Source organism: Nicotiana tabacum, chromosome 1 (genome assembly GCF_000715075.1).
Source record: "Nicotiana tabacum cultivar K326 chromosome 1, ASM71507v2, whole genome shotgun sequence".
NCBI lineage: Eukaryota > Viridiplantae > Streptophyta > Magnoliopsida > Solanales > Solanaceae > Nicotiana > Nicotiana tabacum.
In genome coordinates, this window is record NC_134080.1 from 165148607 (window position 1) to 165292785 (window position 144179).

A 144179-nucleotide genomic window follows, 5' to 3' on the forward strand; every position below is an offset into this window, starting at 1 on the left:
CTTTTATTTTCTTTCAACACAAAAGAAAAAAGAATTTTTTTAACAACACTGCAAAATAATTATACGGCAAGGAAAAAAAGAATAGGAAATAGCAGAAGATGAAGATGAGAGAAATCTTGTGAAACTGAGTAGATAAAGATTAAAAGCAATATATTTATCATTTTTTATAGTTTGTGAAATTTCAAACTACGATTTAAACATAATTTATATATATACTGGAGACAATTCTTTTACTTTTTTTGTTTTAAATATTCAATACCATTATGAGAGCTATTTTAAATTAATCTATAAGTATTCAAGTTTTTACTTAATATTTAGTTGTTTTCAATTCATTTTAAGTGCTAGGAGACAACATAACAAAACTACAATTCTAATTTAATAATGCGTCTATTGGTATATACGTTAATTAAATTCCTAATTTTATAAGGAGTATTTTCCTACAAAAATAATTGTTATTGTTAAAGGTAAAATATTATTATAGAAAGATAAATTTAACTTAAAAATCGTTTTCAAAGAAAACTTGATTTTTATAGTTAATAGGTATTATAAAATAATAATATTATGGAGAAATCACACTGTATGTTATAAAACAATAAAAGAAGAATATTACAAAGAAAAAGAGAGAATTCTTATTGCTTTGAGACGAATTACAATGGAATAGAATCCCTATTTATAGGGAAAAAGTGACTTAGCCACCAAGTAACAAACGCTAAAATCTCTCAAAATATAGACATTCACCTTAAATACAATTCTATTTATAACATCCCCCCTCCTTTGAATGTCTATCCAACAGATAATGTGCCTCGTTAAAACTTTAACTAAAATAAAATTCATTGCGAAAATAATTCTAGTAAAGGAAAAAGAGTACACATATCTAACAATACGCCTTTTGGTTTCCTCATTAAAAACCTTGCAATGAAAACCTATTGGGACAAAACTGTCACGACCCTAAACTAGGACACGGTCGTGATGGCGCCTCTCGTGAAGACATGGCCAGCCGACACTTCTCATTATAGTATTTAATAGTTAAATAGTAAGAAACAGTCAAAAGCATGGTAAAATAATCTAAAGTTTAAGCAGATAATAGCATAATTTGCGGAATACAACCCAACACAGTCCGATACCTGGGTGTCACTAGTCATGACATGGAGAAATAAGATAGGGAAGAAGCTCCGGGCTGCGAACGCCGACAACTACCTAGAGACTCCTCGGATCCGCCTGAGCTGGAAAGATCAGCACTTGGGAGCGGGAACAGATGCGCCTGAATCTGCACACGAGGTACAGGGAGTAAAGTGAGTACTCCAACTCAGTGAGTAATAATCATAAATAAATACTGAAAGCAGGAAATCACGTAAAGCACATTTGCAGACTATAATGAAGCAGTAAAACCAGTGAAGCAGTAAAATCAGTAAAAGATAAGTGAAGGTCATTTAACTCAAATTAAACTTCACGAAAACCTTTTTCAACAATTTAAGCAGGTAAATGACAGGCAATTAAGGAAAATAAACACATAAATATTCGTCCCTCGGGCACAGTATCAATAAATCCACCCTCGGGCAATATCTCAGAACAATACCAGCCCCTCGGGCTATATCTCACATCACAATGGGTACCCGCGCTCACTGGGGGTGTGCAGACTCATGGAGGGGCCTCTTACGGCCTAAGCGCAATATCACGATATCTCGTGGCATCATCACTAGGCTCTCGGCCTCATATCAATCAAGCCACCTCATCCCGTACATATCTCAGGCCTTCGGCCTCAAATCAAGCTCAGTGTTTCCTCACAGCATAGGCCCTCGGCCTTACTCAGTCAAAAATCCTCACAAGCCACTCGATAGCAGTAAAACAGGATTTCTCAGCCCAATTATCATTTAAAAGATCATAAAAGTTTTAAAACATAGTAAACATGGTTGAGTATGAAAACAGTGAAATATATCATGAATGAGTTTAAGTATAAAGTCAAAACAATGAGGAAATATCAAAAAAAATCCCTGAAGGGTTCAAATAGTTGGCACGAGGCCCAAATATGGCATTCAACCCAAATAATGATGATAGCAAATAGATTTTCAGTCAAATACGCGATAAAATAGTCATTCGGGACGGACTAAGTCACAATCCCCAACAGTGCATGACTCCACGCTCGTCATCAAGCATGTGCATCACCTCAATATAGCACGACAATGTGCAATCCAGGGTTTCATACCCTCAGAACATCATTTACAATCATTACTCACCTCAATCAGGTCAAATCTCTAGCTCGCGACGCCTTTGCCCCTCGAATCGGTCTCCAGTCACGTCGAATCTATCTAAAATCAGAATCACGGCATCAAAGTATGCGAAAGGAATGAAGCCCAAGCGAAAATAATCAATATACGACACAATTCCTGAAATTATCAAAACCCGACCGCCGTGCCCACGTCTCAGAATTCGATAATTTTCACATCAATAGGTTCCTTATCTCCCCACGAGTTCATACATATCAAAAGTACCAAAATCCGACCACAATAGGTCCCTCAACCCCCAAATCTAGATCTCCAATACCAAGCCCTAGTTTCCCCCAATTTTAACCCATAAATTCCATTAATTATAGCTCTAATCCGTGAAATAATACCATAGAGACGAGTTTTAGGTCCAAAATCCTTACCTCAATGAAGTTCCCTTGAAATCTCTCTTCAAAATCGTCAAAAAAGCTCCAAAGACGAGTAAAAAATGGTGGAATAGCTCAAAAATCGTGAAGGAAACAATTTATATCTTCTGGCCCAAGCATTTTCGCATCTGCGTCCAATTTACCGCTTCTGCGGTACCGCATTTGCGGTCAACCAACCGCTTATGCAGTTTTGACTTAGTTTCCCAGGCTTATGCATCTGCGACGTCGCAGATGCGGTCCTCCTAACCGCTTCTGCAGTTTCTGCCTCCCTAGCTCATTTCCGCTTCTGCGGCTCCCATCCACGCATCTGCGGTCCCCAATCCACAGGTGCAGAAATACCAGAAGCAGAAAAATCTGTAACTTCACAAAATCTTAAACTCCCCCGTCGACCATCCGAAATCACCTCGAGGACCCCGGGACCTCAGCCAAAAGCACAAATATATCCCATAATCTTATTCAAACTTGTACGAATCTTCAAAACATCTCAAACAGTATCAAATCAACCAGAACACATCGGATTCAAGCCTAAGTTTCCAAAAATCTTCCGAATTCTGCTTTTGATTAAAAATCCAACCAAACCACGTCCGAATAGCCTGAAATTTTGCACACACATCCCAAATGATACAAAGGAACCACTGCAACTCTCGGAATTCCATTCTAACCCCTATTAAAATCTCGCCTACCTACCGGAAATTGCCAAAATATCAACTTCGCCAATTCAAGCCTAAATCTACTCTGAACCTCCAAAACTCATTCCGATCACTCTCCTAAGTCCCAAATCACCTCCCAAAGCTATCTGAACCATCAGATTTCACATACGAGCCCTATAACACATAAGTCAACATCCCGTTGACTTTTCCAACTTAAGCTTCCTCAAAAGAGACCAAGTGTCTCAAACCTTACCAAAATCATTCCGGATTTGATCCGACCAACCCGATATCACATAACATTGATAAACAAAGCATAAGAAAGCAGAAATGGGGGAAATAGAGCGGTAACTCATGAGACGACTGGCCGGGTCGTCACATCCTCCCCAGCTTAAACAAATATTCGTCCTCGAACGAGTTAAGAAACATACCTGAAGCCTCAAACAGATGCGGATATCTGCTCCGCATCTCCCACTCGATCTCCAAGGTAGCCTCTTTCATAGGCCGGCCTCTTCTCACTGCGCTTTCACTGAAGCTATATCCTTTGACCTCAACTTTTAAACCTGATGACCCAAAATAGCTACTGGCTCCACATCATAAGTCAAATCATCATCCAACAGAACCGTGCTGAAATCCAAAACATGAGATGGATCCCCAATATACTTCCGGGGCATGGAAACATGAAATACTGGATGCACACTCGACAAGCTGGGTGGCAATGCAAGCTCACAAGCAACCTCCCCAATCCTCCAAAGCATTTCAAAAGGCCCAAAGAACCAAGGACTAAATTTACCTTTCTTCCCAAATCTCATAACACCCTTCATGGTCGAAACCTTCAACAGGACCTTCTCGCCAACCATGTAGGACAAATCTCGAACCTTCCTGTCAGCATAACTCTTTTGCCTCGACTGCGCTGTACGAAGCCTCTCCTGAATCACCTTCACCTTTTCTAAGAAATCCTGTACCAAGTCTATCCCCAATAGCCTAGCCTCACTCGTCTCGAACCAACCGACTGGAGATTTATACCGCCCCCCATACAAGGCCTCATATGGAGCCATCTGAATACTCGACTGGTAGATGTAGTTATAAGCAAACTCTACAAGCGGTAGAACTTGATCCCATGACCCTCCGAAATCAATGACACAAGCACGTAACATGTCCTCCAATATCTAAATAGTGCGCTCGGACTGCCCGTCCATTTGAGGGTGAAAAGCTGTGCTCAACTCAAACTGAGTACCCAACTCTCACTGCACAGACCTCCAAAACTGCGAAGTAAACTGAATGCCCCTGTCTGAAATGATGGAAACTGGGAGACCATACAAACGAACAATCTCCCATATATAGATCTCTGCCAACCGCTCTAAAGAATAGGTAGTACACACAGGAATGAAGTGCGCAAACTTGGTCAGCCGATCCACAATCACCCAAATAGCATCGAACTTCTTCAATGTCTATGGAAGTCTAACTACAGAGTCCATAGTGATCCTCTCCCATTTCCACTCTAGAATATCTATCCGTTGAAGCAAGCCACCCGATCTCTGATGCTCATATTTCACCTGCTGATAATTGAGACACCAAGCTACAAATCCCACAATGTCTTTCTTCATTCTACTCCGCCAATAGTGCTCCCTCAAATACTGATACATCTTCGCTGCACCCAGATGAATGGAATACCGTGAGCTATTGGCCTCCTCCAGAATCAACTCCCGAAGCCCATCCACATTGGGTAGACAAATCCGGTCCTGCATCCTTAACACCCCATCATCACCAATGGTCACATCGCTGGCATCATCATGCTGAACTCTGTCCTGAAGGACAAGCAAATGTGGATCATCGTACTTGTGCTCTCTGATGCGATCATATAAGGAAGACCGAGAAACCACACAAGCCAATACTCGACTGGGCTCCGAAATATCCAACCTCACAAACCGATTGGCCAAAGTCTGAACATCCACTACAAGAGGTCTCTCCCCAACTGGAATATATGCCAAACTCCCCATACTCACCGCCTTTTAGCTCAAAGCATCGACCACCACATTGGCCTTTCTCGGATGGTACAATATAGTGATATCATAATCCTTTAGCGACTCCAACCATCTCCGCTGCCTCAAATTGAGATCCTTCTGTTTGAACAAGTGTTGGAGGCTACGATGATCAGTAAACACCTCACAAGACACAACATACAAGTAATGCCTCCTAATCTTCAACGCGTGAACTATGGAAGCCAACTCCAAATCATGAACGGGGTAGTTCTTCTCATGGGGCTTCAACTGACGGGAAACATAAGAAATAACTCTACCCTCCTGCATCAAAACACAACCAATACCAACTCTAGTAGCATCACAATACACGGTATATGAACCTAAAACTTATGGTAGAACCAACACTGGAGCTATGGTTAAGGCTGTCTTGAGCTTCTGAAAGCTCTCCTCACACTTGTCCGACCATACAAATGAAGCACCCTTCTGAGTCAACTTGGTCAAGGGCAATGCGATAGATGAGAATTCTTAATAAACTGGCGATAATAGCCTGCCAAACCAAGAAAGCTGCGAATCTCTGTGGCTAAGGACGGTCTGGGCCAACTCTGAACTGCCTCTATCTCCTTCGGATCAACCTAAATACCCTCGCTGGACACCACATGCCCCAAGAAAGCCACTAAACTGAGCCAAAACTCAGACTTGGAGAATTTTGCATAAAGCTTCTCCTTCCTCAATCTCTGCAACACCACTCTCAAATGCTCCGCATGCTCCTCCTAGCTACGCGAATACACCAGAATATCATCAATAAAGACTATGACAAATGAGTTGAGATAAGGCCAAAACATGTTGTTCATCAAATGCATGAACGCTGCTGGGGCATTGGTTAGCCCAAAAGACATCACCAAGAACTCATAATGACCATATCGATTCCTGAAAGCTGTCTTAAGAATATCCGAGTCCCTGATCTTCAACTGGTGATAACCTGAACGGAGATCAATCTTGGAGAACACTCTCACTCCCTAAAGTTGATCGAATAAATCATCGATGCGAGGCAAAGAATACTTGTTCTTAATTGTTACCTTGTTTAATTGCCTATAATCAATGCACATCCTCATAGTGCCATCCTTCTTCTTCACAAATAGAACCGGCGCACCCTAAGGTGACACACTAGGCCGAATGAACCCCTTATAAAGGAGTTCTCGAAGCTGCTCTTTTAACTCCTTCAACTCTGCTGGTGCCATACGATACAGCGGAATAGAAATGGGCTGAGTGCCTGGCACCAGGTCAATACCAAAATCAATATCCCTGTCCGGTGGCATGCCCGACAGGTCTGTAGGAAACACATTGGGAAAATCCCTCACAACTGAAACAAAATCAATACTAGGAGTCTCAGCACTAACGTCCCTCACAAAGGCTAGATATGAGAGACAACCTTTCCCAACCATACGCTCAGCCTTTAAGACCAAGATCACTCTACTGGGAACGTAATCAGTCACACCTCGCCACTTAATCCATGGCACGCCCGATATAGCCAATGTGACTGTCTTAGCATGATAGTCTAGAATAGCGCGACACAGAGGTAGCCAATCCATGCCCAAAATGACATCAAAATCCACCATACACAATAATAAAAATTCTACAAGGGTCTCCAAATCCCCAATAGTAACAACACATGACCGGTACACACGGTCTACAATAACAGTATCGCCCATTGGGGTAGATACATGAACAGGTGAAGCGAGAAACTCATTGGGCGTACCCAAAGAACGAGCAAAGTATGATGACACATAAGAAAAGGTTGAACCAAGATCAACTAATATAGAAGCATCTTTGTGGAAGACTAAAGCAATACCTGTAATAACAACATCTAAAGCAATAATATCGGGTCTGCCTAGAAGTGCATAGAAACGGGTCTGACCGCCGCCTAATCAACTTCCCCCTCTAGGGCGGTCCCTAGCTGGTTGACCTGCACCCCTAGCTGGCTGGGAGGGTAGTGGTGAAATAACTAGAGCTGAAGCTGATGACTGACCCTTCTGCTGAGATGAACTCGCAAGACGACGAGGGCACTGCCTCCACATATGACCCATCTTACCACACTCATAACAACTCCCAGGTGATGGAGAAGGGGACTGAAAGGAACCCCTTGCACTGAAGTGACTAGCAAATGCACCTAGCATAGAAGAACCCTGATCTGATGGAGCACGGGACGAGCTCTGAGCTGGAAGGGCACTAAGTGATAACTGGCCCAGATGAGAACTGTGAGAACCATGACCTAATGACACCCACGATAACCTGGGCGAGCTGGTTGAGCATGCCTGAATGGACGACCTCTACCGTGCTGAAACTAACCTCTCGAAGGAGTACCACTGTAACTACCAGATCCTCAAGGCCTCTTGGCCTCCCTCTCCTCGCGCTCCTGGCGACGAACAGACTCAATCTCCCAAGCAATGTCTACAACCTCCTCAAAGGTAGCACCAATCACCTTCTCCCTGGTCATGAGAATACGAAGTTGATAAGTGAGGCCATCAACAAACCTCATAATCCTCTCTCTATCTGTCGAAACCAACCAAATAACATGACGAGCTAACTCGGAGAACCTCATCTCATACTGTGTCATAGTTATCTCTCCCTGACGCAACCACTCAAACTCCCTACATAGCTCCTCTCTATGGGACTGCGGCACATACTTCTCCAGAAAGAGAATGGAGAACTGCTACCAGGTAAGGGGTGTTGCACCAATATGCATATGCCTCTCAAAAGCCTCCCACCAAATAAAGGCAGCTCCAGAAAACTAATATGTAGTGAAAGCGACCCCGCTAGTCTCCAGAATACCCGCTGTACGAAGCATCCACTAACACTTATCCAAAAAACCCTAGGCATCCTCGCTTTCTACACCACTGAAAGTCGGAGGCTGAAGTCTACCAAACCTTTCCAACCTACGTTGCTCATCCTCCGGCATAGCAGGAACTACATAGTACTAAGCAGCTGCAACCAGTTGGGTGGGATGTGCCCTTAGTGTCTGAAATCACTGCATGACCTGCTTAGGTGTGCGATCAGTGGGAGTTTGATTGCCTCCCCTGGCCTAAGAAGTAGCTACGGCTGTAGTGGCTGAAACCGCCTGAGCTAGGCCAGTGCAAACTGATAAGATCTGAGCCAAGGCCTCCTGAAGACCCGAAATCACAATGGTCACAGCTGGTTGTTTAAAGAATCAAACTCTTCCTGTCTACTTTTTCTTTTTTTATTTTATGTTGCCTAAGCTGGTGCTGCTGGAGCGCCCATAACTGGGACCTGATCCTAAATGGGGGCTACTGGTGCATCTGTAGGTGCTGCCCTAGTTGCTGTACGGGCCATACCTCTGCCCCTACCGCAACCACGACCGCGTCCTCGGCCTCTAGTGGCAATAACTGGTGGTACTAGTGGTCGTCCATCCTGACCGGTAGTGCGTGTCCTCACCATCTGTGAGAGAATAGAATAACAGAAGTTTAGTACTTGGATCAACAAAGTCGCATGACAAGAATTTTAAGAATATGAAGTTTTTCCTAAAGGTTCTACAAACTCTCGAGGATAAATACAGACGTCTCCGTACCGATCCGCGAGACTCTACTAAACCTGCTCATGACTTGTGAGACCTATGTAACCTAGGCTCTGATACCAACTTGTCACGATCATAAACTCGGACCCGGTCGTAATGGTGCCTCTCATGAAGACAAGGCCAGCCGACTATTCCCATTTCAGTATTTAATAGTTAAACAGTAAGAAACAGTCTAAAGCATGATAAAATAATCAAAATTTTAAGCAGATAATAGCATAATTTGCGGAATACAACCCAACATAACCCGATACCTGGGTGTCACTAGTCATGAGCATCTAAACAATCCGAAATACTCAGAGGAATCTACAGAGTTTAATACAATAACTAAGAATATGGAGAAATAAGATAGGGAAGAAGCTCCAGGCTACGAACGTCGACAACTACCTAGATACTCCTCGGATCTGCCTGAGCTGGAAATATCATCACTTGGAAGCAGGACCAGATGTGCCTGAATATGCACACGGGGTGCTGGGAGTAAAATGAGTACTCTAAATCAGTGAGTAATAATCATAAATAAAGACTAAAAGAAGGAAATCAAGTAAAGCACATTTGCACACTATAATAAAGCAGTAAAACCAGTGAAGCAGTAAAATCAGTAAAAGATATGTGAAGGTCATTTAACTTAAATTAAACTTCATGAAAACCTTTTTCAATAATTTAAGCAGGTAAATGACAGGCAATTAAGGAAAATAAACACAAAAAGGTTCGCCCTTGGGCACAATATCAACAAATCCGCCCCTCGGGCAATAGCTCAGAACAATACCAACCCTTCAGGCTATATCACACATCACAATGGGTACCCGCGCTCACTGGGGGTATGCAGACTCCTGGAGGGGCCCCTTACGACCCAAGCGCAATATCAAGCCATCTCATGGCATCATCACTAGGCTCTTGGCCTCATATCAATCAAGCCACGTCGTGGCATACATATCTCAGGCCCTCGGCCTCAAATCAAGCTTAGTGTTTCCTCACAACATAGGCCATCGACTTTACTCAGTCAAAAATCCTCCAAGCCATTCGACAGTAGTAAAACAGGATTTTTCAGCCCAATTATCTTTTAAAAGATCATATAAGTGTTAAAACATAGTAAACATTGTTGAGTATGAAAACAGCGAAATATATCATGACTAAGTTCAAGTATAAAGTCAAAATGGTGAGGAAATATCAATAGAAATCCCCGAAGGGTTCAAATAGTTGGCACGATGCCCAAATATAGCATTCAACCCAAATAATGATGATAGCAAATAGATTTTCAGTCAAATAAGCAGTAAAATAGTCATTCGGGACGGACTAAGTCACAATCCCCAATAGTGCATGATCCCACACTCATCATCAAGCATGTGCGTCACCTCAATATAGCACAACGATGTGCAATCTGGGGTTTCATACCCTTAAAACATCATTTACAATCATTACTCACCTCAATCCGGTCAAATCTCTAGCTTGCTACGCCTTTGCCCCTCAAATCGACCTCCACTCGCATCGAATCTATCCAAAATTAGAATCACGGGTTAAAAGTATGCAAAGGGAACGAAACCTAAGCGAAAATAGTCAATATACGACAAAACTCTCGAAATTACCAAAACCCGACCCCCGGGCCCATGTCTTGGAATTCGATAATTTTCACATCAATAGGTTCCTTATATCCCCACGAGTTTATACATATCAAAAGTACCAAAATCCGGACCATAATAGGTCCCTCAAACCCCCAAGTCTAGGTCTCCAATACCAAGCCCTAGTTTCCCCCAATTTTAACCCTTAAATTCTATTAATTATAGCTCTAATTCGTGAAATAATACCATAGGGACGAGTTTTAGGTCCAAAATCCTTACCTCAATGAAGTTCCCGTGAAATCTCTCTTCAAAATCATTCAAAAAGCTCCAAAACCGAGTAAAAAATGGTGGAATAGCTCAAAAATCATGAAGGAAATAATTTATACCTTCTGGCCTAGGAATTTTTGCATCTGCGGCCAATTTACCGCTTTTGTAGTACCGCATTTGCGGTCAACCAACTGCTTCTGCAGTGTTGACTTAAGTTCCCATGATTTCGCATCTGCGATGAAATATCCGCATATGCGACATCGCAGGTGCGGTCCTCCTAACCGCTTCTGCGGTTTCTGCCTCCCTAGATCATTTCCGTTTCTGTGCCTCCCATCCTCGCATCTGCGGCATCGCACCTGTGGTCTCCAATCCGCAGGTGCGAAAATACCAAAAGCACAAAAATCTGCAACTTCACAAAACCTCAAACTCCCCCGTCGACCATTCGAAATCGCCCCGAGGCCCCCCGGATCTCAACCAAAAGCACAAACATATCCCATAACCTTATTCAAACTTGTAGCAATCTTCAAAACACCTCAAACAACATCAAATCAACCAAAACACATCGGATTTAAGCCTAAGTTTCCAAAAATCTTCCGAATTCCGCTTTTGATAAAATAACCCAACCAAACCATGTCCGAATAACCTGAAATTTTGCATACATATCCCAAATAACATAATGGAACTACTGCAACTCTTGGATTTCCATTCCGACCCATATATAAAAATGTCGCCTATCAAACGGAAATCGCCAAAAAATCAACTTCGCCAATTCAAGCCTAAATCTACTCTGAACCTCCAAAACTCATTCCGATCACGCTCCTAAGTCACAAATAACCTATCAAAGATATAGGAACCATCGAAACTCATATCCGAGCCCTCTAACACATAAGTCAACATCTAGTTAACTTTTCCAACTTACGCTTCCTCAAAAGAGACTAAGTGTCTCAAACCTTACAAAAATTATTTCGGATTCGATCCGACTAACCCGATACCACATAACACGGATAAATAAAGCATAAGGAAGCAGAAATAGGGGAAATGGAGTGGTAACTCATGAGACGACAGGCCGGGTCATCCCAAAAACCTTGTAAAGAAAAAAGAGTATAACGCGTATTAATTCCCCCTAATGAGAGCATTAATTCACATCTTTGAGCCTTTGTATCCTGATCTTGTGCACCATCTTCAATAGATCATTGGTAGAGATTTGATAAACAAATCAACCATATTAACTTGAATGAATATTTTGCACCTTGAAATCATCATTCTTGATAGATATATAATGTCTCCATATAATGTCATAGAATGGATCTTCAATATCTCCATAGAGGTATTCTCGCTATCACATTATCATGCTTATAGTTATAGCAAGATACAAATGTGCACAAATTGTACTTAGGATGTAGTACTTCATGACCAAGAATTTTATATGCTTTAAGCAATTTAAATTCTTCGGGGATTGTCATATAAGTCATATAATAGACTTTAATTAGATGCATATCAAATTTTCATGTCATGCTAGACAAATAAGATACCGAAAACTGATTGCACATATCGTTGACTTTATACTTTCAAGTATTTGAACTATATTGTAACGACCCGACCGCTCGTTTTGAGCTTTTGCACTTTGCTCGCCCGTTCTCGAGCATTACTAGCCCCGTTTGATGTATTATGACTTATGTAAATCATTGAATATTATATCTGGGACTACAGGACGGTATCCTGGGAGGTCCCCAATTGTTATTTTTTGGTGCTGAGTTGTATTTCTTCCTATGTTTACTTTGCCTCTGTAATAGTTGTTGCTATCCTTTATATCCTGTGTTACTTTTACTGTTGTACTTACTTATACTGTTCTATTCTATACTGTTGAACTTTAATTTTATTTAACCTCAGTAGGGCTCTGACATTCCTCGTCACTACCCGACCGAGGTTAGGCTTGGCACTTACTGAGTACCGTTGTGGGGTACTCATGCTCTTTCTGTGCATGTTTTTCATGTACAGATCTAGGTACTCCGACTCAGCCCTATCACCCTTGAGGCGAGGTGACTGTTCTAGAGACTTCGAAGTATATCTGTCACGTCCGTACACCGAGGAGTCCCTTTATACTCTCCCTATTGTATTAGCCGTTCTGTATTTCTTTTCTTTGTTAGATATTCTGGAGTTAGACACTTGTAGACATTCCAAGGCTTGTGGTTTCATGAAATTCCGGATTTTGGGAAATGTTTTTAGTTTCGAGAAGTTGTATTGTATATGTCGAGCGGCATTTTAAATACTGTTTCATTCGGTTATTTTGGCTTTTAAATTATTTCTTCCGCAAGTTTTGTTTATTTTTTGCATTGATAGGCTAACCTAGTCATAGAGACTAGGTGCCGTCATGATGGTTCACGGAGGGTGAACAGGGGTCGTGACAAGTTGGTATCAGAACTCTAGGTTTATAGGAGTCATGAATCACAAGCCAGTTTATTAGAGTCTTGCTAATCGGTACGGAGACGTCTGTACATATTTACGAGAGGCTATGTAACTGTTAGGAAAATTCCATTTCATTTGATTTCCTTATCGTGGGAGATTTTGACATCACAATTCTAAACTTTTGTCTTCTATTCTCCCACAAATGGTGAGGACACGCACTACCCGAGATGATCAGGCACACGCACCACCTACTGTAGTCATCAGCGGTTAGGGACAGGGTAGAGGCCGAGGACGCGCACGTGGTGCAACCAAAGCACCCGCACGAGTTGCCGCCAAGGTACCACCAGCAGTTCTAGCCAAAGTTCAGGCACCTGATAAGCCTACTTCTACTACTACTCCAGCTCTCCACGAGACTCTTGCGCAGTTCATGAGCATGTACACCACTTTGGCTCAGGCAGGGTTGATTCCCCTTGCTGCAACCACATCTCAGGCTGGGGGAGGAGCACAAACTCTTGTTGCTCGCACTCCTGAGCAGCGAGTGTATGTTGATAAGGTCCCAAGATTATTCCTGTACCGCCTGTAATGCCAGTTCAGCCCGAGGACAGGGCAGCGGCTTCAGAGGATGAGCAGCAGAGACTTGAGAGGTTCAAGAAGTATGATCCTCCTGTATTCAGTGGGTTAGCATCAGATGATGCCTTGGGATTTCTGGAGGAATGCTGCCGTGTTCTCCGTACCAGGGGTATCTCAAGATCGAGTGGGGTTTCCTTCACTACTTTCCAGCTTCGAAGAGCCACCTATGAGTGGTGACGCACCTATGAGTTAGACAGTTCGGGCGAGGCTGCTTCACTGACTTGGACCCAGTTTTCAGATCTGTTCCTGAGAGAGTTTGTTCCTCAGAGCCTCCGAGACGCATGGCACGCAGAGTTTGAGCAATTGAACTAGGGTGCTATGATTGTCTCATAAAATGTTGTCTGTAACACTAGCTTGGCTAGACATGCACTAGCCTTGGTTTCTACGGTTCGCGAGAGGGTTCGCCGGTTTATTGAGGGGCTTATTCCCAGCATCAGGTCTAGCATGGCTCGTGAGTTGAAGATGTTTATTTTTATCGGCAGGTGGTGAACATTGCTAGGAGGATTGAGGGTAGGAATGTTAGGGAGAGAGAGGAGAGGGAGGCCAAGAGGTCTTGAGAGTCGGGCCATTATTCTAGTGCTCGTGCCCCAACTGCAAGTCATCATGGTAGGGGTTATATGAGTCGCCCTGTTCATTCAGCTCTTCCAGTAGCCAGTAGTATTACAGCTCCTCCTAGGCCTTAGGAGACTTATTATGCACCTCCGTTTTCTAGCTCGCCTCCTGCGCGGGGTGCTTTAAGAGGTTTGTCAAGCAGAACTGGCCTGAGCCAGTCATTGCCGCCACATGCTCCCAAAGCTTGTTTTGAGTGTGGTGACACATGCCATATTGTGAGGGATTACCCAGACATGGTATAGGTGCACTTCCACAGAGTTCTCAGTCACAGCATGCCCCGCAGAGTTCTTACGCTATGGTTACAAATCTTTTTGCTACCCCACCTGCTCAGCCAGCTGGAGGTGGAGATCAGGGAGGTAGAGGTTGCCCTAGAGGGGGAGGCCAGGCCAGATACTATGCCCCTCCTGCACGTACTAAGATTGTTTCCTCCGATTCTGCCATCACATGTATTATACTGGTTTGTCACAGAAATGCATCGGTTCTATTCGATCCAGGCTCCATTTACTCTTATGTGTCTTCTTATTTTGCTCCATATTTGGGTGTACCTCGGGATTCTTTGAGTTCCCCTGTTTATGTTTCTACTTCTGCGGGAGATTCTCTTATTGTGGACCGCATTTATCGGTAGTGTTTGGTTGCTCTTAGTGGTTTTGAGACCAGAGCCGATTTATTGTTGCTCAGCATGGTAGATTTTGATATTATCTTGGGCATGGACTAGTTATCGTCGTTGTTACCCAATTTTTCCATATATATTTTTCAATATACAAAATACCTTCAAAATAGCATATATATGCATATATAAGCATGTCCAAGGTTTTTATTATTTTTTTCACAATTTTAAGGATTTAAATTAATTTATTTTCTCCCCTTTTATCCATAAAATCCCCAATAATTGTTTCCAAAATTATTGTTTTAATAATTCATCTATTGGATTTCTATATTTATGCCAAAATATGGCTAAGATAATTTTTATACATTTTATAATTACATTTAGTATTTTTAAAGCTAAATTGTACATAATTGCAATATTAGCCCTTTTAAGATTTAATTATGTTTTATATGCGTAAAATTGGATCCTGTATTTTTAAATTGCTAATTATGCATTATAAACCATTTTAGCTTTTTAAATTATTTTTTTCAGAAACTATCAATTACTTTTTATAAATCAAATAGGGAAAAACTAGCTATTTAAATTATAGCTAAATTGGCTTTCAATTATAGCCAAATCGGACCCCAAATTCCAAGCCCAATTTTACAATTAAAACCCGACCCACACCGTACTAACTCATACCCAAACCCGGAACCCACCTACCCCATTTAATCTCGACCGTTGATCTCTTAGATCAACGGTCCACGTCGTTTCTTTCCTTTTTTAATCGAACAACCCCCAAACCCTACCCCATTTTGTCATTTGCGCCGCCTCTAAAACCTCTCCTCCTATATTCTCTGTCAGACACCCTCAAACCCTAATCACTATCCACACGTCTCCGGCCATCTCCCTCACCGGAAACCGTGGCCTCTCATCATCTCCTAGCCTCTGCTTCACCCCATGCCGGTTTGACACTACCCTAAGGTCCTCAGGTAAACTTGGAGTTGTTCAACTCCTTTCCATGGTCTTTCATGCCATTTCCCGGCCATCAATGACTATTCAAGTAAGATCTATGACTTTCCCGGCTAAGACCGATAACATTTTAAGGTCCTCTCGTCTTCTCTGGGTTCTCTGAAACCCTAACTCTTGATATTTTTCACTTTTCTTTTAGATTTGTCTTAGATCTAGGTATATCCATGAGTTTTTAATCGATTTTTCTTCATCTCTACTATTTTCCGAAAACCCTAGATTCGCTATTGTTCGATTCTTCTCAGATCTTTCAAGATCTGAGGTGATTCGAGTATTATTAAGCATTTTCCTTTTAAAAAACCTCTTGTTTTAACTAACTATTTCAAATTTTTAATCACTCTTCCTAAACTAGGGTTCATCCCATGTTGTCTTTTTCAAAGGGGTTTTCTGACTTCTAATTGTTTGATTAATTATCCTTTCATCTTCGTGGCTGATTTGTTCAAGAATATGAAACCCTAGTTTATTCTATGTGGTTCCTTCAATCTTTGCTTCGATTTTGGGTATTTTTGTGGTTTTTCCCTAATTAATCTTTATTAGGGTTCGAATCAATTTCTCCGGCTAATTTCTATACCTTTATGAGGTTTTACTTAGCCTGATTTTTGTTTATGGAAGTTGAGTATTTCTTTCTGGAAATCAGTGTTATTTTAAAAGTTTTGGCTGGTTGATTTACTCTATTAGAGATCCATATGCGTAAATCTTGGGTGTTTCCTTGTTTATGACCGTAATTGGTCATACTGACCTTATTTGATTGCCCATATAATTGTGGATTCTTACTGGTTCATTTGCATGGTATGATTGACATTCTTTCTTTAATTAGATCCTTGCTATTACCGTTTGATCAATTACCCCTAATTAAGGGGACTATTCTGAACTCCTTTATGTGATTGATTTCTGTGATCCTATGATTTCCTTAATTGACTGAATGTTGATTACTTTACCTTATTCTGTTCTACTCCTAAAGTGCTATATATACACTCTTGTTTCACCTCTTAAGACACGAACACAGTTCAGAATACACACACACACACAAACTCTCTCTTCTTTATCTGCTACTCGTGCTAACTGCTTGTCTAGCCGGCTGAAAGCCAAGGCTAGACTATGGAACTCTACTTGCTTTACTTTTGTGCACTTTGCTTCCTTAACTTGTATGTTCCTAGTTCAATTATGAAATTTAACTCTTTGTGCTCCATGTCTGTTAAATCTACGTCTCTTTCTACACTAATTTAATGGCTTATGTATTCAATTGCCCTTCTTGTTTACTGCTTTATTCAGCATGCTTAACTTTTGCCCTCTCTTGTTCAAGTGTAATCAACATGTCTACTTGAGTTCTTGTTTATTTCCTTGAATTAGTATGCCATGTTAGTATCATAGACTCCTAATGTATATGATTAACACTAAGTGGCATGACTAATTATGTGTAATAAACTCCTGTCCTCAACATTACTACTGCCATACCCTGTCCCAATGTCTTATTACTATTCTAATTTCGAGCATGATTCCCTTGTTAACACTTTGACGTAGTAGTTTTGTTTTTTGGAGGCCAATAAATTGCTACTTGTTCTTTGTACTTGCTGGTCTATATGCTTCTCTTCTCATCCATGTTTATGTGTTTCTGATTTGGGCTCTCTATGTCCCCAACCCCTTACTTCCCTGCTTGTGAATGATACTATTCTTTGAGTTTGTTTTGTGTGTGTTGGCTTGTTCCAAGTTGTTGTTGCTCATATTCCCTTCTCCTTTCAAAACCATTTTTCCCTAAGCAACTCTTCTGTTGTTTTTGCAAACTTATTTCAAACATGTTGTTTCAAAACCGTTTTCCAATTCAACCTTTTTAAATCTATGTCAAGCAATCTCACATATACTCTTAGACCACTAGGTTCTGCCCCTTTTGTGTGAGCCTTGCCTTGGGACCCTTGAGCTCCTTCTGAACTTGGACACATAAAAGCTAGCCTTACCACACTTCACATACTCTGTCTTGGCTGTGAAATCTGGGTGTGAGAACTACCCGGGATCCCTTGAGGTCCTTAGGGAACTCTGACACACCCGGATAAGAAAAGACTATGGAACAATCTTGGCACTTGAGGTGATTTGTTACAACTCAGGGAGGAAGTCCTAATCAGGTGCTGAAGGTTTGGGCCTATTTTCAGGCTCTCTATAGTGTAACTTTTATTTTTCTTATGTAATTCATTTCAATGTTGATCTATAATAACATGTTGTAAACAAGTATTGGGGCAGCTAGTGAAAAGAGATGGGGTAAACATGCATGCCATATTTGTTAAGGGTAGAAAACATATTATTAGGTTTATATTCCTAATAGCGCAATAGAAACCATGCTTAGGATTCATACATTAGACATCATGCTATTTAGGATTTATATGTACTGTTTTCAGCATCTCATCCACACTTAGAAATCCTGTCTATAGGGTAGATAATAACAACAAAATAAGCTGCTATTATGTGATTCTGCCCACCTAAACATGTTCCGAAATTTTATTTAGACATCCTACTCTTAGTAAATTCTGCAATCATTCTATGCATTCAGAAATCCTGCTCTTAGGAAATTCTATAATCGTGCTGTGTATTTAGAAATCCCGCTCTTAGGAAATTCTACAATCATGTTGTGCATTTAAAAATCCTGCTTTATGAATACTACATATAAATCATTAGGTACCATGATTAGGTTCTCGTTCATACTGACTCAGCTACGCTTAGTTAAACTACTGATGCATGAAAAGGAGTATCAACAGTCTCATCCTGCTTTAAACAAACTGGTAATAATCCCTGCATGTCTTTGCAATATTTAGAACAACATGTTTTAGGTACAAACAATTTCCAAACTGTTTTTAATAATTCTGAATAACTGCTGCATGTTATTTTACGCCTAGGCAAGCCTTAGGTGCTAAATTTGTCAAAACTGAAAACATGTTTCTTTATGTACGTTGCTTAATTATCAACCGTTAAAATCAGTAGGCAAGCCTGATTCGGGCAATAAATCTGGTTCTGCTTAGACACCATGTTAGGATCTGAATTTAGACCTTATATGTGTATGAGTCGTGCTATCTATGTGCATTACTTGTGGAGGTATATCTGAGCCTTCTATCTGTTTCCTGTGTTTTCCCCCCTAAATGCAGTCCTATGTGTTCTTATTTTTGCCTATTATTTTGCCTTTAAACTTGAGGGTCTGCCTAGAAACCCCCATTTATAGGATACCGGGACTGATTGGAAGGGACGGGTAACAATATGAAATAGGGGTCGAGACCAACCCTCGCTTTAATTACCTTCAAGGGGCTGGAAAGGGTAGATATGGATATTATGACCGGTCCGTTAATACCACGTGTAGCCCCTCTTGGAGGAGTGTCCTACTGGTTATTGCATTGATGTGATCCATATTATAAGCAAACCTAGGACACCCCTTTTTACATTCCCGAATATGCTTAGATTGTTATTCTTTTCAAAATCTTGCTTTCATTAATTGCTTTTCAAACATTTGTGTTCTTAAACTTAAATCCCCTACTATTAGAGTCATACTTGTTTATTTGCTAATTGTACAAATTCACAAAAACTATTTGGCCGGGAACCACACTAGTAGATCCTGATGGGTGCCTAACACCTTCCCCTTGGGATAATTTCAAGCACTTACCCTATCTCTGGTTACCAAGTGTAGTTATAAATAAACCCTATAGGCGTCCTAACGCACCTTAAATCGTTAGGTGGCGACTCTTCAAAAATGCAACCCCCTTTCCCAAAAGGAAAGAGTTGTCTCAGCCCGCTTTCGCGAGAAAATGGGGCGCGACAACATGGAGACTCTGCTGGGAATTTTTAGGCTTTTACCTTTTCAGACCGTTTTTTGTGAATTTGTACCTCTCCTAAGTGCAATTACTTGTTTAATTCCTTTAAGAATTTAAATTCTTTTTCAAAAGCAAAACTGACATATCTTTCTTGTTTTCACTGCTTTAAATTATAAAACAGTTGTATTTATCACTTCCTTAACGTGCAAATACATGTCAACATGCTTTTAATTATTGCATAATCATGCTTGAAATCATACTCGACTCGTGCCAAACAAATACTATAGCAACGCTTGATAAGTGGTTGCGCCCTTCCTATATCATTACCCCCTAAATTTGGAAAGGCTTATTTGCGGTAAAACTAACCGATCAGCGGTGCAGTCGACAGTTCTGTGCCTTCCCTCTTGAGTTGTCTGCTCAAGGGTACCACTCTAAAACCCCATAGAAACCTTACTCTGTTTGAATTGTGCATGCATCATGGTCAAACCTAGTCGGGTCAGTTATGTTGTCCACATAATGATCCTTTAAGATAGCCTTATCCAAAGTTGACTAGGTTTCTCTAAACCCAAACAGACATCATCATGTTCTGTGCATTTATTTGGAGAACTAAATGCTTCATGCTAATTGTTGATATTAAATAGTCGAGTCTGGTGGGGGTAAGGGCCTAACCTTGTTTGTCTTGCAGAAATATGAGGCACGAAGTCCCCAGATTCGGCATGGTCACCAATATCCACCCAAGATTGCTAAGTTGGTGGGAAGATTTACATTCTAGTGACAAAACCCTCGTCAGAAAATATCTGGGTAACCTACCATCCATCTTGGAGATCCAGCCTAACAACATGATAATAGAAGCTGCTACCTTATTTTGGGATTGTGAAAGGGCCGTGTTTCACTTTGAGGACATCGAAATGACACCTTTGCTGGAGGAAATAGGAGGACTGGCCGGTCTAGTATGGGAAACCCCCGGTTTGCTAATGCCTGAGAACCGCACAGGCAAGGGTTTCCTAAAATGATGGGTTAGAAGAAGAATGCAGAATTGGTATGCCTAAAGTAGTCATACATCCCTTTTGACTACCTGTGTGAAAGTTACGGTCACAACAAACCATACCATACCTACCATGACGAGTTTGCCATCACGTCCTTGGGACATATCCATCATTGGGTTTTCTTCTTCATGTTTTGTTTCTTGGGTCTGATCGTGTTAACAATGAAGAAAGGGAGAATCCATACAAGGCTGGATATGGTAACCAAGACTCTAATAGAGGGGATTGGTGGGTAGACATTCAGCGTTGTACCTATGATCATCGCATACATATACCGAGTATTAGAAAAGTGTCAACGAGGAGCGAGACACTTCGAAGGTTGCAATCTACTACTTCAGCTTTGGCTCATGGAACATCTCCAAAAGGGTGAATACCGACAAAAAATTCAGCGAAGGGACTGGGATGATCACAACAGTTTCAACCATCCAAAGCGAATGAATTACATCCCTGATATGTTCGCCCAGCCTGAGAATGTAAAAGGATGGGTTGAGCTCTTTGATAATCTGACTAAAGAACAGGTTCAATGGATGTTCGAGTGGTTTCCGATAGAGGAGTTTATCGCCCGATCCAGAGATGCACCTTTCCTGATACCGATTGGTCTAAAAGGAACATACCATTACGTCCCTCTTCCAGTTATGAGGCAAGCAGGTATGAAGCAAGTCATACCCAGGGTCGACAAGATGAGCCATCTTCGAGCTGACTTCCAAAATGATGATAGTCCCCACAAGTGCCAAGCCCAGTACATGTGGCACTACAAGATCGTAATGGGGAAAGACACCATCAAGCCAGACAAATATCATGTCAGTTGTACCCCTTTCTATTCCGGTTGGTTGGAAGACAATTGGGATGGTCTGGGCTAGTTAGGGTAGGTTCGAGGTCACAGAAATGTAGATGAAAATGCCAAGGCGCAAGTCAAGTACAACTAGCTGCGCAAAAGGATCCGTGAATGCAAGAGCAAACACCGCGAGATATAAGAGTCCAACAAAAAGCTGATTGAGGAATGTAAAGACATGGCTATCAGTGCCAACAAAAGGCTAGGATACTTGGAGCGAGGCATAGTAGAACTAAAGGGAAAATTTCTCAAAAGGGTTAAAGACTGTCAAAAGGCGGAAGGGACCAAAGGTGGACATCTAGCCAGAGCATACCTATTGTTGGGACTTCGTGAATTGGGGAAGCTGTTCGAAGGAGACAAGGATGCAGAGTCTGGGGAAGGTCCTTCTGGGACCAAGTAGATAGGAGTTTAGTTTTTCACTTTATGAATGTAATAAGGCCAATGGCCATTAGTGAGTTTTATTTCTTGCTTATTTAGTGTAATTTGGGATTCGTCTATTTTTATCAATAAAATGAGGCATTTAGCATTTTAAGTTCTCCAAGTCTATTTGTCGCCAGGTCTACCTCGGGCAAAAAGAGGTTCCCGAATTAGGACACACTTTACATTCCCGCACTATGTGTTTAAATATTGCAATGCTTTTTATAATCCTCAATAACTTGATTACCTTTTTTTTATTATTCCCCTCCCCAAAGGTTAGTTCGTGCACTCTGGCATCATCATCTTATATCACAAGATCCAAGGGCCCTCCACCAACTCATCCTCTTAGTCCCTCTAAAGGCAAGAATAAAATGGAAGATTTAAACAACATCAGGAAGGAGAACATAGTTGAACGAGTAGAGGCCACTGATGGACAGGGTATTCGGATTCTTAACGAGAATGTGTCACAGCTTGAACAGAAATTGTTGAAATTCCAGGAAGAGCTCGATCAGGTTCGAAATCTGGCAAACCTATCATTTTCCCTCAACACCCCAGATATCAACTTCCCCTACACTCAAAAACCTACACCTCCTCAAAATATCCCAAAACAGCAGAATCACCCCACACCTCATCATCACGCTGCTCCACCAAAGAACCAATGCAACACCTGCCATACCCCCAAACAACACTCCACCACTCATCCCAGAACCTCAGAACTCCACAAACGACCATTTCCACACCCATACACTAGGCCACCATAACAATCCTATCAACGTGGAGACCATGCCACACTCCACCCAACCTATTTCATGCACACCTGAGTCTGATGAAAAGGATCTGCTTATCAGAATCTTGGCCGAGGAACTTAAGAAACTGACCAGCTGGATTCAAGGCGTTGAGGGAAGCAAAGGAAATAAGGGGCTGAACTATGAGGAACTTTGCATACAGCCTGATGTCGAACTGCCTGAGGGGTACAAACCTCCAAAATTCGAAATATTTGATGGTACGGGTGATCTAAGGGTCCATCTGAGGACATATTGCGACAAACTGGTCGGAGTAGGGAAGGATGAAAAGATACGCATGAAGCTATTCATGAGGAGTTTGAAGGGAGATGCATTATCTTGGTACATCAGCCAAGATCCCATGAAGTGGTCAAGTTGGGTGGGCATGGCATCTAACTTTATGGACAGATTCAGGTTTAATATAGAGAACGCACCAGACGTGTTCTATATCTAGAATTTGAGGAAGAAGCCCACAGAGATGTTTCACGAGTATGCTACTCGCTAGAGGTCTGAAGCTGCTAAGGTCATACACGCCTTAGAAGAGGAGCAAATGAACAAGTTCTTTGTCCGGGCTCAAGATCCGCAGTACTATAAACAACTGATGATGATTGAGAACCACAAGTTCTCCGACATTATCAAATTAGGTGAAAGAATTGAGGAAGGTATTAAAAGTGGTATGGTTACAAACTTCAAAGCCTTGCAAGCTACGAATAAGGCTTTACAGTCAGGTGATGTGTCCAAGAAAAGGGACGTATGGGCCGTAATGGTTGCACAAAGGACCAAGTCTCCCCTCAAATACCAAAATTATCCAACACCTCCACAAACATACCAGCCAACCCCAAATTACCAAGCACCCTCACCTTCATACCAAGCTCCGCCACCAACCTATCAGTCATCTCCACCTCTTACATATCAACCTACTTCACCCAAATACTCCCAACTCGCTCATGTCTACCAAACCTATAATGCTCAACCATCCCATTATCAATCACCCCCTGCACGACAAAATTTCCCTAGACCCCAACCTAATTTTGATCGCAGAGTCCAAAATAATATACAGCCATCGCTGAACCCATCGACCAGCTGTATGAAAGGCTCAAAGTTGCTGGTTATGTCACCCCCATCCCTGCTGCAACCCTTGAGAATCCTTCTCAGTGGGTTAACCCAAACAAGTCCTGTGCATACCACTTCGGCATAAAAAGGGCACACAATCGATGAATACCGCTCTTTCAAAGACAAGATACAGTCCTTGATCAATAACAAGATCATTGTGGCAAAAGAACTCACTCCAAATATCCGTAACAACCCTCTGCCAGACCATAAGGGTGGAGGTATCCACATGATTGAAATAGAATATGACTGGGACCCCGAGGGATCAATCGGGTTGATCGCAGAAGGTGATGACCCAAAGAAACCAATAATTACTCTCAATCCAATCATAGTTCAGGTCCAACCATCTGAGGACACTGAGCTGAATATGTCTATACCTCTTGAGTTTGAACCAACGTCATCCGCAAAGGCACCGACATCAATTGAGGTTGAATTCGTGTTTTCGGAAAATGCACCCGCGTCATTTGACGTTGCAGTCTTGCCACCCAAGGCACATGTGCCGTTCGAAGTGAGGATAGCAGCGCCAATCCCACTGACGATGTCTACCATGCCACCATTCTATACAAATGTTGAACCCTAGGACTATACAACCGAGACGAGAAGGAAAGGCAAGGTAGGGATTGAAGAAACTGTCGGAGCACAGGGTATGACAAGAACTGATAGGGTCTATACCCCTGAACATCTGGCTGAATCAAGAAAGCGGGACTCCAACCGGCCACCCCTCATTGAGATAGGTCCGGACAACCTTTGGAGGAAAATACAGGCCAAGGAATATTCGGTCATCGACCAATTAAACAAGACGCCAGCACAAATATCTATTCTCTCCTTGCTGCAAAATTCTAAGACACACAAGAATGCTCTGTTAAAGATGCTAAATGAAGCGTACGTACCAAGTAATATCACTAGCGGGGAAGTGGCTAATATGGTAGGACAAGTGCTGGAAAGCCTTAAGATCACCTTTCATGAGGACGAGCTGCCACCTTAAGGGTTGGGACACAACAAAGCACTGCACATCACCATGCAATGCGATGTTTTTTTCATCACGAGAATCCTGATCGATGGAGGTTCCAGTCTTAACATTTGTCCACTGGTAGCACTCAAGAAGCTGGGTATAGGGCTGCATGAGATAAGGGATGGAGCAATCAATGTTAAAGCCTTAGATGGTTCTTAGAGGTCCACTATTGGTGAGATTACTCTATGCCTGCATATGGGACCAACCTGGTTCAAGGTCGATTTCCAGGTAATAGATGTACCAGCGTCTTACAACTTGCTACTGGGACGACCATGGATTCATGCTGCTGGGGCCGTTGCATCAACGCTGCATCACGTAGTAAAGTTCGAATGGAATCACCAGGAAGTTTTACGGCAATGATAGCAACCCTATATACAGTCGCCAAACCATTCCGGCAATCGAAGGAAGAAGGAAGCTAGGTAAAGAAACTTACCACCACATTGAGCGGGTCAATGCTATTGACAAAAACAAATGGTGTGATAGAAAAATCGAGAGTATACTGAGTTTGAGTGGGTACGAACCTGGCAAAGGGCTCGGCAAGAACCTCCAAGGAATCTCTAAACCCATAAAACTCAAGAAACAAGGCACTAACTTCGGTTTAGGATACAAATACACATGGGAAAAAATCAATAAATGATCGCCACCATGGCGCGACCGTTACTATCCACTAGAACAGCCAATACCACATCTGAAGCAGACCTTCCAACATGCCTACATTATTTATGGGTCCGATGAAGAAGAAGCACTTGCAGTAGTGAAGAACTTGTTTCTAGAGGACAGTGATATGGACTGTTGTGTTATTCTCGAGAAAGGAGGGGGAGGAAGGACCTTGCATATAGGCTGTGAGTAGAGGAGCACATCTCAAGAATTGGACCATAGGACAACCAAAGCCCGACGAGTCTCGGGGTAGCAAGGTTAAAACAAGCATTATTCACTATTTTATTCACTAAATGATTTTCTTTTCGCATTTTTCAATTCATGCAATAAGATCTTCAGTGTTCAAAATAATTATTCAATTTATCAAAAGCATTTTTGATTTTTCTTATGAATTAATATTGCTATTGTTCTCTCCATGCTTTACCAATACATCATTACTATTACTTGTCTCGATGAACCAATGACTGTGACATGCAATGAGACAACGCAACAAACATACATTGATTCAGAGGAAGATGACATACCTGACAAGATTGTCAAAGAAGTTGAGGACTTTAAGAACATGCCTAAGTCCAACCTGGACGAGACCGAGATTGTCAACCTGGGAGATGCAGAAAATATCAAGGAAACGCAAATACGCATTCACCTATCGCCCTCAAAGAAGAAGGAATATATATAATTTCTAAAGGAGTATGAGGATATATTTGTCTGGTCGTATGATGACATGACTAGTCTGAGTACGCCTATTGTGGCTCACAAACTGCCAACCGATCCAATGTGTCCACCGGTAAAGCAAAAGCTCAGAAAATTCAAGCCTGATATAAGTTTGAAAAATCAAGAAAAAAGTCACCAAGCAGATCAACTCTAAGGTTCTCAGGGTAGTAGAATACCCGATATGGTTAGCCAACATTGTTCCAGTACCAAAGAAGGATGGGAAAGTCAGAGTCTGTGTCAACTTCCGGGATCTCAACCGGGCCATTCCGAAAGACGACTTCCCTTTGCCAAATATACACATCCCGATTGATAATTCCGCCAAGCATGAGCTACAATCATTCGTAGATTGCTTCGCTGGTTATCACCAGATCTAGATGGATGTGGAAGATGCTGACAAAACGGTTTCATTACGCCGTGGGGAGTGTACTGTTACAAGATGATGCCATTCGGCCTGAAGAATGCACGGGCCACCTACATGAGGGCCATCACTACCATTTTCCATGATATGATACACAAAGAGATAGAGGTATATGTGGATGATGTTATTATCAAATCCAAGAAGGCCACTAACCACATAGAAGATCTGAGGAAGTTCTTCAATAAACTGCGGAGATAGAACCTGAAACTAAACCCCGCAAAGTGCACATTTGGGGTTCCTGCTAGGAAATTGCTTGGGTTTATTATGAGCCGCCGAGGAATAGAACTGGATCCATTGAAAGACAAATCCATTCAAGAACTACCACCGCCAAAGAACAAGAAAGACGTGATGAGTTTCCTAGGAAGACTTAACTACATCAACCGATTCATAGCACAGTCTACGGTTATCTGTGAGCCAATCTTTAAGATGTTGAAGAAGGACGCTGCAACCAAATGGACCGATGACTGCCAAAAGCCCTTCGACAAAATCAGAGAGTACCTGTCAACACCACCAGTCTTAGTCCCGCCCGAGCCAGGTAGACCCTTATTACTCTACCTTGCAGTGTTGGATGAAGCTTTCAGATGCGTTATGGGGTAGCATGATGAAACAGGAAGGAAGGAACGAGCCATTTATTATCATAGTAAGAAGTTCACCCCGTACGAGGCCCGATATTCTCTATTAGAATACACTTGTTGTGCTTTGACTTGGGTAGCTCAGAAGCTGAGACATTACTTTTGCGCCTACACTACATATCTCATATCAATGATGGGTCCCTTAAAGTACATCTTTCAGAAGCCCATGCCCACTAGCAAGCTAGCCAAGTGGCAAATCTTGTTGAGTGAGTTTGACATTGTTTACGTAACTCAGAAAGCGGTCAAGGGACAGGCACTGGCAGATCACCTTATTGAAAACCACATGGATGGAGGATACGAACCCATGAAAATGTATTTTCCTGATGAAGATGTATCATTCATAGGAGAAGACATTGCGGAATCCTATGACGGTTGGAGAATGTTCTTTGATGTAGCAGCAAACTTAAAAGGAGTTGGCATAGGAGCAGTCCTAATATCAAAAACCGGTCAGCACTATCCGGTGTTTGCCAAACTCAAGTTCTCCTGCACCAACAATATGGACGAGTATGAAGCCTGCATCTTAGGAATCAAAATGGCCATTGACATGAACGTTCAAGAGCTGCTAGTGATTGGAGATTCAGACTAACTTAAACATCAGGTATGAGGAGAATGGACGACCAAGAACTCCAAGATACTCCCGTATCTGCATCATGTACAGGAATTGAGAAAGAGGTTCATGAAGACGGAATTCCTGCATGTTCCCAGAATCCAGAATGAGTTCGCCGATACATTGGCTACCCGATCATCTATGATACAGCACCCCGACAAGAATTGCATTGATCCCATTCTGATGAAAACCCATAATCAACCAGCTTATTGTGCCCATGTTGAAGAAAAAGCAGACGGAAAGCCTTGGTTTCATGATATCAAGGAATATTTGGCAAAAGGAGAGTACCCAGAGGTTGCAAATCCTACTCAGAAACGCACACTTCGGAGATTGTCCAACAACTTCTTTCATAGTAGAGGAATCATGTATAGGAGGACTCCCAATTTAGGATTATTAGATATGTCGACGCAAAGGAAGCATCCAGGTTACTAGAGGAAATTCATGCTGGGACCTGCGGTCCATATATGAACGGTTTTGTCTTAGCAAAAAAGACACTCCGGGCTGGTTACTTTTGGATGACTATGGAAACAGACTGCATCCAGTATGTTCAAAAATGCCACCATTGTCAGATACATGTAGACATGATAAAGGTACCTCCAAGCGAGCTCAACACAACAAGCTCATCGTGGTTGTTTGCTCCTGGGGGATGGATGTTATTGGACCAATTTAATCGTGCCGCTTCCAATGGACACACGTTTTTCCTAGTAGCCATCAATAATTTCACCAAATGGGTCGAAGCAGCATCTTACAAAGTAGTGACTAAGAAAGTCATGTCAGATTTTGTCCTCGACCGCATCGTTTGTCGATTCGGAATCCCAGAGCCAATCATTATTGATAATGGCTCCAACCTCAACAGCAACTTGACGAAAGATATGTGCAAAACTTTCAAGATCAAACACAATAATTCCACAGCCTACAAACCTCAGATAAATGAAGCTGTAGAAGCCGCCAATAAGAATATCAAGAAGATATTGAGGAAAATGATAAAGAATCATAGATAGTGGCACGAGAAGTTATCATTTGCTCTATTGGGGTATCACACCACAGTCCGCACATCAACTGGGGGAACCCCCTATATGATGGGTTATGGTATAGAGGCTGTCATTCCCGCTGAGGTGGAAATTTCTTCCCTAAGTATCATACAAGAAGCTGAGCTCAACGACGCAGAGTGGATAAAAAGTCATTTTCTGCAACTAGCCCTTATTGACAGAAAAAGAATGAATGCAGTCTGCCATGGTCAATTCTATCAGAACAGAATGTCCAGAGCCTTTAACAAAAGAGTCAAGCCAAGACTGTTCACACCGGGGCAGCTGGTGTTGAAGAAAATTTTTCCGCATCAAGATGAAGCCAAAGGGAAGTTATCTCCCAACTGTCAGGGTCCGTACATTGTTCAACAGGTTTTGACAGGAGGAACCCTCATACTTGCTGAAATGGACGGAGAATTTTGGCCAAAGCCGATCAATTCAGATGCAGTCAAGTGTTACTATGTGTAATCTTTATGCTTTCCTTATATGATGTAAATTGAACTACGCCTGACCTAATTCCCCTTTAAGAGGGGATACGTAGGCAGCCCTATGGGTTCGGTCACAATTCAATAAGAATTTCATTTCCCCGCAGTCAAAAACATCAACCCATCAAACTGGGGCAGAATTTTGAGGAGGACCCTCAAAATTCCATAGCAGGAGAGGTTGCAATGTCCTGAACTACATCATAGTCATTGGTTCATCTAAAAGTTAATTTTTTTAATTTTTTTTATACTTTTACAAATTCATGCATGTTATTATTGAAATTGCTTTGCTTAGCAATGCTACCCCAATAACACAGACGGTATCACCAGATCAAAGCCGCACGAGTCAAGCAAAGCCAGCAGGGATACGAACAAACCTTCCCCCTTACAAAACTCACGATTTTCTTTGGATGCAGCCACTAGGATTGAGAAATCATTAAATATACTGTACGCCCATGGGATAAATATTGTTCAAGAATACGTTGTTCCCAACATTTTCTATCAGCACACACCAGCGATGTTCTGTATGCCACAAGGCTCCAGTAATCACAACGTCGCGATCTGCTACCAGCTAAGAAAACTCTACTGTCAGTTGTTACCTCATTTCTTGCATAAGGCTACTATTCTGCCTTCCGAGACTAAACGTTATCTCCATCTGCATCTGCATTGCATAAGGATACTATTCTGCCTTCCAAATTGCATAAGGCTACCATTCTGCCTTCCGAGACTAAATGCTGTCTCCATTTGCATCTGCATTGCATAAGGCTACCATTCTGCCTTCCAACTTGCATAAGGCTACCATTCTGCCTTCTGAGGTTATTCTCTACCTCCATTTGCATTCGCATCTTTGAATAAGGCTATCATTCTTCCTTACAAGGCTAAGCTCTACCTCCCATTTTTTTTTCAAAGCTAAAGCGCTATCCCAAGCACTATTTATCTCGCTTCTCTTATGGGCTATGCTCTGTCCTTTAATTCGCAAGACTAAGCTTTGTCTTGTCCGTACCATACTACTGCATCCTTCATGGGTTGAAATATTGCCAAATCATCCAAAGGCGTCATCGTTCGGAGGCACCATCTTCATAGCCCGAGAACACCATGTCATGGCCTGATGATCTCTTCCAATCTTTTGCATATCATTATTCAAAAGCGTCATGGTTCGGAGGCACCATCCTCATAGCCCAAGAACATCATTTCATGGCCTGCGAATCCTTTATCATACGCTTCATGGCCCAGGACATCATGGTCTAAGGACGTCATCCTCATCGTCCGAAGACAACATTCATGGTCCAATAGGAATCTGCATCATGTTTAAATTTACACAAAATATATGCTCATATTGCTTATTTGCAGGTAAGTCGGCTAGCAACGGCTATCCTAGCAGGAGCAGTCCCGCTCAAGTTCCCTCAGCCAAATCAAACCTAACCATTCCCGTAAACCTTTCACTCATCCAGCCCTAGATATTGCGTCCGTTTTTTGAAATCGCTTCATCGGTATACTCCGCCGATGAATCCGGAACTACACACGGCCTGATTCCTGTGAAACGAAGGATATGTAGGAAGCTCAAAATATAGGGTGCGTCCTAACCTCTTCAAAACATTTCACTCGGTCAAAATTGGTCATCATTTCTTTACCCGGAAACTCTTTCATTCTTCTCGGGTAAAGAGGGGCAGCTGTTGATACAGAATTTTTCCTATATATTTTTCAATATGCAAAATACTTTCAAAATAACATATATATGCATATATAAGCATGTCCAAGGCTTTTATTATCTTTTCACAATTTTAAGGTTTTAAATTAATTTATTTTCTCCCTTTTTATCCATAAAATCCCCAATAATTATTTCCAAAATTATTGTTTTGATAATTTATCTATTGGATTTCTATATTTATGCCAAAATATGGCTAAGATAGTTTTTATACATTTTTATAATTATATTTTGTTTTAAAGTTAAATTGCACATAATTGCAATATTAGTCCTTTTAAGATTTAATTATGTTTTATATGCATAAAATTGGATCCTGTATTTTTAAATTTCTAATTATGTATAATAAACCATTTTAACTTTTTAAATTATTTTTTTCAGAAACTATCTATTATTTTTTTGTAAATCAAATAGGGAAAACTGGCTATTTAAATTATAGCCAAATTGGCTTTCAATTATAGCCAAATCAGACCCCAAATTCCTAGCACAATTTTATAATTAAAACTTTACCCAAACACTACTAACCTATACCCAAACCCGGAACCCATCTACCCTATTTAATCTCGACCGTTAATCTCTCAGATCAACGGTCCACGTCGATTCTTTCCTTTTTTAATCGAACAACCCCCCCAAACCCTATCCCATTCTTTCATTTGAGTTGCCTCTGAATCCTCTCCTCCTATCTTCTCTGTCAGACACCCTCAAACCCTAATCACTATCCACACATCTCCGGCCATCTCCCTCTCCAGAATCCATGGCCTCTCATCATCTCCTGGCCTCTGCTTCACCCCACACCGGTTTGACACTACCCTGAGGTCCTCAGGTGAACCTGGAGATGTTCAACTCCTATCAATGGTTGTTTATGCCATTTCCCGGCCATCCATGGCTGTTCGAGTAAGATCTATGACTTTTCCGGCTAAGACCAGTAACATTTTAAGGTCCTCTCGTCTTCTCTGGGTTCTCTAAAACTCTAACTCTTGAGATTGTTTCAATTTTCTTTTAGACCCATATTAGATCTAAGTATATCCATGAGTTTTTAACCGATTTTTCTTCATCTCTACTATTTTCCGAAAACCCTAGATTCGCTATTATTCGATTCTTCTCGGATCTTTCTAGATCTGAGGTGATTTGAGTATTATTAAGCATTTTCCTTTAAAAAACCTCCTGTTTTAACTAAGTATTTCGAATTTTTAATCACTCTTCCTAAACTAGGTTCATCCCAAGTTGTCTTTCAAAGAGTTTTTCTGACTTCTAAGTGTTTGATTAATTATCATTTCGTCTTCGTGGCTGATTTTTGCAAGAATATGAAACCCTAGTTGATTCTATGTGGTTCCTTCAATCTTTGCTTCGACTTTGTGTATTTTTGTGGTTTTTCCCTAATTAATCTTTATTAGGGTTCGAACCTATTTCTCCGGCTAATTTCTATATCTTTGTGAGGTTTTACTTAGCCTAATTTTTGTTTATGGAAGTTGAGTATTTCTTTCTGGAAATCAGTGTTATTATAAAAGTTTTGGCTGGTTGATTTACTCTATTAGAGATCCATATGCGTAAATCTTGGGTGTTTCCTTGTTTGTGACCGTAATTAGTCATACTGACCTTATTTGATTGCCCATATAATTGTGGATTCTTACTGGTTCCTTTGCATGGCATGATTGGGATTTTTCCTTAATTAGATCCATGCTATTACTGTTTGATCAATTACCCCTAATTAAGGGGACTATTCTGAACTCCTTTATGTGATTGGTTTTTGTGATCCTATGATTTCCTTAATTGACTGAATGTTGATTCCTTTACATTATTCTGTTCTACTTCTAAAGTGCTATATATACACTCTTGTTTCACCTCTCAAGACACGAATACAGTTCATAATACACACACACACGCTCAAACTCTCTCTTCCTTATCTGCTACTTGTGTTAACTGCTTGTCTAGCCGGTTGAAAGCCAAGGCTAGATTGTGGAACTCTACTTGCTTTACTTTTTTGCACTTTGCTTCCTAAACTGGTATGTTCCTAGTTCAATTAAGAAACTCAACTCTATGTGCTCCATGTCTGTTAAATCCATGTCTCCTTCTGCACTAATTTAATAGCTTATGTATTTAATTGCCCTTCTGGTCTACTACTTTAATCAGCATGCTTAAGTTTTGCCCTCTATTGTTCAAGTGTAATCAGCATGTCTACTTTAGTTCTTGTTTATTTCCTTCAACTAGTATGCCATGTTAGTATCATAGACTCCTAATGTATCTGATTAACCCTAAGTGGCATGACTAATTATGTGCAATAAACCCCTGTCCCCAACATGACTACTCCAATACCCTATCTATATGTCTTATTACTATTCTAATTTCGAGCATGATTCCCTTGTTAACACTTTGAAGTAATAGTTTTGTATTCTGGAGGCCAATAAATTGCTACTTGTTCTTTGTACTTGCTGGTCTATATGCTTCTCTCCTCATCCATGTTTATGTGTTTCTGATTTGGGCTCTCTATGTCCCCAACCCCTTACTTCCCCACTTGTAAATGATATTATTCTTTGAGTTTGTTCTGTGTGTGTTGGCTTGTTCCAAGTTGTTGTTACTCCTATTCCCTTTCTCCTTTCAAAACTGTTTTTCCCTAAGCAACTCTTCTGTTGTTTTTGCAAACTTATTTCAAACATGTTGTTTCAAAACTGCTTTCCAATTCAACCTTTTTAAATCTATGTCAAGCACTCTCAAATATACTCTCAGACCACTAGGTTCTTCCCCTTTCATGTGAGTCTTGCCTTGGGACCCTTGATCTCCCTCTAAACTTGGACACATAAAAACTAGCCTTTCCACACTGCACTTACTCAGTCTTGGCTATGAAATCTGGGTGTGAGCACTGCTCGGGATCCCTTGAGGTCCTTAGGTAACTCTGACATACCCAGATAAGAAAAGACTATGGAAACAATCTTGGCACTTGAGGTGATTTGTTACATAACTCAGGGAGGAAGTCCTAATCAGGTGCTGAAGGTTTAGGCTTGTTTCTAAGCTCTCTATAGTGTAACTATTTTTCTTATGTAATTCATTTCAATATTAGTCTGTAAAAACCTATTGTAAACACGTATTGGGGTGCCTAGTGAAAAAGGATGGGGTAAACATGCATGCCATAGTTGTTAAGGGTAGAAGACATGTTATTAGGTTTATATTCCTAATTGTGCAATAGAAACTATGCTAAAGATTCATACATTAGAGATCATGCTATTTAGGATTTATATGTATTGTTTTCAACATCTCATCCACATTAGAAATCCTGTCTATAGGGTAGATAATAATAACAAAATATGCTACTATTATGTGATTCTGCCCATGTAAGCATATTCCGAAATTTCATTTAGAAATCCTGCTCTTAGGAAATTCTGCAATCATGCTGTGCATTTAGAAATCCTGCTCTTAGAAAATTCTACAATCGTGTTGTGTATTTAGAAATCCCGCTCTTAGGAAATTCTACAATCATGTTGTGCACTTAGAAATCCTGCTTTAGGAATACTGCATATAAATCATTAGATACCATGATTAGGTTCTCATTCATACTCACTTAGCTACGCTTAGTTAAACTACTGATGCATGAAAAGGAGTATCAACAGTCTCATCCTGCTATAAACAAACTGGTAATAATCCCTGCATGCTTTGCAATATTTAGAACAACATGTTTTAGGTACAAACAATTTCCAAACTGTTTTAATAATTCTGAATAACTGTTGCATGTTATTTTACGCCTATGCAAGCCTTAGGTGCTAAATTTGTCAAAACTAAAAACATGTTTCTTTATGTATGCCGCTTAATTATCAACCATTAAAATCAGTAGGCAAGCCTGATTCGGACTTCTTTTCTGAGTCATGCAATAAATCTGGTTCTGCTTAGACATCTTGTTAGGATCTGAATTTAGACCTTATATGTGTATGAGTCGTGCTATCTATGTGCATTACTTGTGGAGGTATATTTGAGCTTTCTATCTGTTTTATGTGTTTTCCCCCCTAAATACAGTCATATGTGTTCTTATTTTTCACCTATAATTTTTCTTTTAAATTTGAGGGTCTTCCTAGAAACTCCCCCCATATGATAAGAGTCCTAAATTCCTCCGAGACTGATAGGAAGGGACGGGTAACAACATGCAATAGGGTTCGAGACCAACCCTCGCTTTAATTACCTTCAAGGGGCAGGAAAGGGTACATATGAATATGATGACCGGTGCATTACTACCACGTATAGCCCCTCTTGGAGGAGTGTCATACCGGTTATTGCATTGATGTGATCCATATTATAAGCAAACCTAGGACACCCCTTTTCACATTCCCTAATATGCTTAGATTGTAATTCTTTTCAAAATCTTGCTTTCATTAATTGCTTTTCAAACATCTGTGTTCTTAAACTTAAATCCCCTACTATTTGAGTCATATTTGTTTATTTGTTCATTGTACAAATTCACAAAAACTATTTGGCCGGGAACCATACTAGTGGATCTTGAGGGGTGCCTAATACCTTCACCTTGGGATAATTTCAATCCCTTACCCTATCTCTAGTTTCCAAGCGTAGTTATAAATGAACCCTATAGGTATCTTAACGCACCTTAAATCATTAGGTGGCGACTCTTCAAAAATGCAAACCCCCTTTCACAAAAGGAAAGAGTTCTCTCAGTCAAAATGTCTAAGCCCGCTTTCGTGAGAAAATGGGGCTCGACAGTCTTCCAATTATGTTATTCTTGATTGTCACGCCAAAACCGTGACGCTGGCTGTGCTAGGTGTGCCGTGTGTTGAGTGGAAGGGTACTTTAGATCACACTCCCAGTAGAGTTATTTCTTTCATTAAGGCTCAACGTATGGTTGAGAAGGGGTGTGATGCATATCTAGCTTATGTGAGAGATGTCAGTATTGATACCCCTTCAGTTGATTCAGTCCTAGTAGTACGGGATTTTTTTGATGTGTTTCCAACTGATCTTCCGGGCATGTTGCTTGATAGAGATATTGATTTCGGCATTGATCTGTTGCTGGGCACTTAGCCCATTTCTATCCCTTCGTATCGTATGGCTCCTCCTGAGTTGAAGGAGTTGAAGGATTAGTTACAAGAATTGCTTGATAAGGGTTTTATTTGGCTTAGTGTATGACCTTGGGGTGATCCTATCTTGTTCTAAAGAAAAAGGATAGTTCTATGCATATGTGTATTGATTATCGCCAGTTGAACAAGGTTACAGTGAAGAACCGTTATCTTTTGCCGCGTATTGATGATCTGTTTGACCAGCTTCAAGTCACACGTGTGTTTTTTAAGATTGACTTGTCCTCAGTTTACCATCAATTGATGATTCAGGAGCCAGATATCCCGAAGACTTCTTTCAGGACTCGGTATGGTCATTACGAGTTCCTTGTTATGTTATTTGGGGTGACTAATGCCCCAACATCCTTTATGCATTTAATGCACAGTGTGTTCCGGCCATATCTTGACTCATTCATCATTGTCTTTATTGATGATATTCTGGTGTATTCCCGTAGTCAGGAAGATCATGAGCAACACCTAATGACAGTGATTCAGACCTTGAGAGAAAAGAAGTTATATGCCAAGTTCTCAAAATGTGAGTTTTGGTTGGATTTCGTGGCATTCTTAGGCCACGTGGTATCGAGTGAGGGTATTCAAGTGGATCCAAAGAAAGTAGAGGCAGTGCAGAGTTGGTCCGGACCATCCTTAGCTACAGAGATCTACAGTTTTCTTGGCTTGGTGGGTTACTACCGTCATTTTGTGGAGGGATTTTCATCTGTTGCAGCCCCTATGACCAGGTTGACCCATAAGGGTGCTCCGTTCTAGTGAACGAAAGAGTGTGAGGCGAGCTTTTAGAACCTCAAGACAGCTTTGACTACAACCCCAGTTTTGATATTGCCTTCAGGTTCGGGATCTTATATGGTCTATTGTGATGCCTTGAGGATTGGCCTTAGAGCGGTGCTGATGCAGGGCGGTAGGGGGATTGCCTACACATTCAGACAGTTGAAGGTGCATGATAAGGACTACCCTATCCATGATCTAGAGCTTGCTGCCATTGTTCATGCCCTGAAGATCTGGTGCCATTACTTGTACGATGTGCCTTGTGAGATTTATATTGACCATCAGAGCTTGTAGCACCTATTCAAGCAAAAGGATCTTAATTTGCGCCAGAGGAAGTGGTTGGAGTTGCTGAAGGACTATGATATCACTATTTTGTATCACCCGGGCAAGGCCAATGTGGTGGTCGATGCCTTGCGTCGCCGGGCAGAGAGTTTGGGGAGTTTGGTTTATTTACCAGCATCAGAGAGGCCTCTGGAGATGGATGTTCAGGCCTTAGCCAGCTAGTTTGTGAGATTAAATCTTTCGGAGCCCAGTCGGGTTCTAGCTTGTGTGGTTTCTCGGTCTTCCTTATTTAATCGTATCAGGGAGCGTCAGTATGATGACCCTCATTTACTTGTCCTCAAGGACAAGGTTCAGCATGGTGATGCCAGAGATGTGACTATTGGTGAGGATGGGGTATTAAGGATGCATGGTCGGATTTGTGTAGCCAATGTTGATGGGCTTCGGGAGTTGATTCTATATGAGGCCTACAGTTCGTGGTATTCCATTCATCCGGGTGCCGCGAAGATATATCAAGATTTGAGACAACACTATTGGTGGAGGTGGGTGAAGAAAGATATAGTTGAGTTTGTAGCTCGTTGCCTCAACTGTCAGCAGGTGAAGTATGAGCACCAGAGACCGGGTGGGTTGCTTCAACAGATAGAGATTCGGGAGTGGAAGTAGGAGCAGATCACCATGGACTTTGTAGTTGGGCTCCCACGGACTTTGAGGAAGTTCGATGCAATGGGTGATTATGGATCGGCTGACCAAGTCAACGCATTTCATTCCTATGTGTACTACCTATTCTTCGGAGCGTCTGGCAGAGATTTTTATCCGGGAGATTGTTCGTCTGCAAGGTATTCCAGTTTCCATCCTTTCAGATAGAGGTACTCAGTTCACATCACAGTTCTGAAGGGCCGTTCAACATGAGTTGGGTACTCGGGTGGAGTTGAGTACAGCATTTCACCCTTAGACGGACGGACAGTCCGAGCACACTATTCAGATTCTTGAGGATATGCTTTGTGCGTGTGTGATTGAGTTTGGAGGGTCTTGGGATCAGTTCTTTCCATTGGCGGAGTTTGCCTACAATAATAGCTATCAGTCCAACATTCAGATGGCACCGTATGAGGCTTTATATGGTAGGCGGTGTAGATCCCCGGTGGGTTGGTTTGTGCCGGGTGAGGCTAGATTATTGGGCATAGACTTGGTTCAGGATGCCTTGGAGAAGGTTAAGGTGATCCAGGATAGACTCCGTACAGCCCAGTCCAGACAGAAGAGTTATGCAGACCGAAAGGTTCGTGATGTTTCCTATATCGTTGGAGAGCGAGTTCTGTTTCAGGTTTCGCCTATGAAGGGCGTTATGAAGTTTGGGAAGAAGGGGAAGTTGAGTCTAAGGTTTATTGGCCCTTTTTGAGATATTGCGGCATGTTGGGCAGGTTGCTTATGAGCTTGCCTAACCTCCCAGCTTGGCAGGAGTTTTCGATGTTCCGGAGGTATCACGGTGATCCGTCACACGTCACGGTGCTCCGTCGCACGTGTTGGATTTCAGTTTAGTCCAATTGGACAAGGATCTATCATATGTTGAGAAGCCAGTGGAGATATTGGATAGGCAGGTTCAAAAGCTGAGCCAAAGAACATTGCATCAGTAAAGGTTCAGTGGTGGGTTCAGTCGGTCGAGGAGGCGACCTGGGAGACCGGGCAGGATATGTGCAACCATTACCCTCATCTTTTCACTACTTAAGGTAGGTCTCTATGCTCGTTTGAGGACGAACGAATGTTTAAGTGTGGGAGAATGTAACCACCCGGCCGGTCATTTTAAAAATTAATGCCCCGATCCCCTATCAACTGCTTTCCCTATGTTTATTTCTGCTATTGTGATTTACATGGATGTTTAGTTTTGAGTTTCGGAGATTTTGGGACACTTAGTCCCTAAATGAGAGCTGAAGTGTTAGAAATTTGACAGTAGTCGGAACAGTGTAAAGACGGCCTCGGAATGGAATTCCAAAGGTTCCGTTAGCTCTGTTGGGTGATTTCGGGCTTAGGGGCTTGTTTAGATTGTGTTTTGGAGGTTGTAGCTAATTTAGGCTTGAAATGCTGAAATTTGAATTTTGAAGTTTCTAGTTCGATAGTGAGATTTTGATCCGAGTGTCGGAATGGAATTCCGGAAGTTGGAGAAGCTCCGTAGTGTTGAATGTGACGTGTGTGCAAAATTTTAGGTCATTTGGACGAGGTTTGATAGACCTTTTGATCGAAAGCGTATTTTTAGAGTTTTGGAGTTCTTAAGCTTGAATCCGTGGTTGATTCGTTGTTTTGATGTTGTTTTAGGTATTTTAAGGATTTGTATAAGTTTGGACAGTGGTATTAGACTTGTTTGTGCATTTGGTTGAGGTTCCGGGGGCTTCAGGATGATTTTGGATGGTTGTCGGAAGAATAGGAAGTGGTTTGAAGTAGCTAAAGTTGCTGATCTCTATCATAACCGCACCAGTGGTTGGGTTCCGTAGGTACGGAGCCACAAAAGCGGAAAGGGGAGAAGCCAGCAGGAGCCGCAGAAGCGGTAGAATTACTGTAGAAGCAGTACCGCATCTGCGAATGGGGAGTCGCGGGTATGGAAACAGGCTGAGTTAGTGATTGTCGCATATGCGACCGTTTGTCTGCAAAAGAGGGACCGCAGGTGTGGTCCAATGACCGCAGAAGCGGATTAGCTGGGCAGAAACATATAAATTCTTGCCTTCACAAATTTGAGCTATTTTTCACCTCTTTTCAAATGGGAAAAAGGCTTGGGGAGCATTTTCAAGAGAGATTTTTCAGAGGAGTTCATTGGGGTAAGGTCTTTGGTCCCTAAACTCGTTATTGGAGTGATTTTTATCATTATAAGCATGCAAAATTAAGAAAAATCAGTGGTAATTTGGGGGTTAGGGCTTGATTAATTAGATAACTTTGAGTGATGATTTGAGGGACCATTTGAGGTCCGATTTTGGTATTTTGGTATGACTGAACTCGTGAAAGTATGAGGATTCTAGAAATGTAAATTTTACCCGATTCCGAGACATGGCCCTGAGGGGATTTTTGGTCATTTTACCTAATTTCGCGTATTAGCTTAGAATTTCTTTATGGAATCAGTTACTTGAAGTGTTATTTACATTATGCAATTTAATTGAATAGATTTAGGCCATTTGGAATTGAGTACTTGTGGCAAGAACGTGGTCTCGGGTTGATTTTGAGCCGGTACGAGGTAAGTGGCTTGCCTAACCTTGTGTGGGGGACCTTCCCCTTAGGATTTGGTATTTTTGATAATTAAATTCCTTGTACGTGAGGTAATGAGTGTGTACTAGTGCTAATTGTTGGAAATCCGATTTTCATTACGTAATTACTAGTATGCTACCCTTCCTGTTTTTATTACTTGTACTATTAAGCCTGTTGTTAGCTTAGGAAAGCATGTCTAAGTGATTTAATTGCTTTATTTGCTCAAACTGCTTTACCTAAATTCTGTGCAGCATGCTAGGCTAGAATTACTTGTTTGCCTTAATATGAAATTTAACATTTCTGAATAGTTTCCTGTTGCTGCTGTGTATTTACATTGGGACTACGGATGTGGGATTCCGGTAGCTCCCCTTTGTCTGTTTATATTTGGGACTACGGATATGGGATTCCGGTACATCTCCCCTGCACCACTATATGGAACTACAGGACTGCACCCGGTAGATTCCCCTAGTACTAGGTATTTAAATTTAGGACTACAAAATGGGATTCCGGTAGATCCCTGCGTACTATGAGTTGGACTACGGGATGGTATCCCGGGAGATCCATTGGATATGTATATTTGGGACTACAAGACAGTATCCTGGGAGGTCCCCGATTATTATTTTTGGTGCTGAGCTGTATTTCTTCCTGTGTTACTTTGCCTCTGTAATAGTTGTTGTTGTCCTTTATATTTTGTGTTACTTTTACTGCTATACTTACTTATACTATTCTGTTCTACACTTTCGAACTTTATATTTTATTTAACCTCAGTAGGGTTATGACCTTCCTCGTCACTACCCAACCGAGGTTAGGATTGGCACTTACTGAGTACCGTTGTGGTGTACGCATGCCCTTTCTGTGCATGTTTTTCATGTGCAAATCCAGGTACTCCGACTCAGTCCTATCACCCTTGAGGCGAGGCGACTGTTCCAGATACTTCGAGGTATATCTGCCGCGTCCGCAGATCGAGGAGTCCCTTTCTACTGTCCCTATTGTATTAGCCCTTCTGTATTTCTTTTCTTTGTTAGATATTCTGGAGTTAGACACTGGTAGACATTCTAAGGCTTGTGGTTTCATGAGATTCCGGGTTTTGGGAAATGTTGTTAGTTTCGAGAAGTCGTATTGTATATGTCGAGCGGCATTTTAAATACTGTTTTATTCAATTATTTTGTCTTTTAAATTATTTCTTTTGCAAGTTTTGTTTATTTTCCGCATTGATAGGCTTACCTATTCATAGAGATTAGGTGCCATCATGATGATTCACAAAGGGCGAACCGTGGTCGTGACATGTACAATGTATAGAACAGGAAGTTGCTTGGTTGCATTAAGAAGAGGCACATGTTGTTTGGTTCATTTGATCAGTCTAATTGAGGTCTAAGTAAGGTGGATGACTCTCGAGAACAGTTATAATGGGTTCAAGATTTTACATGTAATAATTGGAGATTTTCAGGTTGTATATTTGGCTAGAAATTGAGGTTTGTATTGAAGGGTGTCAAGAATCGTGGTATTTCTATATCGTTATGGGATTCTATGTATCAGTATCAGGAAGGTGAAGATAATGGCTTTGGGTTTGCAGGGAGTCACTTCAAGGTAGGTATTTTGTATGAGGTGCATTTGGGAATATCTAAGAGAGTATCCAGCGTCTTATGAGCCTTAGACAGTGTGGTTTTATGATTGGGTCTCAAGTGGTTAGTCTGGATTGAGGAATTGTGGTGTTATAGCAAGAAGAAGTATCAAGTGAAGGTAAATCAGAAGGAACTTGGATAGATGGGATAGCTTGGTAGTAGGCGGGATCGCCATGGTAAGGATATGACTAGTTCTTTGGGTGCTTACGAGGTAATGATTTTCTACTAGTGTTTCGCGGCAATGCTCTTGGGTTTTGGTGGTCTGCGTAGCTTTGTTGAGTTAGAATGATTCAATCCTGACAGTTTAGTTTTGTGCAAATGGAATTCGGAGAGTTCTTGATGGTTTCTACCATGGTTAGAGATGAATATTTTCTACGAGATGAGGAACATGGGATGTATGGTGATTTTCTTTTAGATGGGATCAATGGAAAGTTCTTGGCTAGTTGAGTATATAGCTACTTGTGACCCGGAAGGGATATAAAGTTCTCATGTTTATGCTAGGATGGTATGGTATATGCGGTATTGTTGTGTATGATTGAGATTTGCTTGTGTAAGGTCACAATTCAGTTTTCAAAGGAAGGTCACAAATTCTTAGGTAGCATGGACAGTTCAAACGACTAGATAAATGAGATCACTGATTGGTGTGGCTTGATGAGGGTATACATTTTAGAAAGGGCGATGTGTTTGAGTTGAGGATACTTGTAACGACCCAACTGGTCGTTTTGAGATTTTGCACTTCGCTCACCAATTCTCAGGCATGACTAGTCTCGTGTGATGTATTATGACTTATGAAAATGGTCGGTTTTGGTTTTCAGGGTAATCAGAATGGAATTGGAAGGACAATTCTCAGTTTGAAGCTTAAAATTGAAAAGGTTTGACCAAGTTTTGACTTGTTAGTATATGATCTTTGATTTGAATTTTTATGATTTAGTTAGCTTCGGGAGGTGATTTGGGACTTAGGAGCATGATCAGAATATGTTTTGGAGGCCCGGAGTAGAGTTTGGCTTGAATTGGCGAAATTGGAATTTCGGCGATTTCCGGTTAATAGGCGAGATTTTGATATAGGGGTCGGAATGGAATTCCAGAAGTTGGAGCAGGTCCGTTGTGTCATTTGTGACGTGTGTGCAAGATTTCAAGTCATTCGGACGAGGTTTGATAGGCTTTTTGATCGAAAGTGTAATTTGGAAGTTTTTGGAATTCTTATGCTTGAATCCGATGCAAATTTGGTGTTTTAATGTTGTTTTGAGCGTTCCGAAGGTTGGAACAAGTTTGAATGATGTTATGGGATATGTTGGTATGTTTGGTTGAGGTACTGAGGGCCTCGTGTGTGTTTCGGGTGGTTAACAGATTAATTTTTGGACTTTGGACTTGGCAGTTTTGCTAGTTTTTGCTGCAGACGGTTTGTTCTTCACGTTCGTGGTCAAGGACTCGCGTTCGCGAAGGGTGTTCTCTGAGGTGGTGAATTCTGTTCTTCACGTTCGCGCTTTGGGTGTCGTGTTCGCGTAGTTACGTCTCTAGTAGGTATCACATTCGTGAGGCTTGTGCAGCGAACGCGTAGAGCATTTTTGGGAGCCGATATTTTCTTCATCGTGGCCGCGATAGTCATCCCACGTTCGCGAAAGAGGAAGCTTGGGCAGCTTTATAAAGTACTCTATTTCGAGGATTTCGGCCATTTTTGAATTTTTTGGAGCTATAGAGCTCGAGAGAAGACGATTTCGGAGGGGATTTTCAGAGGAATGATTGGGGTAAGTGTTCTTCACCCAAATTTTGTTAAATACTATGATTTTGTCTTAATTTTTATCATTTAATTTGGGAATTTGGAATGAAAATTAGAAGAAAAAATGGAGAGTTGAATTGGGGATTTGAGGATCCATTTGAGGTCCGATTTTCATGTTCTTGGTATGTATAGACTTGTGAGAGGATGGGGATTCTATTGATGTGATTTTTATCAGCTTCTGAGACGTGGGCCTGGGGGAAGGGTTTGGCCAATTTCAGGATTGGTGTTGTAATTTGATTTCTTTTGAGTGAGCTTTGTTTCCTTAGCATATTTTGATGGTTATGTGCTGATTTTGGTTAGATTTGGGGCATCCAGAGGCCGATACGAGAGGCAAAGGCATTGCGGGCTAGAGTTTGGACTGGAGAGAGGTAAGTAATGATTGTAAATGTTTGTCCTGAGGGTATGAAACCCCAGACTTCACATCGTTGTGCTACTTTGAGGTGACGCACACACTAGATGACGAGCATGGGGTCGTGCACCATTGGGGATTGTGACTTAGTCCGTCCCGTACGACTGTTAAGTCGCGTATTTGATTAAAACTTGTTTGATATCAGTGTGTTTTGGAAAGTATTATCATGTTTTGGGTTGAATTCCATATTTGGGCCTCGTGCCAATTGTTTTGGACCCTTAGGGGATTTTTACTACTATTCCTCACTGTTTTGACTTCATATTTTTACTCAGTCATGCTATGTTCTACTATTTTGATAACTCAGCCATGTTTACCATATTTTGATATTTTAAATGATATTTTGGGTTGAGCATCATGTTTTACTGTTGCTCGAGTGGCTTGAGAGATTTCTGATTGAGTGAGCTCGAGAGCCTGTATTGTGAGGATACTGTGGGATCGGGCTGTGTGCCACAGCAGTGTTGTACTGATACATGATTATAAGGCCCGGGGCGTGATTTGTTACACCACGAGGTGGCTTGATATGAGGCTGAGAGCCTATTTGATTATGCCACGATTATTTGAGGCTTGATATGAGGGGCCCTCCCGGAGTCTGTACACCCCTAGTGAGCGCGGATACCTTGAGTGAGTGATATATTGATTACGCCACAAGATGGCTTGTTATTGCGCTAGGGCTATAAAGTGCCCCCTCCCCCCGGAGTCTGTACACCCCCAGTGAGCGCGAGTACCCAGTGTGAGTGATTTGATGTAGCCCGAGGGGCAGTTCTTCATTCATGCCCGAGGGGCTAAATACGAGTGATTTTGAGGTAGCCCTTCTATTAATGATATGTTCGAGGGGCGGTATGTGATACATGTTTTACCCGAGGGGCTATATACGTTTTCTATCAGTTTTGCTCATTGTCTTATCACTCGTTTGAAACTATTGAAACTTGTTTTAAAAGGTTTCTACCGAAATTGAGCATGATTTTTGAAGTAAATGATTTATGTACTGTGTTGGAAATGTCCTGCTTTTATTGTAGCATTTTGATGTGGTTTACGTGTTTTCTTACTGATCAGCTTTTATTTACCTTTATTACTTAATGATTTGCCATACTCAGATTACTCCCTGCACCTTGTGTGAGATTTAGGAAATTCTGAACCCGATAGCGGGTGTTTATTGCTCTGTGGCAGAGTCATCGGAGTTAGCAAGGTAGCTGCCCGACGTTCGCAGCACTGCTTTTCTCCCTCTTTTCTTCGTTACATTGTACTTAGGATATTTTTAGACTTCTCGTTGTATTCAGACCTTAGAAGATGCTCATGACTTGTGACACTCTGATATCGGGCTTGTGTATTTATTCTGCATTGTTCATTTAGACTTATATTTGAGATATCTGATTAATTAAAGACTTAAAAATGATTGTTATTTATTAAATGGTTAAATTCGAGAGTTGTGTCAGTTGGCCTAGTTTCATGATAGGCGCCATCACGACCGGGTCGGTTTTAGGGTCATGAAAATACTTTATTAGTTTTACGACACTCTCTTGTTTGATCGACTATTGAAATTCGAGTTTGCTTGGTTGCACAGGAGAATTATAGGAGTACCTCTCGTGGGTTGATTGGGTATTAGAGGTGTGTTGTATATTCAGATGGTGGAGTTGGGATTGGATATGGTGATTCGCGTGTTGTATGGATTTGGAGACTGGGAGTTCTCATAAACAGGTTAGGTCGTGGTTTTGGACCGCGTATATATGTCTTGTGTGGTAACTATTAGATGTTTGGAGACCCGACTGTATCCTTATTGCTTAGTATGCTAGATTTTTGTGTGATATTGGGTATGGACTGGTTGTCTCTGTATCGTGTTATTCTAGGTTGTTGCGCTAAAGCGACGGTGTTGGCTACGCCGGGGATTCCACGGGTTGAGTGGCGAGGTTCAACGAATTATGTACCCAGTATGGTGGATTCATTTTTGATGACCCAGCGGATAGATGGGAAGGATTGTCTTTCTTATTTGGCCTTCGTGATGGATGTCAGTACAGAGACTTCTACCATTGATTCAGTTCTAGTGGTGAGGGATTTTTCGGATGTGTTTCCTACTACCGGGCATGTCGCCAGACAAGGTTGTTCATTTTGATATTGATTTGGTGCCAGAGACCGTATCGTATGGCATTGGCGGAATTAAAGGAGTTGAAGGAACAACTTCAGGAACTTCTTGACAAGGGGTTCATTGGTAGGCCAATATGGATGTGTGTTCTAACTCGAGTCGGCTTGGTTGACTCCGAGTTGTATTATTGAGGGATGTGTTGATTCGATTGTTATTGAGCTTATTAGTGATCTGGGAGATCTATGAGTTATCTTTCCATGTTGCGAGGCGTTAGGATTTATTGGTTATAGGCACATGTGGTGCGATTTTATTGGGGCCTCTTAGTGGAATTCGAGCGGGAAAAGTATTGGGTATTGCTCGGCGGATGTCGTATCGGTTGTGTCCTTTCGGGTTTGTGTAATGTTATGTCAATTGCTTTGCTGTGGTTATGAAGATTTGCTTTGGTTCTAGATATCAAATTGCGCACAGTTGACGATTTTGAGCATAGTGACTTGAGGTGTTTAATGTGGACCAGTGTTTGGATAGGGTCGCGCATTGCAGCGAAATTATGTGGAGGTATGACCCTTCGAGTTAGATTCGTGTGTTCTGCTTCTACGATGTGTGATGGGTCCTCAGCATTGTGTGTGGTGGTACTGGTGAGCTTGCAGTACAGCTCTCTCATTTGAGACATTTTCATGATTTGAGTATGTCCGAATTGTTGCTTATTGGTGCACGGATTGCACGAGTTGTGGCTTTAGATTGTATTGATGTTTCATGTCACCAGAGTAGTTGTTTTGGATTAGATAAGATCGTTGGGATCCATAATGAATACAAACGGATTCGGTTTCAGCATGTTGGAAGGGTAATATCGATGTTCGGCTCAGAAATTTGCAATGGTCCTTGCTAAGGGAGAAGTGGCTACACGAATGGTTAATATGAGGAATGGTTATGGCTTTCTACGTGTTTCTTTTATCATTGGCAGTATAAAAAAGTGCTAGAATGAGGCTTTATTTGATAAGAGGCTTATTATCGAAATTCATATGTTTTGAGCATCTGTTGTGATTAGAAGTTATCGCTACGAGTGTTTGAGTTATGTGGTATATCATGTAATTGCATCTGAGGTTGCAGGTATGGTTTATTACAGCTTGTTCGGGCTTATTCAGAGTATAGATGTGAGATTCTGGTCTTGTGGATGAATTCAAAAGTGGAAATGTGGTTCTAAGGTTTATCGGCTAGGTTGGATTGTGAAATTTCAGTTACAATGTGTTATCGAACCTATATGATATAAGGTGACGTGGGATCACCCCTGGGTATGTGCATGGTAAGGTTTCATAGCGATTTAAGTGTTCGAAACAATTCTGGGGACGTTCGAGGATGAACATATGTTTAAGTAGGGGAGGATGTAACGACCTGACCGGTCGTTTTGAGCTTTTGCACTTCGCTCGTCAGTTTTCAGGTATGACTAGCCCCGTGTGATGTATTATGACTTATGCAAATCATCGGTTTTGGTTTTCAGGGTAATCGGAATGAATTTGGAAGAACAGTTCTCAGTTTAAAGCTTAAAATTTAAAAGGTTTGACCATGTTTTGACTTGTTAGTATATGATCCAGATTGGAATTTTTATGATTTGGTTAGCCTCGTTAGGTGATTTATGAATTAGGAGCATGATCGGAATGTATTTTGGAGGTCCGTGGAAGGTTAGGCTTGAATTGGCGAAATTGGAATTTTGGCGTTTTCTGATTGATAGGTGAGATTTTGATATAGGGGTTGGAATGGAATTTCGAAAGTTGGAATAGGTCCGTTTTGTCATTTATAACATGTGTGCAAAATTTCAAGTCATTCGGACGAGGTTTGATAGACTTTTTGATTGAAAGCGGAATTTGGATGTGTTTTGGAATACTTAGGCTTGAATCGGATGTAATTTTGATGTTTAGATGTTGTCTTGAGCGTTTTGAAGGTTTAAACAAGTTTGAATGATGTTATGGGATATGTAAACATGTTTGGTTGAGGTCCCAATGGCCTCGCGTGGGTTTCGAGTGGTTGAACAGATCATTTCATTTTGGAAAAAGTTGCAGAAAAACTGCTGTTGGTGTTGCAGGTTTTTGACCTTCGCGTTCGCGAAGGGTTAGGATGTGAGGCAGTGGAGTTGGCCTTTGCGTTCGCGAAGGTGGTCCCACATTCGCGAAGGGCTGAGGTCAGTGGTCATCGCGTTTGCGAGGGTTTTGCCGCGTTCGCATAGAGGAAGTGGAATAGCTGGGACCCAAGGCATTTGTCCTACGCGTTCGTATAGTAGAGGTCGCGTTCGCAAATAGGTGAGACAGTTGTGCATTGTGTTCGCGAGAGGGTCCTCGCGTTCGCGTAGAAAGAATTTTTGTTAGTGAAGCTTTGTGCTTCACGAACGCGCGGGTGCTGCCGCATTCGTGATAAAGAAAATATCTAGGCAGACAGTTTATATTTAAAAATCGAGGGTTTAAGTCCAATATCACAAAAGACATTGGAGAGCTCGGGAGAAGGTGAAATTTGAGGAGATATTCAGTGGAGCAATTGGGGTAAGTATTCTTCACTCATATTTGGTTTAATTCCATGATTTAGTCTTGAATTTTCATCATTTAATTTGAGAAATTAGAGAGAGAATTGGGGGAAAATGGAAGAAAAGTTTGAGAATTCTTTTGGAGATTTGAATGGGCAATTGAGGTCAGAATTCGATGAATTTGATATAGGTAGACTCGTGAGAGGATGAGGATTCTATTGATGTAATTTTTATCAAATTTCGAGACATGGGCCTAGGGGGAAGATTTGAGCAATTTCGGGATTTTTGATGTAAATTGCATATTTTCGAGTGGGCTTTGTTCCCTTAGCATATTTTGATGGTATGAATCTGCTTTTGGCTAGATTTGGAGCATTAGGAGGCCGAGTCGAGAGGCAAAGGCATCGCGGTTTAGAGTTTTGACCGGATTAAGGCAATTAATGATTGTAAATGCTGTCCTGACGGTATGAAACCCTGGATTTCACATCGTTGTGTTACTTTGAGGTGACACACATGCTAGATGACGAGCGTGGGGTTGTGCACAATTGGGGATTGTGACTTAGTCCTTCCCATATGACTGTTTAACCACGTATTTGACTAAAAACCATTTGATATCATCATATTTTGGGCTGAATACCATATTTGGGCCTCGTGCCAACTGTTTTGGACCCTTAGGGGATTTTTACTACCATTCCTCACTGTTTTGACTTCATATTTGTAATCAGTCATGATGTATTCTACTATTTTCATAACTCAGCCATATTTACTTTGTTTTGACATCTTAAATGATATTTTGGGCTAAGCATTATGTTTTACTGTTGCCCGAGTGGATTGGGAGATTTTTGACTGAGTGAGGTCTAGGGCCTATGTTGTGAGGATACTGTGGGATCAGGCTGCACGCCACAGTAGTGTTGTACTGATTCATGATTCTGAGGCTGAGGGCTTGATTTGTTATGGCATGAGGTGGCTTGATACGAGACCGAGAGCCTGTTTGATTATGCCATGAGATGGCTTGTTATTGCTCTTGGGCCGTAAGGGGCCCCTCCCGGAGTCTGTACATCCTCAATGAGCATGGGTACCCAGTGTGAGTGATATGATGTAGCCCGATGGGCAATTCTTGATCCATGTTATGCCCGAGGGGCTGGCTACGAGTGATTGTGGGGTAGCCCGAGGGGCAGGTTCTGTTGATATTATGCCCGAGGAGCAGTTTATGATACATGTTTTGCCCGAGGGGCTGTTTTCATTTTCTATCATTCATACTCATTGTTTTATCACTCGTTTGAAACCATTGAAAGTTGTTTTAAAAAGATTTTTACTGAAATTGAGCTTGATTTACGAAGTAAAGAATTTGTGTACTACTTTGGAAATGATCTACAATTGTTGTAGTGTTATGACGTGGTTTACGTGTTTTCTTGCTGCTCAACTTTCATTTACTTTTATTACTTACTGAGTTGGCGTACTCACATTACTCTCTGCACCTTGTGTGATGATTTAGGTGTTTCTGAACCCGATAGCGGGTGTTGATTTCTCAGTGGCAGAGTCATCGGAGTTAGCACGGTAGTTGTCCAAAGTTTGCAGCACTGCTTTTCTCCCTCTTTTCTTCCTTAGCTATATTTAGTACATTTTTAGACTCTTTGTTGTATCCAGACCTTAGTAGATGCTCGTGACTTGTGACACCCCGATGATGGGCTTGTGTATTTATTCTGCATTGTTTATTTAGACTTACATTATGAGATATCTAATTAATTAAAGCCTTAAAAATTATTGTTATTTATTAAAGGGTTAACTCGGGAGTTGTGTCGGCTGGCCTAGTTTCACGATAGACGTCATCACGATCGGGTCGGTTTTAGTGTCATGACATATATGTTCAAAACTACATGTCTTTCATATGACACCAATTCTATTCATAATTAATTGTATATATATATATATATATATATATATATATATATATATATATATATATATAGCGCTATCATAGATGTCCTCGACGAACATTTTATATTGGTTCCAACCTCCTTATTTTCATATAGACATAACATAGAGATATCCTCATTCATATATTCAGGTACCTGAATCTCTCTTGAGATTTTATGAAGTGTTATGTCATGTGATCTTCTAGATCACTTTCCTACTTTATTATGATAATTTGCTCATCTTCTATTTCAAAATTTTTATTGGAAACCAATTTGTCTATATGCTTTAAGCGTACCATAGACTTTGTCCTTCTAAGACTTATTCTAATAGGATCATTTTCAGTGAGAATAGAGTTACTTTCTTTGGGTCAGCAAATGCGCCTGGCATGCTTTGCAATATATTGCAGATGAATTATATTTTTATGAACTTCAAGTTCATATTATCATATTCTAGAAACTAGATGTACAAATGATAATTTATTTCACGTAGCTTTTTCTCAACTGTTTAACATGTCTCCCCCTCATGTTAGAAAAACTAACTTGCTTCCTCAACTTTGGAAACTCATCTTTGTGCATTATGGTGATAATCAAAATACATACTGCACATTAATAATAATACACGGAGAAATTATTTGGTTCCTGACCTTGAAGCACTTGTGAGGGGAAAATGTAATATACTTTCGTATATAACCTATATCATACTGATATAGATAACTTTGTTCTCATAAGAAACAATTTAGATATTAAGTGGAGGCATTCGATAAATTATTTTTCTAAACCATCTGCAATGTAAACCAACTTATCAAGATGAACTATCTTGAATAGAAAATTTGGAAATTATGCTCTAAATTGAATTATTGAGCAAGTTATCTTGCAAACACCAGGTTGCGGATTAATAATAATCGCACATGTAACCATCTCATAGATTCATCTTATGTGGTATACATGGCAGGTGAACGGACCCGTACTCACCTTTGATATTTTCAATATTCATGGGATTCAATCCTAATTTAGTTGGACTATTATTTAATGAGAACAAGCAACATAAGAGAATTTGTAAAGAACTTTCTAGTTCTTTAATATTTTTCCATGTGAATTCTATTTTATTTTTGCACATCATACTTAAATTAATAGGGCTAAACCAATTATGGCAACTGAATAAATTATGAATATTGATAAAGTTTAGATTTACACCATGGCGTGTGAAAATATCAATAAACTCAAACTTAATTATGATATGGGTTTTTATATCAATAAACATTCACTTTATTGTGGTATTCTTTTATTTGTGTAGTATAAACTGGAGAAAAAAGTGGGTAGCTTTTCACATATATATTGTCCCGCTACAAGTTGTAGTAATAGAAGATATTAAATCTTTCATTTATTTATAGTCTTAATATAACTAACCGCTTTCGCGAATACTTTAGAAACTCAATAAGTTTCTTTGAGACTTACTACGACACAACACCTTATTAATAATAAATTTTATTTCTCCAAAATATTAATAATTGGCTCTTGCAGAGCTCTCAATTAATTTGGTACTACCAAATATTCATCAACATCCATATAGTGAATATCTCTTTCAAAGAGAAAGTTATACCGTTATGGTTATGGTCAAAATTATATTCAAGATCTATTTCTTGCATTACCGTTGTCTTTTAATAATCACATTGCCAAAATATTTTTGCGTACAATAAGTATGCGACCAATGATCATTTATGCCATATAATGACATTATTTTCTTATTTCCTCTCAAACCTCATTCTAGAGGGTGAGTGTGGTATATTTACAACCACTAGCACGTTAATATTCTTCCAACAATGAATATGTATTCATAAATCACATGTTGTCACATTCACATCATGAATGGACCATAATCATCTATATGTGCTTTACAAAATCTCATGTCAAATCAATGACAAATATTATTTTTACAAAGTGAGGGATTATTTTGAGAATCCTTATTGTTCTCATTACCACAATGATCACGGTTATAATTTCGTCTATTGCCACGTCCACATCCATTGATACATTCATAGAAATAATTTTGTCTTCTTTCAAACTTATCACATAGTGCTATCACATTCTCTTAAGGGAATGGGAACGAAGCAAATTCAATATGACGGGTTTCCAATTCTTTGCCCACAATCATACATGATTTTGATCATGGAAAGACATAAAACTTTAACCATTTTGGGTGGTTATAATTTCTCTCAAACTCCATTAGAGTTACAATCAAAATTTATTGTCTTTGCTTGTATATAAAATCCAATTATAGAATTTCAAGAATTTAAAAGAGAAAAATAAGGTAAAATACTTTCCTTAAATCCAAAATTTATTCCTAAAGAAGTTCATGGAACAATAGACAATTATTATGCTCAGTCCCAAAACTTCTATTCAATTAGTTAGAGTCTCGTGCTGATAACGTGTTATAAAACAATAAAAGAAGAATATTGCAAAGAAAGAGACAGAATTCTTATTGCTTTGAGATGAATTACAATGGAATAGAAACCCTTTATTTATAAGGGAAAAGTGACTTAGCCACCAAGTAACAAACCCTAAAATCTCTCCAAATATAGATATTCACCTTAAATACAATTCTATTTATAACACTGTATATACTTTAGTTAGATATCCAACTACGCCAACTACAGTTCGTTTAAAAAAATGTACAAAAAGAGAAGAATGTCTTAGGTTATTTGATTCAATGTATTATTATCGACTTAATTTCATGTAAAAAAATATAGGGAAATGACAGGCTCCTCTAATATGAGCTTAATTAAATTGTCCCTTTTCAGTGTGAGTACGCAAAGCATAAAAGTTTGATACTCTAGAGCATTTTACTCCTCTGATATGAGCTTTGTCTCCTTTAGAATGAAATGTATTCTAACATTATTTACACAACCTCTCTGCTTTTTTGAAAGTAGGGGTATCGTCTGTGTACACATTACCCTCTCCAGATCCCACTTGTGGGATTACACTATGCTTGTTGTTGTTGTTGAGATTGCTGATCCATTTGATCGCCTTGTAGGACGAACGGGGCTCTGAGGTACTGTTATGCTGCTTCTGAAGAATGAAATATTTATTTGGCTTAAGAAATAGTAAATGATACATGTATGTGGAGTCTATGTACTATTCTAATTTCTCACATTCACAGAAATTGAAATGTATAGTTCATGTTATCTACACTAGAGAAAATCTTCCTTAATTTGAATGAAAGAAAAAGGGACTTCTATATTCTATCTTTGGTGTTATTTCTTCTCTATTCAATATTTCCAATACAAATCTGCAAATAGTGAATGAATAATAAATTCTTTCTTTAAATCACATTTTTTATTAAATAACTCAATGCAAAGACAACATACTTCAATCGTAGTAGCTATTAAGGACAGTTTCACTTTGATCCCTTTATTTCTGGTAGCATATCGGAATCTTTTGTTGCAAACATCTATAACATAGTCTTTCCAATACTTAGCATTTCAACTCTTTCCATTCACTTCTCCTAAGTTATTCCCTGCATTTATGTCATTACATACAAAGTAAAAGAGTTAGATACATAACAATTATCTAAATATTCTAACACATTTTTCTATAGAAATGAGTTTAATACGAATATATACCTGAAAGTTTTGAACTTAGATCTTGTGCCTTTCGAAACTTGTTTAGACACCATTATTCCTCCCTCTGTAACGTCGTTGGCCTTGTTGCTTTTTTTAGCCTTCTGGCAATTATGATGTATTCTACTTTTCAATGATCCAAGAAAGCCAATTTGGATTTCAAGAAGAAAGCATGAAATATGCTATTGAGAATCCAATAATTAGTCCGCTCTCATATCCCATAAGAATCGTTATCCTAAATTCACTTAGAAATGTAGAATTGCTTTCTTCATCCAACTCACGCATTGTGTTGTTTGTCTCTGGCATTCTGTTACTTCCACAAGCTCTTGAAAGTGGGAATCCGCGTAATCCATCACCTTCATATGAATCGTTCTTAAATGTAGCAAATTGAGGTCCCTTAGGGATGCATCCGTCAAGATGATTGTAGGAGAGATTTAAAACTGCAAGAGATGTAAACTAAGAAGCAAGTTGTTCTGGTATTTTTCCTGCTAGCTAGTTAGATGAAAGGTCTAATGATTCGACTAGAGATAAATTTCCAAGTGATAGTGGAATATGACCCTGTAAACCATTATGAGACAAATTCAACACCCGAAGTGAAATGAGATATCCCAAAACACTGGGAATATGTCCTTCAAATTTGTTGTTTGAAAGATCAATCGTGTACAATGACAAGATTCTCACAACTTCACGCTCTAGTCCTTTTGTTACAACAGTTACTGAGTCTGTGTAATATAAATCCCCTTCATCACTAATTGGTGGCTTTATTGTTGGATCCTTTATCCACATGGCTTTTAGTTTTTGAAAAAGGCTTGTTGGTAACTCTACTGTAAATGCATTGTGTCATGACCCAAAACCCGACTCGTCGTGATGGTGCCTATCGTGAAACTAGGCTAGCCTCAAGTCAACAATCAACACGATAGTAATAAGTTTGAAAATATTTATGGAAGCTTTTAACAGTTAAAGAACTATTTGAAACATAAGAAATTCCAATAATAGATACAATCCAGTCAAAACCGAGGTGTCACTTAGCATATGAGCATCTAAGGAAAGCATATAGTCTATTATAATGTCTAAGGGAGAAACTGAAATACAACTGGAAAGCAAGGTGGAGATTCAAGGCCTGCGAACACCGTATAGATACCTCAAAAATCTCCTAAGTCAGAAGCCTCAATCAAAAACCGCCACTAGATCCCAAAAGTGCCTGAATCTGCACACAAGGTGCAGAGGGTAACGTGAGTACACCAACTCAGTAAGTAACAAGTCCAACCTTTGGACTGATAGGTAGTGACGAACTCAACCTCATAAAAGGTAACAGAAATAATGTATAGAAACGTTGGCATGCTTTCAGTTAAATAAACAGCTCGAATAGTAAAACAGAACAAGTATATACAGGGCAAGGAAGTGTAACTCTGCTACGTCTACAAGCTAATGCACATAATGTATTGAATGCACGATACTGAGTGCCTCAAATGCCCACAATCTAAAATTCTTGTCCACTCAGTAATGTATATGGCTTATACGACCCACGGAAGTTTCATCCCGGAATATATACATCTTTGACTGCAGTCACTCAGTACTGAGGAAGGTCATTCCAGCACATGGAGAAGATATATCTCCAAATAATAACAATTACAACCTCACAACTACTCGGTACTATATATGGCTCACAAGGCCTAGGGAAGATCCATCCAGAATATATATACACATCACTGACAGCAGTCATCCAGTACCGAGGAAGGCCATTCCAGCCTACGGAGAAGATCTATCTCCATATAATAACAACTTCATACAAGATCCATGTCCAGGGAAGATCCATACCTCGATAATATCAACTACGCTCACTGGGGGTGTAAAGACTCCGGAGGGGCTTCTCTTAGCCCAACACTATAACAAGCCAACGAAGGCATGTTCAATATCTCACTACGGCACGTAGCCCAATCCAATACTATCACTCAATATCAAGCTTTCCGCCTCACTCAGTCATCACTCTCCATTCTCACACACACATAGGCTCAAAATGTCATGATACTAGCCCGAACAATTATATGATGTGTCAAATTACAATAATTGAGACTGAGGCATGATATAATATGCATGAACAGGACTGAGTACAAAATATCAATGAAGCTAATGATATGACAGCAAGTAACGACCTCTCGGGTCTCAACATTATTGGCGTGATGCCTTAACATGATAATTAGCATGATTTACGGCTCAACAACTTAAACACATAATTACAACAAAGATATTAGCAAGAAAGAGTCACTAAGAAGTGCCATGGAATGATCCATGTCACGATTATCATGATGCACGCCCATACGCCCGTCACTTGGCTTTTGTGTCACCTCAATAGTAATCATAGAACACATAGTTCAGGGTATCGAACCCTCAGAACCAAGTTTGGAAGCGTTACTTACCTCAAGCCAAGACAAATTCTAGCCCATGACTCCCTTGCCTCTCAATTCGGCCTCCAAATGCTCCGAATCTAACAAAAATCAGTATATTATCATCAATATACGCTAAAGGAATGAAACCCATACAAAAATTATCAAATTAGATCAAAAATCACGAATTTGCTCAAACTCGCCGCCCCGAGCCCATGTCTCAGAACCCAACAAAAATTACAACACTAGAAACTCCTTTCACTCCCGAGTCCATACATACCAAAATCATCAAAATTCGACCTCAAATGGTCCCTCAAATCCCCAATCAAGATTGTGATGACCCAAAAGGTCATCAATTGATTTACGAGTAAATTCTGCATTCTGAGGCCTTAGAAGCCTCTTTTTCCTCACCTCAATTTGTGTGCACGGTCCGAGCATATATCCGAAACGCTTTTATGTGAAAATGTGATGAAGATGTTAATTTAGCCTTTAAAAATTTAATTTAAGTTGACTTCGGTCAACATTTTGGGTAAACGGACCCAGACCCGTGATTTGATGGTCCCGGAAGGTCCATAGGAAAATATGGGACTTGGTCGTATTCCCGAAATTGAATTACGAGATCCCAAGCCCGAGAAATGAATGTTTGAAAGAAAATTATTTTCTGAAATATTTATTAATTTTTGGAAATAAAGTGCGTTTGAAATTTATGGTATCGGGCCCGATTCTGGTTCTGGAGCTCAGTACATGTCTTATATGTGATTTAAGTTGATTATGTGAAATTTTGTAGGAAACGGACTTGAAATGACGTGAATTGGACCATATTTGAGAAAATTGAAAAATATGATGTTCTTAAGTGATTTCATGATTTTGGTGCTAAATTCATAGTTGTTGATATTATTTTGGTGATTTGAATGCACGAGCAAGTCTGTATAATATTTTTAAGTTGGTGTGTATGTTTGGTTTGGAGTCCCGAGGGCTCGGGTGAGTTTTGGATAGGCCAAAGAGTGGAATTTTAACTTAGGAATTTGCTGGTCGCAAATGCGAGAAAATCGCCATAAATGCGAAAGGACCTGGTCTTCCTCGGGGTCGCAAATTCGATATAGTGATCGCAAAAGCGATCTCACAAATGCGAAAGGCCCATCGCATTTGCGAAGTGGTCTGGAATTCCCCTTGGTCGCAAATGCGACAATCCGGTCGCAAAAGCGACTTTGCAATTGCGATGCTTAGTCACAAATGCGACAACATCAGATTTCTGAGGGGTTCTCAATTGCGAACCCTGGTCGCAATTGCGACATCTAAGACCAATTAATTAACACCTAGATGCATTTTCAGCCATTTTTTACCTCTTCTCAAAACATAAACTCTCTTGGGCGATATTCTAAAGAAATTTTTCTTCTCAATTGTAAGTCATTTCTAACTCGTTTATTTTAATCTTTAACATCTTTTCACATGATTTCAACTCAAAATCAAAGGTTTTCATGGGGGAAATTGTGTGTTTTGGGTAAAACCTATATTTTTCAAATTTTAGGGATTTGTACCTCGATTTGAGATTCGATTTCAAAACAAATTATATATTTGGGTTCATGGGGGAAGGGTAATCGGGTTTTGGTTCGAAACTCGGGTTTTGACCATGTGGGCTCAGGGGAAATTTTTGACTTTTTGGGAAAAACTTTAGAAAACTTATTTTCATGCATTAGAATTGATTCATTTAGCATTTATTGATATAATTAAGTAACTTGTGGCTAGATACGAGCGAATTAGTGGTGTAATCAAGAGGTAAAGCGATAGTTGAGACTTGAATTGTGTTCATGGCATCGAGGTAAGTGTTTGGTCTAACCTTAGCTTGAGGGATTAGGAGTTGTGTCTAATTTGCTACGTGTTAATTGTGGAGTACGACGTATAGGCATGGTGACGAGTATCTATACGTTGGTGTCAAGCATGCCCGTGAGTCTTGTATTATGATTATTATGACTCCGTTTGTATTGTTCATGCCTTTTGTGATGATTTCTATTGTTGAGTAAAGTTTGTGGAAGTAATACAGGTATTTGAGTATTGAAGAGCGTTGGCTAAACTCGTATAATGAATTGTGGAAGTATAATTGGCATTTAACCCATATAGAGCATTGGCACAAGTTGTGAAGTGAGTTGTAAAGTAAAAGTGAAAAAGAGAAAAAACTTATTATATTGTCTCCCTTGCCGGGATGTTGTTGCTTTTAGTGTTATCTCCCTTGCCGGGATGTTGATGCTTTTGATATTGTTTGCCGGGATTTTATTGAAATTTTATTCATTTCCTTTCCTTATTAGTTGTGATTGTTGTTTGGGTGAGGAAGAGTATTAAAGCATGAAGGGTGATGCCGTGTATTGTTTTGGTGAGAGAGTGTTAAAGCATGAAGGGTGATACCGTGTATGATTTGTGAGGAAGAGTGTAAAGAATGAAGGGTGATGTCGCGATGCACAATGTACAATTCCGTGCCGATTATATTGATTCTATGGTGAGGACGAGAGTAAAAGCACGAAGGGTGATGACGTGAAGTTTATATTGATTCGTATAGTGAGGACGAGGGTAAAAGCACGAAGGGTGATGTCGTGCACTTGTTTGATTCCTGGTTCTTGTTGAAAATTTAGATATGGTGTTCCTCGTATTTACTTGCTGCCTTCTTATTCTTAATTGATGTTTCCCCCTCCCATTTTTAACTGTACATTCCGATTTCAGCTTTCCATTGTATATGATTTAACTGCACAAGTTTGTTTGGTAGTTTGGTCCTAGCCTCGTCACTACTTCACTGAGGTTAGGCTAGGCATTTACCATCACATGGGGTCGGTTGTGTTAATACTACACTATGCACTGTATGCAGATCTCAGCGCAGCAACTTTTGGACCTTAGCTTGGGTGGCTGCCTTCAGTCCACACGGAGATCCAAGGTAGTCCTACAGGCGTCCGTAGGCCCTGACGTCTCCCTCTATCCCTTCATCTTGTTTCATTTATGTATTTCAGAAACAGTGTATTACTTATTTTCAGACTTTGTTTGTAGTATTCCTAGATTGTCTGTGAAGTGTGACACCAGTTCTGGGTAGTAAATGGTTTTATGGTTTCTTCCACTTGTTTAAATTCCGCTGTTTGCAAACTGATATTTCATAATTGTTAAAGGATTAAAAATGGGAAAATAGGTAAATTGTTCAAACGTTTGGCTTTCCTAGCTTTCATTAGTAGGTGCCATCACGACTCCCGAGGGTGGGAAATTCGGGTCGTGACAAAAACTCTCCAAAACTTCAAGCCCTAATCCCAACTTCACCCAAAATTCCCCACTAATTTCATGATTAGGTAGTGAAAAAATCATCACAAACACAATAAATAAGACCCAAGTAGCTTACCTAACTGAAACCCCTTGATTCCCTCTTGAAATCACTACTCGGAGCTCCAAAATCGCACAAAAATGGTGAAGAAATGGCTGAAAATTGCGAAGGGGCCTTTTTATACATTCTGCCCAGCACTTTCGCACCTGCGGCCCATTTCATGCATCTGCGGACCGCTTATGCTGTCAAGATTACTGCATCTGTTGTTTCCACTTAAGTCACAAGGACCGCATATGCGCCAAGGCACCGCACCTACGGTCCTGCAGATGCGTCCAAATAATCGCACCCGCATTTTTTCTCATGAAGGCCAAACTTGCATATGTGATCTCCTCATCGCTTCTGCGGCCTCGCACCTGCGGTCCCTAATCCGCAGGTTCAGAAAAGATAGGAACAGCAAAACCTGCAGCACAACTCAAGTTCCAAACATCCCGTCAACCACTCAAAACCATCCCGAGGCCCTCGGGACCTCAAACAAACATACCAACAAGTCACATGTCACCATTCAAACTTATTCCAACCTTCAGAACACTCAAAACAACATCAAATCACCCTCAGATTCAAGCTTAAGGACTTAAAAATTCTCAAAATCTACCAACAATGACAAACCTTATCAAATCACCTCCGAATGACTTGAAATTTTGCACACACGTCACATATAACATTAAGGACATACTCCTATTTCTGGAATTCCATTCTGACCCCGATATCAAGATTTCCACTGCCGACCGGAAACTCTAAATCCAACTTCGCCAAATCAAGCCTAATTCTACCACGAACCTCTAAATTACATACCGGACGTGCTCCCAAGTCCAAAATCACCTAGCAGACCTAACCAAATCATAAAAATCCAAATGCGAGATCGAGTACTAAAAAGTCAAAACTGGGCCAAACCTTTCAAATTTAAAGCTTTAAGTTGAGAATCATTCTTCCATATCTATTCTGATTAACCTGAAAACCAAAACTGACGATTTACATAAGTCATAATGCATCATACGGGCCAAGTCATGCCCGAGAACTGGAGAGCATAGTTCAAATGCTCAAAATGACCGGTTGATTCGTTACATCCTCCCCCACTTAAACATACGTTCGTACTCGAACGTGCCCAGAGTTGTTCCGAAAATCATCAAATTGTTGTATATCCTTACCATGCATACACCTGGGGGTGATCCCACATCACCCTATGCCATGTAGGCCCGATATCATAACATAACTAAGATCTCACAATCTAACCTAACCCATTAACCATAAATCAAATTTCCACTTCCGAAATTATATATAAGGTCAGAATCACACATCTACACTCTGAATAAGTCTAAAAGAGATGTATCAAACCATATCTGTAGCCCAAGATGTAATCACATGGTATCACACGTAACTCAATCATTCGTAGCGATAACTTCTAATCACAACAGCTGTTCAAAACAACTGAATACCGATAATAAACCTCTTATGAATTAAAGCCTCATTCCGACACTTTTGTATACTGCCAATGATGAATGAAACACGCAACAAGTCATAACGTTTCCCCAGATCAACCATTCATGAAGCTTCCTCTCCTTTGGCAAGGACCATAGTAAGTTTTTAAGTCGAATCCTAATATTATCCTTCCAACATGCTGAAATCGAATCCGATAGTATTCATTCTAGATCTCAATGACCTCATCTCATCCAACACGACTACTCTAATGACATGACACATCAATACAATCTAGATCCACAACCCGTGCGACCCGCGCACCAATAAGCAACAGTCCAAATGTACTCAAATCATGGAAAAATGACTCAATGAGAGAGTTGTACCACAAGCTCACCAGTACCACCACCACACAATGTTGAGAACCCAACACATATCGTAGAACTAGAACACTTGAATATAACTTGAAGGACCATATCTCCACATAACTTTGCTGCAATGCGCGACCATATCTAAACACTGGTCCACATGAAACACCTCAAGTCACCATGCTCTAAATCAACAACCACGCGCAATTTGATATCTAGTACCAACAGTGAATCACCATAACCACGAAGAGACAAATGACATAACACCACACGAAAACATGAAAGAACATAACTAATACACCATCCACTAAGCAATACCGAATACTCTTCCCGCTTAAATTCCGCTATAAGATCCCAATAGAACCGCACCATATGTGCATATAACTAACAATCACAACTCCTTGCAATACAGAAGGTTAACTCATATATCACTCCAGAATGCGAATAAGCTCACAAACAATCGAATCAACACATCCCTCAACAATAGCAACTCGGAGTCAACAAATCTGACTCAATGCATAACACACATCCATATTGGCCTACCAATGAACCCCTTATCAAGGAGTTCCTGAAGCTGCTCCTTCAACTCCTTTAACTCCGCCGGTTCCATACGATACGGTGCCCGACACCAAATCAATACCGAAATCAACAACCCTATTCGGCGGCATGCCCGACAGTAGGAAACATATCCGGAAAAATCCCTCACCATCGAAACTGAATCAATGGTAAGAGTGTCACGACCCTAAACCCATACCTGGTCGTGATGGCACCTCTCGTGAAGACAACGCCAGCCGACACAAACCACCAAATAAATTAACAGATAATGATTCATAATTAAGTCATTAATAATGATAAATCCCGTAATAGAGTGAAATATATCAACTGCAGAAACAAACACAGCCTGACATCGGGGTGTCACCAGTCATGAGCATCTAACATAAGTCAAAGAGAATGAAAGAGTTTATACAGTCTATTACAGAACTAGAACAAGGGAAGTAAAATAGGAGGGAGAAACACTGGGCTGCGAACGCCGAGCAGCTACCTAGTGGACTCCAAATAGCCAGCTGGGAGAAATCAACCCTCACTGGCGGGACTCAAAGCTCCTGAATCTGCACACAGAGTGTATAGAGTAAAGTGAGTACTCCAACTTAGTGAGTAATAAAAATAAATGAAGACTGACCGATAAGAAAACACGTAAAACACAGCAAAATGCTACAAGAGGTAGTGTAAAACCAATACAATGCAATAAAATGGTGAAATCTTATAAAAACACCTTAGTTCAGTATAAACTTCTTTAAAATACCTTTTTAACAGTTAAACAAGTAAATGAAAAGCAGCAAGAACAGATAAACACATAAAATTAGCCCCTTGGGCACAATATGACATAATCAGCCCCTCAGGCAATAACATGGAACAACACTAGACCCTCAGGCTATATCACATATCACACTAGGTACCTGCGCTCACTGGGGTGTACAGACTCGGGAGGGGCCCCTTATGGCCCAAGCGCAATAACAAGCCATCTCGTGGAATAATCAATAGGCTCTCGACCTGATATCAAGCCACCTTGAGGCGTACAACTCAGGCCATCGGCCTCATAATCATAATTAGTACAACACTATTGCGGCATGCAGCCCGATCCCATAATGATCCTCACAACACATGCCCTCGGCCCTACTCAGTCAGAAATCTCTAAAAGCCACTCGGGCACAGTAAAATATGATGCCCAGCCCCAAAATATCATTTAAGATGTCAAAATAGAGTAAACATGGCCGAGTTATAGAAACACTAAAATATAGCATGACTGAGTATAAGTATAAAGTCAAAACAGTGAGGAAATAGTAGTAAAAATCCCCTAAGAGTCCAAAACAGTTGGCACGAGGCCCAAATATGGCATTCAACCCAAAAAATGATGATAGCAAACAATTTTCAATCAAATACGCGGTAAAAAAGTCATTCGGGATGGACTAAGTCACAATCCCCAATGGTGCACAACCCCACGCTCGTCATCTACCATGCGTGTCACCTCAATATAGCACAACGATGTGAAATCCAGGGTTTAATACCCTCAGGACAACATTTACAATCACTACTCACCTTTATCCGATCCGAACTCTAGCCCGCGATGCCCTTGCCTCTCGAATCGACCTCCGAATGCTCCAAATCTAACCAAAATCAGTGCAAACCCATCAAAATATTCTAAGGGAATAAAGACCACTTGAAAGAAACAAATTATAGCACAAATCCCAAAATTGGCCAAATTTGGCCCCCGGGCCCATGTCTCTGAATTCGATAAATATTACATCAATAGACTCCTTATCACTCCCCGAGTTCATTCATATCAAAAGCAACAACATCCAACCACAAACGACTCCTCAAATCTCAAATTCTAGGTCTCCAATTACAAGCTCTAGTTCTTCAATATTTATCTTAAATTCTACAAATTCCATGATTAATTAGGTAGAATTCACCTTAGGATTGAGTATTAAGTCCATAAATCTTACCTCCAAGTGTTCCCCCTTGATTCCCTCTTCAATCCCCTTCAAAAAGCTTCAAAATCGCCCAAAAATGGAGGAACTTAGGCTAAAACTCACGGAATAGGTCTTTTAAACCATTCTGCCCAGTTATTTTAATTCATTCTTCGCGAACGCGGTCAACGCCTTGCGTTCGCAAAGAACAAACTTAAGTTGACCAGAAATTCCTCTTATGCGAACGCGACCACCCTTCACGAACGCGATGCCTCAGCAACTCAACCCTTCGCGGATGCGGCATCACCCTCGCGAACGCGATTACCAACAAGCTCAACCCTTTGCGATCGCAGGACACTCCTTCGCGAAAGCGAAGGACAACTTCACAGCTTCCCATCCTATTCTTTCGCGAACGCGAAGAACAACTGTCTGCAACATCAACAACAGATTTTCTGCAATTTTGTCCAACTTGAAATGGTCCGTTTAACCACCCGAAACTCACCTGAGGCCCTCGGGACCTCAACCAAACATGCCAACATATCCCATAGCATGATTCAAACTTGTTCCAACCTTCGGAACGCTCAAAACAACATCAAAACACCAAATTTGCATCGGATTCAAGCCTAAGAACTCTAAAAACTTCCAAATTCTTCTTTCGATAAAAAAGTCTATCAAACCACGCCCGAATGACCTGAAATTTTGCACAGACGTCCCAAATGACACAATTGACCTACTACAACTCCTGAAATTCCATTCTGACCCCTATATCAAAATCTCACCTATCAACCAGAAAATGCCAAAATTCCAATTTTGCCAATTCAAGCCTAAATCTACTCCGTACCTCCAAAACACATTCCGATCATGCTCCTAAGTCCTAAATAACCTCCTGAAGTTATCCGAACAATTGGAACTTAAATCCGAGACCTTTAAGACATAAGTCAACCGGTTTCCAATTTAAGCTTACTCAAAAGAGACTAAGTCTCTCAAACCTTACCAAAACCTCTCCGAACCCGAGCCAACCAACCCAATAACACAAAATACAGTTGAACAAGGCATTAAGAAGCAGAAATGGGGGAAACTTAGCGGTAACTCATGAAACGACCGGCCGGGTTGTTACATCCTCCCCCTCTTAAACAAACGTTCATCCTTGAACGAGTTAAGAAACATACCTGAAGCGTCAAATAGGTGAGGATATCTGCTCCGCATCTCCCGCTCGGTTTCCCAAGTAGCCTCCTCCACAGGCCAACCTCTCCGCTGCACTTTCACTGAAGGTATATCCTTTGACCTCAACTTTCGAACTTGACGCTCCAAAATAGCTACTAGCTCCACATCATAAGTCAAATCATCATCTAACTGAACCACGCTGAAATCCAGAACATGAGACGGATCCCCAATATACTTCCTGTCGCTCCCCCCTTTTTCCCTTCCGTCGGAGAGGAATCCGGGTTTCGACATTCATGGGGTGTAATGACTCATTTCCTTTTGGGATTTGGGTATTTTGAAGAGTCGCCACCTTACAATTTTAAGGTGCGTTAGGGCACCTACAGGGTTCATTTCAAACTATGTTTGATAACCAAAGACAGGGTAAGGGCTTGAAATTATCCCAGGGGAAGGTGTTAGGCACCTCTCAGGATCCACTAGTGTGGTTCCCGGCCAGACAGTTTTTGTGAATTTGTGCATTAGCAAATAGACAAATAGGTCTCAAATAATAGGGGATTTAAATGTTTTGAAAACGATTAATGAGAGCAAGGTTTTTGAAAAGCGTTATTATCTAAGCATGCTTATAAAGGTAAAGGGGTTTCCTAGGTTTGTTTGTAATATGGATCATATCAATACAATACACGGTATGTTACTCTTCAAAAGAGGGATACACGTGGTATTAGCGCACCAGTCATCAAATCCATATCTACCATTCCCACCCCGTGATTAAAGCGCGGATTGGTCTCGACCTCTATTGCATGTTGTTACCCGTCCCGTTCCTATCAGTCCCGGAGGAATTTAGGACAACTATTTTTATAAGAGAGAAGTTTTAGGCTGAAACTTAGGTTTAAAGGTAAAAATGCTAAGGCGACATACAAAAACACGTAGGACTGCATTTAGCAGGGGAACATATAAATAATTAGAAGGCTCATGTATACCTCCGCAAACGATAATAAATAGCATGACTTAAACACAGTTAAGGTCTGAATTTTAAAAATTCTAAAGTAGGGTTTGAGTCAGAACCAGATTCATTATATAACTCAGAAAAGAAGTCTGAATCAGGCCTACCTGCTAGTTGTAGCAGTTGGTGATTAAACAAAGGCAGTTCTAATTTTATTCAAGCAATTACCTAAGACTTGCCTAGGCGCAATAGTGATGTCCTATGAGCATGATTTCTATATTAATTAGGAATGCAGTAGAGCAGTGATTAATTTAAAATGGACAAATTGAGATCCTATAGACATGCTTTTTAATGGTATTAACTTAAGGCAGTGTTTGAAAACTTACTAAAGAAGCGGCAGATTAATTAACTCATCCAATTCAGAATGAACATCTTGAACTAAACGGCTTCTCCAACTAAACTGGTTTTAAGTTCTATAGGCATGGTTTCTATTATAGCTACTTAGATTCTATAGGCATGGTATCTAAGTATTAAAAACTGACTTTGAACCTATAGGCATGCTTTCTAGGGAGACGAATCTGAATACATGTTGTAATGAAATCTGAACATCAATTACTTTACGCCTTATAGGCATGATATCTAATTATAAAGCTGATTTTAACCCCATAGGCATGATTTCTATTATTAAGCCATTTAGATCCTATAGACATGGTTTCTAATTGTGTGAAAGTAAAGCATGCAGAATTCATTTGAAAACAGAGCAGATCCTATAGGCATGTTATCTAACAGACCATATCTAAAAAATAGACCCTATAGGCATGTTATCTACCCAATTTACCCACAATATACAACTACCCACATTTTTTCACTAATCACCCCGATAATTGTTTACAAATTATTACAGACCAAATGATTGAATTACAAAAGAAGTGCAGAAATAAGAAATTACAACCAAAGGAAGCCCGATCTTGACTTCCTCTCTATGTTATGTAATGAACCACTTCAATACCAATATTTCATAGCCTTTCTCATATCTGGGTATGTCAAAGTTCCCTAAGGACCTCAAGGGATCCTGGCCAGTGCTCACACCCAAATTTGTATATCCAAACAGAATTAGTGCAGTGTGGAAGGGCCAACTCTTATGTGTCCAAGTTTGGAGGGAGCTCAAGGGTACCAAGGCAAGGATCACACAAGATGGGCAAAACCTAGATTCTAGGAATAGGTGAGAGTTCTTGACTAGGTTGTAAAAAGAGTTCGTTTAAAACTAAGTTGAATGTAATCAATAACAAAGGCAATTTGAAAGCAGTTGTAATAATAAAACTCAAAACTCAAACAAAAAGAATTAGTAGTCACACAAGGGGGTCAAGGGATTTTGGGAATACACTTGTCTGTAAGCGCATAACCCCAGCAGGGGTCTATTTTGGACATGCACAACAATAGCTAATGCTGGCATGGTCACCAACCAGCCAAAAGAACACAAACACATAGAGGGGATATGGGGGTTTGGGATTTACAAGATATTAATTACACAACAAGTGTCTTCCATAGTATGTTTCAAAACACACATAAGGGAAGCATTAATCTAAGGGGGAAGGGAACATATTACAGCATGCTAAAAATGTAACTTGACCGCAGAACCTTAAACAGGAGTAGACGAGAATAAGGGAAACTGAAACAACTAAACAAGCATGTTGTTGTTGAGGCCTTAAAAATTAACTAGGACATACCAGTAGAGAAAGCAAGGCGCAGAAAGGTAAAGTAAGCATGATTCCACAATCTAGCCTTGGCTTTTAGCCGGCTAGAGAAGGAATAGCACAAGTAGTAATAGAGAAAGAGAGTTTTGAGTGTAAGTGCATTTTTGAACTCAATTGTTCGTGTGTTTGAAAGAAGGGAGGGTAGGGTGATTATAGTTTTGAAAACGAGTGAAGAATAAGGTATCCAGTAAAGTTTCAACTCAAACAAGGAAATAACCACAATCAGAATCAATTGATAGAACTACTCCCCTTTAATGAAGAGATTACTACTCAAACAGATACTAATAGGGTTAATTAAGGAAAGAAATCGGTTTGAGACAGATTGACTATTGGCATATAAAGGGGAGTAAAAGTATGAAGTAAATAATTGAGTCTAAGTACAAAATATGCTTAGTTTTGTGAAAGGATTCAGCAAGGTAAAACATCACAGTAATTAAGGAAGGGAATCAATCAATTTTAAATAAATGAGTACAAATTACGGTTTATAAGGGAACCATTTGCAATCAATCGTAATATTGAGGAAATCAAGATCAATCAAGAAAGAAACATGATTCTGCACCTTGACGTATAAATAGAACGAACAGAAATATCAGACATGTAAGGCCAAATGCATTGACAAAACAAATAACTGGATACATACAAACATGAAGCGATTACAAGAGTAAGCTAAGGCTCAGTAGTCAAAAAAGAAAAATAGTCAGGGCTCACACGTAGAGCCAAAATGAAGAAACCAGTCCAATAGGTAAAGATAGTCAGAAACAAGTAAAGGTCTCACAGTAACAAGTGAGGAAATCCTTTTAACAAATTAGGGTTTTAACAATAGTCGAGTTTAAGAGATGATAAGAACTTATAATCAGATAAGTTAAACAAAGAAAAGAGAGTCAGAAACAAAGAACTTAATCGAACAAGTATACATTCAAACAAACCGTTTCAAAACCCGGATAAGACCAAAAAATACCTAGGGTTTTCAACGTGATGAATCAAATAGAAGGAAAGCATAACCAAGTCGTTTGAACATAGTAAAAATCATGAAACAACACCAAAAAATCAGAAAAGAGATCTTTTAAAAGAGGTTAACAGAAAACCCTAATCGTTGAAAAAAGAAGAGTGATTTTTGAAAGAAAATCGAAGAACATTCGAGAGAACACTTAAGAAATTCATGATAAGCACAGATCTAGGATAGATCTGAAAGAAAATTAAAAAAAAACTCTTAGAGCTAGGGTTTCAGAGAACCCAGAGAGAGTGAGAAAGACTTTGAAAAGTTAATCTAGCCGGAAAAGTCAAGGATCTGACTTGAACAACCATGGATGGCCGGAAGAAGGCCATAGATAGAAGTTGAACCAAGACTAGACTATATCCCTTTGAGATTTGTCCATGGAATCACGAAAATAGGTAGCCAGCAGGCATAGGAAATGAGTACACGCCTCAAATCGACATGGGAGCCCATGAATTAGGTAGGGATTGCAAGGGATTAGGGTGGAATTTGGTGGCGGTGGCTAGGGTTTATGTGAGGTTGCAGAGAGAATTGAGAGGAGAGGGATTCAAAGGCAGTAGGGGGTGAGAAATGAGTTAGGGTAAGGGCTCGTTTAGGTTTATTTTACGAAGGGTGAATGGGGACCGTTGATCTGAATGATCAATGGTCCAGATTAAATGGGGTAGGTGGGGATCAGGGTTTGGGTTAGCTAAAATTGGGCTAGGGTCAGGTATAATTCAAAATTGGGCTGGGGAATTGGGGTTCAATTTAGGCTAGAATTGAAATACAAATGGGCTATTATTTGAATAGCCAATTTTCCGGTTTTTTAATTATAAAAAATAGTAAATAAATTTTTGAAAATAAATTGAAAGTGCAAAAATGATTCATAACATGTAAATAACAATTTAAAAATATAGGGATTAATTTTATGAATATAAAGCACAATTAAATCTTAAAAGGCTAATATTGTAATTATATGCAATTAGCTTTTTAAAAATACTAAATAAAATAGTAAAAATATGTAAAAATTACCTTTGCCATATTTTGCATAAGTATAAAAATCCAATAAATGAATCATCAAAAATAATAATTTTGAACATAATTATTGGGATTTTATGGATTAAAAGGGAAATAAATCGATTTAAAACCTTTTTAAAAAAATTATGGAAAAATAATAAAATATTTGGACATGCTTATGTATGCATTTATATGCTATTTTGAAAGTATTTTGCATATTGCAAATATATAGGGAAAAACTGGTTATCAACAGCTGCCTCTCTTTATCCAGGAAGGATGACAGAGTTGTCGGGTAAAGACATGATGGTCAATTTTGACCGAGCGAAATGGTTTGAAGAAGATTTAGGCTGCAACCTAGCTTCCGAGCTGCCTACATATCCCTGATTTTATAGGAATCAGGTTGTATGTAGTTCAGGATTCGTCGGCGGAGTATGCTAATGGACACTTTTCGAGAACGGACGCAATATCCAGGGAAGGGTGAGTGACAGTTTTTGGGGGATGATTAAGGCTTGATATGGCTGTGGGGACTGGAGTGGGATCGCTCCTGCCGGGATGGCCGTTTCTCGCTGTTTTACCTACAATGAAACTATACAAGCGTATTTTGTGCATAAATTTAAACATGATGCAAATTTCCGTTGGACTATGAATGTTGTCTTTAGACGGTTAGGATGACGTCTTTGGACCATGACGTCCTGGTCAATGAAGTGTATGATGAAGGATTCTCATGCCATGAAATGATGCTCTCGGGCTATGAGGATGGTGCCTCCGAACTATGATGCCTTCGAATAATGATATGCAAAAGATCGAAAGAGATCCTCAGGCCATGACATGGTGTTCTCAGGCTATGAAGATGGTGCCTCCGAACGATGACGCCTTCGGATGAGTTAGCGATATTTTAGCCCAAGAAAGATGTAGTAGCATGATGCAGACAAGACAGAGCTTAGTCTTGCGAATTGAAGGGTAGAGTTTAGCCCGTATGAAAAGCGAAATAAATAGTGCTTGGGATATTGCTTATTTTCGAAGAAAATGGGAGGCAGAGCTCAGCCTCGGAAGGAAAAATGATAGCCTTATGCAAAGATGCGAATGCAGATAGAGGTAGAGCTTAACCTCGGAAGGCAGAACGGTAGCCTTATGCAGAAATGCAGATGGAGACAACATTTAGTCTCGGAAGGCAGAATGGTAGCCTTATGCAATGCAAATGCATATGGAGACAGCGTTTAGTCTCGGGAGGTAGAATGGTAGCCTTATGCAGATCGGAAGGCAGAATAGTAGCCTTATGCAGATCGGAAGGCAGAATAGTAGCCTTATGCAATGCAGATGCAAATGGAGACAACGTTTAGTCTCGGAAGGCAGAATGGTAGCCTTATGCAGATCGGAAGGCAGAATAGTAGCCTTATGCAATGTAGATATAGATGGAGAGAACATTTAGTCTCGGAAGGCAGAAAGGTAGCCTTATGCAAGAATGCAGATGGAGACAGTGTTTAGTCTCGGAAGGCAGAAAGTTAGCCTTATGCAGATCAGAAGGTAGAATAGTAGCCTTATGCAAGAATGCAGATGGAGACATCGTTTAGTCTCAGAAGGCAGAATGGTAGCCTTGTGCAAAACGAAATAACGAATGATAGTAGAGTTTTCTTAGCTGATAGCGGATTGCAATATTGTGATTACTAAGAGCATTGTGATAGATGGAACATCACTGGTGTGTGCGGATAGCAAATGTTGGTAAGTGCAACGGTTCTAAGAGTTGCATTCTTGAATAATGTTTGTCCCATGGGTATGTAGTATGTTTGATGATTTTCACAATCCTAGTGTCTGCATCCAAAGAAAAATCATGAGTTTTGTAAGGGGGAAGGTCAGTTCGTATCCCCGCTAGCTTTGCTTGACTTGCTCGGCTTTGATCTAGTGATACTTTCTATATCATTGGGGTAGCATTGCTAAACAAAATAGTTTCGATAATAAACATGCATGATTTGTAAAAGTATGACATAAGTGTATAATTAAAAATAGCTTTTAGATGAACCGATGACTGTGACATGGTTCGGGATATTGCAACCTCTCTTGCTACAGAATTTTGAGGGTCCTCCTCAAAATTCTTCCCCAGTTTAATGGTTTGATGCTTCTGACTGTTACTTGCACGACAATCGGCTGAAATTACTTTGGAATTTTGAGGATCCTCCTCAAAATTCTGCCCTAGTTTCCAATTGCGGGGGAACATGAAAATTTTATTAAATTGTGACCGAACCCATAAGGATGCCTATGTATCCCCTCTTAAAAGGGAATCAAGTCAGGCGTAGTTCAATTTATATCATATAAGGGAAGCATAAAAATTACACATAGTAACGTTTGACTGCATCTGAATTAATCGGCTTTGGCCAGATTTCTCCGTCCATTTCTACAAGTATGAGGGCTCCTCCTGTTAGAACCTGGTGAACCATGTATGGACCCTGCCAGTTGGAAGAGAACTTCCCTTTGGCTTCGTCTTGATGCGGAAAAATTTTCTTTAACACCAGCTACGCTAGTGTTAACTATCTTGGCTTGACTCTTTTGTTGAAGGCTCTTGACATTCTGTTCTGATAGAGTTGACCATGGCAAATTGCATTCATTCTCTTTCCGTCTATAATAGCTAGTTGCTCATAACGACTTTTTACCCACTCCGCATCATCGAGTTCAGCTTCTTGTATGATCCTTGGGGAAGGAATTTCTACCTTAGCGGGAATGACAGCCTCTGTACCATAAACCAGCATATAAGGGGTTGCTCCGGTTGATGTCCGGACTGTGGTGCGATACCCTAATAGAGCAAATGACAACTTCTCGTGCCGTTGTTTATGCTTTTCTATAATTTTCCTCAATATCTTCTTGATATTCTTGTTGGCGGCTTCTACAGCTCCATTCATTTGAGGCCTGTAGGATGTGGAATTCTTGTGTCTGATCTTGAAAGTTTTGCACATATATTTCATCAAGTCGCTATTGAGTTTGGAGCCATTATCAGTAATGATTGACTCTTGAATCCCGAATCGACAAACAATGCGGTTGCGAACAAAGTCTGCCACGACTTTCTTAGTCACTACTCCATAAGATGCTGCTTCTACCCACTTGGTGAAATAGTCTATGGCTACCAGGATAAACTTGTGTCCATGGGAAGTGGCATGATCGATTGGTCCAATAACATCCATCTCCAAGCGGCGAACAGCCATGGTGAGCTTGTTGCATTAAGCTCATTTGGAGGTACCTTTATCATGTCTGCATGTATCTAATAGCGGAGGCATTTTCGAACACACTGGATGCAGTCCGTTTCCATGGTAATCCAAAAGTAACCAGCCCGAAGTATCTTCTTTGCTAGGACAAAACAATTCATATGTGGACCGCAGGTCACAACATGAATTTCCTCTAGTAACCTGGATGCTTCCTTCGCGTCAACACATCTTAATAGTCCCATATCTGGAGTCCTCCTATAAAGGATTCCTCCACTGTGAAAGAGGTTGTTGGACAATCTCCGAAGTGTGCATTTCTGAGTAGGATTTGCAAGCTCTGGGTACTCTCCTTTTGCCAAATATTCCTTGATATCATGAAACCAATGCTTTCCGTCTGTTCTTCTTCAACATGGGCACAATAAGCTGGCTGATCATGGATCTTTACTGGAATGGGATCAATGAAATTCTTGTCTAGATGTTGTATCATAGACGACAGGGTAGCCAATGCCTCGGCGAACTCATTCTGGACTCTGGGAACATGTTGGAACTCCGTCTTCGTGAACCTCTTTCTCAATTCTTGTACATGATGCAGATACAGGAGTATCTTGGAGTTCTTGGTTGCCCATTCTTCTCGTACCTGATGTATAAGTAAGTCTGAATCTTCGATTACTAGAAGCTCTTGAACATTCATGCCAATGGCCATTTTGAGTCCTAAGATGCAGGCTTCATACTCGGCCATATTGTTGGTGCATGGGAACCTGAGTTTGGCACATACCGGATAACGCTGACCGGTTTCTGATACTACGACTGCTCCTGTGCCGACTCCTTTGAAATTTGCTGCTCCATCGAAAAACATTCTCCAACTGTCATAGGATTCTGCAATGTCTTCTCCTATGAATGATACCTCCTCATCAGGAAAGTACATTTTTAGGGGTTCGTATTCTCCATCCACAGGATTCTAAGTGAGGTGGTCTATCAGTGCTTGTCTCTTGACCGCTTTCTGAGTTACGTAGACAATGTCAAATTCACTCAACAGGATTTGCCACTTGGCTAGCTTGACAGTGGGCATGGGCTTCTGAAAGATGTACTTCAAAGGATCCATCCTTGATATAAGATATGTAGTATAGGCACAAGAGTAATGCCCCAGATTCTGAGCTACCCAAGTCAAAGAACAACAGGTGCACTCCAATAGAGTATACCGGGCCTCGTACGGGGTGAACTTCTTACTAAGATAATAGATGGCTTGTTCCTTCCTCCCCGGTTCATCATGCTGCCCAGAACGCAGCGAAAAGCTCCATCCAACACTGCAAGGTAGAGTAGTAAGGGTCTACCTGGCTCGGATGGGACTAAGACTAATGGTATTGACAGGTATTCCTTGATTCTGTCGAAGGCCTTTTGGCAGTCACCAGTCTATTTGGTAGCTGCGTCCTTCTTCAACATCTTAAAGATTGGTTCACAAATAACTGTAGACTGTGCTATGAATCGGCTGATATAGTTGAGCCTTCCCAAGAAACTCATCACATCCTTCTTGTTCTTTGGAGGTGGCAATTCTTGAAAGGCTTTGACTTTTGATGGATCCAGTTCTATTCCTCGGCGACTCAAAATAAACCCGAGCAATTTCCTAGTAGGAACCCCAAATGCGTATTTGGCAGGATTCAGTTTCAGGTTGTACCTTCACAATCTATTGAAGAACTTCCTCAGATCTTCCATGTGATCAGTGGCTTTCTTGGATTTGATGATAACATCATCTACATATACTTCTATCTCCTTGTGTATCATATCATGGAAAATGGTAGTCATGGCCCTCATGTAGGTGGCCCCTGCATTCTTCGGGCCGAACGGCTTAATCTTGTAATAGGACATTCCCCACGACGTAATGAAAGTCGTTTTCTCAGTATCTTCTTTATCCATCCAGATCTGATGATAACCAGCGAAGCAATCTACAAATGACTGCAGCTCATGCTTGGCGCAATTGTCAATCAGGATGTGTATATTTGGCAAAGGGAAGTTGTCTTTTGGACTGGCCCGGTTCAGATACCGGTAGTCGACACAGACCCTAACCTTCCCGTCCTTCTTTGGCACTGGCACGATATTGGTTAACTATGTCGGGTATTCTACTACCCTGAGAACCTTAGCTTCGACCTGCTTGGTGACCTCTTCCTTGATTTTCAAACTCATATCAGGCTTGAACTTTCTAAGCTTTTGTTTTACCAGCAAACATGTTGGATCGGTTGGTAGTTTGTGATCCACAATAGACGTACTCAGTCCAATCATGTCATTATACGACCAGGCGAATATGTCCTCATATTCCTTTAGAAATTTCGTGTATTCTTTCTTTTCTGATGGTGATAGGTGAACGCTGATTCATGTTTTCTTGACATTTTCTGCGTCTCCCAAGTTAACAATTTTGGTCTCGCCTAGGTTGGACTTAGGTCTGTTCTCAAAGTTCTCAATTTCTCTAAAAATCTCGTCAGGTATGTCATCCTCCTCTGAATTAATGTCTGTTTGTTGCGTTGTCTCATTGCATGTCACAGTCATTGGTTCATCAAGATAAGTAATAGTAATGTTGTATAAGTAAAGTAATGAGAGAAAACGATAATGAATGTTGATTTATAAGAAAAAGTGAAAATGCTTTGATAAATTGCATAACTGATTTGAATATTGAAGATCTTATTGCGGGAATTGAAAATGCAAAAAGAAAATCATTTAGTAAAAACAATGGATAATGCTTATTTTAGCCTTGCTACCCCGAGGCACTTCGAGCATTGGTTGTCCTGATGATCCAATTCTTGAGATGGGCCCCTCTTCTCACAGCATGTATAGAAGAGCCTTGTGAAATAAGATGATGATGCTAGAATGCACGAACTAACCTTTGGGGAGGGGAATAATAAGAAAAAAACAAAAATAAAAACAAAAAGGTAATCAAGTTAGTGAGGATTATAAAAAGTATTGCAATATTTAAACACATAGTGCGGGAATGTAAAACGTATCCTAAATTGGGAACCTCTTTTTGCCCGAGATAGGCCTAGCGATAAATAGATTTGAAGAACTTCAAGTGATAAATGCCTCATTTTATTGAAAAGATAGGCGAATCTCAAAACGACACTAAATAAGCAAAATTCACTAATGGTCATTGGCCTTATTATATTCATAAAGCGAAAAAGTAAATTCCTATCTATTTGGTCCCAGAAGGACCTTCCTCAGGTTGAATTTTCTCGTTGATCAGATCCTCCAGTTCGTGTAGGTTCGCCAGTAAAAATGCCTTTGTCAGTTGTTCTGCTTCGTCTCCCTCAGTGTTCCGGCAGTCGGTGACTCTCTTCCTCACTCTTCCTTCCAATTCCAGTAGACTGTATTCTAAATATTCCAACTTTTTGCTAGCTTTGGCGGCCCTCTCTTTCCACTCATTGATTTGGTCATTTTATGGAAGACTCCTCCACCAGTCTAGCAAGAGTGGGGGTGTGATAACCATATCGAAAGTTGGGGACCTCGTGCCTCATTTTCTACAAAACAAAAGGGTTAGACCCTACCCCCACCAGACTCGGCTATTAATATCAACAATTAGCATGAATCATTTAGTTCTCCAAATAAATGCACAGAATGTGATGACGTCCGTTTGGGTTCATGGAAACCCAATGGACATTGGACAAGCCTATCTTAAAGGATCATTATGTAGGCAATATAACTGACCCAGCTAGGTTTGACCATGATGCATTCACAATTTGAATAGAGTAAGGTTTCTATGGGGTTTTAGACTGGAACCCTTGAGCGGACAACTCAACGGGGAAGGCACAAAACTGTCGACTGCACAGTGATCAACTAGTTTTACCGCAAATATGTCTTTCTGAAATTAGGGGGTAATGATATAGGAAGAGCGCAACTACTCATTAAAAGCATTGCTTTAGTATTTGTTTGGCACGAGTGGAGTATGATGTTGAGCATGATGATGCAATAATTAAAAAAACATGTTGACATGTATTTGTACATTAAGAAAGAGATAAATACAACAGTTTTATAATTTAAAGCAGCAATAAAGGAAGGAAACAAAGAAGATATGTCAGTTTTGCAGCTGAAAAAGAAATTAAATGCTTAAAGGAATTTAAAAAAATAATTGCACATAAGGAAGGGGTACAAATTCACAAGAACAATCTGAAATGGTAAAAGCCTAAGTTTGCCCAGCAGAGTCGGCATGCTATCGCGCCCCTCTTTTTCCCTTCCATCAAAGAGGAGTCTGGGTTTCGACATTCATGGGGTGTAATGATTCATTTCCTTTTGGGAATTAGGTATTTTGAAGAGTTGCCACCTAATGATTTTAAGGTGCGCTTGGGCACCTACAAGGTTCATTTCTAACTATGTTTGATAACCAGAGACAGGGTAAGGGCTTGAAATCATCCCAAGGGGAAGGTGTTAGGCACCCCTCGGGATCAACTAGTGTGGTTCCTGGCCAGACAGTTTTTGTAAATTTGTAAAATTAGCAAATAGACAAGTAGAGATCAAATAATAGGGGATTTAAATGTTTTGAAAACGATTCATGAGAGGAAGGTTTTTGAAAAGAGTTACAATCTAAGCATGCTTATGAAGGTAAAGGGGTGTCCTAGGTTTGTTTGTAATATGGATCACATCAATGCAATACCCGGTATGACACTCCTCAAAAGAGGGGATACACGTGGTATTAACACACTGGTGATCATATCCATATCTACCCTTCCCACCTCGTGAAGGTATTAAAGCGCGGATTGGTCTCGACCTCTATTACATGTATTTACCCGTCCCGTTCTTATCAGTCCTGGAGGAATTTAGGACTACTCTTCCTATAAGAGGGAGGTTTTAGGCTGACACATAGGTTTAAAGATAAAAAAGGTAAGGCGACATACAAAAACACGTAGGACTGCATTTAGAGGGGGAACATATAAACAATTAGAAGGCTCGTGTATACCTCCGCAAATGATACATATAAATAGCATTACTTAAACATAGTTAAGGTCTGAATTTTATAAATCCTAAAGTAGGGTTTGAGTCAGAACCAGATTTATTATATAACTCAGAAAAGAAGTCCAAATCAGGCATGCTTGCTGGTTGTAGCAGTTGGTGATTAAACAAAGGCAGTTCCAGTTTTATTCGAGCAATTACCTAAGGCTTGCCTAGGCGTAATAGTGATGCCATATGAGCATGATATCTATATTGATTAGAAATGCAGTAGAGCAGTGATTAATTTAAAACTGACAACTTGATATCCTATAGACATGCTTTCTAATGGTATTAACTTAAGGTAGTGTTTGAAAACTTTTTAAAGAAGCGGCAGATTAATTAACTAATCCAATTCAAAATAAACATCGTGAACTAAGCGACTTCTCCAACTAAACTAGTTTTAAGTTTTATAGGCATGATTTCTATTATAACTACTTAGATCCTATAGGTATGGTATCTACGTATTAAAAGTTGACTTTGAACCTATAGGCATGCTTTCTAGGGAGACGAATCTGAATACATGCTGTAATGAAATCCGAACTTCAATTACTTTGCGCCCTATAGGCATGATATCTAATTATAATGCTGATTTTAACCCTGTAGGCATGATTTCTATTATTAAGACATTTAGATCCTATATACATGGTTTCTAATTATGTGAAAGTAAAGCATGTAGAATTCATTTGAAAACAGAGCAGATCCTATAGGCATGTTATCTAACAGACCATATCTGAAAAATAGACCCTATAGGCACGTTATCTACCCAATTTACCCACAATATACAACTACCCACCTTTTTTCACTAATCACCCTGATAATTGTTTACAAATTATTGCAGACCAAATAATTGAATTACAAAAGAAGTGCAGAAATAAGAAATTACAACCAAATGAAGCCTGATTTTGACTTTCTCTCTGAGTTATGTAATGAACCACTTCAATACCAATATTTCAAAGCCTTTCTCATATCTAGGTGTGTTAGAGTTCCCTAAGGACCTCAAGGGATCCCCGGCAGTGCTCACACCCAAATTTGTATAACAAAACAGATTTAGTGCAGTGTGGAACAACCAGCTCTTATGTGTCCAATTTTAGAGGGGTAGAACCTCGATTCTAGTAATAGATGAGAGTGCTTGACATAGTTTGGAAAAAGAGATCATTTAAAATTGAGTTGAAAGCAATCAATAATAGAGGTAATTTGAAAGCAGTTGTAGTAATAAAACTCAAAACTCAAACAAACATAATCAGTAGTCATACAAGGGGGGTCAAAGAATTTTGGGAATACACTTGTCTGTAAGCACATAACCCCAGCAGGGGTCTGGTTTGGACATGCACAGTAATAGCTGATGTTGGCGTGGTCACAAACCAGCCAAAAGAACATAAACACATAGAGGGTATACGGGGGTTTGGGATTCACAAGACAGTAATGGCACAACAAGTGACTGCCAGAGTATGCTTCAAAACACACATAGGGGAATCATTAATCATAGGGGAAGCATTAATCTAAGGGGGAAGGGAACATATTACAGCATGCTAATAATGTAACTTAACTGCAGAACCATAAACAGGAGTAGACGAGAATAAGGGAAACTGAAACAACTAAAGAAGCATGTTGTTGTTGAGGCTTGAAAAATTAACTAGGACACACCAGTAGAGAAAGCAAGGTGCAGAAAGGTAAAGTAAGCAGGATTCCACAATCTAGCCTTGGCTTTTAGCCAGCTAGACAAAGCAATAGCATAAGTAGTAGTAGAGAAAGAGAGAGTTTTAAGTGTAAGTGTGTTTTTGAACACAATTGTTCGTGTGTTTGAAAGAAGAGAGGGTAGGGTATTTATAGTTTTGAAAACGAGTGAAGAATAAGGTAACTAGTAAAGTTTCAACTCAAACATGGAAATAACCACAATCAGAATCGATTAATACAAGTACTCCCCTTTAATCAAGGGATTACTACTCAAACGGATACTTACAGGGTTAATTAAGGAAAGAAATCAGTTTGAGACAGATTGACTATTGCCATATAAGGGGGAGTAAAAATATGAAGTAAATAACTAAGTCTAAGTACAAAATATGCTTAGTTTTGGGAAAGGATTCAGCAAGGTAAAACATCACAGTAATTAAGGAAGGGAATCAATCAATTTTAAACAAATGAGTAAAGATTAGGGTTTATAAGGGAACCCTTTGAAATCAATCGTAATATTTAGGAAATCAAGATCAATCAAGAAAGAAACATGATTCTGCACCTTGACGTATAAATAGAACAAACAGAAATATCAGACATGCAAGGCCAAACGCATTGGCAAAAAAAATAACTGGATACATACAAACATGCATCAATTAAAAGAGTAAGCTAAGGCTCAGTAGTCAACAAAGTCAAATTGTCAGGGCTCACACATAGAGCCAAAATGAAGAAACCAGTCCAACAAATAAAGAGAGTCAGAAACAAGTAAAGGTCTCACAGTAACAAGTGAGGAAACCCTTTTAAGAAATTAGGGTTTTAACAATGGTCGAGTTTAAGAGATGATAAGAACTCAGAATCAGATAAGTCAAACAAAGAAAAGAGAGTCAGAAACAAAGAACTTAATCGAACAAGTATACATTCAAACAAACCGTTTCAGAACACGGATAAGACCAAAAAAGACCTAGGGTTTTCAACGTGGTGAATCAAATAGAAGGAAAGCATAACCAAGTCATTTGAACAAAGTAAAAATTATGAAACAACACCAAAAAATCAGAAAAGAGATCTTTTAAAAGAGGTTAAGAGAAAACCCTAATCGTTGAAAAATGAAGAGTCATTTTTGAAAGAAAATCGAAGAACGTTCGAGAAAACACTTAAGAAGTTCATGATAAGCACAGATCTAGGATAGATCTGAAAGAAAATCGAAAAATACTCTTAGAGCTAGGGTTTCAGAGAACCCAGAGAAAGTGAGAAAGACTTTGAAAAGTTTCCGATCTAGCCGGAAAAGTCAAGGATCTGACTTGAACAGCCATGGATGGACGGAAGAAGGCCATAGATAGAAGTTGAACCAAGACTGGACTAGATTCCTTTGAGATTTGTCCATGGAATCACGAAAATAGGTAGCAGACAGGCATAGGAGACGAGTACACGCCTCAAATGGCCATGGGAGCCCATGAATTAGGTAGGGATTGCAAGGGATTAGGGTTAAATTGGGTGGCGGCGGCTAGGGTTTATGTGAGGCTGCAGAGAGAATTGAGAAGAGAGGGATTCAAAGGCAGCGGGTGGTGAGAAATAAGTTAGGGTAAGGGGTCGTTTAGGTTTATTTTAGGAAGGGTGAATGGGGACCATTGATCTGAATGATCAACTGTCCAGATTAAACGGGGTAGGTGGAGATACGGGTTTGGGTCGGTTAAAATTGGTCTAGGGTCGGTTTTAATTCAAAATTGGGCTGGGGAATTGGGCTTCAATTTAGGCTAGAATTTAAATACACATGGGCTATTATTTAAATAGCCAATTTTCCACTTTTTAAATTATAAAAAATAGTAAATAAATTTTTGAAAATAAATTGAAAGTTCTAAAATTATTACCAACATTAAATAATAATTAAAAAATATAGGACTTAATTTTATGAATTTAAAACATAATTAAATCTTAAAAGGCTAATATTGCAATTATATGCAATTAGCTTTTAAAAATACTAAATAAAATTTTAAAAATTACCTTAGCCATATTTTGCATAAGTATAAAATCCAATAAATTAATCATCAAAAATAATAATTTTGGACATAATTATTGGGATTTTATGGATGAAAAGGGAAATAAATCGATTTAAAACCTTTTTAAAAAAATTATGGAAAAATAATAAAATATTTGGACATGCTTATGTATGCATTTATATGCTATTTTGAAAGTATTTTGCGTATTGTAAATATATAGGAAAAAATTGGGTATCAACACTTCCAGAGCATAGAAACATGAAATACCAGATGCACACTCGACAAGCTGGGCGGCAAAGCAAGCTCATAAGCCACCTCCCCAATCCTCCGAAGCACCTCAAAAGGCCTAATGAACCGAGGACTCAATTTACCCTTCTTCCCAAATCTCATAACACCCTTAATGGGTGAAACCTTCAACTAAACCTTCTCCCCAACCATGTAAGACATATTCCGAACCTTCCTGTCAGCATAACTCTTTTGTCTCGACTGTGCTGTACGAAGCCTCTCCTGAATTACCTTCACCTTTTCTAAAGCATCTTGCACCAAGTCTATACCCAGTAGCCTAGCCTCACCTGGCTCAAACTAACCAACTAGAGATCTACACCGCCTCCCATACAAAGCCTCATATGGATCCATCTGAATACTCAACTGGTAGCTGTTGTTATAAGCAAACTCTGTGAGCGGTAGAAACTGAATCCATGACCCTCCGAAATCAATGACACAAGCACGCAACATGTCCTCCAATATCTGAATAGTGCGCTCGGACTGCCTGTCCATATGAGGGTGAAAAGTTGTGCTCAACTCAACCTGAGTACCCAACTCTCGCTGCACAGACCTCCAAAACTGCGAACTAAACTGAGTGCCCCTTGTAAGCACGTGATTTTTACCCTATGAGAGAAATACTCCTAAAAAATTCAAAATAAAACAATTTTCCTTTGTGTACAATTTTGAGAATTTTCCTCTCAAATTTTGATAATTATTTGTATTTTGTCCATGCATGTTTATTTGTTAAATTAATAAAAAATACAAAAATATGTCGCATTTGCATTTAGGATTTAATTCTACAATTAGGAGCAATTAAGTTTGTTTTTACAAGAACAAAAAATCATAAAAATATTGAACGTTGCATTTTTAGCATTTAATGTCCAAATTGTGTGATTTTATCGTAATTGCTATTTAATTGTGTGTTAATTGTTATTGAGAGTTAATTTGCACTTTTATAAATTAATTTAGTTCTATATGATAATTTAGGATTTTTAGAATTTAGTTTAGTTTAAGAGAAAATAAAAGAAGAAAAAAGAAGCAATAAAGGAGGAAGAAAATCGGATTGGGTCACCTTCTAATTTAAATCAACCATGGCCCAAATCAAATAACCCCACCGGGTCGACCCGACCCAGTCCGCCCCATAACCCAAACTATGGTTAATCCCATACCCCCATTTTCATTTTTTTTACCCTAAAAACCCTAAAAGCTACCCGCCCCCCTCTCTTCTTCTTCATCTCCAAAACCACCTCCCCTTCCCCTCATCCCAAGCTCCCATGGCTGACCCCAAGCTCCAGTTCCAGCCTCCTCCTCACGACCAGCTGCTGCCCAAGATTCGTCTTTATCGACGAACAACACCCCTCCTCGTCGTCCACCCAAACCTCCATGGCTGCTCCTTCTTCTTCTTCTTCGTTCCTAGCTCCACCATGAACGACCAACAACCATGGTTGTTGTTTCTTCATCTTCACCAGTCCGTCGACCTCCAGTCCAAAAACGAGCTCCACTAAGCAACCAAACAGTCCGTCACTCCATGTCTAGCAGCCATTGCTGCTGCTTCATCTCCTCGTCCCAAGCTCCCATGGCTGCCCTCCCATGGCTGAAACCCCAGCTGCTCCGTCGACCACTATTGCTACTTCTTCGTCGTCCCCCTCAGCTCACGTCCAAACGAACCCCATCGACGACCATAACACCATTGTTGCTGCCTTCGTCAAGCTCCAACCAAACGTTGCTGCTTCTTCTGCTTCACCTCCCATGACTGCCTCGTCGACCTCCAGCAAAGAACACACAACCCCACTATTGCTGCTTCCATGAACACATGCACACACATGGAGGAAAAGCGAGGCAGTCCGGTTAAAGTCCGACGAAGTTCTGTCAAGGTTTCATTTGGTTTTGTTTGAGTCCGTTGTTGTTCATCATTCGGTGAGGTCCAGTCTGAGTTCGTCAAGGTTAAAAGAGAAGGTGGGTTTTCATTGAAGTCGAGATCCATTAGGTCGTTGGCAGTCTTGGTTCGAGTTTGCCATTTTCGTTCGAGTTCGTCGTTGTTCATTTCCGGTTAGTTGGTTTAAGTTTCATTTTTGTCCGTATTTTGTTTGATATTCTCAGATTTGAAATCAGTATATGTTTCATTCTTTTCTTGTTCGTTGTTTTTTCATTTCTTGATTATTTCTTCGGTTTGTTTTTATTCATTTGTTTTTGTTTAGTTTTAATATAGAAGTGTGTTAGTTTAATCACTTGAATCATTCATCTTTGTTGTTTAATTTAGATTTAATTCGTGTTCATTTTTTGGTTGAAGTTCGTTTTTAATCTAGTGATTTAATGTGAGTTTATGTTTTGGTTTTTAATTTTTGATTTAGTTTGAATCATTCATCTTTGTTGTAATGTTGTTGGATTTAATTCGAGGTTCGATTGATGATCGAGTTTAGTGATTTGTATTTACTTGTTTGTTCTGCTGAGTTTGTTCGGATATGAATCTGACTGTGTTGTTAATTCATGAACGTTGTCGATTAGGAGTTTGTTTGGCAAGTTTATTATGCAGAGTTTGATTATTAGTTGTCAATTTTCAGGTTTGATTGGTTATAGCTGCTGTATTTTGGTTAATTGATTAGGTGAATTGGTTATAGCTGATGTGGGTAGAATGATAAATTGCAGTATTTTTAGGGGTAGAATGGTAATTTCAGTAATTTTAGAGGGGTATTTTTGGAATTGAAAATCTGAACAATTATTTATTTTGAGTGCTCTGTCCACTAAGCTAATAATATTAAAATAAGGTATTAAAATAATATAGTGGGGGACAAGACATGTGGTAGTGGGGAATAATGCATTTGTTTAATCAATAATGGGGAACAAGACATAGTAGGATTACGGGGCTCAAGCAAAGTTGATTAAATAAAATAATAATTGCATTTTTATGTAGTAATGGGTTTGGTAAGAGAAAGTGGATTGTTTTATTAATTGTTTAATTGATTAAGGGGTCTGTTATGAGGCATAAATGGAGCAGACTTGGACAGAATTAGGGGAGATTTTTTCTGAATATGAAGGGAGAATTAAAAGAATTTTCTGAAGATTAAGAAAGATTTGAGGATTTTTCGGAACAGAAAAAACATTCGGGAAATCTAAAGAGAGAGTAGTATACACCCGATATACAATCTGCATACACTGGATATACAGAGGGGTCAGAATTTAAGGGTTAAACATTAACTGAGCTTTCAATCTAAAAAAGATTCACTTTGTTTCTGCCCGTTGATTGTTGTTGGTGTTTCTGGATTTTCATTTGGTTTGTTCCTTGAGTTTGGTTGGTTATTTGCTACTACGTCACTGGTTATTGCTGGATTTTTGCTTGATTTTAAAATCTGTCACTGGTTTCTCGTTGCTGGTTGTTACTGGTTGCGGGGTGTTGCTGTTGTTATATGCTACTGCATTTCTGCTGATCTTCCTCTTCTTTTACTTCCAATATCAGGTAGATAACTGACACGCTGGTTACTGTAAGCTGAAACATGAAGCATGAATATGAAATGAAGAGTTGAATTCTGAATTTATCTTAGTTATATTCTGAATTTTAGTTGTATATATACATTATTTAGCTTTTTCTAATCAGAATCATGTAGTTGTTTAATATATATAATGGAACATCTGACAGTAGCTTAGTGGACGAACTGCCTATGTATTGCTAAAAAATAAATAAATGGTGTAGTAGCTCTGTTCAGTTAGTTCGTTATTGTTTGATGATTATCATGTCTCAAAAAGCATTTTAGCTGATTTAGACTATTCTTAAATACTCAACAGTTAGCACATTAAACGAATAACCCGTTTCGGAACTTGTAGGAATATTGATTAGCTAGATATTATTGGTTAATTTCAGCATGTAAATGGTTTAGGATTAAAATTAGATTGCCAAGTTTTTTTTAATTTGACAAACTGTGAGCATGCCTAGTATAATGTAACTAGGTAGTAACATGTGAATGAGATGGTCCAGGTCTAGTTTTGTGCCATACACGTTGGGCCTGGGCCCACATTGGCCAACGGGCTGTCCATATTGTGTTCTGACTTAACAAATTGCGTTCGGAACCCGACTATAACAACTCGTAAGCATGTAAATAAACTAGGACCTTTTCTCTTTCATTTTTTAGAGACAAATTTAATAGAAAAAATGTAGGCACTTTAGGATTATCCTTTTAAAATAAATGAGATGAGCCTCACCCAATAAAACGCACAAGTTGCGGGGCCCACAATAAATGGTTAATAATTGTATAGACTTCGGGATAGGTCGTTTAGCAAATTTCACGGCCTCACCCAAAATAATGATACGCTAGTCGCGTTAGGCACGCCTTTAACAATTTATTTTCTTAAACTCGGGTGCACATTTATGTGACCCAAATCCAAATCTCAACAGAGTCGAAATATGTCGATAACCACGGGTACATTGATGTGACGTGGTTCGAGATATATTTTCACGATGTTGCAATTCTCGATAAAAATAATAATAATAATGATAAAAGCGGTTAAAAGTTAAAATTCGCACATATGTTCAACATGTATTATATCAGATAATCAAGCCGAATATGACAGTTGAGCGACCGTGCTAGAACAACGGAACTCGGAAATGCCTAACACCTTTTCCCGGGTTAACAGAATTCCTTATCCGGATTTCTGGTGCGCAGACTGTTAAACATAGTCAATATTTTCCTTGATTCGGGATTCAACCGGTGACATGGGACACCATAAATCTCCCAAGTGGTGACTCTGAAATAAATAAATAAATCCCGTTTCGATTGTCCTTTAATTGGAAAAAACTCCCTACCGCGTCCCTTCGCGGCGGCGCGGGCAAAAAAGGAGGCATGACAGCTTTGGCGACTCTGCTGGGGAGATAACCCAGAATCTCTGGTTCAGGGTTTAGAATTCAAGCTTAGATGAATTGTTATATTTGGCTTTATTTATTATCTGATCTTATTACATGTTTTGGCCTAAATGTGCAAAATGATGTTTTTTACTGCTTTGATATTATTTGAACTGTACATATAAACTGTGCCGAAACCTTCTCTTCTTACCTCCGGGGATGTGCTTACTGGTTGAGACTCCCTATTCTGTTAGTGTCATACCCTAAATAAAAGAGGCTCGTAAAGTTTCTAAGTCGGCTGGCCTTTTGGTTCCCGGAAAGGAGCTCCTTCCTCAACTCGAGTTGTCCGCTCGGGTACACTGTCTAGAACATATACCCAGGTTGAACCTAGAATAACTTGACTTCATGCCGGATCCCTAGTAGGAACGTTTATTTGCATCATGTTGCATTTGGCTTAGGGGACTCAACACAGGGGTTGGGTCCGTCTAGGACAAGCAACCTGAAATGAAAAAGACCATCCTGCTGCATCTTGTTTGTTTTGCACATTTATTTGCTTTAGATCTGCATGCTGACCGGCTTCTGAAATCAGCAATTTTGAAAAAAAAAAGAGAAAAAAAATATAGCAGTGTAGGAAGATAACTACTTATTTTTTTAGAAAAATAAAATCAATGTCCAAGTAGTGTCAAAACCCTGCTGAAATTTTGAATTTTTTTTTTAGTTTGATTTATTGGAAAAGAAAGGAGTATTGTTTACAAAGTTTAGTTTATATGTGGTGAACTACGCTGGTTTGATTCTCACCGGATGTGAGATACGTAGGCAGCCCTAATCGGGTCCAACCTCCCCTTTTGCTAAAATAGCCACACAAAAAAACATGTCAAAATTTTAATTTTTGTCACAAATAAGTCGGGTGATGTCTAACCTCTCCTTTGCAAAAATAGCCAAAAATGTCGATTTTTTGTCATAAATAAGTCGGGTAATGCCGCTTATGTCAAATATAGCCAAGTGTCCCCAAAAGGGACGCCAGAAGGCTGACTTTGCATAAATGGCCACATTTGGTCATTTTTTTAGAATTTTGACCGGTTATCCACACAGCCTTAAATTCTTCGTCCCCGAGGCACTAAAAAGGCTGTGTTTACCGGATCTTTCATTTTTATTTGAAAAATAGAAAAAAAGAGTCATAACTACGTCGGGTGACGCCGGTTTTGTCAAAATTAGCCAAATGTTCCCAAACGGGATGCCGGAAGGCTGATTTTGCATAAACAGCCACCTTTGGTTATGTTTTGATTTTTGACCCTAACAGCCTTAAAATCTTCGTCCCTGAGGCTCTGAAAGGCCGTGTTTGCAAAACCATGTCTTTTATTATTTGAAAAACAAGAAAATAGTCAGTGGTCAAGTGAATACCGTTTGGTTTTTAGTTAAAATAAGCCGACCCGGCTTCAGTGATGTCTTAAACCTTTCTTGCCGAGATAGCCTTAGAGTATCTTTCAGTTGTCGAAGGGCTATTTTTGTAAAAGAACAAACAAGTTTGTGAAAGGTCTTAAAATAATCCTTCCCGACCTTAAAATTCATGTGAAATTGAGAAGGGGCCACGTCTGAAAAATGACCATTTGGTTAAAATTGGCATATAGGGGAAGGAATCTGGCTGTTTGTTTTTGAGTTTGTAATTCTTTGATTAGAGTATGCAGGTTATTTGATTTTCGAGACCGTTTGTTGTCTTTTGTCAAAGTCTGTTAGTATGGTCAGTTTTTAAACTTTTGTAATCAAGTTTGTTTTATTATGAAAATTGAAAATTCCAAAAAATGTTTTATTATTATTTATCTTTTATTAGTCTGAACTACGCAAGGTCTGATTCATGCGGGGACATGATACGTAGGCAATCTACATAAGGTTCGACTACCGCTAAAAAAGAAAAAAAGAAAGTGAATAAAAGAAAAGAAAAAAAGAGAGAGAGAGAAAAAGAAAAAAGAAAAAAAGAGGGAATAGAGGGTTTCTGAAACACTTGAAAAAGGCACAAATAAAACAAGCCGGGAGGATGCATGCGGTAGGAGCAAAAACATGTTATAAATGGTTAACTGCCTAAGAATATTGCATCCGCCAACGTGCAATTGCAATATCTGTTAAAACTCTAACGCTAACAAGTTTATTGTTTGTCCAATATCAGACAGTTAGTCGTTAAAGCGTACTGGCACCATACCATTATCAAACAAGATCAAAAGAGCCTATACCAGAAAGCATGACTGGCTCAGAAAATAGTATTGAGTCGGAAAAGACGGCACATCAGATGCTGAAGGAGGCGATGGCCAATATGGAAAAAATGAGATTGGAAATGAATGAAATGCAGCTAGCCATGGCTAAGGTGCAAAAGGGGCCTGAACCACCTGTCACTCCTACTCCCCCACCGGGACACACACCGGAATACTCTTCCCCCGGCCCTTCAACAAGCTTCCCAAGCTACCACTACTATCAGGGGAGAGATGCCTATAATCCCCAAGCTCCGCCACCCAATCAGAACCCTCCACCACCAAATGTTCCTGTCTTTGTGGCACCTCCCCCAGCCACATTACAAAGATCGTCTAGTGAACCATTGTTCCAAGTTCACGACACCCAATATTTTCCTCCTGAACCCACTTTTAAAGCTCCTGAGCCATACACATATACACCCCAATTTGGGATACTAGAGGAAGCTGAGAAACCGGTTAAGAACATAGAACATGAGGAGGTGATTCGAAAGGTCAAAAGCCTGGAGCAATCCTTCAGGAACATGCACGGGTTAGGCCACCAGGTCAGCGTGGCCTACAAGGATCTATGCCCTTTCCCTGATGTCCAATTGCCAGCAGGGTTCAAGATGCCCAAGTTCGATTTATACGAAGGGCATGGCGATCATGTGGCACATCTACGGGGTTTTTGTAGCAAGATAAGAGGAGCTGGTAGCAAAGACGAGCTACTGATAGCTTACTTTGGCCAAAGCCTAAGTGGGTCAGCACTGGAATGGTATACAAGACAAGATCCGAGCAGGTGGTACACCTGGGACGATCTAGCACAGGCTTTTGCAGGTCACTTCCAGTACAACCTTGAGATAGTCCCTGACCGTCTCACATTGCTAAAGTTTGAGAAGAAGCTCGGGGAGAGCTTCTGGGAATTTGGGTTCCGGTGGAGAGAACAGGCAGCCAGAGTTGATCCTCCAATGAGGGAAAACGAAATGGTAGACTATTTTCTGCAAACTCTATAGCCAACGTACTTTGGTCACTTGGTGACGTCAGTTGGCAAATCCTTCAATGAAGTAGTGACAATGGGATTTATGATAGAAGAGGGACTTAAGTCCAATAAGATCTTGAGTTACTCGGCAATCAAGGCAACGACTTAAGCCATTCAGAGCGGCACGGGAGGTGCGCTTGGAAAGAAAAAGAGAGAAGAGGTCACGACAATAGAGGCAGGCAACTGGTCCAGATCGAGAGGTCCTTCCCCTCGCTACCAACCCAAACCCCATCACCCAAACTACCCTCACACTCCAAATTACCCTCCACAACCCTACTACCCGCCACAAGAACCACACTTCTCAGTACACCAAGCCCAGACATACACTCAGCCTCTGGCTCGCCCGCAATGGCGCGCGCCGGCTCCCCAAAACACATATCCACCTCCACAAAATACATACCCACCTCTACAAAACACCTATCCGCCGCCAAGGGCCTACAGGAACCCTTCAGGGACAGGTTTCCGGGGAAATAAGGCTTTCAGAAATGAAAGAACATAGAAAACATTCACTGAGTTGGGAGAAACCTATACTGCCGTGTTCCACAAATTAAGGCAGTTAGGCTTGTTGAGTCCTGTTGAGCCCAGATTGCCAAATCCCCTTCCCAAAAATATGGACCACTCGGTAAGCTGTGAGTATTGTTCGGGGGCTCCCGGACATGATACCGAGAAGTGTTGGAAGTTGAAACATGTAGTGTAAAATCTTATTGACACCAACAAGATTGAGGTTCAGACACCAGAGGCACCCAACATCAATCAGAACCCATTGCCAGCACACCATGAAACCCACATGATCGAGCTAGTGCACGAAAGAGGGGAGCTAAAGAAACCCTCACAAACAGTGATGATGATCCGTGCCGGTTCAAAAGAAAAGTCGACCAGTGGAAAAGCGGTGGTATAGTTGGAAAAGGTAGATGACAAGCCAGTTATGGTGTTGGGAAAAAGGTCCCGTGGGGCAGATGTACAGTTTGTGGGGCTGAAAGCAAAAATCAATAATTGAATGGCTACTCCTCTTCCTATACGAAGGGAGTCTTGGTAGTGGGCTCTGATTTTCTTTCTTGTTGTCTGGATTATTCCAGGGTTGTAATCCAGATTTCTTTTTGTGCTCGCCAAAGTGTGAAACCTTGCTATCCCGTATTTAATAAAGTGAAAGTTTTGTTTTCTTCATTCCTTATTTTGTCTTAATTTTTCTTCTTCTTTTTCTCTTCTGAACAGTTCTCTTTATACTGGTTCTAATGAAATGGCATGCACGACGGATCTTCAACCTAGTCTAAAAAATCAATCTGATTTCGAACTTATAGTACAAGATTGTGATGATGAGTCGGAATACGATAAGGATGAAGCATTCGAAGAAATTAACAGAGAGTTGAGCCAATTTGAAAAAAAAAATCAAGGCCAACTCAAATGACACGGAAGCCGTCAATCTAGGGGATGCGGATGATATCAGGGAAGCTAAGATAAGTGTCCACATTGAACCAAACATCAGGGAAGAACTAATCAAAGAACTTATTGAATTCAAAAACGTTTTGCATGGTCATACGACGACATGTCGGGTTTAAGCACCAATCTAGTGGTTCACAAATTGCCCACTGACCTGGCATTTCCTCCCGTCAAGCAAAATTGAGGAAGTTCAAAACCGACATGAGTGTGAAGATTAAGGAAGAAGTAACCAAACAGCTGAATGCTAAGGTTATTCGGGTCGCTCGATATCCTGATTGGTTGGCTAATGTGGTGCCAGTGCCAAAAAAGATGGAAAAGTCCGGGTGTGTGTTGATTATCGCAATCTAAACAGAGCAAGCACAATGACGCTTTATGTTTAACAGATATCGAAGGGAAATGCATCGACATGGCTATCAATTCTGACGCAGTTAAGAGATATTATGTATGATTTCTTGTAATTGTAATTGTTGTTTGTTTGTACTTAGCATTTATCGGAGAATGAAATGACGGAGGCAATTCTTTCTTCTATCCAAACACTTTAACCTTTGCTTCCCCTTTTGAGCCTTATTTATTCTTTCATACCCTCTTTTTGGAATCAGTAATGAAAATGACAGAAAAAGAGAAGAAAAAAAATAATGATAATAAAGACAAAAGAAAAGTCACAAGAAGAAAAAAAAACAAAGGAATTAGGAACTACGTTTGACCTGATTCTTCAAAGAAGGATACGTAGCCGCCTCACGGCTCGGTCATAGTGTAACAAAAAATAAAAATCCCCAAGCAAGAAAAACTGGGGCACAAGTTGTGTTTGTAATTTTGGAAAGAAAGTTTGATTCCAAGAGTTGTACTGTTTTACCCATCAAAATTATTTTGAACTTTTGATACCCCTTTTCCTTTTGGCCATACACAAAAACCCATATTGATGTCAAAAAAAAAGACCTCCCGATCAGTATCAGAGAAGTGCCAAGTCATGCATAACACTCTGATCCCCAGCAGAGAAGAGGATCATAAACTGGAAATGAATTGATAACCGAAAAGAATCCCCAGCAGAGAGAGTCATATCGGCAGCACTGCAATCCCCAGCTGAAAAATAAAATAAAATGAGAGAGTCTTATCGGTGAAAACCTTCACAGGCACCATAAGGCGACGACAGATGAGAGAAATAAAATGAGAGAGTCTTATCGGTGAAAACCTTCACAGGCACCATAAGACGACGGGAGTTGAGAGAAACGAGAGACTCTTATTAGTGAAAACCCCTTGAAGGGCACTATGAGGCGACAAGACAAGATTGGCGGAAAGGATCCGCATTTGGCAAAGAGTTGAGTGTCTGTTTATCCCCAGCAACATGAGACCGTCCGAAGGGTTGATTGATACAAATAGACTGGGTTTATTAATCCGGAATGCGTGACATGATCGTTGGGATCGGTTATATCATTCAGATAAGTTCTTTTCTTTCCTTTTCCCCAGCATTTGTTCAGAAAGACTTTTTTTTTTTGTTGAGATCATGACTTTTTCATTTCTTGGTTTAAAGACTTTACCTCCCAAGCAGTTTGTTTTTGAAAAGGATTTTCAGAGCTTACTACCAGTTGCCAAAATGATGCAAAGCAAAATGCGAATAGGACATGCCAAAGATAAGGCGATAAAGCGAAAAGAAGTTGGTCGCAAGACCAAATGATGAATGGAAGAATGGGTCTAGATCCCAAGAGAACCATATTTCCAGGGGAAGTTGGAGAAAAACAGGAAAACAACAGTTGAGAAAATTGTGGACCTAATTCAAAGAGGGCCCCCAGCAGATCATCGAGATATAGGAGCATCCCTGACAGATTTTCGACCAAGTTCCAAGAGGGTCGGACAACACAGAGTGGGGAAGGAAGAAAAGGAAAATTCATCCCCAACAAAATAATCCCCAACAAGTTTTGATAGCGTAATGAAACACAGAGTGGGGAAGGGAGAAGGGAAAAACCATCCCCAGCAGGAGTGGCACGACCACTCACCATGTTTTAAAACTAACAAATTTTCTTTGATTTGAAGCATGAAAAGGAAATCTTATTAATGGCAAAAAAACATGCCACAAGGAAGAGCACCAAAACTGGGGCAGGAAATTTTCTACCATTGTCGAAAATTTTCTCGGAGGACGAGGAAATCAATTAAAGTTTTAAGGGATAGCAAGACAACACAATTTTAAGAAAAACAGTCGGAGGTAAGACAATTTCAAGTTTTGAAGTTGGGTTCGTCCGCCCTCGAATAGGATATTATGGGTCTATCCGCCCTCGAATAGGATATGATGGGTCTATCCGCCCTCGAATATGATATTTTGGGTTCATCCGCCCTCGAATAGGATATTTTGGGTTCATCCGCCCTCGAATAGGATATTTTGGGTTCATCCGCCCTCGAATAGGATATTTTGGGTTCATCCGCCCTCGAATAGGATATTTTGGGTTTATCCGCCCTCGAATAGGATATTTTGGGTTCATCCGCCCTCGAATAGGATATTTTGGGTTCATCCGCCCTCGAAAAGGATATTATGGGTCTATCCGCCCTCGAATAGGATATGATGGGTTCATCCGCCCTCAAATAGGATATTTTGGGTTCATCCGCCCTTGAATAGGATATTTTGGGTTCATCCGCCCTCGAATAGGATATTTTGGGTTCATCCGCCCTCGAATAGGATATTTTGGGTTTATCCGCCCTCGAATAGGATATTTTGGGTTCATCCGCCCTCGAATAGGATATTTTGGGTTCATCCGCCCTCGAATAGGATATTTTGGGTTCATCCGCCCTCGAATAGGATATGATGGGTCTATCTGCCCTAGAATAGGATATGATAGGTATGTCCGCCCTCTAATAGGATATGATGGGCTATCCGCCCTCGAATAGGATATGATGGGTCTATCCGCCCTCGAATAGGATATGATGGGTCTGTCCGCCCTCGAATAGGATATGATGGGTCTATCCGCCCTCGAATAGGATATGATGGGTCTATCCGCCCTTGAATAGGATATTGAATTTAATTCTTCCTCAAAAGGACATTTAATTTATTTCCACTCGAGTGGTCCTGCTTGTATAAACATTGCCAAACTATATATTTTCATAAATCATTGCCAAATGCATTTTATTTTCAAAGTTGCTGATGAAGTCAGGAGCCAGAATGGAGAATGGAGGTTGTGTCATCTTTCAAAAGTCAAGGTGGAGTCAGGAGCCCATTTGCAGAACAGGGGAATACATTTCAAGATCAAATCAGAAGTCAGTAATGCGCAGGGTTACAAAAAAAAAATCCCAGCATAACAAGCTTTAATGAAGGAAGCAGTATCCTCTGCAGACCGAACAAAATGATGACACTTGTAAAAGCAAAAGGCCAGTGTCATCCCCAGCAGTTTTCGAAAGAAAAAGCACCGGAGGAAACACAACCCGACAAGAAAGCAAGGCAACAAGAACAAGTCGTAGAAAGATAAGATTTTTTTTTAATTCCTAGTTTAAGTCTAGCTTCTTGTTTTCTTTTGGCACGGTGTAATAAGGAGAACGAAAAGTAGCAACAGCATGCAACAAGAGTAACGACAAAATTGCAGTTCCATGCTAGTCCTAGCTACAAAAACTTCCCGAACTACATTAACCTGATTCCCTTCTAGCCAGGGATATGTAGGAAACCTTTGAAGCAAAGGTTCGGTTAAATCTTTTTCAAAAAATGCTTCACATGTAGTACTCGAATGGGCAAAAATTGCTCACTTTATCTTTGCACGAAAACTCTTCGTGTTTTCGGACAAAGAGGGGTAGCTGTAAGCACGTGATTTTTGCCCTATGAGAGAAATACTCCCAAAAAATTCAAAATAAAATAATTTTCCTTTGTGTGCAATTTTGAGAATTTTCCTCTCAAATTTTGATAATTATTTGTATTTTGTCCATGCATGTTTATTTGTTAAATTAATAAAAAATACAAAAATATATCGCATTTGCATTTAGGATTTAATTCTACAATTAGGAGCAATTATGTTTGTTTTTACAAGAACAAAAAATCATAAAAATATTGAACGTTGCATTTTTAGCATTTAATGTCCAAATTGTGTGATTTTATCATAATTACTATTTAATTGTGTGTTAATTGTTATTGAGAGTTAATTTGCACTTTTATAAATTAATTTAGTTCTATATGATAATTTTGGATTTTTAGAATTTAGTTTAGTTTAAGAGAAAATAAAAGAAGAAAAAAGAAGCAATAAAAGAGGAAGAAAATCGGATTGGGCCACCTTCTAATTTAAATCAACCATGGCCCAAATCAAATAATCCCACCGGGTCGACCCGACCCAGTCTGCCCCATAACCCAAACTATGGTTAATCCCATACCCCCATTTTCATTTTTTTTACCCTAAAAAACCCTAAAAGCTACCTGCCCCCCCCTCTCTTCTTCTTCATCTCCAACCGCCCCTCCCCTTCCCCTCATCCCAAGCTCCCATGGCTGACCCCAAGCTCCAGTTCCAGCCTCCTCCTCATGACCAGCTGCTGCCCAAGCTTCGTCTTCATCGACGAACAACACCCCTCCTCGTCATCCACCCAAACCGCCATGGCTGCTCCTTCTTCTTCTTCTTCTTCGTTCCCAGCTCCACCATGAACGACCAACAACCATGGTTGTTGTTTCTTCGTCTTCACCAGTCCGTCGACCTCCAGTCCAAAAACGAGCTCCACCAAGCAACCAAACAGTCCGTCGCTCCATGTCTAGCAGCCATTGCTGCTGCTTCATCTCCTCGTCCCAAGCTCCCATGGCTTCCCTCCCATGGCTGAAACCCTAGCAGCTCCGTCGACCACTTTTGATACTTCTTCGTCGTCTCCCTCAGCTCACGTCCAAACGAACCCCATCGACGACCATAACACCATTGCTATTGCCTTCATCAAGCTCCAACCAAACGTTGTTGCTTCTTCTGCTTCACCTCTCATGACTGCCTCGTCGACCTCCAGAAAAGAACACACAAACCCACTGCTACTACTTCCATGACCACACGCACATACACGGAGGAAAAGCGAGGCAGACCAGTTAAAGTCCGGCGAAGTTCTGTCAAGGTTTCATTTGGTTTTGTTTGAGTCCGTTGTTGTTCGTCATTCGGTGAGGTCCAGTCTGAGTTCGTCAAGGTTAAAAGAGAAGGTGGGTTTTCATTGAAGTCGAGATCCATTAGGTCGTTGGCAGTCTTGGTTCGAGTTTGCCATTTCCGTTCGAGTTCGTCGTTGTTCATTTTCGGTTAGTTGGTTTAAGTTTCATTTCTGTCCGTATTTTGTTTGATATTCTCAGATTTGAAATCAGTATATGTTTCATTCTTTTCTTGTTCGTTGTTTTTTCATTTCTTGATTATTTCTTCCATTTCTTTTTATTCATTTGTTTTTGTTTAGTTTTAATATAGAAGTGTGTTAGTTTAATCACTTGAATCATTCATCTTTGTTGTTTAATTTAGATTTAATTCGTGTTCATTTTTTGGTTGAAGTTCGTTTTTAATCTAGTGATTTAATGTGAGTTTATGTTTTGGTTTTTAATTTTTGATTTAGTTTGAATCATTCATCTTTATTGTAATGTTGCTGGATTTAATTCGAGGTTCGATTGATGATCGAGTTTAGTGATTTGTATTTACTTGTTTGTTCGGATATGAATCTGACGGTGTTGTTAATTCATGAACGTTTCGATTAGGAGTTTGTTTTTGGCAAGTTTATTATGCGGAGTTTGATTATTAGTTGTCAATTGTCAGGTTTGATTGGTTATAGCTGCTGTATTTTGGTTAATTGATTAGGTGAATTGGTTATAGCTGATGTGGGTAGAATGGTAAATTGCAGTATTTTCAGGGGTAGAATGGTAATTTCAGTAATTTCAGAGGGGTATTTTTGGAATTAAAAATCTGAATAATTATTTATTTTGAGTGCTCTGTCCACTAAGCTAATAATATTAAAATAAGGTATTAAAATAATATAGTGGGGGACAAGACATGTGATAGTGGGGAATAATGCATTTGTTTAATCAATAATGGGGAACAAGACATAGTAGGATTACGGGGCTCAAGAAAAGTTGATTAAATAAAATAATAATTGCATTTTTATGTAGTAATGGGTTTGGTAAGAGAAAGTGGATTGTTTTATTAATTGTTTAATTGATTAAGGGGTCTGTTATGAGGCATAAATGGAGCAGACTTGGACAGAATTAGGGGAGATTTTTTCTGAATATGAAGGGAGAATTAAAAGAATTTTCTGAAGATTAAGAAAGATTTGAGGATTTTTCGGAACAGAAAAAACATTCGGGAAATCTAAAGAGAGAGTAGTATACACCCGATATACAATCTGCATACACTGGATATACAGAGGGGTCAGAATTTAAGGGTTAAACATTAACTGAGCTTTCAATCTAAAAAAGATTCACTTTGTTTCTGCCCGTTGATTGTTGTTGGTGTTTCTGGATTTTCATTTGGTTTGTTCCTTGAGTTTGGTTGGTTATTTGCTACTACGTCACTGGTTATTGCTGGATTTTTGCTTGATTTTAAAATCTGTCACTGGTTTCTCGTTGCTGGTTGTTACTGGTTGCGGGGTGTTGCTGTTGTTATATGCTACTGCATTTCTGCTGATCTTCCTCTTCTTTTACTTCCAATATCAGGTACACAACTGACACGCTGGTTACTGTAAGCTGAAACATGAAGCATGAATATGAAATGAAGAGTTGAATTCTGAATTTATCTTAGTTATATTCTGAATTTTAGTTGTATATATACATTATTTAGCTTTTTCTAATCAGAATCATGTAGTTATTTAATATATATATAATGGAACATCTGATAGTAGCTTAGTGGATGAACTGCCTATGTATTGCTAAAAAATAAATAAATGGTGTAGTAGCTCTGTTCAGTTAGTTCGTTATTGTTTGATGATTATCATGTCTCAAAAAACACGTTAGCTGATTTAGACTATTCTTAAACATTCAACAGTTAGCTCATTAAACGAATAGCCCGTTTCGGAACTTGTAGGAATATTGTTTAGCTAGATATTATTGGTTAATTTCAGCATGTAAATGGTTTAGGATTAAAATTAGATTGCCAAGTTTTTTTAATTTGACAAACTGTGAGCATGCCTAGTATAATGTAACTAGGTAGTAACATGTGAATGAGATGGACCAGGTCCAGTTTTGTGCCATACACATTGGGCTTGGGCCCACGTTGGCCAACGGGCTGTCCATATTGTGTTCTGATTTAACAAATTGCATTCGAACCCGACTATAACAACTCGTAAGCATGTAAATAAATTAGGACCTTTTCTCTTTTATTTTTTAGAGACAAATTTAATAGAAAAAATGTAGGCACTTTAGGATTATCCTTTTAAAATAAATGAGATGAGCCTCACTCAATAAAACGCACAAGTTGCGGGGCCCTCAATAAATGGTTAATAATTGTATAGACTTCGGGATAGGTCGTTTAGCAAATTTCACGGCCTCACCCAAAATAATGATACGCTAGTCGCTTTAGGCGCGCCTTTAACATTTTATTTTCTTAAAATCGGGTGCACATTTATGTGACCCAAATCCAAATCTCAACAGAGTCGAAATATGTCGATAACCACGGGTACATTGATGTGACGTGGTTCGAGATATATTTTCACGATGTTGCAATTCTCGATAAAAATAATAATAATGATAAAAGCGGTTAAATGTTAAAATTTGCACGTATGTTCAACATGTATTATATCAGATATTCAAGCCGAATATGACAGTTGAGCGACCGTGCTAGAACCACGGAACTCGGGAATGCCTAACACCTTCTCCCGGGTTAACAGAATTCCTTATCCGGATTTCTGGTGCGCAGACTGTTAAACAAAGTCAATATTTTCCTCGATTTGGGATTCAACCGGTGACTTGGGACACCATGAATCTCCCAAGTGGCGACTCTGAAATAAATAAATAAATCCCGTTTAGATTGTCCTTTAATTGGAAAAAACTCCCTACAGCGTCCCTTCGCGGCGGCGCGGACGAAAAAGGAGGCGTGACCCCCTATCTGAAATGATGGAAACTGGGACACCATGTAAACGGACAATCTCCCGGATATAGATCTCTGCCAACCGCTCTGAAGATTAGGTAGTACATATAGGAATGAAGTGCGCGGACTTGGTCAGCCGATCCACAATCACCCAAATAGCATCGAACTTCTTCAAAGTCCGTGGGAGCCCAACTACAAAGTCCATGGTGATCTGCTCCCATTTCCACTATGGAATATCCATCTGCTGAAGTAAGCCACCCGGTCTCTGATGCTCATATTTTACCTGCTGACAATTGAGACACCGATCTACAAATCCCACAATGTCCTTCTTCATTCTTTTCCACCAATAATACTATCTCAGATCCTGATACATCTTCGCGGCACCCGGATGAATGGAATACCGCGAGCTATGGGCCTCCTCCTGAATCAACTCCCGAAGCCCATCTACATTGGGCACAGATATCCGGCCCTGCATCTTCAACACCCCATCATTACCAATAGTCATATCTCTGGCATTATCGTGTTGAATGCTGTCCTTAAGGACAAGCAAATGAGGATCATCATACTAGCACTCTTTGATGCGATCATATAAGGAAGACCGAGAAATACCACAAGCCAATACCCGATAGGGCTCCGAAATATCCAACCTCACGAATCGATTGGCCAATTCCTGAACATCAACTGCAAGAGGTCACTACCCAACTGGAATATAAGCCAAGTTCCCCATACTCACCGCCTTCCTACTCAAGGCATCGACCACCACGTTGGCCTTCCCCAGATGGTACAAAATCGTAATATCATAATCCTTTAGCAACTCGAACCATCTCCGCTGCCTCAAATTGAGATCCTTCTACCTGAACAAGTGTTGGAGGCTACAATGATTAGTAAACACCTCAAAAGACACACCACACAAGTAATGCCTCCAAATCTTCAATGCGTTTACAATGGCAGCCAACTCCAAATCATGAACAGGGTAGTTCTTCTCATGGGGCTTCAACTGATGAGAAGCATAAGCAATAACTCTACCCTCATGCATCAATACACACCCAATACCAACTCTCGAAGCATCACAATACACGGTATATGAACCTGAAATTGATGGAAAAACTAACACTGGAGTTGTGGTCAAGGCAGCCTTGAGCTTCTGAAAGCTCTCCTCACACTCATTCGACCACCTGAATAGACACCCTTTTGAGTCAACTTGGTCAAGGGCGATGCGATAGAAGAGAATCCCTGCACAAACCAGCGGTAATAACCTGCCATGCATATCTCTATGGTTGAGGACAGTCTGGGCCAACTTTGAACCGCCTCTATCTTCTTTGGATCAACTGAATACCGTCACTGGACACCACATGCAACAAGAAAGCCACTGAACTGATCCAAAACTCACACTTGGAGAGCTTTGCATAAAGGTTCTCCTCCTTCAACCTCTGCAACACAACTCTCAAATGCTCCGTGTATTCCTCTTGACTATGCGAATACACCAGGATATCATCAAAGAAAACTATGACAAATGAGTCGAGATAAGGCCGGAACATACTGTTCATCAAATGCATGAACGCTGCCAGGGCATTGGTCAGCCCAAAATACATCACCAAGAACTCATAATGACCATATCGGGTCCTGAAAGCTGTCTTAAGAATATTCGAGTACCTGATCTTCAACTGGTGATAACCTTAATAGAGACAATCTTGGAGAACACTCTTGCTCCCTGAAGCTGGTCAAACAAATCATCGATACGACGCAAAGGATACTTGTTCTTAATTGTTACTTTGTTCAACTGCCTATAATCAATGCACATCCTCATAGTGCCATCCTTCTTCTTCACAAATAAAACCAGCAAAACCCAAGGCAACACACTAGGACAAATGAACCCCTTATCAAGGAGTTCCTGAAGCTGCTTCTTTAACTCCTTCAACTCCACTAGTGCCATACGATACGGTGGAACAGAGATAGGTTGAGTGCCCGACACCAGGTCAATACCAAAATCAATATCCCTATCTGGTGGCATGCACGACAGGTCTACAAGAAAGACATCGGGAAACCCCTCACAACAGAAACAAAATCAATACTAGGGGTCTCAGCACCGACATCCCTCACAAAGGCTAGATATGAAAGACAACCCTTTGCAACCATATGCTGGGCCTTCAAGAATGAAATTACCCCACTGGGAACATAATTAGTCGAACCTCGCCACTCAATCCGTGGCACACTCGGCATAGCCAATGTTACTGTCTTAACATGACAGTCCAAAATAGCAAGACACGAAGATAGCCAATCTATGCCCAATATAACATCGAAGTCTACCATACATAACAACAACAGATCTACTCGGTTCTCCAGACCCCCAATAATCACCACACGTGGCCGGTACACACGGTCTACAACAACAGTATCGCCCACCGGAGTAGATACATGAACAGATGAAACAAGTGACTCACAGGGTGTATCCAAAAAACAAGCAAAGTATGATGACATATAAGAATAAGTGGAACCAAAATCAAATAATACAAAGGCATCTCTGTGGCAATCTGAGACAATATCTGTGATCACGGTGTCTGAAGCAATAACATCGGGTCTAGCTAGAAGTGCATAGAAATGGGCCTGATCGACCTCCCCCTCTAGGGTGACCCCTAGCTGACTAACCTCCACCCCTATCTAGGTGGGTGGATGGTGGTGAAGTAACTGGCGCTGAACTTGATAGTTGACTCCTCTACTGAGATGAACCCCCAAGACGATGAGGACACTGCCCTCACATATGACCCATATCCCACACTCATAGCAACCCCCGGTTGCTAGAGGCTGGGACTGAAGGGGATCCCTAGCACTGGAATGACTAATAGATGCACCTGGCATAGAAGAGCCCTGAACTAATAGAGCATGGGATGAACTCTAAGCTGGAAGGGAATTGAGTGATGACTGGCCCTAATGAGAACTGTGAGAACCCTGACCCGATGACGCTCCACGATAACCTAGGCGAGTTGGCTGAGCATGCCTAAATGGACGGCCTCTGTTGTGCTGGAGCTGATCCCCCGAAGGAGCACCATCATAACTACCAGATCCCCGAGGTCTCTTGGCCTCCCTATCATCTCGCTCCTAGAGATGACTGACACAATCTTACAAGAAATATCTACAACCTCCTCAAAAGTAGCAACAGACACCCTCACCCTAGTCATGAGAATACGAAGCTAATAAGTGAGGCCATAAACGAACCTCCTAATCCTCTCTCTCTCTCTCTCTCTGTCAGAACTAACCAAACACCATGACGAGCTAACTCTGAGAACCTCATCTCATACTGCATCACCGTCAAATCTCCCTGACGCAACCGCTCAAATTGCTTGCGCAGCTCCTCTTTACGAGTCTATGGCACATACTTCTCCAAAAAGAGAACGGAGAACTGCTTCCAGGTAAAACGTGCTGCACCAACAGTCCTATTCCTCTCATAAGCCTCCCACCAAGTGAAGACAGCTCCAGAAAATTGAAAAGTAGTGAAAGCAACCCCGCTGGTCTCCAGAATACCCGCTGTATGAAGAATCCTCTAACAGTTGTCCAAGAAACCCTGGGCATCCTAGCCCTCTGCACCACTGAAAGTCGGAGGCTGAAGTTTAGCAAAACTCTCCAACCTACGCTGCTCGTCCTCTGGCATGGCAGGAGGTATATAGTCCTAAGCAGCTGCAACCGGCTGGGTTGGATGTGCCCACAGTGTCTGAAGTCCCTACACGACCTGCTCAGGTATGCGAGCGGTGGGAGTCTGAGTGCCTCCCACGGCCTGAGAAGTAGTTGTGGTTGTGGTAACTAAGACCGCCTGAGCTAGGCCAGTGTATACTGATAGAATCTGAGCCAAGGACTCCTAAAGACCCGGAATCACAATGGGCACAGCTGGTGATGCTGGAGCGTCCACAATTGTGACTTGATCCTAACTAGGGCGGTTGGTAGATCTCCAGGTGCTACCCTAGTTACTGTGCGGGCCACGCCCCTACCCCTACCACGACCGCGTCCTCGACCTCTAGTGGCCATAGCTGGTGGTACTGGTGGTCATCCATCCTGATCGGTCGCTCGTGTCCTTACCATCTGTGAGAGAATAGAATAATAGAAGTTTAGTACTCGGATCAACAGATTCGCACAACAAGAATTAGAAGAATATGATGTTTTTCCTAAAGGTTATGTAGCCTCTCGACAATAAATGCAAATGTCTCCGTACCGATCCGCGAGACTCTACTAAACTTGCTCATGACTCGTGAGTCCTATATAACCTAGGCTCTGATACCAACTTGTCAGGACCATAAACCCAGAGCCGGTCGTATCGTGAAGACAAGGTCAGCCGACACAAACCACCAAATAAATTAACAGATAATGATTCATAGTTAAGTCATTAATAATGATAAATCCCATAATAGAGTGAAATATATCAACTGCGGAAACAAACACAGCCCGACATCGGGGTGTCACCAGTCATGAGCATATAATATAAGTCTAAGAGTATGAAAGAGTTTATACAGTCTATTACAGAACTAGAACAAGGGAAGTAAAATAGGAGAGAGAAACACTGGGCTGCGAACGCCGAGCAGCTACCTAGTGGACTCCGAATAGCCTGCTGGGAGAAATCAACCCTTATTGGCGGGACCCGATGCTCCTGAATCTACACACAGGATGAAGAGAATAAAGTGAGTACTTCAACTCAGTGAGTAATAAAAATAAATCAAGACTGAGCGATAAGATAACACATAAAACACAGCAAAATGCTACAAGAGGCACTGTAAAACCAATACAATGCAATAAAATGGTGAAATCTTATAAAAACACCTTAATCTAGTATAAACTTCTTTAAAACACCTTTTTAACAGTTAAACAACTAAATGAAAAGCAGCGAGAACAGATAAACACATAAAATCAGCCTCTCGGGCACAATATCAACAGAATCAGCTCCTCGAGCAATAACATGGAACCACACCAGCCCCTCGGGCTATATCACATATAACACTGGGTACCCGCGCTCACTAGGTGTATACAGACTCTGGGAGAGGCCCCTTACGGCCCAAGTGCAATATCAAGCTATCTCGTTAATTAATAGGCTCTCGGCCTCATATAAAGCCACCTTGTGGCATACAACTCAGGCCCTCTGCCTCATAATCATAATCAGTACAATACTGCTACGGCGTGCAACCTAATCCCATAATGATCCTCACAACATAGGCCCTCAGCCCTACTCAGTCAGAAATCTCTAAAAGCCACTCGGGCACAGTAAAATATGATGCTCAACCCCAAAATACCATTTAAGATGTCAAAACATAGTAAACATGGCTAAGTTATAAAAACAGTAAAATATAGCATGACTGAGTACAAGTATAAAGACAAAATAGTGAGGAAATAGTAGTAAAAATCCCCTAAGGATCAAAAATAGTTGGCAAGAGGCCCAAATATGGCATTCAGCCCAAAACATGATTATAGCAAACAATTTTCAATCAAATACGCGGTAAAATAGTCATTCGAGATGGACTAAGTCACAATCCCCAATGGTGCACAACCCCATGCTCATCATCTAGCGTGCGTGTCACCTCAACATAGCACAACGATGTGAAATTCGGGGTTTCATACCCCTTAGGACAACATTTACAATCATTATTCATCTCTATCTGGTCCGAACTCTAGCCTGCGATGCCCTTGCCTCTCGAATTGGCCTCCGGATGCTCCAAATCTAACCAAAATCAGTACAAACAATTAAAATATGCTAAGGGAACAAAGTCCACTCAAAAGAAATCAAATTACAACACAAATCCCGAAATTGGCCAAACCCGATCCCCGGGCCCACGTCTCGGAATCCAATAAAAATTATATCAATAGATCCTTATCACTCCCCGAGTTCATTCATATCAAAAGCACAAAAATCCAACCACACCTCTATGGTTGTGGCTAAGTCCCTCTATGGTTGGAACACACCATCTATCTTGGTACCTAAAGTACCATCATCTCCCCCTTATTTAAAAGCCATCATCTTATTCATGTGAATCGAACAACCAGAAGAGGTGAGAGGCTAGATAAGGCAATAAATCACCAGATGACCCCACATCTAGTCAAGAATCGAAGGGGTTTGGGGGAATTTTTGAGTGATGACACTCTTGGGTTTAAGGGTGTCTGAGAGGGAAGAGAGGAGGAGAGGATTCAGAGGCAGCGCAAATGAGAGAGTGAGTAGTGTTTGGGGGGATCGTTGGGTTAAAAAAGGAAAGGGGTAATGTGGACCGTTGATCTCAGAGATTAACGACCACGATTAGAGGAGGTTCTGGGTTGGGTTGGTTATTGGGTTTCAGTTAGATTAGGGTATTGAGCTAAGGTTTAATCGGGCTGGAGTCCGAAATTGATTAAGAAAAGGGACTATTATTTAAATACCCAATTAACTTAATAAAATAATTTATAAATGATGAAAATATCATTTGTTCCTAAAAATGATTTAAAATAATTACTTAGTATTATAAAAATATAAAAAGTTATTTTCTTGTGAAATAAGGTAATTATACACACATGTGGCCATTATTGCAAAGTTATTGCAATTATAACCCTAACATGTACATATGACCATTCCTGAAATAATTAAAGCTTAGTATAAATATGAAATGATAAATTAAGCAATAAAATTATCATAAAACCTATTTGTGATGGAATTAGTAATTATTCATATAATAAAATGCTAGAATAAATTAATTAAAATCCTTTTAAAAAATACTGAAAATTATGGAAAATACTAGTTAATGCTCATGCACTATTTTGAAAGTATATATGCATTTTGAGATATTTAAGGGAAAAATTAGGTATCAACAATAATACTCATTCTAGATCCAATAATCTTACTTAATCCACTACGAGCTGCTCGACCGACGTGCCACACCAGCACCACCTCGATCCACATACCATGTAATTCGTGCACCTAACAAGCAACAACCCGAATGTATCCAATGATGGAAAGAGAATCAAATGAGAGAACCATCCCACAAGCTTAATGGATACCACCATAAAGCGCAATGCTAAACCCATTACACAAATGAGAAACAAAATACATGAAATATGCACAAGGAATACTAACCCAACATAACTCCACTACGTTGCGTGACCCAACCCAAACACATTGGTCTGCATGGAATACCTATCGAGCCATGATGCTCATAATCCCCAACCATGTACATAACAATAATAAACACGCAAAGTGCATGACCATAGCCATGGAGAAATGGGCATCACAATATACTACAAACAGGAACACCATAACCAAGGCTCAAGTAACCATTCAACACCCTAAGAGCCATCTCGCTCAAATTCCGCCACAAGGCCTAACCAACACTGCATCATGTGTGTAAATAGTCAACAGTCTCACAACCCATCATTGCATAAAAGTGTAACACATGGAACAAGTTAGAACACAAATAAGATCACCTCTAACCATTGTCACACCTCTCAACACTCGATGTGCGGAGTGAACAAACCTGATCGAATGTTGAACACTCATTCCCATCAAGCCTACCAATGGGCCCCCAAATTAACTTTAGTCATCCACTAATAGTTACATAACCCTCCAAAAGTCCATAATAACCTAACCATCATACATATAATCAACCGTCAACCTCTTAACATACCTTCACCATCCGTGACGAAGGAACAATCTGCCTCCGAGAACCTTCATACTCTTCAAATTCCTAGAATACAAGAATTTCCATGTTAGATCCCAACTCAACCATTCAAATTACTAACACACCCCTCATATACAATAATCTCATGAGAAATACTTCCATAATTCTTCCATGCCATGTAGTAAAATTTGAACATCAGCAGTCAATCAACCACACGATTACCATAATACTAGTCAGGCATTCGCAAGTCAAAATAAAGTGCGTCTTCTAAAATGCGCACCCTTCTTAGTGATGCTAGATAGTGCCAACATTCTTTTAAACATCTGAAACCGTCCATACTATCTAGAAATCATGACCTTACCTTCGAACGGAACCGCAACCTCGTACATGCAAAACTCAATCCCACATGTCGCACTGCATCTATCATGCCATCATACAAACATACGAGAACCCTATAATGAATTCTGAATCACAAGAAGGATACATATTCCATCAGCAAAAAATTTTCCACTTGGCGCCATCTAGGAGAAAATCACTACACGCAACAAACTCCCCATGCCTGTAGAAAACATGCGCCCTAAGTTGTGGTCGAAATCATCGAGAATTCAAAACCTATTAGCCCAAAACCAAGCCATCAGAATTGTATCCTTCTAACCCAACCAAATCAGGTAGATCTCCATACCTAGGAGTATTTCCACAACACACCTACAAAGCATCGGCACACCAAAAGAACCAATCACTTCTATTACCATGCCAACTTGAACCACTACCAAGCTGACCCATTTCTTTGAGTCTGTCTAGACTTGCCTTCAAATTAACACTTATCCTTTCTAGTAACATAGGGTCCTTAATCAAAGCTCACCCCAAGAGATCCTAACATGAAAGCATGTCATCTTATGACCCATAAGCTATTGCATTCTCTCTTAAGCAATCAATAGTACTGCAACCGAGATACCCACTCTGAAGAGATCTTTTGTAAATCTAAAGTCATTTCCTTAACCTCCCTGATACTTAAATGTAGAATCCATAATAATATAAAAATATCACAAGCCCTGATACCACCCAATGCAAATCTCTGATCATAGCCATTTACCAAATCTAAAATCGTCAAATACCACATATAAATCATGAACTCGTTAAAACCTTCTTGAGAGTCATCCACTCTACTCTAATCTCCAATGCATCGCCAAACCGGGATCAACAACTTGTGCTCCATTAGCATACAAAGATCTAAGAAATAACCCCACTTTTTAGCAACCGAGTGAATCCCTTATCCGAGCACACTACATCCACCATGAATAACAAACCCGAAGTCCTAGATTTCCATATATTCATAAAGTGTAATACATCATGCATCTTGAAATTTTCCTTGCTCGAGTCATCTTCAAAATCAACCTCTTCAAGTCATAAGCGATCGTCAACTATGCCTGACTTTAAAACCAATATAACACATAAACATGCAATCTGATTGTCTGTAGAAGCCTCCCCCACTTTGGCTCAAAATCATATAACATAACATCTAATAACTCACAATACCCCTACTCCATAGATGCCATTATCTCGCATTGTAATTCAACAAAATCCTCTATAAGCTCTTGTAGGTCCAACCATAGAATACCACAAATCATCTGCTAAGCGCATATACATTCTCATGAAAGTCGTGAAAACCCCCTTCAAGTGATCTAAACTCAAATTGCAGCACATTCACACCCTGATAGTTGAAAGAAAGCTCTCCACATAAACATCACAAGGATCACACATCCTTAGACCACCCCGTAGGTGATAACCCACCTGCTTAGCCTCAAACTGACGTCTCTCTATGCCCTATCATTGTCACAACCATAGTGCGATCACTTAATATTCCCGATTCAAAACTTGTCAACAAGACATAAGAGCCTGTTTCATTCCACAAATGAACAACATGAAAGACCCTTCAGCATGTTCACAACTCAATACTAAACAACAAATCAAAACAAAAATTATTCATTCATAATCCTTTCACATTCAAAGCAAAAATTCTTCTCGTCACATCCAAACTATTTAAACACATTCCACAGTCACATCAACTCATCATATAGCTATCCAACCAATCACTGAGCCATCAATCCCACCTTTAAGGACACTTATCGGACATACGAGTCCAAAAGCACATACTCACGGAAGTAAAATCACTGAATCCAAATTGTGATCTAAACCTGGCCTCAAGTCCTCCAGATTGTCCTATCTCCACAACACAGAGAACATACTCACACCACATCCATGACATCTCGATGCACACCCGACATTAAGTTCTCAACACAATGTACGAGTGGATGAACGGATTTCAAAGATATACGCTTCAAGTTGAATCAATGTCGCTTGATAAAGAAGGAAAGATGGGAATTTTCTACATGCCACGTAGCCTCTCGAAGAAAGGTAATGTAACGCCCTGTAAATTCGGATTACTTGTAGATGTGTTAAATGAGTATTAATGTCACCTTTAAGACATGGGAAGTCCTATCGGGATGAGTATGGGTGGAAACAATTGTTTTAGAATCAAGACGGAGGGACAGGTGCATAAAATTCAATAGAATCGACTAAGTTAAAGGGAGGTCCGTCTCATAGCCATAGGCAGTGCAAGGCACTGTAACTTCAGTGCCCCATATAGTGCAAGGCACTGTCTAGGGCATCATCCTTAATGCCCCAGATAGTTCAAGGCACTGTTGTTTTGGCACCTCTTACGGCACCTTGCACAGTTATTTTGGTGCCCCTGATGGTGCTTCATGCCGACGAAGTTTATCCGAGTTATTTTTATTTTCCTTCTCTATTTTGGAGTGTGTTCACTTTTTTAAAAGCCTACCTCATTCCATCACGACCTAAAAATAAAAAACTACACTAGAAATGGGAGCTCTCAAGAACCTAACTTACCCAAGGTGTCTCCACCATCCAAGGTAAGTTCTAATGATGATCCTACATTAATTTCAATTCTCAAACACCTTATTAACATGGGTAAATCCTTCCACTCATTAATTTCTTTTGCAACGTTGCTAATTACCTTAGAAATATAATTAAGCTTAGTTCTCTGAATAGTTTTAGAACTTCTATTCTCTAGCTTCATAACTCATTTATGACTTTCATTCTGAATGTTATGAGCTCAGTGCGTATTCAATATAGACTTGGGTTTGATGCTCCCGAATATTAGCATAGATTACTTAGTATGTCATAAAGAGTTGAAGTTTCAGTGTTCATAATTAGTTCAAGAATACATGTCTCATTCTAGTCCTATTCAGTATTCCAGTATTATGTAACTTAGTGTGATTCAGTACTCCAGTATCATGTAACTCAGTTTGATTCAGTATTTCAATATCATGTATTGCAGTATGATTCTCAATTTCTGATTTTAAATTCCTGAATGTTGAACACCTGTATTTGGGCCTGAGGCCGTAGTTTATATGCTTTATGCTCATTTGGGCATGAGGCCATAGTTTATGCTTTGTGCATGTTTTGGCTTGAGGTCGTAGTTGATACTTTATGCATTTTGGGCCCGAGGCCATAGTTATGTATACATATACTTGGGTCTGAGGCCGTAGCTTGTGCACATATATTGTCACGACCTAAACCCAGACCAGCTTGTGATGGTGCCTCTCGTGATGACAAGGCCAACCGACACAACACCCAATTCATTTCAACAATTAAAAGTAATAAAATTTAAGTCATTAACATGATAATAATCCCAAAATAAAGGTGAATAATATAATTTGCGGAAAACAACACGGCCCGACATGAGGGTGTCACTAGTCATGAGCATCTAATAACCGATTAAAAGTAGGAAGAGTCTACACAGTCTATTACAGAACTAAAACAAGGGAAAATAAGATAGGGGGAGAAGCACTGGGTTGCAAACGTCGAGCAGTTACCTAGTGAACTCTGAATCGCTTGAGCTGGAAGCAATCAACACTCGCTAGTAGAACCTGATGCTCCTATATCTGCACATATGGTGCAGGGAGTAATGTGAGTACTCCGACTCAGTGAGTAATAACAATAAATAAATACTGAGCGATATGAAATCACGTAAAACACAATAATATGCTATAAAGAAGTAGTGTAAAACTAGTAAAAGGCAACGAAAAAGTGAAATCTTATAAAAACACCTCAGTTCAGAATAAGCTTATTTAAAAACACCTTTTTAACAGTTAAACAAATAAATGAAAAGCAGCTAAAAAAGATAAACACATAAAATCTGCCCCTCGGGCACAATGTCAACAGAATCAGCCCCTCGAGCAATAACTTGGAACAAAACCATCCCCTCGGGCTATATCTCATATCACAACGGGTACCCGCGCGCACTGGGAGTGTACAGACTCCGAAAGGGGCCCCTTATGGCCCAAGCGCAATATCAAGCCATCTCGTGGCATAATCAATAGGCTCTCGGCCTCATATCAAGCCACCTTGTGGCGTACCATCTCAGGACCTCGACCTCATAATCATAAATCAATATATCACTGTTGCGGCATGCAGCCCGACCCAAAAGTATCCTCACAACATAGGCCCTCGGCCTTACTTAGTAAAAAATCTCTAAAAGCCACTCGGGCACAATAAAATATGATACTCAGCCCAAAATATATAAAGTAAACATGGTTGAGTTATGAAAACAATATAATATATCATGACTGAGTACAAATATAAAATTAAAATAGTGAGGAAATTAGCAGTAAAAATACCTTAAGGGTCCAAATAGTTGGCACGAGGCCCAAATATGGCATTCAGCCCAAAACATGATGATAGCAAACAGTTTTCAATCAAATACGCGGTAAACAGTCATTCGGGATTGACTAAGTCACAATCCCCAATAATGCACGACCCCATGCTTGTCATCTAGCGTGTGCGTCACCTCAATATAGCACAACAATGTGAAATCTAGGGTTTCATACCCTCAGGGCAATATTTACAATCATTACTCACCTCGATCTGGTCCAAACTCTAGCCTGCGATGCCTTTGCCCCTCTAATCGGCCACAACTCGTGTCGAATCTATCCAAAATCAGAATCACGATGTCAAAATATGCTAAGGGACCGAAGCCCATGCAAAAATAATCAATTTACAACACAAATCCCCAAATTAACCAAAACCCAACTCCCGGGCCCACGTCTCAGAATTCGATAAAATTTACATCAATAGATTCCTTATCTCCCCACGAGTTCATAAATATCAATAGTCCCAAAATCCGACCACAAATGGCCCCTCAAATCCTCAAGTCAAGATCTCCAATATCAAGCCCTAGTTTTCAAAATTTTAACCCTTAATTTCCATAATTACAAGCCTAATCCGTGAAATAATGCCATAGGATCGATTATTAGGTTCAAAACTCTTACCTCCAGATGTTATCCCTCGAATCTCTCTTCAAAATGTCCCAAAAAGCTCCAAAACTGACTTGAAATGGTGAAGAACAACTCAAAAATCGCGAAGGAATTCTTTTATACCTTCTGGCCCAGGCTTTTCGCAACTGCTTCTGCAGTCCCAACCGCCGCTTCTGCGGTCACCGTTTAAACCCCAGGTGTCGCATCTGCGAAGCAAATCCCGCACCTGCTCTATCGCAGGTGCACCACCTCAACCGCTTCTGCGGTTCCAGCTGATTCCTTCCTTGGCCGCTTCATCGATACCATACCTGCGGTCCCCTAGCCGCATGTGCAGTTATGACAGTAATGGGAAAACATCAGCTCTCACAACCCAACTCAATTCTTCCGCCAACCATCTGAAATCACCCCGAAGCCCCCGGGACATCAACCAAAAGCACAAATAAGCCACATACCAGCATCCAAACTTATACCAATCTTAAAAACACCTCAAACAACATCGAATCAACCAAAGCAAATCGGATTCAAGCCTAAGAATTCCAAAAATCTCTTGAATTACGCTTTTGAACAAAAGGTCTACCAAACCATGTCCGAATGACCTGAAATATTGCACACACCACCCAAATGACATAACGAACCTATTACAACTCTCGGAATTCCATTCCGATCCCTGTATCAAAATCTCACCTATCGACCGGAAAATGCCAAAATTTTAATTTCACCAATTCAAGCCTAAATCTACTCTAGACCTCCAAAACACCTTCTGATCACGCTCCTAAGTCCCAAATCATCTCCCGAAGCTATTTGAACCATCAGAACTCACATCCGAGCCCTTCAACACATAAGTAAATAGCCGATTGACTTTTCCAACTTAAGCTTACTCAAAAGAGGCTAAGTGTCTCAAACCTTACCAAAACCTCTCTGAACCCGAGCCAACCAACCCAATCACATAGAGTACCAATTAACAAAGCAATAAGAAGTAGAAATAGGGGAAATAGAGCGGTAACTCATGAGGTGAACGATCGGGTCGTTACATCCTCCCCCTCTTAAACAAGCATTCCTCCTTGAACGAGCCAGGAAATATACCTGAAACCTCAAATAGGTGAGGATATCTGCTCCGCATATCCCACTCGATTTCCCAGGTAGCCTCCTCCACGGGCCGACCTCTCCACTGCACTTTCACTGAAGCTATATCCTTTGATCTCAACTTTCGAACCTGACAGTACAAAATAGTTGTTGGCTCCACATCATAAGTCAAATCACCATCTAACTGTACCGTACTGAAATCCAGAACATGAGACGAGTCCCCAACATACTTTCCGAGCATAGAAACATGAAATACCGAATGCACACTCGACAAGCTGGGTGGCAAAGCAAGCTTATAAGCTACCTCTCCAATCCTCCGAAGCACCTCAAAAGGCCCAATGAACCGAGGACTCAATTTTCCCTACTTCCCAAATCTCATAACACCCTTCGTGGGTGCAACTTTCAACAGAACCTTCTCACTAACCATGTAGTACACATCCCTAACCTTCCTGTCAGCATAAATATTTTGTCCCGACTGCACTGTATGAAGCATCTCCTGAATTACCTTCACCTTTTCTAATGCATCCTGCACCAAGTCTGCCCTAAATAGCCTGGCCTCAACCAACTCAAACCAACCGACTGGAGATCTACACCGCCTCCCATACAAAGCCTCATATGGAGCCATCTGAATACTCGACTAGTAGCTATTATTATAAGCAAACTCTATGAGCGGTAGAAACTGATCCCATGACCCTAAGAAATCAATGACACAAGCACGCAACATGTCCTCCAATATCTGAATAGTGCGCTCAGACTGCCCATCCGTCTGAGGGTGAAAAGCTGTGCTCAACTCAACCTAAGTACCAAACTCTCACTGCACAGACTTCCAAAACTGCAAAGTGAATTGAGTGCCCCTATCTGAAATAATGGAAACTAGGACACCATGAAAACGAACAATTTCCCGGATATAGATCTCTCTGCCAACTGCCCTGAAGAATAGGTAGTACACACAGGAATGAAGTGCACGGACTTGGTCAGCCGATCCACAATCACCCAAATAGCATCGAACTTCTTCAAAGTCTGTGGGAGCCCAACTACAAAGTCCATGGTGATCCGCTCCCACTTCCACTTATGAATATCCATCTGCTGAAGCAAGCCACCCGGTCTTGAATTCTCATATTTCACCTGCTGGCAATTGAGACACCGAGCTACAAATCCCACAATGTCCTTCTTCATTCTACTCCACCAATAATGCTGCCTTAGATCCTGATACATCTTCGTAAAACCCGGATGAATGGAATACCATGAGCTATGGGCCTCCACCAGAATCAGCTCCCGAAGCCCATCCACATTGGGCACACATATCCAGCCCTGCATCCTCAACACCCTATCATTACCAATAGTCATGTCTCTGGCCCTTTCTGATGCGATTATATAAGGAAGATCGAGAAATCACACAAGCCATTACCCGACTGGGATCTAAAATATCTAACCTTACGAACCGATTGGCCAAGGCTTGAACATCAACTACAAGAGGTTTCTCCCCAACTGGAATATATGCCAAACTCCCCATACCCACCGCCTTCCAACTCAAAGTATCGGTCACCACATTGGCCTTCCCCAAATGGTAAAAAATAGTAATATCATAATCCTTTAACAATTCCAACCACCTTCGCTGCCTCAAATTGAGATCCTTTTGCTTGAACAAGTGCTGGAGGCTACGATGATTTGTAAACACCTCACAAGACACACCATACAAGTAATACCTCCAAATCTTCAACGTGTGAACAATGGCAGCCAACTCCAAATCATGATCAGGGTAGTTCTTCTTATGGGGCTTCAACTGGCAAGAAGCATAAGCAATAACTCTACCCTCCTGCATCAACACACACCCAATACCAACTCTCGAAGCATTATAATACACGGTATATGAACCTGAAGTTGATGGGAAAACTAACACCAGACCATACAAATGAAGCAACCTTCTGACTCAACTTAGTCAAGGGCGATGCATTAGATGAGAATCCCTGAACAAACCGGCGATAATAATCCACCAAACCAAGAAAGTTACAAATCTCTATGGCTGAGGACGGTCTAGGCCAACTCTGAACCACCTTTATCTTCTTCGGATCAACCTGAATACCCTCGCTGGATACCACGTGCCCCTAGAAAGCCACTACACTAAGCCAAAACTCATACTTGGAGAACTTTGCATAAAGCTTCTCCTCCCTCAATCTCTACAACACAACTCTAAAATGCTCCGCATGCTCCTCCTGACTATGCGAGTACACCAAGAAAACATTAATAAAAACAATCACGAACGAATCAAGATAAGGTTGAATCACGTTGTTCATCAAATGCATGAAGGCTGCTGGGGCATTGGTCAGCCCAAAAGACATCACCAAGAATTCATAATGACTATATCAGGTCCTGAAAGCTGTCTTAAGAATATTCGAGTTCCTGATTTTCAACTGGTGATAACCTGAATGGAGATCAATCTTGGAGAACACCCTCGCTCCCTGAAGCTGGTCGAATAAATCATTAATGCGAGGCAAATAATACTTGTTCTTAACTGTTACTTTGTTCAACTGTCTATAATCAATGCACATCCTCATAGTGCCATCATTCTTCTTCACAAATAGAACCGAGTCACCCCAAGGCGATGCGTTAGGCCAAATGGACCCCTTATCAAGGAGTTTCTGAAGCTGCTACTTTAACTCCTTCAACTCCACTGGTGCCATACAATGCGGCGGAATAGAAATGGGCTAAGTGCCCGACATCAGATCAATATCCCTGTTTGGTGGCATACCCGGCTGGTCTGCAAGAAACATATTAGGAAAATCCATCGTAATAGGAACATAATCAATACTGTGAGTCTCTGCACTGACATCCCTCACAAAGAATAAATACGAAAGACATCCCTTCCCAACCATACGCTGGGAACATAATCAGTCAAACCTCGCCACTCAATCTATGACACACTTGGTATAGCCAATGTCACTGTCTTAGCATGAGTGCCCAGAATAGCACGATACGGAGATAGCCAATCCATGCCCAAACTAACATCAAAATCTACCATGCATAACAACAAAAGGTTCACTCAGGTCTCTAGACCCCCAATAGTCACCAAACACGACCGGTACACACGGTCTACAACAAAAGTATCGCCTACCGGAGTAGATACATGAACATGTGAAACAAGAGACTCATGGGGTGTATTCAAGTAACGAGCAAAGTATGATGACACATAAGAATAAGTGGAACCGCGGTCAAATAATATAGAAGCATCTATGTGGCAGACTGAGACAATACCTATAATAATAGCATTAGAAGAAATAGCATCGGGTCTAGCTGGAAATGCATAGAAACGGGCCTGACCGCCACCTGATTGACCTCTCCCTCTAGGGCGACCACTAGCTGACTGACCTACACCCCTAACTGGGTGGGTGGGTGGTGGTAAAGTAATTGGTGTTGAAGCTGATGGCTAACTCCTCTGCTGAGATGAACCCGCAAGACAACGAGGACACTGCCTCCACATATAACCCATCTCTCCACACTCATAGCAACTTCCGGGTGATGGAGATGGGGACTGAAGGGAAACCCTAGCACCGAAATGAGTAGAAAATGCACCTGCCATAGAAGAGCCCTGACCTGATGGAGCACGAGATGAACACTAATCTGGAAGGGCACTAAGTGATGACTGGCCCTGATTAGCACTGTGAGAACCATGACCTGATGATGCCCCATGATAACTTGGGCGAGCTGGCTGAGCATGCCTGAATGGACGGCCTCTACTGTGCTGAAACTGACCTCTCGAAGGATCACCACCGTAACTACTAGATCCTCGAGGCCTCTTGGCCTCCCTCTCATCTCGCTTCTGGCGACGAACTAACTCAAGCTCACGAGCAATGTCTACAACCTCCTTAAAAGTAGCACCAGACACCGTCTCCCTGGTCATGAGAATACGAAGCCGATAAGTGAGGCCATCAACGAACCTCCTAATACTCTCTATCTATCGGAACCAACCAAATAGCATGACGAGCTAACTCTGAGAACCTCATCTCATACTGCGTCACCGTCATCTCTCCCTGATGTAACCACTCGAACTACCTGCGCAGCTCCTCTCTGTGAAACTGTGGCACATACTTCTCCAAAAAAGGAACGAAGAACTGCTGCTAGATAAGGGGTGCTACACCAGCAAGCCTACACCTCCTACCAAGTAAAGGCAGCTCCAGAAAACTGAAAAGTAGTGAAAGCGATCCTGCTAGTCTCCAGAATACCCGCTTTGTGAGGAATCCGCTAACATTTGTCCAATAAACCCTGGGCATCCTTGCATTCTACACCACTGAAAGTCGGAGGCTGAAGTCCACCAAACCTCTCCAACCTGTGCTACTCATCCTCTAGCATGGCAGGAGCTACATAGTCCTGAGCAGCTGCAACCGGCTAGGTAGGATGTACCCCCGGTGTCTGATGTCCCTGCACAACCTACTCAGGTGTGCGAGCGGTGGGAGTCTAAGTGCTTCCCCCGGCCTGAGAATTAGCTGCAGCTGTAGTAACTGAAACCGCCTGAGCTAGGACAGTGCATACTTTTAGAATCTGTGCCAAGGCCTCCTGAAGACCCGGAATCACAATGGGCACAGCTGGTGCCTGAGCTAGTGCTGTTGGAGCATCCACAACTGGGACTAGATCCTGAATAGGGGTGGCTGGTGGATCTGTAGGTGATGCCCTAGCTGCTGTGTGGGCTACAACCCTGCCCCTATCGCGACCATGACTGTGTCCTCAGCCTCTAGTGACCACAACTGGTGGTACTGGTGGTCGTCCATTCTGACTGGTAGCGTGTCTCCTCACCATCTGTAAGAGAATATAATAACAAAAGTTTAGTACTCGGATCAACAGATTTGCACGACGAGAATTTCAAGAATATGAAGTTTTTCCTTAAGGTTCTGTAGCCTCTCGAGGATAAATACAGACATTTTTGTACTGATCCGCGAGACTCTACTGAACCTGCTCATGACTCATGAGACCTATGTAACCTAGGCTCTAATACCAACTTGTCACTACCCTAAACCCAAACCCGTTTGTGATGGCGCCTCTCGTGAAGACAAGGTCAGCCGACACAACACCCAATTCATTTCAATAATTAAAAGTAACAAATTTTAAGTCATTAACATGATAATAATCCTAGAATAAAGGTGAATAATAGAATTTGCGGAAAATAACACGGCCCGACATCGAGGTGTCACTAGTTATGAGCATCTAATAACTGATTAAAAGTAGTAAGAGTTTACATAGTCTATTACAAAACTAAAATAAGGGAAAATATGATAGGGGAGAAGTACTGGGCTGCGAACACCAAGCAGCTACCTAGTAAACTCCGAGGAACACTAAACTGGAAGCAATCAACACTCGCTAGCGGGACCCGAGGCTCTTGTATCAGCACACAAGGTGCAGAAAGTAATGTGAGTACTCCGACTCAGTGAGTAATAAAAATAAATGAAGACTGATCGATAAGAAATCACGTAAGGCACAATATTATGCTATAAAGAAGCAATATAAAACCAGTAAAAGGCAACAAAACATTGAAATCTTATAAAAACACCTCAGTTCAGAATAAGTTTCTTTAAAACCCCTTTTTAACAGTTAAACAAATAAATGAAAAGCACCTAGAAAAGATGAACACCTAAAATCTGCCACTCGGGCACAATGTCAGCAGAATCAGCCTCTCGGGCAATAACATGGAACAACACTATCCCCTCGGGCTATATCTCATATGACAATGGGTACCCGCGCTCACTGTGGGTGTACAGACTCTGGGAGCGGCCCCTTACGCCCCAAGTGCAATATTAAGCCATCTCGTGGCATAATAAATAGGCTCTCGAACTCTTATCATGACACCTTATGGTGTATAATCTCAGGACCTCAGCCTCATAATCATAAATCAGTATATCACTGTTGCGGTGTGTAGCCCGACCCAAAAGTATCCTCACAACACAGACCCTTGGCCTTACTCAATCAGAAATCTTTAAAAGCCACTTGGGCACAGTAAAATACGATGCTCAGCCCAAAATATCATTTAAAGTATTAAAACAGAGTAAACATGGCTGAGTTATGAAAACAGTATAATATAGCATGACTGAGTATAAATATAAAATCAAAACATTGAGGAAATTAGCAGTAAAAATACCCTAAGGGTCCAAATTGTTGGCACGAGGCCCAAATATGGCATTCAACCCAAAACATGATGATAGCAAACAGTTTCAATCAAATAAGCGATAAAACAATCATTCGGGATGGACTAAGTCACAATCCCCAGCAGTGCACGACCCCACGCTCGTCATGTAGCGTGTGTGTCACCTCAATATAGCATAACAATGTGAAATTCGGGGTTTCATACCCTCAGGACAACGTTTACAATCATTACTCACCTCGACCCGATCCAAACTATAGCCAGCGATGTCTTCGCCTCTCGAAAAGGCCTCAACTCGCGTCGAATATGTCCAAAATCAGAATAACGATGTCAAAATATGCTAAGGGAACGAAGCCCATGCGAAAATAATGAATTTACAACACAAATTCCAAAATTAACCAAAATCCGACCACAAATTGCCCCTCAAAACCTCAAGTCAAGGTCTCCAATCTCAAGCCCCAGTTTTCCAAATTTTAACCCTTAATTTCCATAATTAAAAGACTAATCCATGAATTAATGCCATAGGATCGATTATTAGGTTCAAAAATCTTACTTCCAGACGTTAACCCTCGAATCCCTCTTCTAAATGTCCCAAAAAGCTCCAAAACGAACTTGAAATGGTGAAGAACAACTCAAACATTACGAAGAAATTCTATTTACCGTGCAAATGGTAATGACAATTAAATTTGTAAATGGGATTCTAAAAATACATGATCTATTATCGAGCTAGTTGTTAATGTAGTTGGTGATAATTATATGGAATCTAATGATGAAAAGCAAGCTAAAATGATATAGTCATAGAACCGTAGGGCCTGCTGCCCGGGTACAGGTCTGATCAATGAAGGACCTCGGGGTCGACGTCAGGGTCGAGATCGAGCTATCGGGGACAGTTGGGAATGGGATAACAATTGAAGGTATAATTAAACAAGTCTCTTTGGCCAATACTAAGGTATACAATGAAGAACGAGTAAGAACGCAATGAATATCAAGGTGGCCTCAGGCCACTAAGAACGAACAAGTTAGAAAGAAAAGACAAAGATATATATTATTGCACTTGTGGAGAAATGGAACAACATCTGTCCCTTACAAGGTAGGGTGAGTCACCTGTATATAGTAGGGGGACTCGGTTACAAGTATGTGGAGATCAATTACAAAGTATGGAGATGGGATGACTTGACGTGATGCCTCAACATAGGCTTTGGATAGGCCGGCCCTGTTAGACTTAGGCGTGTGCCTTGGGAGCTTCTCCCTTTGTCCTGGCTTCAGTCTCTGTTTCCTCTGAGTCTGGCCTCATCAAGCCCCGAGGTCGGGGACTCGGTCATGGCCTCCCATCCTCGGGGTCCCAAGGCATGCTTCCGAAATGACTCAACAGTGAGAAATCAAGTCTTCTGATTTTGCCGCGTACAGATAGTCTCTGCGTTTTTCATAATAAAGTGATGGGAAATGATTCTGACTCCTTGAACTTCTTTTGGCGATGTCATATCAATGATCCGACTCCTAGCGCGAGCTTTGGGGTAACCGAACATTCACGGGCTCGTGCATTTCGACCTCATTCGTTGCATTCCTGATTCTCACTTCCCAAGGTGAAGATACTGTCGTCGGTTCTGTTACACCCCGCAATATGACGTCAATATTACATCCCGAAATATTATATTACTACGACAATGTTCTACCCTATAGTATTATATTACGGTGATATACTCTTTCCAGTAATAAGTTACGACAGTGTTGCTCCTTATAGTATTGTACGTTGAATTTGTCATAAGGTAATTGACATCAGTCCAAGGAAAAAATTATTTAGGGATTATAAGGATCATAAGTGATGAGTAAGTTCGTGAAGGTAGGTGTAAGTAATTGAAGAAAATGAATTTTGTCAAATTTTGGCATTTTGAAATAAAATACGGGTCGAGCGATAATACCCGATAATTATAAACTAGTACCATGCAAGGTACCATATGACCACGGTAGTATAATATATAAAGTATATTAAAATAAATATATGAAGTTTTTTAAAATAAATAGAATTTTAATTTAATTTGTGATAATTTTTAAATTATGCGGTTAATAGATTAATTACCGGGTAATGAAATATTACCCGGTTAACTAATAAGTGGATAAAAATTAAATATCCCACCCCTACCCCACGTGGCAACAAGCCACATTATCAAAAAATGACTAATTCATTCCTTGATTAGGTGTCAAATGGACACAAATCCCTTTGATTCTTTTCAAGACCTTGATATCCAAGTATTTGGACGTGCACCTAACGTCTTCAGTCAATTCTCCATCTTATACATTTTAATTAAATTGTTTCAAATGATAATTTTCCCCTTCTCTTTAATTTATTACCGTTCAACAATTAACCAAGAATATTTATCGAGCTTCAGTCTTCGTTTTGAGTTGGTGATTTGCATTAGAGTGATCACTTGAACAAATATCGTTTTACCATGAGATTTGGTTTCACTATTGAAGACTTTGCATTTAAAGTCTTAAGTACAGAACACTGTTCTTGCTTTCTGAAATTCAATACCAAACGTTGGCCTCTTTTTTCATAAAATTTGGTTTCACTCTTTTATAAAATATTCAAAAACAACAATTTGCCTTTGGTTTAAAACCAAAGACGTTGAGGCAGAAGCAAGTAATTTCATTCAAGTGTCAAATAATTCAAGGAACAGGTATGTTAAGGCCCTCTTTTCTTTCTTTTGGCATGTTCCAAATTATATTGAAGAAACGAGCAAATATACAGTTTTCTATAAATTACTCTATTCATATAAATAGTAGGGGTGTCTATATTCTTGAGTCCACATGAAAAATATTATTATCTTCTGCTCGTAGGTCTCAGAATAATACGCAGTTGGAAAAATTTATCCTGAAGGAATATTGAGATTATTATATATTTTTCATGCATTTCATACATATGCATGGACCCATGACCAGATGGCGTTATATACGCATATATATGTATATGGTATATGGAAAAAGGTTATGGGGTTATATACGCACCACCACTTGATCAGTTAGTATATGTTGATGTTTTCCATAATGGCTGAAATATGATTCAAACGGCGTTATATACGCGTATATATGTATGTATATATATATATGTATATAGTATATGGGAAAGGTTATGGTGTTATATACGCACCACCACCTGATCAGCTAGTATATGATGATGATGTTGCTCGCAGTGGCTGAAATATTATTCAAACGGCGGTATATACGTGTATATATATATGTATATGGGGTATGGGAAAGATTATGGCGTTATATACGCACCACCACCTGATCAGCTGGTATACGATGATGATTTTGCCACAGTGGCCGATATGATATGATGGGATGCTCTCAGAGGCTGATGATGTTATGAAACATGTACCGATGCATGACACGACATTCATACGCATATGCATGACGCTAAAAGTAATTTATGATTTACAAAGTTATTCAGACTTACAGGTTGAGTCATGTACTCTATATTTCTTCCATATCTCTTATGTACGTATTTATGTTCCTTATATACTCGGTACATTATTCGTACTGACGTCCCTTTTGCCTGGGGACACAGCGTTTTATGCCCGCAGGTCCCGATAAATAGGTCGAGAGCCCTCCAAGTAGGCTATCAGCTCAGCGGAAGATGTTGGTGTGCTCCATTTGCTTCGGAGTTGCTTGTTTGGTTAGAATGATTTAGACGTGTATTGTTTGGTATGGTGGGACTCTATCCTGACCTTTATAACATTTATGTACTCTTAGAGGCTTGTAGACATATGTCGTATACGTGAAAGATTGTACGGCCTTGTCGGCCTATGTTTTGAGTTTATAAATGATTATGTTGGCATAGTAGGCACGTATGTCACGTGTATATGACAACGTAATAAGAAAGATACGTTACGTTGGTACATCGATCGGTAAGGTATCGGGTGCCCGTAGCGGCCCATCACTTTGGGTTGTGACAAAAGTGGTATTAGAGCAATTTTGTCCTAGGGAGTCTACAAGCCGTGTCTAGTAGAGTCTTGTTTATGAGTGTGTCGTGCACCACACTTATAAGTAGGAGGCTACATGGCATTTAGAATTGTCACTCTTTCTTCTTACTCTAGATCGTATGGTAGAGCTCGCTTATAAGAATTCAAATTTTGAAATTCTATTTTATTCGTAATAAGACGATGCCTACATTCAGAAAGACGGTCGATAAGGGATATAGTCGTGGAAGTGTTGAGTTAGAGGAACTCGATTTTGCATCTTTCTTATGATGAGTAAATGTGAGGCCTTTGGCAGATCATGCGTGTACTAAAAGGTGTAAGGTTCTTGATAAGGAGCTTTAAGGAAAGAATACTTATCCACTCTTACGGTAAAAGGAATTACGAAATCGAAAGTTAGACACAAGTTTCAGCAAGTAAAAGAAGCCCGGTGAAGAAGGGTACGAGGTACCCAGTTAATAAAGATTATCATTATTTATCATTCAGGAAGGGAGATATAAGCATTTTGAGTTACCTTCAACAGTAATGATGTACGTACAATCGGCCACACCTATCTCAGTCATGTCGTATGGGAGCTAACGGATATGGTTTAAGAGAAGGATGGGATAGCATGATCCGGCTGGGATTAGAGTAACCCAAAATGATGGATGAATGGTTTGCACTAATTTACATTTAGGAAGAATATTAAAAAGGTGATAATAGATCTCCTTATGGGAACCTTGATGGTGCACTCTAAAATAGTACAGCTAGACATGAGTACTACAAAGACAGGCACCGGAAGCCTAAAAAGGATAAATATTATCTTAGTATGGCTCCCGTCCCTAGTAGAGAGATAATGCTAGGCAACCTAAAGAGACAGTGGATGGTGCAAAGGGTAACTAAAAGTAAAAGAATATCTTGTTGAAGTTTTCAGAATAAAGTGATAGACAGAAATGTTCGCAGGGAATGAGAAGAGAGCTAATGAAGCATTAAGAGTAAGATGTGATACATAGATGACAACAATAGGCCAAAACGATGACAATATTTTAGAGTCGATAGTCAAGTGAAGGAGAAGATGAGAAGTGACAGACCTTGAGGTTACAAAAGTGTATAGGCCGTAAAGTCATATCCTCACTTCGAGAAACAAGTTCGTGATGCTAATGTGATTCAGAAGAAAACGTTAGACCCCAGAGTAATAGAAGTCAGCATGGACTGGTGGAAAAAGATAAACTAAACATGAATTAAGGATTGAGTGATTTGATGATGGTAGACATCATGAGAACTTCATATTGCGTTCCGGCAATAATAGAATGGACCATAGAGGAATATTAATGAGAAACACAGAGAATGGTTATTCAGGAAGACGCTTCCCTAAAGCAAGCAATGTGAGCAAAGTTAAGCTTAAGGGATTGTATGTGCCAGTTACACTAAGTATCACCCTCGTGCGTGAGGAATTTTGTTATCCTTGGTACAGAAGGAATACCGCAAGGCGAGTAAGCGTCATCGATGATGTGAAAAGATGCCAAAGATAAAGAGGTAACACATCTATAGGTAGATCCTCGTGGCCTCAACTCTTAGTACTCCTCTAAAGGGGGGAATATAGAGTAATGTGGTATTAAGTCAGAAATAAGTGGTTCAAGTAGCTAAGAAATGGTAAAGGAAGAATGCAATAAAAATAAGAAAGGGATGAGATTAAACTATTCAAAGCTTAAAAATAGGCTACAATCCCAGAATATTATGCAAACATGACGTCAAGGAAAAGAAGTGAGACGTTCCTGCCCAGAATGTTATGGATAAATAAGGAGCCAGTGCGAGACGTAAGTTAAGACAAAGGAAATAACCCATGAAAGATTATATGTAATATTTATGTGGGAATGGGACAACGAGTAGTTAGCAGTTGATTAAGGAAGAACCTAGTTACGACTAGATAGGAGGTTACAGACGAATCAAACAGATCGTGCAAGATAAACATAGTAAAACCCAATATAGTGAATTCAGCTTCGCAGTAATGTTATTGTAATACTTGAAATATATTCATAGGGGAGTTAGGGTAGTTAAACGTACCGTACAAATGTTACGGGAATAAAAGAGAGTGCCACTGGGGAGACAGTCAAAAAATCAGTTCAGAAGCAACCCTATAAGCACAAGGTCACAGAGGTAAGCAACTACAGATAATTATAGTCAAGGAAGGACATCAAAAGGTCCATAATAAGATCACAACTTTACAGGAATCAAGGGTTCTCCCTAAGTACTATAACGAAAGAGTAGTTGAGGAAATAAGGAAGAAGGCTTCAACCTAAGCACAACGACCTAAAGAGGAAAGGGTCGTGTAACAACCTTGTAAGCACTCCAAAGGAAAGTGGCACCTACCGTGGATAATGAATGGGAAGAAATATTAAAAGTAATATTCGAAGGTCATATGAGTTGCACAAAAACTCTAGCATACATGGAAACTACGATAAGCTAAGTATGCACGCAACAAGGGGGCACAAAGACCAAGAAAGGTAATAGCTTACATCGAAGAAAGCTAAGAAGGAACGAAAGAAATTATTCGATTAATGATCCCGAGTTGGTAACATTATGAACGCACTTAGGAGTTTGGAGTTTTTTACCTGCATCACATACAGCCATACAAGATTCTGTTACACGTTAAAAGAAATAATTAAGCCCAGGTCATAGATGAAGGATTAAATTGTTAAAGGATTTTATCATAAATATTCCATAGCACCCATGAAAGGCTAAACAGCATAACTAATACCATGAGCCGCAAATTGGAAGATAACTTAAGCCAACATAAAGGTTGATTAGAAGGAAGAGGAAACTAAAGAGTTACGTCAACTAAGTAAATTAAGAATTTGATTATTGGCTCCAAAAAACTATGGACATCGTGATTGAGAACATTTTAGAATCAGTCTTAATATCAAAGATACAATAGAGACAATAGAATAGCCATATTCTATAACGGCTCTATGATAGAGCTAGTCGGAGAAGTACCAGCCTTATAAGAAGTAAGTATGAGGCTCTCACCGGATTGTGTATACACCAGAGGTGTAAGTATTATAATAGAACTTCAAGTTGTGAATATGAATTATACCTATATGGAAAGGAGGTTATGAAAAAAACAGAAAATGTGATGCGAAATTTTAAGGTAAGTAGGTAAAAGTGAACAACGTACGAGCTACTTAAATGCAGAAGGATGTGAATAGTCCCTACTGCGGATAGAAGTCTAGAAGCGTAGGATTTAGTATCCAGTAATGATAGCATCATCGTCAGAGGCATATCTTCTAGCCTCTGGGTTCTAGGTATCGAGAAGCCAAGCCAAGAGAGTAAAGAAGAGTTAGAGACGATATGATGTCTCGCTTACTGTTCCAGAATAGCATAAGGAAATCTATGATGCAAGCAGGTTGAAAGGTTGCAAGTAATATAAATAGAGTTGTGTAGATCGCAAGCCATTGTATGGTGAAGCGACAATGTTCTAGAAGACAAGAGCAAGAATAAAAAGGGCGAGTGAGAAGGTAACAAAAATGGATAAGTCCTTAGGATTAAGTCCATGAAAACAAGAAGAGTAGATGATTCTCTAAATTATACAAAGCTCACTATAGCCTGAATAAACTCAAAGGAGTCTAAGACTAATAGCATTTGGAATGCCACCCTAGTATAGAATAAGGGTGTAATTGTGATAGATAAAATATGATGTTTGGGCCTTCGATTGAGTAATGATTCAACAAAGAAAAGAAACGGATCTTATGGATTGGACATGATTAAAGTACACACGCAAAATCGCATTGATGCTGTGAGGTACGGTTATGAAAGCAGGGTATCGCCCCAGGTGGATCAATCTAATCAATTCAGACGTTCCCCGATAGAACGTGAATCTTAGTAGGGTATCGCCCCATTAGTTTCCTTGTCGGGAGTCTGTTTGGATGTACCGAGCGCGAGGGAGTTCCCGGGCGGTTGTCCACAGCCCTGCTACGTGGCTGGTGCCGGGTGCGGGTATTCAGCCAGGTCTCGGCTGGGTATCTGATCTAGCTTCGTTTGAAATGTCCTGGTTGTCGGGCATGCTTTGTTTGAGCTTCGAGCAAAAGTCTGTTTTGCCTAATTATCCGAAGCTGAGTTCGATCTCACTCGTCCTGTCGGGGAACGAGGCGTGACCTCCTGAGATGTTTCATTCTCTCTTTGTTCGTCCTCCAATGTATCGGTCTCTTCCACTACTGCTTCAATGGCATTGGAGTATGCTTCTGTGGAGGAATCTGCTGGTGCGGTGAGTGAGTATGTGAGGTCGGACGACAGGCTGTGACGCCAAATCATGGTTTTTTTCGAGAGTGTTTCCCCGAGTTTCTACAGCGAGACGGGCTCGAACTTATCGTCTTGAATATCGCTGCCTTTCTCCGCGCATGGGTAAGCGGTGGTACGCTCATCGGGATCCGAGGTCCTGTTGCACCTGGGGGGTTTCAGCGTTATGGGTTTCCGTGAAGCGAGTTCCGGGATCGCTGCCGCTGGGGGAGCTGTTGCATGAACCTCCATGAACCTGATTCAATCCTTTCGAATGGATCCCCAAGCATCCTTGCTGCGGTGGGTCGAATACCGATCCGTTATTACTTGATCTCATGGGTACTCATTCGGTGTAGGGAGATGTTTCTGGTGCTACTGCACTGGGAGTCCCCGAGTGACTTTGTAGCTGGGCGATAGCCAACCGCTGTGCCTGCAACATTTCAAAAATAACATGAAGACTAACTTCCTGTTCTTCCTGTGCCGGGTTTTTTTTGAGCTTCCTGTTGGTCGATATGCTGTATGCTACCATCAGTGTGCGAGGCTTCGTCGACTTGATGTGCGTCTTACGAATCTGCATCTACTAGAATCGTTCCAGGCGTGATATCAGGACTCTTTGGAGGTGCTCCAGCGGTCGGGGCAACCATGCCATTTTCCCCATGGATTTTGAGGTTGTCGTCCTTGATTTCGTTTACCGAGCCAGACATTTTAACCTAAAAACAAAAGATCATGGACAAGAAAAGTGTAAAATATAATGTGTGTTTTTGTGACGAAACTAGCAAGAAAATAATTATTATTTTTAGCCCCACGGTGGGCGCCAAACTATTTACCGTGAAAATGGCAACAACAATTAAATTTGTAGATGGGATTCTAAAAATACGTGATCTATTCCCGAGCTAGTTGTTAGTGTAGTTGGTGCTAATGATATGGAATCTAATGATGAAAAGAAAGCTAAAACAATAAGCCCGGCTATAGACTTATCGATGAAGGACCTCGGGGTCGACGTCGAGGTGGAGATCGAGCTATCGGGGACAGTCGGGGAAGGGATAGCAGTTGAAGGTATAATTAAGCAAGGCTCTTTGTGGCCAATACTAAGGCATACAATGAAGAACGAGTAACAACGCGATGAATATCGAGGTGGCCTCTGGCCAATAAGAACGAACAAGTTAGAAAGAAAAGAGAAAAAGATATTATTGCACTTGTAGAGAAAAGGATCAACATCCATCCCTTACAAGGTAGGGTGAGTCCCCTTTATATAGGAGGGGGGACTCGGTTACAAGTATGTGAAGATCAATTATAAAGTATGGAGATGGGATGGCTTGACGTGATGCCTCCGTTTCCTCTGTATCGGGCCTCATCGAGCCCCAAGGTCGGGGACTCGATCATGGCCTCCGTTCCTCGGGGTCACGAGGCATGCTTCCGAAATGATTCGACAGTGAGAAATCAAGTCTTCTGATTTTGCCGTGTACAAATTATTTTATACCTTCTGGCCCAGGATTTTCACATCTGAGGTCCAGTCGTCGCTCTTGCACAACCGCTTCTGCGATCCCAAGCACCATTTATGCGGTCACCACTTAAATCCCAGGCATCGAATCAGCGAAGCAAATCCCACACCTGCGCTATCACAGGTGTTCCACCTCAACCGCTTCTGCGGTTCCAGTTGATGACTTCCTTGACCGCATCCACGGCTCCAAACTTGCTTCTGCGAGAACGGACCTGCGGTCCCCTAGCCGCAGGTGCGGTTATGACAGCAATGGGAAAACTTCAGCTGTCACAACCCAATTCAATTCTTTCGCCAACCATCCGAAATCACCCCGAGGCCCCCGAGACCTCAACCAAAAGCACAAACAAGCCACATACCAGCATCCAAACTTATACCAATCTTCAAAACACCTCAAACAACATCGAATCAACTAAAACACATGGGATTCAAGCCTAATAATTCCAAAAATCTTTCGAATTACGCTTTTGATCAAAAAGTCTACCAAACCACATTCGAATGACCTAAAATTTTGTACACACCTCCCAAATGACACAACGGACCTATTACAACTTGCGAAATTCTATTCTGACCGCTATATCAAAATCTCACCTATCAACCGGAAAATGGCGAAATTTCAATTTCGCCGATTAAAGCCTAAATCTACTCCAGGCCTCCAAAAGACCTTCCGATCACTCTCCTAAGTCCCAAATCATCTTCGAAGCTATCCGAACCATTAGAACTCACATCCGATCCCTTCAACACATAAATCAATATCAGGTTGACGTTTCCCACTTAAGCTTATTCAAAAGAGACTAAGTGTCTCAAACTTTACCAAAACCTCTCCGAACCCGAGCCAACCAACCTGATCACACGTAGTACCGATAAACAAAGCAATAAGAAGTAGAAATGGGAAAAACGAAGCGGTAACTCATGAAACGCCCGGTCGGGTCGTTACATATATATTGGGCCTGATGCCGTAGTTTATTCAGATAAACAGGTTATTCATTATTCAGAAGATGGAGTATTTATATCCTTAGTTCCTTCGCTTAGTTCAGTTATCAGTTACCATTTTAGCTATCAGTTATCAGTTATTAGTTATCATTTCAATTTCAATAGTTATCATTTCTGTTATTAGTTATTAGTTATCATTTCAGTTTTCTGTTATCAGTTCTCAGTAATTAGCTCAGTTTCAATTTTAGTATTTACTATTCTTTCTTTCAGCTATTTTGCATACCAGTGCAATTTAAATGTACTGACATCCCTTTTGCCCGAGACCTGAATCTCACGGTGCAGGTAATGATTTACAGGTTTATGATTCAGAGCGCTAGGATTCTCGTACCAGCTATTCGGTGAGCCTAGATCTTTCGGGGCATTATCATTACATTACATTGGAACACAATGGATATTAGCACATATTAGAGCATAACCTTATAAGAAAGGACGGAAGTAGTTATCATGTTTTAGTTTCATCAGTTTAACTCAAGTACCAGTTGTACCATCTTTCAGTTAGCAGGTTTATGGTAATTGAGTATGCCAGTAATCAATTATTCAGTTACCGAATTTTCAATTTTCAGTGTATCTAAATTCTAGTGGGTTGTGAGTATACAGTGATGTCCATGGGTGCTAAAAGAAAATGTAAGTAACCATGATTATAGTGAAATCTTCATATGTTTTAGGTCTAGATTAGGACTCAAGACTCTCCGGATGATGTAGAAAGTGATTTATGAGATAATGGTATACTCTAAAGGACATGCTTGTGAATGGTAGTGTGTCTATGTGTGTTTTACCTCATTGAAAATTTTATTTTTATTCTTGAAAATTGAGCCACAAGTTGGATAATGATAATTCAGTTGTTAGACTGGCATAGAATTGGTCATTATAGTTTTGGACAGAAAAGAGCCTAAAGGCAAAATACCTAGGAGTCAAAAACATTTGATATACCAAAGATGTATCTTTCGTACGATTCATGTATATGACTAAGAAGATATGGTGTACAAAAATGAGAACATATAGCAACCGATATTGAATTTCACGGAATGAATTTATGTTATTTAGATTTATTCATACTAGAATTGGAAAGTACCATGTTAGTAAGTTACTATATGAAGCAGCTATTGTTGTGAGATGAAAGATATGACAGTCACCCCTTAGGTTCTGTGACTAAGTGTTTAACCCAAATGTTTATAGTTTGATATGATTTTGAAGTGCATAGAAATTTTGGGGTTAGATATTCCATTCTTGCTTAATACAAATGAAATTTCCCTAAGTGTGATTCACGTACATACTGCAAAAGAAAGATAGCATGCAACCGTAAAATAGAGTCGGATGGTAAGGGAAGTTATAAATAACCTTATGCTTCACTTTAGTTATTCAAAGCAGAATAAGAAAACATGATGCTAGCAGGTGGTTAGTAAAAGGATAGTATGTAAGTTTTGAGTAGATACAACAAATTAGCAATTTTAGCAGAGCTAGTAGAGGTGCAAGTTGATTTACTTAGTCAGATTGACACTAGTGAGTGGGTAATATTTTGAAACATCGAACGCGGGTTAGAATCCAAAGAGTTTAAGTTAAACCCAAATTACAGTGACAGTGGGAAAAAATAAGCTAGGTAGCAGGAGAGCAAACTACATAAGAATACCCTTTAAGAATTATCGAAAAGAGGTCTCCCCAAGATTGACAGTGTGAGCAGAGTTAAATTATTAAGATTGTATATGATAGTTGTGAATACATTAGCTTTCTGTTATGTAAGTAATTTCGTTTTTTCTACTAAGAAAGATTGCTTAGAAGTAAGTTGGAAAATGAGTCATCATTGATGTAAAGTGTAAATAATTGTAGAAGATAAGGAAAGTTATTTGGATCCCAACAAAAGAGAAGGATCCACAAGTATAAGACTATTTGGTCTAAGGGGGAGATGTGAAAATCGTCAGTAAGTCTAGCTGGATATTTGAAACCCACATAGTTAGCATGGGATATAAAAACTATAAAATCATGCCCATGTATGTATTACGACAGTTGTGCCATTGTATCATGAGGGTAGTGCCATTGCAACAGGTCAAGAACTTAGCTCACAATAATACTATAAGTGTTTTCAATAAGTACCTTAAAAAGATAATCAAGTATGAGAAGTATAGCTCATGATTGAGGCAGATTAGAGAACTTTGGTGAAAGAAGTTCACTGCTTAGTCAAGCTAGGAGTTCGACTTTTGAACTTCAAAAGTGGTGGAATTGTTGTCCAGAATAGGACTTGTTCCTTCTTAGTAGCCGAAGTGAAGGAGAAACAATTTGATGATCCCTACTTGTTGTGGCTGAAAGAGGGGATTACGTTGATTTATGAATGAGTCTCGAAGAGATTCAAGTCAAATTTTGTTCAAACCTTTTCATAAGCTACCTATGGCCATTTCCGTTTGTGAGTACCATTATCTTCAAGTTTATGGCTCGAATCTATGGTTTTAAACTAGGTTTTCTTTCATCTCTGTCATTTGTTTTAACCCTAATCTTATGCTACTTGGGTCTGTTCAAATCCTTGTAGATTTGATACGTTTTTAAATGTTATTTGGTATTTCTCTTTGAAAAACCTTCTGTTTTTCCTTATTACAAATCGATTCCAATGTTTTCTGAAATTAGAGTTTCATTTTAAGCTCTCTCCAAAAAGGTTATAAAACTCCTAAAGGGTCATTTGGTATGAGGTATAAGAAGGTATAGGGGTGGTATAAAAATTTAATACCACCTTAATACTCTATTTGGTGAGTAAACCAGGTATAAGTTATCCCGGTATTAATTTTAGCACCGGGGTAACTTATACCTTATAGAGGGTAGGGTAATTAGCACTGGTATAACTTATACCTTTTTCTTAGAAATTATACAATTGTTATTCTTAATACAACATACCAAATAGTAAATAAACAACAATCCTAACATAACTAATTCCAGCATAAATTATTCCAACATAACTTATACCGGTATAACTTATACCGGCGTAAGCCATATTCCAACCAAACGACCCTTAAGTGTTTGAATCTGATTATCTTTACTAGTTTGACTAATTTTTGTGTATATGCTTTAAACCCTAGGTTTCTCTGCTTATTGCACTGATTACTTCAATTTTTTCCCGTTATTGTTTATCTCTGTCAATCAAAATAGATTAACTGATTTTATTTAGGGTTTGAATTATATTTTCTTGTTAAAAATATTACTTCCTCTTGATTTTACCTATTTTCCTTATTTATGACTTTTGATTGGTACTACTTGCCTTATTTAGATTGATTAGTCTAATTTATGGTCAATAATTGATTTATTTACCTTGTTTGAATCCCAATCCGTGCTGGTAACTGATTCTCCTTATTTTAAGGTGACTTTTCCGGATTCTGTTTGTATCAATTAGCTTGGGTTTAGCCCCAATTCACTGATTAATTATATTTGCTTACCTTACTTGTGAACTGTAATTCAATTCTCTTGCCATATTTGTTTGACCTTGCTAAGTGCTATATAAACCCATTCTTATTTTCTTTTAGAATACGAACACACTCAGAAAGACACACACACACACACACACAAAAACTCTTGCTCTCATTCAAACCTTTCTGCTACTTGTGTTTGCTACATTGTCTAGCCGCCTGAAAGCCAAGGCTAGACTATTGGATTCTGCATGCTTTCAACTTCCTGTTTGTTATTTCCAAACTGATATGTCTCCACTTCTGCTATCATTCAACATGCTATATAATTAGACCTATGTGCTTCATGCTTGTTGATCTTAATCAACATGTCTACTTTTACGTAATGTGACCTATGTGCTTCCTGTTTACTCCCTTTAAACAGCATGTCTATCTCTATTATCATGTCCTACTCAATGTGCTATGTAGTCAATCTGTAGTAGGTATCAACATGCCTCTGTCTGCCCTTATGTTTCTGTTAACTAGCATGCTTAAACTCCTGTGAATTTTTTCTGACCAATAAGTTAGTATGGTTACTCCACTTTAGCCTGTTCCTGTTGATCCAGGACACTTATCTACTTGTTTCTCAACTAGTATGCTTTCTGTCCTATTTTAAGTGCTTCACCTTAACAAACTCCTAATTAATTCATGATTTCTATACTCTCAACCTTTGCTACCTTTCTGTATGATTCTCTGATCAGTAACTTGATCACAACATGTTGTTCTCTAATTAATATATGCCTATATGTTCACCTAGTAATATCTAATGGATTAAGGCCATGTGAAACCTTGTTCAAATTGATTGTCACTTTGTTTTGTCTGTTGTTTGATTGCTAGAGTTCATGGTTGAACTCCTTCTGCTAAATGTGTGCTGCTTGTAGTTCTTGTAATCTGGTAATATGTTTCTATGCACTTCTGAAATCCAAACTATTTTCTTTCCTAAAACTACTTCCTACTTTTATACTATTTTCAACTCCTACTCTTAGTTAACTAGGGTCCTGCCACCCCAATGTGAGCACTGCTTAGGGTCCATGAGACTCCTCTGAACTCGGACACATAGGGGCTGGTTTTCCAATCCTTTGTGAATCTTGTTGAACATCTGATTCAGGTGTGAACACTGCCCGGGGTCCCTGAGGCCCTTGGGAACTTTGACACACCAGGAACCAGCTTTATGTGTAATGGATGGACTAGCACTATGCTTAGAGGTGCTATGTTTGGAGGCTTGGTTCCAAGTTGATGTTGGGCCTATGAAGGCTCTCTATAGTATAGTGATTCTCATTATGTAATTTATTTATATTGGTCTGCATAATAATTCTTGTAAAAACAGATATCGGGGTTATTAATAAAAGCTGGGAGGGATTTTTATGTATCTGTGTTGAAATTGGGTAGAGAACCTGCCTATATGACCTGATTATGCTGGTATTGTATTATTGTTCTAACTTTGTGCTGCATATTTACATATCAGAAATCATATTATAGGGCTTTACGTTTATTTATGCACATTAGACATCCTATTTATAGGACTTGCACGTATTTTTTTAATCCAATGTGCATTAGTGACCATATCTATAGGCTATTAACTATTTGAATAACCATTTTCCCCTGTCAATGCGCTCCAAGAATTTTGCCTACGCATGAGTAATAGAGATCATTCCTATAGGAACTGAAGTTATCTAGATACCATGCCTATAAGGTTTCAAATTAATTTCTGCATTTAGATACCATGCCTATAAGGTTTCAAAAAAAAATAATTTATGCATTCAGATACCATGCCTATAAGGTTTCAAAAAATTACTTTCTTCATTTAGATACCATGCATATAAGGTTTTAAGATCATTTTCTGCACTTAGATATCATGCCTATAGGGAATACATATAAAATCGCTCATCTGCGTCATAAAATAATGTTGGTAATCATGCCCAACACTTAGAAAGCATACCTATAGGGTTTAAAGATAAAATTAGCCTATTAAAATTAGTAACTATTTACAGCTTAGATACCATGCTAATAGGGTTCTGCCCGGCTATCACTTAGGTAAACCTGTAGGACAGTTAAAGCCTGAGATTACAATTGTGATTTTCTTGCTGCTTGAAAGGTGTTCAGATTCAATAAGTAATAAAATCAGTAGGCCAATTGATTAGGTATTTGCTGCCTCGCCTTAATGAAACTGCTGCATATTTTGTGCTCATCTATATATCGTGCTATAGGACTTTAAATCATTTAAAACTGTTTATTTGAGGCGTGCAATGGTTTGCTTATTTGTGGAGGTAAATGTGAGCCCTTTTAACTGTTCCATGTGTGATAGTCCTACCAGTTTTGTTTGACGCCTAGTTTTCTCCTTTTAAGAACCATACATAAGTCTAGAACCACCTTAAATAAAGGTCCTAAACACCTCCAGGGCCATAGGCAAGGGACGGGTAGTGCACGCGTAGGATACATATTTGATGTTGTTAGAACGCTTAGTTAATAATAAAGGGGAGAGTAATTGGGTAGTAAAGGATATGATGACCTGTGCGCTAATGGGACGATTATCAAGTATTGTACAGAAGTGATCCTATAGGCTTAAAAACTTAGGTCCCCTTTACTCCATGTTTTAAATGTAATATCTATTTGTCTAAATTGCTTTATTTGCTTATAAGACTAATTCACCTAATTCAAGTTTGGCCGGGACCCACTGTTGTGGACCTCGAGGGGTGCCTAACACCTTCCCCTCAAGGTAATTTCGAGCCCTTACCCAATCTCTGGTAATGCAAATCGGTTTATGAGTTATTTGTTTTAGGTGCCCTAACGCACCTTAAATCCATTAGGTGACGACTCTTCAAATTCCATACCCCTTCCCAAAAGAAAATGAGTTGTCCCAAAAAATGTCAAAACCTTGACTCCGCGAGAAAAAAAAAGGGTGCGATAGTTATCAAACTTGATTATGGTATGTTGGAAGAATAATGTCAGTAGTCAACTTAGAATTTGGAAATGGTTCTTATCGGTTAAGAGAGATCCACAACTTGTTGATCTAATGAGTAATCATGCGTATATGTGTGTTTCAATTATAATTGGCAGTGTATGAGGGTTTAGAATAAGGTTTTGTTTGATATGAGGTTTGTTACCGGTATTAGGCTTGTTATTGGGCAACTATTGTGGTAGAAAGCTTTTGCTATGAGTACTTGAGTTATGGGTATATCACATGATTATGTTTAGGAATATGGTTATGGATCGATACAGCTTGTTCAGACATGTAAAGTGTACAGATGAGAGAATCAAGTCTTATAATGGATTTTCGATGTTGGAGATTGGGTTCTAAGGTTTATGGACTAAGGTTAAAGTAAGGATCTTCAGTTAGGTTGTGTTGTCAGGCTTATATGGATTTGAATGACATGGGATCACTCATGGGTATGTGCATGGTGAGTTTAAATAGTGATTTGTTGGCTTTGGAACAACTCTTGACACATTCGAGGATGAACCTATGTTTAAGTGGGGGAGAATGTGAAGACCCGACTGGTTGTTTTGAGCATTTGCATTCAGTTCAGTGGTTTGAGGTCATGAGTAGCTTCATATGGTGTATTATGACTTGCGTGTATGGTCAGTTTTAGTTTTGGAGTGGCTTAGTACTGACTTGGAGGAATAATTCTTAATTTAGAAGCTTTAAGAAGAAGGGTTGATCAAATTTGACATTTGAGTATTTGACCTCGAATCAGAGTTTTTATTATTCAGTTAGGTCTGGATTGTGATTTTGGACTTGGATATATGCCCAGATTTGTATTTGGATGTTTTTAGAAGGTTTTGGCTCCATTTGGCGAAAGTTGGCAATTTGAAGATTTGGAAAGTTAATAGGTTTTACGGAGTGTTGACTTCGAGTTTATCGGGTTTGGATTGTGGTTCTGAGAGTTGGAATAGGATCTTTATTGCATTTGGAACTTCTGTGAAAAATATGAGGTGATTTCAAGTTATTTAAATGTATTCGGCGTAAGTTATTCAAGGTATGTGCATTACGTTCGCGAGGTTTGTGACGTGAATGTATAGGGTGTTTCTTGGAAAGTAACGTTTTTGCTTCACGAGCACGATCGTGAATCTCTTCCCGCGATAGCGATGGGTATCCCTTGAGCAGTGTTATAAAATTCTATTTGCGGACATTGAGTTCATTTTATCACATTTTGAGATTTGGAACTCTGATTTGGGTGATTTTGGAGTGGTTTTCACCACTTGGATTGGGATAAATATTTTCAACTTAGATTTGATTATTTTACATGATTCCATCTTGATTTTGGCATTTGAGTAATGATTCTAAAAGAGAAATTGGAGGTTTTGTCAAAATATTTCTAAAGTGAATACTTGGGTTTTGAACATCGATACGGAGTCGGATTTGAGTGAAACTAGTATGGCTTGACTTGTATTTGAATGGGTTATAAGAATATGTGAGTTTTTTCTTGTTTCTAGGTGTAGTCCCGAGTTGATGTTTTGGTTGACTTTGAGTATTTCATTAAAGATTTGACCTTTATCGTTTGGGTTTGCTTCATATGATAATATTTGATATTTTTGAGTTGTTTTTGCTAGTTTCGATCTGTTCGGAGGTCGATTCGTGTGGGATAGGCCTCTAGAGTATTGATTTGGCTTCTTTAAGATAAGAGTCTTACCTAAACTTGGTTGAGGCACTAGTTGACTGAGTTATTTATGATAGCTACATGCTATGGGTGGGGCACATGTATGGGGATTGAGCCCATGTGAATGCACCAGGGTATTATTCATGCTCGGGTAGTTCTTAGGCTATAATATGCCTTGAGTTGATTGCTAAGTTTCATGCTATAATGGTTCTTATATTTGTACCCCTATTAGCAGCTAGTTAAGCATGTTTGAGGTTAACTAGAGAGTAATCTCCTGATTGAACCTGATAATTGCTACGTTTGTGATGTATTTACTTGATTTGAGCTATGATAGTCCACTTTGGACGTACATATACCTTAGCATGTCGCTTATTAAAATTTGATGTTCTTTGATCATGTACACGTATTCTTGCATATATGTTTTTGTGTGATATGGATTCCAGTAGCAGCCTGTGACCATGCTGGGCAAATTATGATACTGAGCATGTGACCATGTCTGACGGAAGGTGTTATTGAGATCGTAACCATGCCGGGCAGATTGTGATATTGATCTTGTGATCACACCGGGCTGATTGTGATATTTAGCATGTGACCACGTTGGGTGAATCTGTAATAATTAGCATGAGCGAATTATGATATTGAGTCAATGATCATGTCAGGCAATTTGTGATAGCACGTGAGTTTTCCTTGTTGTGCATAAATATGGATCCATCCCCCTAGGGTCACCCTCTTATGTTACTTGATGATGGTGTACACGCAGATTGTGAGAAACCGACGAGTTTCACGTTGATGTGGGCCTTGGGAAGGATGATTAGTGCTTTGGCTTGGTTATGTAGATTATGATGTGGGCCTTAGAGCTGAATTGTTATTTCTAATTGGATCAGGTTGAGCGCGACAAAGAATTGATATTTTGTCATTGCAAATCATCTTTACTTGAAATTTTTCCTTGGTCGTTTACCTAATTTAGTTGCATATCTTACTTATATATTGGATTGTTGACTGAGCAGAGTACGTTAAGGAAATTGTGTGCACCAAGGTGGTCTTATCTGTGATTTCATGATTTGTTCATATTATTTTTCTGTACTTGTTGGAATTTATGACTTGTAGAGGTGATTGGCGCGCATCATTTATAATTCTTGCTTCTATTACCTCATCGAGGTTAGTTATGATACTTGCTGAGTATATGGGGTTGGTTTTACTCATACTAGACTTTTGCACCTTGATCTTGGAGCTGAGATGTTGTAGAGGATATGAGCTGGCTCTAAAGATGTACTTTAATTTTGGATATATCTACCACTTCTCCTTGATATTTTTAGATTCGAATTTTTTTATGTGCATTCTAAACAGACGCTGTATTCATTTGATACCATCTTTTTAAATATAAGTCTTAGTAGCTCATGACTTGTACTATCAATCCTTGGGTTATTGTATGAAATTCCAGATATTTCACTTATAAATTTCTTATTATTTTCATTAGACTTGTGTTGACTGTTATTTGACTTACCTAGCAGGTTGGGTTAGGTGTTATTTCGACTAGGCAAATTTTGGGTTGTGACATAGAATTAGAAGAGTGTTTATTGCTTTACCCGAAATTCTTGTGATGTGCTGCAGAAGTTAAGTGATATGCCTCATCTTCCATTTATTGCTCGAGACACATAGTGCAATGTGATTGGATCTATAATTTATAGTGTTCTCTTCAGGCACGGACGTCTCTGTGAATTCAAAGTGACACTCCTATGATGATGGTTCATGATGACATATTTGTCTTATAAATACGAAACCCTCAAACTTTTCCTTTTCTTGCTACTTTTTTGTATTCGTTTATCTCCTTCTTCTCTGCTTTATCTATGTTTTTTCCATACTTTTCCTCTATTTTATTTTCTTCATATTAGTCATGGCCTCTCAAAATAGTGCCTCTTCTGTGTCTTCTAACCCTGAAGCCTCTCCTCATCATGCTATCATAGCCTATGAGTTACAAAATCTAGAAGCCCCCGTTAGGTCTAGGAGAAGAGGAGGAAGGCTTTTCAGTCTTGGCTACAAGGATAATATATGAGGTACCTCTACTATGAGGTCATCTCCCAAGAATCCAAGGATTGGAGCAATGTTTAAGGCGATTTTTACCATGTGGATTGGGGTAAGTGTTTTCTACTCGATTTTGGTTATATTTTTGTGAATCTATCTACGTTTTGGTAATTGGATTGTGAATTTTAAAGAGAAAATTGGGGGGTTTTGCCTAAAGTGTCATAGAGTGAATCTTTGAGTTTTGAACATCAATTCGGAGTCAGATTTGAGTGAAACTAGTATGGTTGGACTCTTTATTGAATGGGTTATCGCATATTGTAGTTTTGTCAGGTTTCTAGGTGCGGATCCGAGTTTGACTTTGGGCTTTTTATTAAATCTTCAAACTTTATTGGTTGGGTTTGTTTCCTTAGGCATTATATGATGTGTTTGAGTTACCTTTGGCTAATTTTGAGCCGTTCAGAGGTCGGTACGAGCGGGATGGAATTTTTGGAGCTCGGTTGGCTTACTCAGTATTGGATTTGGCTTGTGCAAGGTAAGTAACACTTCAAACTTGGTGTTGAGGGTATGAACCCCCTAAATATACATGTTATGTGTTTGATATTGAGGTGACGTGCATGCTAGGTGAAGGTTGTGCAGGCGTGCACCATGTGAATTATGACTCGATTGATTATGTGGTACTTTGTAGTGACCTAATCTTATTTCTATTCATGAAATTGCTATGTGCTAGAGTAATTAAGTTGTGATACATGTAAGAAACCATGTATAGGCTATATACTTATCCTGTTGGGACCCACTAAGGTTATTTCTGTTGTTGAGTCATTAGTTACATTGCAATTACATACTGAGTCATACACATTCATTTGCATATCATATCTCAGTCTTTATTACCATTTATTGATACATCACATCATCTTTTTTCGGGTTAATTTTCATGACATTGTGATCCCGATAGACTAGAGAGATTGATGACTGAGTAAGGTTGAGGGCCTGATTGTGAGGTTGTTATGGGATCGGGTTATACGCCGCAATAGGTATTATTGATTCATAATAGGATTTGAATGCACGCTGCAGCAGGTATTATTGATTTATACCATGAATGTCTTATTATAGCTCTTGGGCTGGATCTGCCCCTTCTGAGTTTGCACACCCACAGTAAGTGCATTTGCTATTGGTTTTTTTGGCTGGATCTTCTATGTACAGTGTTGAATGCGAGTTCGGAGTGTCTGTGAGGACTGAGTGACTGTGAGGACTGAGCGACTGTGAGGACTGAGTGATTGGGAGGAATGAGCGAGTTGTTAAACCAAGAGTATGCATATGGTTACATCATTGCATTGTACTATAGTTGGCATGCATACTTGGCTTGTAGGCATTGAGATGCATTTCCTCGAGATGTACGGTATAGGGACACACATGACATTCACATGAGCATTGACATGTAGGCATAGAGAAATATTTTCCTTATGCTATCTGAAAATGAAACACCTTATTTATTGTTGAAAGTTTTTGAGAAAAATCACAAATTTCAGACTTACTCATATTTTGGTATTTTCGGTGAAAGATTTGGTATTTATTGTTAGACTTGAAAAGTATGCCTATTTTCCCTTAATTGTGAATGAGTTGAGCATCATATCTCTTAGTTATTACTTGTACCACTTTGATTACATTGTTATGAACTGTTGCTGGTTATTGGTGTTGGACTCTAACCTTTGTCCCAAATCATCACTACTTTCAAACTAAGATTAGGTTTGCTACTTATTGAGTACATGGGCTAGGTTGTACTCATACTACAATTCTGCACCATACATGCAGATTTTTGATGTTGTTAGTGTTGTGTATGGTAGGAGCTTGATTTAAAGACGTACCTACATTCCGGTCATAGCTGCCTCTTGATCTTGGTAGCTTTAGCATTTTAATCTGTTCATTTACATTTTAAACAAATGATGTATTTATTTCATACCAGCTTTGTAAATACTAAATCTTCAAAGCTCATGATTAGTACTACGAGTGCTTGGGAAATGTATAAGTTTGAGATATTTTATCATTTATTTGTCTCAATAAATCTCATTAAATTAGATAGTTCTTAATTGGCTTACCTAGCGGGTTGAGTTAGGTGCAATCACAACTACTAGAGTTCGGGTCGTGACAAATGGTTACCGCAATTACATTTGCAATCCTCTCTCATAATATTCTAAAAATATCTGAGTCCTAAATATTTAGATAAGAGACCACCATACATTATTCACGACCAATTTCATTCAACCAAACAATATCGAGCTGATCAACTTCTAATCGTTGTGATTGTTTTATCATCGGATAACATTCCATTATGTGAGAAGTTTATAAATACATTGCGCCAATCCCAAGTAAGGTTAGTCGAATATACCTCATTCTTCACACGATTGAGTGGTGGGTGAAATAAATATACTATTGTAGTGCTTCAGAATCAGTGATATCTGTTGCCGACCTAAGGTTGGCCAAGGCATAAGCTTCGGTATTCTCTTTTTGTGGTATTTGAATTACTTTTAACTCCTAGAATTTATTCAGTAGATTTTTTTAATTTCTCCGAATATTGTTGATTTTGAGTCTTTTATTCCATATATGTTCCTAGTACTTGATTTACCACCAATTAAGAATCATGTTTCATCTCGATTTTGTTATATGCCGAGCGCTCTAACAAGCTCTATACCTGCAATCGCAGTCTCATACTCGGCTTCGTTGTTAATGATATGATCACATTTGATTGATTGTCTAACAACATCCCCTGATATGCCAATATCATTATTCCTAACCCATAAACCTTTTCATTAGAAGATTCGTCTGTGTATAGGGTCCAAGTGCCCATAATAACTTTTAGAAGCGATATGTGCCTTTTTTAGCTTCGGAGAGTATGCCCGAGCTCAAATCAACAACAAAATATGCTAAAACTTATAATTTTATAGTTGTGTGAGATTTACAAATGATATCGTACTCACTAGTTTTGACTACCCATTTAGCAAGCCTACCCTAAATTTCTTGTTTATGAAAAATGTTTTGTAAGGGAAAGGTTATAAAAACAAAAATCGGATGAAAATGAAAATATGGTGTTAACTTTCTAGCTAATAATATTAATGCTAAATCTAATTTTTTCAAGTAAAGATACCTATCGTCATCTAGCAACATAATAAATAGGTGATTGCATACTTTTATCTTCTCAAAATAATATTGCATTTACAAAGTATTTCGATATTGCGAGATATACAACCAACTTTTCTCCCTTTTATGGTTTTGAGAGCAATGACAAGTTAGATAAGTACTTTTTCAAGTCCTTTTATATATGCTAACATTTGACATCCATTCATTTTTTCAGCAACAAGAAAAATTTGAAATGTCTTTCAGAAGTTCTCAATATGAACCTTCCCTGTTATTCTTCCTGTTAGCCTTTATACTTCTTTT